At 38.4% G+C, this 144,179-nt stretch overlaps 1 protein-coding gene across 1 annotated transcript; it reads right to left on the bottom strand.

The window, feature by feature from the left end:
• Positions 1-33,358: 33,358 nt before the first annotated feature.
• RGS5 (regulator of G protein signaling 5) lies at positions 33,359-87,273 on the bottom strand. Its single transcript, XM_047784039.1, has 5 exons — positions 87,127-87,273; positions 55,094-55,204; positions 48,589-48,650; positions 39,563-39,729; positions 33,359-34,952 (listed from the first exon to the last, which is right to left on the bottom strand). Exons 1-5 carry the CDS (start codon positions 87,168-87,170, stop codon positions 34,791-34,793), a joined length of 546 nt encoding a protein of 181 aa, XP_047639995.1. The 5' UTR covers positions 87,171-87,273; the 3' UTR covers positions 33,359-34,790.
• Positions 87,274-144,179: the final 56,906 nt, after the last annotated feature.

Below are 144,179 nucleotides of genomic sequence, written 5' to 3'. Positions count from 1 at the left end.
CGACATTTGGAATTTCCACAGGTTGTTGATATTTCCATAGATAAAAATGAAAAATATCCCATTTAAGATTTACATTTAAGAATAAATTTAGTAAGAAAATTATCAGACACATATGAAGAAAACCATTAAAATACTATTAAACCCATAAAGCAAGAAACTGAACAACTAGAAAGGCATTCATATTAGTGTAATGAAAATCAGTTTTCCCTATAATGCAGTTATCAATTAAAATCTCAACAAGACATTTTGGAATTGCATAAAATGTTCCTGACTGTCATGTAGGAGAATAAATGTCCAAAAACTAGTCAAGAAAAAGTATGAAAAATAAATGGGATGAGGATAGACTTGTCTTACCAAATATCAGACATGATGTGACTGTATCCATATCATTAAAAGCTAATATAACTTGATGAATAAAAAAGATCAAGGAGCATAACACAAAATACTGAATTAAACCCCAATTTATAGTTCATGTAGATAAAAAATGTTTATAGAACATATTTTATTTCAATAGGAAAATGATGAATATTTTGATAAATGGTGATGTGACAACTGGCTACATATTCTGACATCCATGTGGCAATCAGAATGAAAATTCAGAGTTGCCAGGGTATAATAATGTTCTCAAAGAGAAAGTCAGTTTCAACTCTTGCTGATGTTTCCCTCAATTCACACTTTCACTGTTTATTGGTCTTTGAGAAATTCATATTTTATGACAACACACTGTTGCATTTTGTAGGATTTATTTTATATGTTATCCAACACTTATTATTTCTATGGAAGATTTGTTCAGGATATCTAATTCACCATAGGAGAATGTGCCCATGTTTTTTTATGGGGGTTTGTGGGTTTAAGAATGTGTGATGCACAATTAGTTAAAGAAACTGACATAAAGCAATGTGTTTGCTATAAAGAGCACTGGTACCATGAGAAATGTTGAGGTTTTTCTGTATTATGTGTTCATATAATTTATCTATTAGGAAAAGACCAAGCTAGGGACAGCTGGGAGTTCCCAGCGTGGCTCAGCGGAAATGAATCTGACTAGGATCCATGAGGATGCAGCTTTGATCCCTGGCCCCATTCAATGGGTTAAAGATCCAGCATTGCTGTGAGCTGTGATGTAGGTCACAGATACGGCTCGGAAGTGGTGTTGCTGTGGCTGTGGCGTAGGCCTGCAGCTATAGCTCCGATTGGACTCCTAGCCTGGGAACCTCCATATGCTGCAGGTGCAGCCCTAGAAAGACAAAAGAAAGAAAGAGAGAAAGAGAAAGAAAGCAAGCGAGCAAGCTGTAGAATTTAAGCTATTAAGCACCAGCTGAATATACTTGGCATATCAATGAATAAATCTATGAATATATGTCAAAAACGTACAAATGTTTCCGATATGAGTAAAAATTAGGGGTAAGGAGGATATATTTAAATTGGTAACAGCGTATGCTTGGCAATCATCTGGTGCTCAAATGAAAACACTAACTGCCCAGTTAAATGATTTTAGAAACAGTTTAATTAAGAGGTATTGTGAGATAGCCTGTTTTACTGGAAGAGGTGAACTGGCATCTGAATTTCACTTTTACAGATCACTGGGAAAAAGTTGTCCCAGTGGGTCTAGTCAAGCCAATGTGCCTTTGTGTACAAGAACTCTCTCTCTCTTGCATTTAGTTATTATTTATCTGAATTAATTTATTTCAGGAGCTGGACTATTCCAAATAATTTTTAGGCATGTTGGGCTGTCGCATTGTTTCTTTTAGATGACAGATTGTCCTTTTAATCAGTTCTTTTTTCTTACTGAGTTCTGATGACTCCAAAGTGGGGAGAAACCCACTCAGGAACAGTATCTTTATCAGCAAAAAAACTGCTGAATTCATTTTGCTGATTTTTCATCACCCACCAGCATATGACAATGATGAAAACTCTATTGTTACCATAAAGACTTAGGTATATCTATTGCCCAAGATGGTTCTCTCTAAGATCTTGAGGCATTAAAATAAAAATTTCCTCCCCATTGATCATCGTTCAAGATGAAAAGAGAGTCAGAGAAACAAAGTGAGGAAAGGGAGCTTATTACCTGTGCAAGCTGAAAATGGAACTATAATAAATCTCTTACTGCTTATAGTTCATCAGTTTTAATTTGGAATGGGATGGGGCAAGCAATGCAATAAAGATAAGCTCACCTTGTTTAATCTCCAATGAGTCATGAGTGTGAAAAATGCCTGTTACTTGGGTCATTTAGCCATGACCAAATTATCATCCTGTCTCGTTAGCAATATTTCTCAATTCCACCTTCACTGCTTTAAGCAAGGACAGGAAGTTCTTGAAATTCATATCCACAAACTATTTTTTCCACAAATTATTAATGTGAAGATAATGTCATAGAGGCCCAAGGCGGATATTTATACCCTTGCTCCCAACATTTTTTTTTTTTTGGTCTTTTTGCCTTTTCTAGGGCCGCACATGCGGCATATGGAGGTTCCCAGGCTAGGGCTCCAATTGGAGCCGTAGCCACCGGCCTACGCCAGAGCCACAGCAATGCGGGATCTGAGCCGTGTCTGCAACCTACACCACAGCTCGCGGCAACGCCAGACCCTTGACCCATTGAGCAAGGCCAGGGATCAAACCTGCAACCTCATGATTCCTAGTCAGATTCGTTAACCACTGAGCCACGACAGGAACTCCCCCAAATATTTTTTAAAAATTACCTACAGGAATGGAAATGCTATAAAATTTGGTTGTGATGATTGTTGTACAACTATAGATATAAAATTCATTGAGTAATAAAAAAACGCAATATCAAAAAAAATTATCTACAGCCAGAGAAAATGGGAAGGAAAAAATAATAGATAACACAATTCATATTTTCTAGAGACTAGCCACAATTTATCAAGGAAAACATCAGAGATGGGCAGGGAAAAGCGTTTGAAGAAGTTTTTCAAAAATAGCCATCTATACTATAATCAAAGAAGGAAAGCTAGAACTCCAGTGTGGCTTCCTAAGAATTAAAATATTTATTGACCATGAAACCCTTGAAAATCGGGTGATGTACTTATGTAAAGTGCTACTGATAAGCTTGTAAGGAATGGATACAGTACTGGATAGCCTCAGGTAAAGACAATCTGGAGTCTAAGTATAAAATCCAGTGTTAGTTGTAGACTAGACACCACATTCAATGCACAATGAATTTATGAAGTCATAGGTCATCTTGCAATATGATTAAAAAATCATTCCATAAAAATCAAGCACCTCCTGACTTGACACACCTTGGATGCAATTTGGAACATGATGGTATGTTTTAATGTTGAGATCCTTGGGTAACATACTGATGGAAAATATTGACAATAAGAGAATAAGAATTTACCTAGGCCATTTGGTTGTGAGAGAACTGTTGACAATCCATTGTCCTTCCTCCATCTCATGTGTCCCTGATGGGACTATCAGTCATAATAGTGTGGTCCCTTCTCCCCTTCATGCAACTGGACACGTGAAATAAAAAGGCTAATCAGACTATGTCGTTTGAATTTTGACACAAAAATACCCATGAGTTCCTGCTTCTAGGATCTGTGAATCTTTCCTGGTCCTGAACTTTTCAAAGCTTGATTACACAGCTCTTTTTTCAATTCTGTAAACTATATAGTACTTTTGATACATTCCATTTGAATCTCTTTTAAGTTTGCCGAAGTTGATTTCTATTCTTTAAAACCAGAAACCACTACTGGTGATAACATTGTCACTGGCAAAAATGTGTTCTGGCAGGTGGAAATATTACATAAAATTCACAACCTCTCTTTGTTTAGATTTTGTGTGTGTTTCAAGCAACTTCTATTTATCAATTTAGTTTTTTTTTTTCTTGAACCATGGGGGCAGTTTTCCAGAACATTTAAAATACCCATTTATTTCCGTATCAATTAACTTTTGCTTCATAACAAACCACTTCATTACTTGAAACTCAATGACTTACAATAATTGCAGGCATAATTTGTTTTATTGTTCTTTATGGCACTTCGCAGTTGTTGCAATTTTTATGAGTTGGAGATTTGTAGCAACCCTGCGTCAAGGAAGTCTATCAGAGCCATTTTTCCAACAGTATTTTCTCACTTCGTTTTGGCAGTTCTGTGTGTCCCATTATGGTCATTCTTACAATATTTCAAACTTTTTCATTATTATCATATTAGTTATGGTGATTTGTGATCAGTGATCCTTGATGTTGCTACTACAGCTTACTGAAGGCTCAGATGATGGTTAGCATTTTGAGCAATAAAATATCTTAAAATTAAGGTATATACATATTTAGACATAGTAAATTGCACACTTAGTAGATTTCAGTGTGGCATAAATATAACTTTTATATGCACTTGGAAACCAAAAAATTTGTGTGAGTCCCTTTACCATGATATTTGCTTTATAGTGGTGGTCTGCAAACAAAACCCACCATATATCCAAGGTCTGACTGTACTTACTCTAACCTCAATGCCAGGAGAATTGCTGAAGTTCCTCTGATCTAAACCAGGCACAGTTGGGCTTGTTCTCAGGTTGCATGTAATGTCTAGGTCTTCTCCACATACCACCTTCCTATTCTTCTTGGCCAGTAGGTAATCCATATCATGTTCTTCTCATGGACATGGCAAAAGTGAAAAATGGCCAGATCCATTTTACAAACATATTTCAAGACTTTCCTAATAGTTCAACCACTGACATGATATTGGCCAAAATGTCATATGACAGAGTTCCTGCTGTGGTGCAACAGGATGTGTGGGGTCTCCGCAGTGCCAGTATGCAGGTTAGATCCCTGGCCCAGCACATTGGGTTAAAGGATCCAGTGCTGCCGCAGCTGTAGAGTAGGTCACACTCTGGCTAGGATCTGATTCCTGTCCAAGGAACTCCATATGCCAAAGGGCACCCAAAAAGGAAAAAAAAAGTCAGAAAGTCATATGGTGAAAGCCATGCTAGGATGCCATGCTGGGAAGTAGTGGCAGGAGAAGAGAGTGAATACTTGCTATGAAACAATTTAAATGATCACATTATACTTTTCATTCATATTTAATATTCCTGCAACATAAAAAAATATGTTCACTCCATCCCAAGACACTTAATTGTTATTCAATTCTAGCCTTTAGCTTGAGATTCAGAATCTCCTGATCTACTTCACGTTCAGATAAGGATTATCTCATTCCATAAGTCTATACGTTTACAAGATGATCCGCCCTCCACACATAGCAATATATAATGGGGTGTGGACATAGCAAATATAATAAATATTTGGAAATAAATAAATATTTGGAAAGAGAATGAATGAAAGACTCATAGTAATCACTGGTTGGGAGAAATTCTGAAATCGTGCTGAGCATCTATGGTCAAGTTCCTCTCTCAAGAGGGTAGAAAAGTTCCTTTATTCTATACTAGGTCATTGTTTTCCACAGCTCTTGAGCCCAGCCTCTGAGAGCTCCCCCTACCCTCTCCTTTTATTTCATTTTAAAGTGGTTGATTTACAAGGTTTCTTCAAATTGTGTGTGATTGGGTCACTCTGTTTCTTTTTCATTTTTTTCCTTTTCCATCATGCTCTTTGGCTATTTCTGAGGAAGGTATGGTAAATCTACCCTCTGTCACTGAGCAGCTTTCTCTGCCTTCTTTCCACCTGTAAAAATTTGGGAACATGGAGGTTCTCTACGTATTAAACAGTATCAATCTGTTTTTAGTCTAGTTTGGCAGCACTTTTACCAATTCAACTCTTTGAAAACTTTATGGGTTCCCCATGTATTTTATTCCAAACAATTCCATGATGCCAAAATCATAGTCACAGCTACTTTTTAGATATGCCCCATTTCTAGGCTAAATTACTGGCACTTTATGCACATCAAACTGCTGTGGTATCATGTCATTAAGCTTTCTATCACCTTTTTTTTCAATGATGGAACCCCAGTTGCCAGATTTTTAGGGGGAATAATAAAAATCTGTAAGGAATTATATATTGCAATGCCTGCCACATAGTACATGCTTCATAAATATTACTTAGCCAACAAAAGTCATGATCCCCTGATAACTTCTAATCTTGCTAGCTTGGAAACTAAAGAACCGTGTTTCTCAATAAACTTTGCAGCAAAATTTCTGAATGTGATTTGAATTCCACCAATCAGATGGATTTGTATGAGTCTTTGATAGAGAATAGAGTTATGTAAAGAGAGACAGGGCAGTTTTGTTGCTGGCAAGGACAGCAACAAATCCAGAAGCCATGGCAACTAATTTCATGCTGCTGCAGTTCCTTGAAAGTGGGAGGGGTAGCAGCTGCTCCTTGGGAGACCAGTTCTTTGGTGTGGATTGATAGTCATTTTTGGAAGCTCAGCTCAAGTCTGTTTCTTCAGCTCTACCAGTCATTCTGTGAACTGTTTGTAACTATTTGTAAGTCCATTTTTACTCAAACTAATTGCAGTGAATTTTGTTTCTACATTTTGGAACACTGATAAATACAGTATGTATTATTATGTTGGTTATATCTGAAGATATGTCTCATGGAAAGCATCCTTTTAGGGAAAAAAAATTTGTGTAATGGAAAAATCAAGGATTTAGGAGACATTGTATACTCAAATACAGATGATTTATGAGTCATGGGACATCAGACAAATTATTTTACTTGCCTGAAATTCAGACTAATCATCAGTAAAATGTTGCTAATCATGTTAATGTAAATGGTTTTCCATTATTCAAGATATATTAACCAACTACTAAATGTCAACTGTTCTAGACTTTGAACAAGACAGGGTAATGCCTTCTTCAACAGTTTCTTAAACCCCAGTGGGAAGAAGTATACAATAAAAAACTTATCAAGTAAAACATATATGATATTTCAACTGGAAATAAATGCTTAGAGAAGAAAAATACATAGGAGAAGGGGTTAGCATGTGACAGGGGAAGGGGCAGGTGGATCTTGTTTTGTAGAGTGTGATCAGGGAAGGCTTCTTTGAGCTAAGCCCTGAAGGATGTGAGGGTGGCTCTCTGAAGCAAGATTGTTCTGGGCAGAGAGAAAGCATGCTTAACACATTTAAGGACCAGGTAGAAGGCCAATATGACTGGAGTATAATGAGTGATGGAAAGAACAGTTAGCAATGAGCCTGGGCAGGTGGGGGGGGAGGATCACAGTCCTAAGCCATTGAAAACTCTTTACTAACTGAGATCGAAAATCAGACACAACGTGTACATCCCCTAGTCTGGCACATAGGAGTTCCTTTTTATTTTTTCCACTAAGTAAGTTACTTAAATCTCTAGGATGTAAGGCCAACCTAGTAGGGCATCCAGATATGATGGCAGGATTTTTTTTTTCTTTCTCTGTATTCTCCTCTCTCTCAGGAACTATAAGTTTTTCATCTTCACAGACTACCAATCCATTGTTCATAGAACAGACTAATCTTTACTAACTCAACCAATATGAGGTCATGTAAAGAGAAAGAAAAGTACAGGAAATCATCTTGAAAAAGTTTAAAAGAAAATGTTGATGTCATGCTCTGGGCTTACAGCAAGTGTGCTGACACTTCGCAAGAGAACAGCTTTGACAAATATTTGTAGCATGAGAGGAAAGTGATTTATCAGCCTCTTGGCTAAAGTCAACAGACTTCTCTGAACAGCATCTCTGACATAGAGCAGACCCAGCTGTCTCCTTGCCTTCCCTCTCTTGTTGGAGCTCTCTGGAAGGCCATTCTTTAGCCCATGCTGTTCCTTCTGTCTGGATTAACATCCTTCTTTTTATCTGACAAAGCCTTTACATTTTATTTTTAAATAATTATGACGTAGCTTCATTGCTTCCTTCTGTGTGAAGACTCTTCTGATTCCCAGGAAAGAGTTGATTAACCCTTCTATCTGTTCTCATAACATTTCCCTCATACCTTTACTTAAACATTTCATAAATAGACTTTCCTCTTTCTCAGATGAGACTGTGAACTCCTCATGATGGTGACATGTTGGAGACCTGGGAAAATTCTAAATAAGGGTCACAGTTTTATAAGTAATATTTGTTTTGGAAAATCTTAACATTCTTAATTCACTCCTCCTGACCTAATGCTAAATTCTCTAAGATGGCAACGAACAGCAGATCTGTATGTTTTCTTTATGATAAGTAGGAACTTTTTACTTCTCTTTATTCAAATAAAACATTAATTTGATGGATTTGATTTGCCTGTGGAGAAATTGAGTCTTATTTTATCTAATCATTTGATATACTGGCAAAGGTAATAGAAACAATTTCCACTGAAGTACAGTTTTCTTTTTTCAAGTTGTTTTGTCTGCTCTAAGCGTTATTTCAGCTAAACTGAACCAAAGATCTGAGGAGAGTCAGAACATTGCTAAAAATAACACAGCTCACATTTATATAGACGTCTTTCTGGAAAGTTAGTAGATCAGGTAGTATTATCCTGCCATTATTTGAAAAGAAGAACCAGGTTCAGAGAAGTTACTTTTTTTAATGTTATTGGAGTACAGTTGACTTACAATGTTGTATTAGTTTCCACTGTACAGCAAAGTGAATCAGTTATGCATACACACATATCCATTATTTTTTCCTATACAAGTTATTAAAAATTATTTAGTAGATTTCCCTGTGCTACACAGTAGGTTCTTGTTAATTATCTATTTTATACAGGAGTGTGCCTATGTTATGCCCATCCTAATTCATCCCTCCCCCCATGGTTTCCCAGAGAGGTTACTTTATTTGACTAAATTATATGGTAGGATTCTGTTCTAGAACTAGTGCAGTTAGGCATTTGTAGAGCATTACTATGGACTTAAAGTTTTCACAAGCTTTTTTTTTTTTAATGGCCACACCCATAGCATATGGAAGTTCCTAGCTCAGGGACTGAATCTGAGCCGTAGATGTAACCTACACCACCGCTGTGGCAACGCTGGATCCTTTAACCCACTGCTCCAGGCAGGGGATCATTGTTTGTTAATTCTTAGTTTTATAATAATACACCCCTGGGGTTCCCGTTGTGGCGCAGTGGTTAACGAATCCGACTAGGAACCATGAGGTTGCAGGTTTGGTCCCTGGCCTTGCTCAGTGGGTTAAGGATCCGGCGTTGCCATGAGCTGTGGTGTAGGTTGCAGACGCGGCTCAGATCCAGAGTGGCTGTGGCTCTGGCGTAGGCCGGTGGCTACAGCTCCAATTCGACCCCTAGCCTGGGAACCTCCATATGCCCTGCAAGCGGCCCTAGAAAAGGCAAAAAAGACAAAAAAAAAAACCCTCATTTTCAACATTCTATTTTTGCAACACATTTTATGGATTTTTAGATGGTCAGGGTTTAAGCTGCAAGAGGGGAACTCTTGGTGGTAGTCTTTAAGAAAAAAGATTGTATAAGAGTGAAAGAAAATGTAGGTATGGTCAGCTAGTCCAGCTTTTTGAAAGCGGAAATGACTCAAAAGAGATGGGAAGTTCTGAAAATGAATGCTAACAATGTGGCAGTTTAATTATATCAGACACATGACAGAGTTTTCTAAGAAAGAATGACTAAATTCTAAAAGCTTTCATATGAGTAAACTCTAAAATGTTCCATATGATGGCATTTGTCATGTCAAATTCACTTTTTTTAAATTACTCAATGAATTTTATCACATTTATAGTCGTACAATGATCATCATAACTTGATTTTATAGCATTTCCATCCCAAACCCCCAGCCCATCTCCCCACCCCCAACCTTTCTCCTTTGGAAACCATCAGTTTTTCAAAGTCTGTGAGTCATGCAAAGAAGTTCATTGTGTCCTTTTTTTAGATTCCACATGTAAGTGATAGCATATGATGTTGGTGTCTCACAGTTTGACTAACTTCACTTAGCAAGATAATTTCTAGGTCCATCCATGTTGCTGAAAATGCTGTTATTTCTTTCCTTGAATGACTAATATTCCGTTGTGTATATGTACCACATCTTTATCCACTCCTCTGTCGATGGACATTTAGGTTGTTTCCATGTCTTGGCTATTGTATATAGAGCTGCAATGAACATCCAGAGTACATGAATCTTTTTGAGTCATGGTTTTCTCTGGATAGATGCTCAGGAGTGGGATTTCTGGATCAAATGGTAATTCTATTTTTAGTTTTCTGAGGAACCTCCATACAGTGGTTTCACCAGTTTATGTTCCCACCAACAGTGTAATAGGGTTCCCTTTTCTCCACACCCTCTCCAGCATTTATTGTTTGTGTACTTTTTGGTGATGGACATTCTGGCCATTCAACGTTAAGTATATTAAACCCTATGCAATATCTATAAATCAATAAGATGTTACTACAAAACTAATAGCTATCATTTTTTTCCAGTCCTTCTTGCTTGCTAATATACATACCCTAGTGTGAATGTTGGTCAAATCATTTTCATGGCCTCATCCTTTACAAACTGCTGAATGGAAGGATAAAATTTTTCCCTTGAGGGTGCTAACATTTCCCACCAATGTAATTAATGAGCTATGAGATGTTTGTAGAGAATTAACCTGTTATTTGAACCAAGAATCGTAAAAGCAGGGAAGTGTCATTGGCAGAGACGTGTCATTCAGCAAGAAACAGCAAGGAGAGTAATTTCTCACTTTGCCTTGATGGCAATCCTACTGCAGAGAAAAAGTCTATTCTGAAGCAAGGAAAGAGCTTGATGGTGATTAACCAAATCCTTAAATGATGAGACAGAATGACTGTGTACCTACAAAAGTTCTAAGCACTTTGCCAAGTATGATAATCATTTAATTATTGCTAGGTTAATGAGGCTGTTACTATTCTCTCTACCTTATAGAAGTCAAAACTGAGGTTCATAAAGACTAAATGACGGAGGTCACCAGCAAGAAGGCAACCCTGGGCGTAGTCAGATGTATGGTATATATTTGAGAGAGATAATTATATATATACTTCAAAGGAAAAGTTGGTATGATTTGATAACCCAGTTTTTTTTTCATGGAAAATTACTCAAAACAGAGAGGAGGCAAATAAAAAGTAGCAGTATAGAAGTTTAGTAACAAGGCATGAGAGAGGGTTCTCTTGGAAAGAATGAATGAACACTAACAGGTTCTGTGGTGAATTCAGAATGATTTAAGAGACAAATTTTATTGCACAACGGAAGTTGAAGAAACATTGTAAATCAACTATAATTTAAAAAGAGAGACAAACTACAGTATTATAGATTCTGAGACAACCAGTAAATTATCTGATTGAGTTCAGGTCAAGAAAACTAACATTGATAGAATTAACATAAGGCTTATATTTATAAATGGAATGCCTTCTAACATGTTAAATACTTATTAGAATATGACATTTATGCCTGCCTGACTGGAACATTCCCCTCTTAAAGACAAGGAAAAATAAAAAATATAATGAGATCCAAAGAGCAGCTTGAATATCCTGTTACATTCACCTCCTCTTTTCTGTGCATTCTAATGGGCTTACAGTTCATAGTCAGTTCTGTCTCATAGTTTATTTTTTCAGTGGTTAATTCCATACCACTCTTTTAGCTTTCTCTTGCACACCCCAGCCAGAGGGAACATAATTTCTTGTTCTTGAATTCCACAAAATCAAAGTGAAACAAAAATGAGCCTGTAGGACATAAATGTGTATTTGAGACTTTACTGAAGTCTTGAAGAGGCTGACAGGATTTTCAATTCAAGAATATATAAGGCTTAAAATTCTGTATTAGTTGTCCCTGTTCTTAAAAGCACTTTGTCCGCTCTGCTAAACAACCCAATGCTCTTCTCTCTCTCCTCTCCTCTCTTTGCCCTGATTTCCCCATTAATCAAATTCTAGTCCACTGGGCTTTTTTGCTTAATTCTAATTTTTGCCAATTTTTAATCACACAGATGATACATTAAGATATTCATCCTTAAAAACCACAGCACGGAACATTAACAATAAATGTGACCATATGCCGAATCATTCTCTCTCTGTGACTTTTAAAAAACGTTGCAAGCCACGTGGGAAAAAAAATTGTATTGGGGAAACATATGCTAAATAAATACAACTTTAAAAAATAAAAATTAAAAATAAAAATAAAGTTGCAAACTTCTTCCATCTTTGCCAGTGAATCTGACACTTTTATATGTCCTCATGTTACTAATTAACATCCTTTCATTTCATCTTGAAGAACACCCTTTAACTTTTCTTATAAGACCTGCCTAATGATGATAAAGACAAAAGTCCTCCGCTTTTGCTTGTCTGGAGAACGCAAGATAAAGAACCCTTCAATTCCAAAGGACAACTTTATCAGATAGAGTATTCTGGGTTAGCAGGTTTTTTTTTTTTTTTTCTTTCAATGCTTTCAATTTATCTTTCAACATCCTTCCGGCTTGCAAAGTCTCTGCTTGAAAAATCTGCCAATTATCTAATGGGAGTTTCCCTTGTAACAAGTTATTTTTCTTGCTGCTTTTAAGATTCTCTCTTTGTCTTTAACTTTTGACAGCTTAATATTAATGTGTCTCTGTGTGGGTCTCTTTAAATTCATATTATTTTTTGCTTCCTGGATCTGGAGATCTATTTCATTCCCCAGCTTAGGGAAGTCTTCAGCCATCATTTCACTGAATAAGCTTTCTGTCCCTTCGTTTCTCTCTTCTCCTGGGATCACTATAATGTGCATATTGATCCATTTGATGAATCTCATAATTCCTTGAAGCTATTTTTACTCTTTATTGTTTACTTATTTTTTTTCCTTCTCTGACTAGATGAATCCCCTTGCTTTGTCTTGGAATTCACTGATTGATTCTTCTGATTCTTCTAGTCTGCTGTTGAAACCCCTCTATTGAATTTTTCAATTTGGTTATTGCATTCTTCAGCTCTGTGATTTCTGTTTGGTACTTTATTTTACTTTTTTTTTTGGTCTTTTGTCTTTTTAGGGCTGCACCTGAGCATATGGAGGTTCTCAGGCTAGGGATCGAATCAGAGCTATAGCTTCCAGCCTACACTACAGCCACAGCAATTCCAGATGCAAGCCGCATCTGTGATCTCCACCACAGTTCATGGCACCTCCAGATCCTTAACCCACTGAGCAAGGCCAGGGATCAAACCCATGCCCTCGTGGATACTAGTTGGGTTTGTCAACCACTGAGCCACAATGGGAACTCCAATTTTATTTTTTATGGGCACACACCTACAACATATGAAAGTTCCTGGGCCAGAGACTGAATCCAAGCCTGAGCTGTGACCTGAACTACAGATGCAACAATGCCAGATCCTTTAACCCATAGTTCCAGGCCAGAGATTGAAGCTACACCTCCACAGCAACCCAAGCCACAACAGTCAGATTCTTAACCCACCACACCCTGGCAAGAAGGCCCTCTGTTTGGTACTTTAAAAATATTTCCTATCTGCTTATGCATTGTTCTCCTGACCTCAGTGAATGTGTTTATGACCATTATTTTGAACTCTTTATTGGACAAATCACTTATTTCCATTCTATGAAGATCAGTTTCTTGAGATTTACCTTGTTCTTTTTTGGGGGAAGAATCTTGTTCTTTTGATTGTATCTTGTTCTTTCATTTGGAACTCATCCCTCTGTTTCTTCATATTCCTTGACTTTCTGTGTTGGTTTCTGAGCCTTAGGTAAAAAGCCACCTCTCTGAGTCTTGACAGACTAATTTCCAGTAGGAGATGAACCTGTTCAATCAGCCTGGCCCAGGCAACTGCTTACCTCTCAAAATTAGACATTGTCCTTGCTATTGTCCTTCTTCTTAGTGGCTCCTAGTGGTTGAAGGCGTGACCTGTCAGTACCTCAAAAGGGAGAATCAGAGTCAGCACCAAGATGTAGGCCAAACAGAAGCTGGATCTTCAGCCAGCAGCTGGGAAAGCATATAGTTAAACCCCTTCCATGATAAACTGGGAGAGGAGTGTTTTTGTCTGCTCCCTCTGTGCTGAGGTCCAGAGTATAGGTATAGGGAGGGCTCTTGCAGAAGAAGGAGGAATAAAAGATGAGACTAAGGCTTTGGTGTAAGGTAAGGGGTAAGTAATGATATCATTCATTACAAAGGGAACATTTGAGGAGGGATTGCTTTGAGAACAAAATGTCTGACTCTGATTTTGGTCTTACTTATTTTAAGACATCAGTTTTGTATATGTAAAGCAGCATCACCAATCAGTAGAAGAGAGTTGATTGTCAAATAATTATTTGGGGGACAATCAAACCATATGGCCTGAAATAAAGTCTGTCTTAGACCTTATGCCAGGATAAAATTCAAATGAACCAGAATTTTAGTGGAAAAGGGTGAAATCATAAATTTATGTGAAGAAATGACTGGGCCATTAGATCATAATTTTAAGTTGGATAAAGTCTTTCTAAATGTGACAGATTTTATTTTTAACTTCCCAACACTGCCAAAATCTCTGCCTTAGCAGATGCATTCAACTTGGCTTCTCAGTCTCCATTCCACACATTTGCCACATAGGAATCCATCACAGACACAGGGAAAATTGCACTCAAAATTTTAGGTTCATATTTTCTGAATTCTTTTCCCCTTCAGTGATATTGGCCCCTTAACTCCTGGATCACTCATTGTTATCTCTCAGCCCAGTGATGGCTGAACACTCTAGGCTACAACTCTCTTTTCAGGATTTATGCTCCACATCAGGTAATCAGCAAATTCTATACTGGGGGAGGGAAGCAATCCTGAAAATTCTATGTTGGGGGGGAAAATTCTGCAAAGGGGTAGGACTTACCTGAATACATTTTCTTTCATTCCAAATTTTACTCTTTGACTTCTGTTTTGGGTGCTCTTTGATGATTTCATACAACTATTATTATTTCTCCAACATTTTATAATTATTTTCAGCAGGAAGGTTGGTACAGTACAAGTTACTCTGTCGTAGATGTCTGACCCTTCCCCGAAGAGTTAATCAAACAAACAACAAAGAGGTAAAGATTTAGAAGACTTAAATAGCATAATTTGAACATTTGAACACTTAGAAAATTAAAACATTAAAGCCAAAAATTAGAGAATACATATTCTTTTCAAGCCATCTTGGAAAACTACAAAAATTTACCATATTAGGGTATAAAATGAATCCTAATAAATTTCTTTTTTATGGTTTCAGGTATTTTATTTTATTTTATTTATTTCCCCAATACATTATTTTTTTTCTACTGTACAGCATGGCGACCCAGTTACACATACATATATACATTCTTTTTTCTCACATTATCATGCTAGTAAATCTCAGTGAAGTATTTTTATTAAGACTACAACTGTGGAGTCTAACATTTTGTCCTGTCTGAACAGGAAGAACAAACACTGACCCCAGCCAGCCTCAGAGCTCAGTTCATGGCATTTCTGGGCCACGTAACTCAGTCTACAGCCATGCTCAATAACGGGATAGTCGCAACCAAAAGAATCAACCTGGACCTCTATTTTACACCACTCACAAAAATTAACTCAAAATGCATTAAAAGCTTAAATGTAAGATCTGAAACAATACAGCTCCTAGAAGAAACATAGAAATAAATTGTCTTGGCATTGGTCTTGGCAGTTACTTTTTGGATATGACATCAAATGCACAAGCAACAAAAGCAAAAATAAATAAATAGTGCTCTATCAAACTAAAAAGTTTCTATACAGCAGGAGTTCCCTTCGTGGCTCAGTGGTTAACAACCCGACTAGCATCCATGAGGATGCAAGTTCAATCCCTGGCCTTGCTCAGTGTGTTAAGCTATGAGCTGTAGTGTAGGTCGCAGACACAGTTCAGATCTGTCATTGCTCTGGCTGTGGCATAGGCTGGAAGCTACAGCTCTGATTCTACCCCTAGCCTGGGAATCTCTACATGCTGCAAGTGTGGCCCTCAAAAGCAAAAAAACAAAACAAAACAAAATAAAACAAAGCAAAAAAAAACCCAAACATTTCTACACAGGAAAGGAAAATATCAACATATCAATAGAAAAAAAGGGCTATTTTTTGTCTGATAAAGGGTTAATATACATATTAAAAGATGTCCAGACTCGATAATAGTCAAGGAAATGTAAGTTAAAACCACAATCAAATAGTATTTCCTACCCTAAAGATTAGCAAGAATTAATAAATCATCTAATTCCAAGCTTCAGCAACTATTGGAAAGGAGGAAAAGAAAACATATGGAGTACCCTGGTGGTTCAGCATGTTAAGGATCCTAAGTTGTCACTGCTGTGGCTCAGGTCACTGCTGTGGCACCTACGTTCTGTCCCTGACCTGTGAAATTCCACATTCTGTGGGCATGGCCAAAAAAAAAAAGAACACATTTCTTGTAAGAGCATACATTGCTTGTAAGAGTATAACCTGGACAACCATTTTGGAAAACTATCTGATATAATTTATTAAGTTTTATCACTCGCATAAACTAGCTCCCAGCTGCACACTTCCAGGCACAACCTTAGGCAAATCCCTGTGCATATGCACCTAGATTTGTAAACAAATATCCCTGTAGCATTATTCATAGCATCAAACTAAGTAAATGCATGGTAGATGATAAAAGAAACAGCTCAGAAGTCTATTCAAATTCAAATGGATAAATATATTATAGTTCTTTTCACATCATGTCATATATAGCAATGAAAATCAATAGAAACTAAAGCTACATGCATCAGCATGATCTCAAAAGCATCTTTTGAGCAACAGCAAAGCAAAACATATACTATTCCATTTAGATAAATTTTGTTAACACAAAACCAAACAATGTTTTATTTATGGATGCATGTAAATGATAAACTTGTAAAGAAAAGCAAAAGAGTAATTTACAATTACGATTGTTTCTTTGGGACTTATTTCTGTTCCAATTATTTGTTCTTTCAGATCAATCTCCAACTTTAAAAATTTCTATAAGTTTAACTTAGTATGTAATGGAGCTTATAAACTAAGAAATTTTATTTCTAACCCTTTCCTCCCAAAAAAATGAAGTTGAAGGCAAGATGGAAAACAATCCAAAAATAAAATTTTATGGGGAACAGTTGAGCCTGGAGAAATGAGAACTTAAAGAAAACATAAAATTGACCCCCAAATAGATGTCATAGAGGAATGAGAGCACTGATTTTCTAAAACCAGTTCCTTACAGGAGAATTATGATGAAAAACACAAAATCACAAGTAGGTAGATACTGGCTATTTTTTAAAAGTGCATGTTCATTGCAGCACTATTCACAATAGCCAAGACATGGAAACAACCCAAATGTCCATCGACATATGATTGGATTCGGAAGATGTGGTATATATACACAATGGAATACTACTCAGCCATAAAAAAGAATGACATAATGCCATTGTAGCAACATGGATGAAGCTAGAGACTCTCATACTGAGTGAAATGAGCCAGAAAGACAAAGACAAATACCATATGATATCACTCATAACTGGAATCTAATATCCAGCACAAATGAACATCTCCTCAGAAAAGAAAATCATGGACTTGGAGAAGAGACTTGTGGCTGCCTGATGGGAGGGGGAGGGAGTGGGAGGGATCGGGAGCTTGGGCTTATCAGACACAACTTAGAATAGATTTACAAGGAGCTCCTGCTGAATAGCATTGAGAACTTTGTCTAGATACTCATGTTGCAACAGAAGAAAGGCTGGGGGAAAAATGTAATTGTAATGTATACATGTAAGGATAACCTGACCCCCTTGCTGTACAGTGGGGAAAAAAAAAAAAAAAAAGGTGCGTCTATAGATACTGATCATGCATTTTTAATAACAACATTTATCAGCATTTACAGAATTGTAAATATAATTTAAAATGTGAAGATGTAATCTGGTATATAGTCTGATACACTTTTCAGCCTGACACATATTTACCATTTTTTATTGTTATTTGTTCTGTTACTGTTGTTTTTAGTGATTTTTCATATACATATATTCTGGAAATAGTCCTCTATCAGATATGTGATTTGCAAATATTTTCTCCCAGTCTGTAGCTTGTCATTTTATTCTTTTCTGTTGTTTTAAACATTTGTGTGATCTGCCTTGGTGTCCATTTAAGACATTCTAATACTGGTAATTTCAGGTTTCTCAATGTTCTTCTTGTTCAGTCTCATTAGTCTTCATAAAAACAACCTATTAGCATTCTTTATTCTTTCTATTTTACTTTGTTTCCCATTATTTTATGTTGCAAAATTCACTGTAATTACTTGCATCTACTTTCACTAGGTTTACTATACTTTTCTATTTCTTTCCTTTGGAGATGTCTGCTTAGACCATTGCTTTTGTTTGCTTTTTGTTTGTTTTAGACACTATAATATAAGCATTTTGAGTTGTCAATTATTCTGTAAGTCCAGACGTGACTATATCCCACAAATTTTGTATGTAATAATTTTGTAATTAATTATTTAAAATACTTGCTAATTTTCATTTGACTCTTTTTTTGACATGTGGATATTTTAGAAGTATATTATTTAATTTCCTAATAACTGGGAATTTCCTAGTTACCATTACTGATTGTTAAGTTAATTCCTTTTAACTTTACATTTTTAATATTTTGAAAACTTTTGAGGTTTGATTTATGTCCCAGCATACACTAAATTTTACTAAATATTCCATGGATACTTTAAAAAGATATATATGCAGCAATTTGGGAGCACAGCTCTTATATATGATGATTAATTCATGTTTGTTAAATAAGTATTCATGGAAAATAAGCATACAAAAGATGTGGAAAGTCCAAATTAAAACAAGGGAATTTTCTAAAATGTAGTTAAGAAAAGTAGAGTCATAACAGAATGTAGTGAGGAGTTCTCTTTGTGATTTAGCGGGTTAAGAACCTGGCATGGTGTCCAAGAGGATGTGGGTTTGATCCCTGGCCTCACTCAGTGAGTTAAGGATCTGGTGTTGCCATAGGTCACAGATGCAGCTTGGATCCCACAATGTTGTGGTTGTGGCATAGGCCAGCAGCTGCAGCTCCAATTCAACCCCTAGCCCAGTAACTTCCATATGCCAAAGGTGTGGCTACAAAAAGAAAAGAAAAGAAAAAGTACAGAATGCAGTGACTTGCTAACAACTAGCTCATGCCCCCCCCCCCACCTTGGGGTTATTATGATAATGAAAAGAAAGAGCTTGGCAAAATGTCTAGCATATATTACAAATAATTTAATATTAATATTATTAATATTAATAGCTTAGAGAGAATGTGCTAAGCAAAAGGAGTTAATCTCACTTTGTAGGGAGTGTAATCAGAACATCTCCATTAATAAGTGACCCTCCAGCTGAGTCTTTTAAAAATTGCTTGGTTGGAGCTCTTGTTGTGGCTCAGCAGATAGAGAACCCAACATAGTGTCCTTGAGGATTCAGGTTCAATCCCTGGCCTAGCTCAGTGGATTAAGGATCCAATATTCACCACAAGCTGCTTTGTAGTTTTCAGATGCAGCTTGGATCCTGTGTTGCTGTGGCTGTGGTTTAGGCCAGAAGCTGCAGCTCTGATTTAACTGCTAGCCTGGGAACTTTCATATGCCACAGGTGTGGCCATAAAAAGAAGAAAAAAAAAAAGAGAAATGGCTTAGTTGAGGGGAGTTCCCTGGTGGTACAGGAAGTTAAGGATCTGGCATTGTCACTGCTGAGCCTCAGGCCACTGCCGTGGTGTGGGTTCAATCCCTGGCCTGGGAACTTCCACCTGCCCTGGGTACAATTAAAAAAAAAAGATTCAACTGTGTAAAGATGGGAAAATGGAAAGTTCATGCAGGTAACGAGAAGGCATAGCACTAGGAGTGAAGAGATTGGGTATGGTTGCCTGCAGTGTAGCATCTATTTGATTAATTCATTTAGGTAGGAGATATAAGGAAGTGACTGTGTAAATACACCATCAAATTCTCCCACCTTGCTATACCATACAAAGTTGGGGACTGCTTCCCCTAGGATGCCACATTCATGAGCTCTTCTAGCATGTCATTTATCACCCCTTTTTGGAACCCTTATCTATGTATACATTCCCCCAACTAGATCACAGGCCCTTTGGAGAGCAGAAGCTGGGTTTAATTCATGTTTGTATTCTGAACTAGCATAGGACTTGGCACAGAGAAATCAATATGTATGTGTATATTGATCAACTGCGGTGAGTGCAGCATTCAGATTCAGAACAAAGTGTTAATATGAAGAAAAGCAGGAAGACACTGACTTTGCTGAGCATGTGGCCACAGGCTTCATGAGAAAGAGTGTTCATAAGGATCATATCAGGATTTTTGTATTTATCCTACTAGGCCATCATCTTCAAAGAGAAAATTTCTTAGGCAGCATGTGACTTATTCCAGCAATCTCTTAAGACTTAGAAAAACTCAGCTGTTTGTCCTTTGAAGCTTAGGAATGAATGTTTCTACAGCTACTGATTTATTAACATTACTAAGGTTATACAAACCTGGTCTGTCTGGGCAGAACTAAAGCTTAGCTGGACTAAATATATTTTCTAGCCCCAAACCAGAACACATGGTCTGACAAGTGTACTTTTGGAAAAAACAGAATGGCAACTGCCTTGGAAAATCTCCCTGACCTCTGGTTGCTATTAGCATAATCTATTACTTCTTCATGCCTAAAGAATATGTGAATTCCTCAGGGCCCCATAAGTGATGGTCTGTGGTGGATAAAGAGAATTGGAGGTAAGTAGAATTCAGTGGGATTCTACAGAGGTGCAGGACATCAACAAAAACACGGAGGTGGTAGGAAGAGGAAATGGAAGATGCACCCTGCACGTGGATTATATGCCTCCGAAGACTTCAGGGTGAAAATCCAGGCCTTCTTCAGAGCAAAACAAGTTCAAAGGAGTAAAAAGAAAACTAAAGAAGAAAGGAAAAAGAGAATGTCAAGCTCAGTGTTGCTAGCTACTATATATCTCTGCGTGACCACGAGCTCACGACTGACTGTCTTTAAGTGTTATTTCCTCGTGAGGAAAAAATAGAGTAAAAGTTCTGCTATAATAAAATCACGTTATGTATCCACCAAGAATATACGCAAATTAAATTTGGAGTAAGAAGCAAGCTGTATTATATTTTACTATTTATTTTTCTTTTTTGGCCACCCACAGCATATGGAGTTCCCTTCTAAGCCAGAGTTGTGACTTACATGACAGCTGCAGCAATGCCACATCCTTTAATCCTCTGTGCTGGGCCAGGGATCAAACGTGCATCCTGGCACTGCAGTGACGCCATCAACTCCATTGCACCACAGCAGAAACTCCTATTTTATTAATTTTTATTTGAAGTGTAGTTGATTTACAATGTGTTGGTTTCAGGTATACAGCAAAGTGGTTCAGTTATATACAAGAATTTCAGATTATTTTCCCTTATAGGTTATTATAAAATATTGTCTATACTTCTGTGTGCTATACAGCAGGTTGTTGTTGGTTATCTATACTATGTATGTGTTAATTCAAAATTCCTAATTTTTGTCTTTTTAAAATTCCATGTATCATATGATATTTGTCTGTCTCTTTCTTTCTTTTTTTTTTTTTTTGGCTTTTTGCCTCTTCTAAGGCTACTCCTGCGGCATATGGAGATTCCCAGGCTAGGGGTCTAATCGGAGCTGTAGCCACCAGCCTACACCAGAGCCACAGCAACGTGGGATCTGAGCTGCATCTGTGACCTACACCACAGCTCATGGCAATGCCAGATCCTTAACCCACTGAGCAAGGCCAGGGACTGAACCCTCAACCTCATGCTTTCTAGTTGGATTTTTTAACCACTGAGCCACAACGGGAACTCCTTGTCTGTCTCTTTCTGATTCACTTCACTCAGTATGATAATCTCTAGTTGCATCTATATTGCTGCAAATGGCATTATTTCATTCTTTTTTATGACTAAATAATATTCCATTGTATAAATGTACCACATCTTCTTTATCCATTCTTGTGTTGATGTACATTTAGGTTAGAAAGCTATATTATAGAAATTAGAAAAAGTAATAGAAAGGAGTCAAAGAAAAGAAAAAAAGCAAATTGTGAGGAAGACAGGAAGGAATTAACCCCAAGAATGAATGATATAGTCTTACCCCAAAATAGAATTGTGTGACACCAGAGACAGAGTAGCTGCAAAGATTCTGAGACAAGAGAAACTGAAAGTAGGAACTTAATACAATCTCATATGTAAAAATGATTTGAAAAGTCAAAGAAAACATTCAGATGTGAGGAGTCAATAAATATTAAAGCAATGTAACCATGAGCCAATATCAGGCTTTTCCAAGTGGACTTAAAAGTATAACATCAGATATCAGTGCAGAGTTCCAGATTTGGAGAAACATGGACAGATGGCCCAGCTGGCTGAAATCTGAAATCAAACACCTTTTTAAACAAAGAAACCAGGCAGAGACTTTATAAATAAGCCTGGCCACAGAGTAAAGGAAAACATTCATGTCTGCACTCACTCCTTCATCATTCTGTTTTCTTACCCACTTAGATAAACTGACTCTATTAGTGTCAACTTCCAAAGAGAAGGATTAAAAAAGAAAAATTGTATTTTTCTGTATATGTACACATTTATCCACGGATCTTCAGTAAAGAGCACATAGACATTATTTAAACTTTTTGCCATATTACCAACCCTGAATATATATGCTTTAACATTGAGTTTGTTAACTGCATCCTGCAGAGTCTAGCATTTAAAAAAAAAAAAAAAAAAAAGTTCTAAAGCCAAAACCAGAAGATCCCTGTTCTAGGCTCAGTTATGACGTTAACTATGTGATCTTGCCAAGTCCTTTAGATTTAAGGGCCTCAGACTTCTCCTATATAATGTGACCATTTAAATCCTACCTACTTTAGGAGTTCCCTTTGTGGCTCAGCAGTAATGAACTCAACTAGTATCCATGAGGATATGGCTTTGATCCCTGGCCCCACTCAGTGGGTTAAGGATCTGGTGTTGCTGTGAGCTGCAGTGTAGGTTTCAGACATGGCTTGGATCCTGAGTTGCTGTAGCTGTGGTGTAGGCCAGCCACTGCAGCTCCAATTTGACCTCTAGCCTGGGAACTTCCATATGCCTTGGGTGCAGCCGAAAAAGACAAAAAAAAAAAAAATCCTGCCTACATTAACCACTTCACAGCATTATACAGTGAAACAAGGTTTAGAAAAGCTGTTCAAGGAACAGTTATTTTTAGGTCATTGAGTAGACTGTTGTATAGAAGAGGCCAAAATATCTCATGTAGACGCCTGGTATACCAGTTCATGATTCTGTGTCAACTGGTTACATTATATTCTAGACTCTCAGAACACATGGATACCAAGGAATAAGAAATGGCCCCAGCCTTTATTCAGCTCACAGTTAGGAACTGGCTGTGGGAAGGGAGCAATGGGATGGCAACCAAGACATATTATTGCTCTTTATCCTGGTGATATCTAAGAAGTGCTTACTTTTCTCCACTCATGCCTCTGATGATTGATATTAGTAAGATATAGCAGGAAGAAAATTGACCTGGATGAGGATCAGAAAAAAAAAATCTCATTTTACAGGTTACAAAATCTTGTCATACATATTACTTTACTCCTCATCACCTCTCTGTATTATAGAAAATCTAAGTAGCCCCATTTTCGCAGACAAGAGTCTCAGAAAGTTACTTCTGCTGTCCCAAATGGTATAGAAGAAAAACCTAGCCTCCAACTCAAATTTTGTGACTCTTAACCACATATATTGAGCCAATAAGAGAGGAATGATGGTTGTAACTAGAAAAGCCATATTTCCATCTTGAAAGCCTCATATTGTCTTCATATGACTTTCTGAAGTTTCTGCTTGCAGTTCAAAATGACATTGACTTAGTTTTCACCAAAATATGCCATCCTGTATCTGTTAAACCTCTTGCAACTCTGTTCCCTCTCTTGAGGAGCTAAGATCTAAATAAATGCTGTCATTTGGATTCCAAATGTCTTTATCTTTATGATGCAGACATTTTAAAGGTGGCCAATAAATAAAATAGAAGGTCCCTCACATAAGCTAAAAATATACTCTCTTTTGCTTCTTCTATCTATTCTTATTCATTCTAGAAGGATTCGGATGGGAACATTTGTCAAGATAAGAAGCATGCAATCACCAAATGCCACTAAACTCTTTCAGAGGAATAAAGTGCAGTTTTAAAGAGGTAAGATTAGCCCCCCGTTCCTGCTTACCTCCTAAAGTGAAACAGAAATGATATTAGGATGAAAAGTCACAAGAGCTACCCACCATAAAAAATCAATAATAATTTATTTCTTTTCTCTATTTTTTAATGGTTAGCAAATTGCCTTGGGATGTGCAGGGATAAATAAACTGAGAGATATCTGAGATCTTATACAGAAAAGGAACAAAGCCACAGAGCCAAGGGAATTCAATGCATAGCTTCCTTGAAGAAGATGAGGAGATGGTATCTGTCTGGATGGGTCTGGGTTGACTGAGGTCCCACAAGCCTCCTGTCTGTCTTAGTGGCAGCCTCCCCTCCTCTCAGACTTGATATTACTGTATTAGACAATGAAAGTGGTGGGTTATGGGAGGGATATTGTCTCCTGAAGGCATAGTTAAAAGCCACAGTAATTTAAATTTCCTTTCATGGTCTGTCCTAGGAACTTGGGAAGAAAACAGTATGTGGAAGTTCTCATGTCTAGACTTTATCGGAAGTTAGAATACCAGACCTTTGCTTTTCCGACACTTGCCAAAGAAGTGAATTCCCTAACTGTCCCACACAAGTATCCTATCTAATGTAGAGATGTGACTTTAGCAGCAACATACCAGATGAGAGGAATGTCATCCACCTTAGTTAGGTGGCATAAAATGGGTGCAAAGGAGGTCTTCTTGGGGGAGATGGTTATCTCTGCTCTAATTCTTTAAAAATGTATAGGTGTTAGCTACGTGAGATTGAGGGAATGTAGTAAAAAGAACTTCCCTAAGCAAGGCCTGCTGTCTGAGAAAACATGATACCTCGGTGTTCTGCAAGACATCACATAAGACTGGCTTGTTTAGAGAAGTTCATGTGTTAGGCTAAGGATTCAGGACGCCAGTCTCCAAGGCACTGGCAATCCAAATTTTAGAGTTAAATTTTTAAATGTAAGACTAATAGTTGATATTATATCACCTATGTAATATCCAGTAGATGTAATATCATTATTAACTTGAAATATTTGAAAGAATGAGTTAGTAAAAATTCAGGAATTTTTTTAAGTGAATCTGTATTTGTTTTTAAAATGTGAGTATTTAGGAGTTCCCGTCATGGCGCAGTGGTTAACAAATCCGACTGGGAACCATGGGGCTGCGGGTTCGATCCCTGGCCTTGCTCAGTGGGTTAAGGATTGCATTGCCATGAGCTGTGGTGTAGTTTGCAGACGCGGTTCGGATCCCACATTACTGTGGCTCTGACGTAGGCCAGTGGCTACAGCTCCAATTAGGGAACCTCCATATGCCACTGGAGCAGCCCTAGAAAAGGCAAAAAGAAAAAATAAATAAAATAAAATAAAATAAAATGTGAGTATTTAAAATAGTACATGGATATGTGTAAGATGTTATTCAAGCGATGGATAGTGAACAGTGCACATATGTCTTTACAAGCTCTGCGAGTCTTTCTCTATCCCCTGAGTCTGGAGGCTATCAAGAGCAGGGAGAGTCATTGAAAGATTTTAAACAGAGGAATAGCAGGATCAGTCATGAGAGGAGTAACATAATCAGTTAAGTACTCTACACTACTAAAGACTTTGTGTTACTCCTTTTAGGAGAATTTGCCTTTGAGAAGGAACTCTTAAGTGATAAACAATGCTTAACAAAATGGAATCAACTAAAGATGGTAGTTTGTAATTGATAGCTAATAAATGTAGCACCCGAACTTTGCAAGATCTTCATAATCTGGTAAAGAGTAAAACCAACAAAATAGCTGCTAGAATAATATATATGATAAAAGACTCTTCTGTGTCTGTAAATCTTTACTTATTCCTAGGTGCTGTCAAGCTCTGAGGTCATGTATAGCAGATAAGGATGATCAGTTTTCAAAAAATAAGGTAACAATAGACATGCCTCTAATCTTCCTCAACCAATACTATCTTCCCCTAAACCAAACACCTTTTCCCTCTGGCTGTCTTCAGGAAAGTTTTAAGATTTAAGCAATGTATATCAGCCTATAGGATTTAGTCACATTAAAGTATGGATAGCTAATAACTTCTAACAGGATATTTTACTTTGAAAGGAGTAGTTTTTTAAACATGAAGAATATCTAATTGGGAAAAATACTATAAAGGTAGTTAAGAAGAGTATAATTTTGCACAGTACCGTTTTTCTGGACCAAACTTAGCCTACAGCTTCTCTAGTGTCTTACAGTTTTTTGTTTATTTTGGGGTTTTTTGGTTTGTTTGTTTGTTTGTTTTTTCCCTTTTTATGGCCACACCTGCAGCATATGGAAGTTCCCAGGCTAGGGGTTGAATTAGAGTTTCAGCTGCTAGACTATACCACAGTCACAGCAACTTGGGATCCGAGCCACATCTGTGACCTATACTGCGGCTTGCAGCAACACTGGATCCTTAACCCATTGAGCAAGACCAGGGATTGAATCCGCATCCTCACAGACACTATGGAGGGTTCTTAACCCACTGAGCCAAATGGTAACTCCTTGCAGTTGTTCAATACTAAATTTAAGAATACCTATTATTATAGATATATGAATGAGGCATAACTCAAATACTGTTCCAAAGAAAAAAATTCCGGGAGTTCCCATTGTGGCACAGCAGAAACAAATCCAACCAGTATCCATGAGGATGTAGGTTCGATCCCTGTGGGTTAAGGATCTCGAGTTGCCTTGAGCTATGGTGTATGTCACAAATGCAACTTAGATCCTTCATTGCTGTGGCTGTGGTACAGGCCAACAGCTGTACCTCCACTTCAACCCCTAGTCTGGGAACTTCCATATGCTGAGCATGGCCACTAAAAAAAAAAAAAAAAAAAAAAAAAAGTAAAGAAAAAATACCATAGAAGTGTGCTATTATCCAAAAGTATAACTTTGGACAAATCATTTTGGCTCAATGAGCTCAATTTCCTCTTTCTTAAAATGAAGATGGGGAGGAAGAATTTCTGAGGATGGCAAAGTGGGGTTTTGTGTATGACAGCTGTTACTAGACTGATCACTCAGGGCAGTTGGGTTGATCTGATGGGCCAAGTGGAGGTGTCCTTTGCTCCCAGGGGTCCAAGGTGTTCCCCACACCCATCCAATCCCAAGTTGCTGGTATCTCAGCTGAAGAGAATCTTTGCAGAGAGAGGAGGACAGGACATTTATCCTGGGCATCTGAGAGCATTTGTGATGTATATTTCAGCTCCAACATTTCTGACTCTGGATTTTTCTTACCACCTTGAAACCATGCCTCATAGACATAGCAGAAGGTGATGGATAACAGGAATTCTTGATCTGGTCTTGCAGAGCAACAGACAAGGGAAGAGCTTGTTAAAAGCCCTCTGCTTGTAAACTGCCTTTACTCTTAATCTCACTTCAGGTTATGTTTCCTTTCTTTCTTCCTCACCTCTCTTTAATTGTATACCTTCACAGCATCACGTAGCCCCGCTGTTTTATAGGAACTTGGGGTCAGCCTTTGTCCAGTGCAAGACAGCTAAGGCTAATTGGGGCCATTAACCATGCACAATTGTCTGATGAATGGTATATTTATTTATTTATTTATTTATTGCTTTTTAAGGCCACACCTGTGGTGTATGGAAGTTCCCAGGCTAGGGGTCGAATCGGAGCTACAGCTGCCAGGCTACACCACAGCCACAGCAACACAGGATTTGAGCTATATATGTGACCTACACCACAGCTCATGGCAACATCAGATCCTTAACACAGTGAGTGAGGCCAGGGATCAAACCCACACCCTCAGGTATGCTAGTCAGGTTCATTTCCACTGAGCCACAATGGGAACTCTCAAGGACATTTTTTTTTTTTGCCTTTTCTAGGGCCACTTCTGTGGCATATGGAGATTCCCAGGGGTGGGGGTCTAATTGGAGTGGTAGCCATCGGCCTACACCAGAGCCACAGCAATGCGGGATCTGAGCCACATCTGCAATCTACACCACAGCTCACGGCAATGCCAGATCCTTAACCCACTGAGCAAGGGCAGGGATCGAACCCCCAACTCATGGTTCCTAGTCAGATTCGTTAACCACTGCGCCACGGCAGGAACTCCAAGCCCCTTTATCTTGAACATGCAAAAGCATGTAACCCAGCTGTGCCTGATTACCCTACCTTTTCCCTATGCCCAACCACCTTTCCCCATGTCTAAAACCATCCTGCTCATGCCATAAATATCCCAACTCTCTCAATTTCAGGGAGATGGATCTGAGACTTGTTCTCCCATCTCATCACTTGTCTGCCTTGTGAATAAATTCTTTCTTGGCCACAAACCTTGGCATCTCAGCATTTGGCTTGCTGTGTATCTGGCAAACAGACATGACTATAACAAAATCTCTTCTCATTGTCGTTATAATTGTTAGTGAAACTCTAGTAGACAGACTTTATGACTTTCACTGCTAAGTTGAAAGAAGCCAAAATAAATATTCTGTTAGGAGAAAAAAGGGAACATCAATCTCCATTTATCTGTATTCATTAAAGCCCTCCGGCTCCAAAAACTTTCTTGATGCTTTTCAAGAATTCTACTTGGAAGCCAAAAGGCCTTGGGCCATTAGTGGCATAATGTGATGCAAGTATCTATTTTTCACATGTCACAGGCAGTTCTTCCAGTGGCAGTCACAAGGCACTACTTCTTCAAGACATAATATAAGACCTCGAAAGTCACCTACAGCAGGGTACACTCACCTCGCTGGTCTGCCTCCCACTCTTCATTCTCCCAAGGTGAGACTACTTTGGAAATGTGACCTCATTAACAAAGAGAACTGGCAACCTGGACATGAGGCCAGGCTGCCAAGTATTGAATGACAGTGGCCTCCTAATAAGTTTGGCTTTCTAATAATTTCCATTCACATTTTTGGGAAGCCATCTGAATCATTTTCAAGATATTGCCTATGCAGAAAGTGTAAAATTAGCAAAAGACGCTTTGGAGATCATATAGCTTGGAAAAGATGCCTTACATCACTAACAGATGAGAGAATGGATTCCTACCAGGCCAGGGGTGGATTTAGCCTGCTTTATTCAAGTTAGAACCAGTAATCTTGATGTTTTGAGGGATCACGTGTGATTCCTTTGGTCGAATGGCTCAACAGAAGTCTGAGAGGCAATTTGACCCTTAAGCTTTATTCGGCCACAGATTCACATGGGGACTTCAAGTTACCACTTCTCTGTGAGGGGGACAAAAGTGCTCATGATCTTTGCTCTAATAAAGCTTCTTGGTAGACACTCAGAAAAAATCACCCAAGATAACTAAAATGAAAAAGAGGACAGATGGTACTGATGAGATTCAAGGTGTTTACATCTGCATTAAATATGCCTGGGCTCCACGGGAACTTAGAAACTGTCAGAGACCAAGACAGACATTCTCTTCAATCTCTCAATGTCTCTCTGCAGTTCTCTCTTTTGGCATGGATTCTCATCATTATTTCTCTCTCTAAACTGATTCTCTTTATGCTTCGTTCTGCATACACACTTTTCCTTTCAGCCAGTCACAACCCCTCTAGCTGTATAATATGAGCCAGATACCTAAACTATCTGAGCACCAAATCTAAGGTCATTGAATTGAGCTGCTCACTGTGGCCCATGAATTTCAGATCTATCACTGGTTCTGGGAGATAAATGCATGACTATATTCACTGAATATTGTAGGATCCAAAGGATATAATGTGCTCGGTCAGATCTAACTGTGAACACCTGGGGCAATAAGTTGTCGCCATTGGAACCCAAAGGAAAGAAGTCAAAACAGTGTATGAATATTGGGCACTTTGTGTCTCCCTTTCTGAGTTTTGCATGTCAGGCTGTTTTACAGTTGATGTTCACTAGGAGAGGGATTGTCCCAGTTAACCAAGGTCTCACTTGAAACGAGTATAGTGGACAAACAAGCCTACCTTAGAGAAGAGTTTCATATCAAGAATGTTCTGGAGTCAAGAAGGACTCATATGAAGTTGTTATATAGATATATATTTAATAAAATATATGTGCTTGTGTTACAGATATAAATTTGGTGCTTTATCAAGAAGTATAAGTCACACAGTATACAATATATTGGATACAAAATTAGAAGCTAAACACAATTATTCCTAAATGAAAAACTTATGGGATAAATGCTGACAAATGGATTTCTGAACTTTCGTTTCTGCTCCTTTCTCTGGGCTGGTCTCCTGAAGATGAATTGTGAGTTATAGCATTTTTGAAAAATTTAGTCGTCCCCTCCACCCAAATTCTAATAGTATATTATACAAAAAGAATTTTTTGCAACAAGTCATCCAGATTACTTCTCTCCACTGAAAAATGTTCAGCATTACCCATTGTTTTGTCTACGCCTTAGTTTATACATTTTCCTAGATAAGAAGTTAAATGCTTTTAGTTGTATTCATGATTACATAACTGTGGTTAGACTCGACTATTTCAAATGTGTCCTCATGCAGCGGGGAGGTATAGGTGTGAGGCGGAAAGGAAAATTATCTCAGGTGAGAAAACAAGAGGTCTATCAAACTAGATATAATGCTGAGTTGGATTTGTAGCTTTCTCTCTAAAAAACTAAGATTATTATTAAACTGTGAGGTGAGGGTAACATTCCGAAATTTGTTTCTTTGTGTCTTTTCACTCTCTGCTATGAGTTCTATTCAAAGCTATACTTGTCTCTTTAGTTAGAAGACTTGATCCAGGATCAAGTTTCAGTTCCAGGATGCTGGGGAAAGTCTTTCTTTGGATGTCTGTTGCTCTAGTCTGCCACATGACCTATTTGGGTGAAAATACATTTAACACAAGGAACTGCTGCTAAGCTGTCAAAAAGTCTTGTCCCTTAAGCACACATATATCTAATAGAATGGAGAGACTAGAAAATCCATATACTGAGATGCATCAGGACTTCACATCCAGAACCTACAGAGAGTTGCCTGGCCCTTAAGTTTGGACATTTGGGTGTGAGAAACGGAGTTCTTCATGCTCTGTTCTCTGGCATCTGCAAGCCCACTGGGGAAAGCAAATCCTTCATATTTCTGCTTTTATCTAATCAGGACTCCCTTTTAAAATGAATTTCACCTCTAGCTGCATTATTAGTCAAGAAATGCCTTCTTGCAAATCTTGATGGTGACAGCAAGAAACTACTTGATTTTCAATCAAGTGGAGATGTTCTTAAATGTTTCCTGGTGAATGGATTCACTTTGTAGGTCTGGGTGCATCCTCTTCACCAATTCCCTTCCTTTTTTTTTTTTTTTTTTTTTTTTGCCTCATGACCCTTTTTTCCCCACACTTGCTAAACCACAAAGAAACAGAGAAAATGGCCTGCTGGTGGGAATGATTTCAGGGGTAAAAATAATTTCCCTGAGATATAAACAGCCTTTGAAATAATTCTCAAATTATCAAATTTGTGATGGGACAAATGGCTTGAAAAAGCCCTGGCAGGGAATGCTTATCAGTTTACCCACTGATTTGCCAATGGTAAAGTTTTTACTGGAAAATCCCAGATATCTTATTATTCTTCAGGAAATAATAACTCCACCCTATTGAAAGAGAGTATAGAGAGAGAACACATCAACCAAGTAAAATCCATGGCCTTATAGAGGGAAAAAAAAAAAAACTTCTTTATCAAGCTCATCTCTTTTTGTACTAAACATTGAAATCTGCTTAAAGCATAATTTATAAGGTAGAAAATTAGAGTACATGGGGTGGTGTGGGGAGCAGGGCATAAAATGTTTTCATAAATTCGATTCTATTGATTTGAAAGCAAAGTTACTGAAATGCCTCAGTTCTGCATTTGAGAAGGTATCTGGGAGAAAGAGAGATAGAGAGACAGAGAGGGAGTGTGTGTGTGTCTGCGTTGGGGGTTGTACACATGAACAAGCACTGCTTTAGCAGTTAAACACAGAACACAGCCTCTGATTTACTCTAGAGTTATAGTCTCTTTGTTTGGGTCCTGTTCAGATCCTAATGTATGCCAACTGCAAACTATTTTCAAACCCAGGCAGAAAAAAGGTTATGGGCCTACCTAATCTTAGGTTTCTCTCAAGAACTAGAGGCATATACTCCTAATCCCATTGACCACCTCTCTACATCCCAGAGCCACTTATGTGTTACATTTCACCAGGGAGGAGAATGCCGGGACCACGGGGCTCCTGCATGGAGTCTCATGCTTTCCCAGGCAATTTACTCAAGGGAGACTGGGGAAGGAGAGATAGAAAAGACAGTGATAAACAGATGTTACACATTTTTTCCCCCCTGGAAAGATCATCCCAGGTTTCCTAATTTCCCAAAATGTAAAAGAATGTTATTTTGTGTTTGTTACCATGGAAATTTCTAGTAGCACTTTTTTTTTTCCAAGTTTAAAAACATGTTCAAAAGATTTCAAAGAACTTTCTAGGGCAATGTTCATATGTTTGCTTTCTCATCTGGGGCTGTGACATTTGTATTCCTTTCAATTTTATTACTTAGAAGAGTGTCTAATGTGTGTGTGTACTGCTGTAAATTTAAAGTCATATTTACATATATATTTGAGTGTCAGTTTGAGTGCAACGCATTCATTCTTCTTGTAGCCTTCGAAGTACTGCCCGCCTGGTGCTTTTCCTGCCCTTTGCTCCTGGGTTCATCTCATAAAAAAGTGAAGGCCCTTCTTGTCCTTCACTGACAAGTCTACCCCTTACATGGGGTGAGCAATCACTTTGTGGATACAGTCAGTCTGAGTCTGTGTAGCATCATCCATCTTGGTGAACTATGTAATCTCTAGTAAATTCTCTGGGTATGTTCAAACATTTGGCTATTTTGAATAACATGAATAAAATATTTGACATTTTAATGACAGCAAAATTTTCCTTAAAAATGTTTTGGCATTCAGGAAAAAATAACTCACCCATCTTCTTCAGTTCTTAATTGTTCAGGCTACATTAGTAAGTAAAGGACTAATGATTTTATACTGATTTGGGGCCATGTAGATAGATGCTGGAGAAAGTGGTTCCAGGAATTCTTGATATGAGTTTCTTGTTACTCCTACACAAATAGACATGATGAGAATTTCTCTTTTATGCTCACAATGTTGATCTAGCCTGGCTGTTGACTGCTTGATGACAGAGTTTCTCTGAAGTGAGCAATATTGATAAATACGAATGAACTCATACCAGACTAGCAACAGCTGGCACAAAACCCATCACTCCAACCCATTTTCAGAGTTTGAAATGGCAAGTATTCAGGAAGGGCATATTATCCTTTGAATTTAAAAAAAATAAGGAAACTCAACAAATACAGTCAGTGTTTACTCAAAGGATACAGTAATACAGTTGCTTCACTTTCAATATTCTTAGGAAATAACTGAAAAATGTTCAACAAGCATGTGAAACTAGGGGTGGGTGAATGAAAAAGAGAAACAAAAGGAGGAAATACAAGACTAAACAATGTAATCTTCTACTTAAACATTTCAGATTTTTATTAATCCTTTCAAAATACGTTTTTAACTCAGTATCCTCACTTTGGTTGCCCTCATACATAGTTTGTGTCTCTTCATCACTAGATTATGTAAATTATTGCTTAATAAAATATAAAGATATGCAAAAAAAATCTAGCAAGACTTATAATAATGAAATACAGAATTAAAAGTTTAAACCTACTAAAAAATTTACCATGGCCTATCAATTGACAGTGTGTAAGGCATATTAGGGGTATAAAAGTGCATTTTGGCTATGAATACAGCTCAGTAATGCAGCAAGCAAAAGAGGGAAGGAACTCGGAGTTGCTAAAAGATCACATTATTTTGCAAAATGCAGGGTACTTTAAAACTCTATCCCACTTGGAGAGTCTCTGCATCTAATCAAATTAACTTTTCTGAAATAGTTTGAAGACAATAATCATTTACTAAACAAACAGATGGCGTCATAGGACAACTAACCATTTTAGGCTTAACAAGATTTCCCCATTTTAGTGTACAGCCCTCTTAATATTGAGGTGGGAGAGCATTGCGATAGGAGTAGCTTTTATTTTAGATGATTGAAATGAAAAATTTTGGAAATTTATACTCATACAGATTTTAAATACTTTAAAAACTGACATTGTAGGCCTACATAATAGAGGCATAGATGCATTTGTAAAATATTGATTTAATACCAAATTTGGTAACTTTATGCCTGGGGATGTACACGGGAAGTGAAAGGAAAGAAACCATATGGACTGGTTTCAGATGGACTTTGTATAAACAAAATATATTCATGGGTGTATCTCTTGTTTATAGTCTCCAATTAGCACAAAGATGCTCTCAGAGGAAAATCAATTTATAAACTATATATTTGCTTCAAAAATCAAATAGTGCTGCCTCATGAAATTCTTACTGCCTTTTACTGACCAAGTTCGGAGATAACGAGAGGGGTGACCCCCCACACACACACACACAAATGGATCAGAATTAAAACAACAAATGAGATCAGTTCATCTCACTTGAAACTGGTCTTTCCACATCCATATTCTTTTTCATATCAGTTTAGGGGGAGATCCATTATCTAAATCAAACAGACCCATATTCGGTGGTATCATATTCCTGTCTTATGTTTCCTCAGGTAGAGTTTTTCTGCCTTTTTGATTGAGTTTTACAACAACATACAAGAGTAGAGTGTAATTAAGAATGGGGACAGGAAAAGGAAACTGGATAAGGAAGGGATTTGATTTGGGTAATAGATTACACATCCAAGACAATGTGGGCAAAAGAGTAAGCACCACTCCCTGGGACTTCCCATTTGAGAATCTTTGAGCAAGCTGCTAGAGGAAGATATGTGAGTTGCTGGGAAATGTAGGGTTATTATGGAGGAAATAACACTCAGGATGTTTCTCACAGCCCAACTGAATCGCTACTTGATGAACTCCTGATAAAACTCAGAGCGCACGAAGCGAGGCAGTGAATCCTTTTCCATCAGGGCATAGATTCTTTTCTGGGCCACATCAAAGCTGCTTGGGGAAGGTTCCACCAGGTTCTTCATTGTGATCTCCTTCGTGAAGTGGTCAATATTCACCTGTGAGCCAGGAGACAGGGTCACTGAGTCAGCCCAGGTTGTGGGGTTTTTAGGTGAGGGAGGGAGAGAAGAAGAATTTCTCACCAATATAACACATGAGAAGAAGAGAGTCATAGAAAGTGAAAAATACCATATCATTTCTATTTTATAGACAAGGGGTAAGACCACTGGTCCTTCAACAAATGCATGACTCAGATTAAGATCCAACCACTGTTACATACCCAGCATTAGAAATGAGCAGCTAACACATTTAATCCTCACAATAATCCTAAGAATGAGTCTTTCCTTTTGCAGAGGAAAGATGATGTGTAGAAGATAGATAGATAGATAGATAGATAGATAGATAGATAGATAGATAGATAGATAATAGCTAGATACATGCATACATACATACATACATAGACAGAGCCTTCTTTGGGACCATAGAGCTAATAAATGTATTTGAATGCAGAGATTCAGAATTTGAATCTAAGTATCTTGATGCTTAATCCCACAATTGTCCTGCCACAGTATTTGATTTCACACCTAGTAGAGAGAAGGAAGAGGGAGAAAGAAATTCTGACAAGCAATCCAAGACCTTTTGCATGCTCCCGAGAAATAAGGAAACTTGGTCTTTTCCTGAAACAAACCAGGAAACAGTGGTCCCAGTACAATAATACCAATGGCAGCTAATATGATTTCTATTTTATAGACAAGGGGTAAGACCACTGGTCCTTCAACAAATGCATGAGAGAACTACTTTTGCAGGCACTGTGCTGGTGAATTCATTCAATCTTACAATGCTAGGAGACAGATACTGACATCTACGTTTTACACCCGAGGAGCAAAAATGTTAACATGATTTGCCCAAGGTTCTAAGTGGTAGAGAGAAGATTCAAAATCCCAGCAATGTTCCTTTGACCCAGCAGACTGCAGTGTTGGAAGCTATTGTCTGAATGCAGCACTGTTATACTGTGCCACTCCTAGGAACACCATTCAGGTTAAGGTCCATGTGAATGGTCCCCTGGAGTTGTGCGGTATGCAGCCTGCCTGAGCTTGCTTGAGTCTGACTTGAGGGAAATCCCTATACCTCATGCTTTGTGTTCCAATGACTCCTAAGATGTCTGAGTGTAAGAGAGAAAGAAACAGGACCCAGATCAATCAATGGTTCTGAGAACCTTAGAAAATGTTTTAGGTCTCTCCTGGGATACTAGAGGTTCTTTATACTGAGAGAAGATATTTGGGCTCAGAAAATTATGGAGCGGCTTTAGGGCAGAGTCAGAAACAAAGCCATTATTTGGCAGTACCAGACCAGAAGAGACAGGAGGAGTCAGAAGGGTTGAAGGTCCAGGATGAAGTGAATTAGACTATGACAGGTTTTCCACAGGTGAGAGGGGCCTGTGTGCTTTGTGCAGAAATGGCAGGAGACTATACAAGCAACACTGGAGACAGCCTCAGAGGAGAGGTGGTCTCATGCCTGCCTTCAACAGGTGACTCAGAGTCCCAAAGAGGTCAAGTTCCATGCCCAATAAATAGGGGGACAGAGGTGAAGCTATAATGTATATTTCTCTATGCTCAGTCTGTTATTCTTCCTACCACACTAAAGCAATGTTTCTTCCTTCTCCTAAATGTGAACTGACCTAGGTGAACAGCCTTATTTACAACAGCTGAATTTCTAAAAATTATAAAACTGGAGATCCCACTGTGGTGCAGCAGAAATGAACCTGACTAGTATCTTTGAGGATGCGGGTTTGATCCCTGGCCTTGCTCAGTGGCTGAAGGAGCCGGGGTTGCAGTGAACTGAGATGTAGGTCGGTTACAGATGTGGCTTGGATCCCACATCGCTGTGGCTGTGGCATAGGCCAGCAGACATAGCTCTGATTCAACCACTAGCCTGCGAATTTTCATATGCCACAGGAGTGGCCCTAAAAAACAAACAAACAAAAAAATGTAAAACTACCTCCTAATCCTCCTAATAGTATTTTTTAAAAGTACTGTATTTAAACTTTCTAACACATTGTATCCACCAGCAAATAACAGCTATTTATCTTGTTATTCTTATGTGCCTGGGCCTCCTCTAATGAAGCATGTTAATGAATACTCATTTGTGTGCTATTGGGCCAAGAAAATATTTTTCATTAATTTAAAATATGGAAGGTTGACAATTTGCAATACACAAATTATCTACTTATTGAACCACACAGGGCCATTTCTCTTTTTAAAAATCTTAGTTTCGGGGAGTTGTCTGGTGGCCTACAGGTTAGGACTCATTATCACTGCTGGGGCTCAGCTTACTGCTGTGGCTTGGTTCAATCCTTGTCCCAAGAACTTCCTCATGCCATGGGTGATGCCAAAAGAAAAATTTCTTAATTCCAATTTTACACTGTATCTCTCCTTCAGTTCCTGTTACTAAGGAGCTGAGGAGAATATTCAGAGACAGAAAATTTAAATTACTATTTGCCTGGGTAAATTTGCTATGCAGATCATCTGATACTCACCAAAGTGAAACAGTAAATTTCAGGGTCAAAATACAAGATTTGGAGATTTTTTTTTTTTTGTCTTTTTGCCATTTCTTGGGCCGCTCCCGTGGCACATGGAAGTTCTCAGGCTAGGGGTCGAATCGGAGCTGTAGCCCCCAGCCTACGCCAGAGCCACAGCAACACGGGATCCGAGCCGCGTCTGCAACCTACACCACAGCTCACAGCAACGCCGGATCGTTAACCCACTGAGCAAGGGCAGGGACCGAACCCACAACCTCATGGTTCCTAGTCGGATTCGTTAACCACTGCACCACGACGGGAACTCCAAGATTTGGAGAATTTTTTATCTAATAGCTACAATTTATTAAGCATCTTCTAGGTGTACATACATATATGTGAGATGATTATGGCTAAATGAACTGAGAATTAGAAAGATTTAAATAGAAACTTGCCCAAAGTCACATCGAGAAAGGTCTGCAGTCTGGATATCTGCATCCATTCATCTCAGAAATATTCACTGAATGCGTATTATGTGCCAAAGGAAGGATTTACTTTCTCTCTGATGCCCAGCTCAGAGATTGGAAGCTGGGGCTATTTTAATTAGAAACTCCACTTTTAATGTCTCATATTTTTATGATAACCACTAATGTTTTAATGAAGAACCTAGAGAAAAATGTTTTCCTAGTGATCAGAGCAACCAGCTATTGTCCAGATGGGTCACCACCATTTTCAGACATTGCAACAAATCCTAGAATTCTGTGAAGAGGAATGAAGTTGGTAGGAAGACAGGATGGAACTGGAAAATCAGTTGAAGTCAGTAAATATGTGTCAAATCTCCTTGGCAACATCACACATAGAAATTCCATGCTGGCACTAATGGCATTAGTTGTAGGGGAAAGTTAACATATACGCATGGGATGGGAGACTGAGATATAGAAGAGAATATCTGGAGAGGGTTCCAAAATAATTTCCACAGAAGACTAACACCAGTTCCATTCCAGGCGTCTCACTTTCTCCACCTCGACCCACGGTCCTTTACAATCTTGTGCTCCTGACCTCAACCTCCTGTGTCATGGAGGAAGCTCATCTGTTGGTATTAGGTATATAATTTATCCATCACTCAAATACATTTGCCCCATAAGAAGGACCAGTGATGAGTAATGCATTACCAAAGGAATAAATATCAAATGGTAAAACCTCAAGAGTCTAGAGGCATCTATGAGAGAAAAAAGATATTGGGGACTTTACCCTCTCAAATCATCTTAAGTTAATTACATCCTACCTAGAGGGTTTCCTTGGATCACCTCTATGCTTGACCCCAAATCTTGATGAAATGTTTCATGTCCAAATTGGATTATGGGGTGCCATATGAAATTAATGACCTGACCAAAACATGATGGACAGGTCTTGCTGAGGTCCTGAATTCCACATAATAAGCCTTTTCAATTTAGTTTCATAAATAGCAAAGGGCAGATAAACCACCCCAAACCTTCTTTGAAATCAACACATGCCTTGTCTTTAGCAGTCAATTAATGGTATGTTGTCTTCTGATATCTCTAGCACTGTTATCTTATAACCATTTGATTTTCCTAACTACAGTGTAAATGGAAAAGGCCTGGAGCAACAAAGGGAAGAGGGGAGAGTAGAAGGGAGAGGAGAGACTTTTCACCAAAAAAGCGGGGGGCAGGGTAGAAGGGGAAGAGGAAAAGAGAAAAGATAAAGTGGTAGGAATATACATTAGACATTAATTAGTTCAAAGGCTGAGATACATATTTTCACATTCATAATTTAGTTTCATCCTCACAACAATCCAGAAAATAGTCTGATTGTCCTCATTTTCACCAAGAAAGAAGCTCAGTTTAGAGACTTAATAATTCAGCCAAGATCGTACAACTAGTATCATTCCTATTTGCAATATCATGCAACTGAAGTAAGATGCACATTGCTAGAAAGTGGTCGGAACAGAGTTCAAGTTCATATCTGACCATATTGCTTCATCTTTGCCCTCAGTAGATGCTTAAGAAAGGTTGTCCACTCTGTAGCAGAACTAGCCTTTAGCTGCAAACCATATCGCAGATGGAAATCCTTCCTGGGAAGCTGGTGAGCTGATCCCCACCAACGGCTACCACCCACCTGCTCATCAGGACCAACCTCTTTAGGAGCCTCCGACTGGATGAATTCTTCATAAATCTTCTTTGCTTTTTCTGCCATCTTGACTGGGGACTTGATCTTCTTGTAGTCCTCACAGGCCATCCAGAACTCAAGGTTTTCCTCACTGAATTCAGACTTCAGGAAACTTTTGAAGCTGGCAAGTCCATCTAGCAAGGAGAAGTGTTACTTGAGGAAATTTTTGCTATTTATATCTATCTATCTATCTATCTATCTATCTATCTATCTATCTATCTATCTATATAACATTATACTCCATGGTATAATATAGGTTTATTTACTATATGTTTCTGCCATTTATATAATAACTTTACAAAATTAACTCATTTGTGCCTTATTACAAACCTACGAGGTAGGTACTGCTATATCTTCCTTTACAAATGAAGTGAGAGAGACCAGGTAACTTGCTTTTAGTTGCCACCTGGGATTCAGATCCAGGAAGTCTATATTCTGCTGATGAAGTTCACCGTATCTGGCATCAAGAAACACTGTGAACGCTAATGCCATTCTGGGTACTTATCAATTTAAAAAAAATGCATTTAAAACTTGATTTATCAGTGCAAGTAATATTGTTGATTGTTGTGTATAAACTACTCACAGTCTCTCTTTTTTTTTTTTTCTTTCTACAGGTGATGTTTGAGCAATTATGTTCCAGGTAAGTAAAATAGACATGGTTCCTGCCCTAATGAAACTTGTAGATTCTGCGAGAGGTAGAAAGAAAATAAAGAAATACACACAAAAATGTACGCAACAAAATACAGCTGTATGAAAGAGAGTAACAGAAGTGTCCTCGCCTTAGTTTAGGTTTAGAGAAGGCCTCTGTGAGGAAGTGACGTTCAATTCAATTTGAGACGTGAAGGAGGAGTGGGAAAGGGCCCGGTGAAGTTTCTATGCCAATCAATTACACATCAGTCTTTAAAATATATTAAATTTAGTGTGATTATAACTAATGGGATCCTGTTTGCTGTGTACTGTTGCTCATATGGAATATATTTCAGCTTATAATGTAAATACATACACACACACACATACATACATATCTATATGAACATATATATTAGGGATTCTCGGGCCTGATCCTTTGTTTTCTTTTGCTCTCCTACTCTTCCAGCTCTAACCTCCAAAGTGGGAGATAAGAAGAAGGCAAGGTCAGGATTTAGGAAGGCACTGGAGAGGGACAGAGGAAAAATCACTTTATACCTTCAGTGTTTTCTTCCTTTGAAAGCTGACTATATACGCTTTAAAAAAAAAAAAAAAAAAAAAAACCCAAATGCTAACAAATGCGTATGTTTTGAGAAAGAATCCATGCCCATTTACTACCTCAGGAAATAGATTTCTAGAGGGAGGGGAGAACATTCTGGTTTTCCACAGCCTGTAATATAGTCATGTGCCTGGCATGCTATTTGCCTTCCAGGGCAGAAGGCTGGAGTGACTGTCACCAGCACTTCAGGGTCCACTTTTCCTCTGACTCGTTCCCCATTAGGAGACACTGATGCAATTTATTAGCTCTACTTGGAAAACATATTCATGTACTGAATTCATTTCTTTTGACCTAGTTTCAATCTATTTCCCTTTCCGTTGAATATTTCTCTCTACTCCTTTTTATAGACTAAATTTTCATTCAGTCGTCTTTGCCTAATACATTGATTTCATACAAGATGCACAAAATGTGATGATTAAACCAGAAATATACAGATTTTTTTTTCAATTTTCCTCCTATACATTTTTATTGTTTTCATGCCTTTCGCAGTCTCTTGCAACTATATTCAATTCTAAAGAAACAAAATGGCTTAAAAGTTATAATTTTCTTGGATTAGGGTCAACAGTGATTTCTGGATCCAAACAAGACATTTTGCATTTTAATTTCCTCTCTTTGTACTTAACCTAAAAAACATATTTTTTATTCACCAACACCTAAAAATACACCGAGGAGCAATGGTAGGTATGAAAAAATTTTCTCTAAAAACCTCGCTAAAAGAACTACTATAAAACCATTTGAGGAATACCCATCCTGGCACAGGAAACAAATACAACTAGGAACCATGAGGTTGTGGGTTTCATCTTTGGCCTCGCTCAGTGGGTTAAAGATACAGCATTGCCTTGATCTGTGGTATAGTTCACAGACACAGCTCAGAGCTGGTGTTGCAATGGCTGTGGCCTAGGCCTGGCAGCTGTAGCTCTGATTAGACCCCTAGCCTGGGAACCTCCATATGCCATGGCTGTGGCCCTAAAAAGCAAAAAAAAAATTACAAAAAAGACGTTTGACAATGCTCGCTTTTCCCTCTGCCCATATTTCCTACTATATCTCCAGCATTATTGGTTATAACTCAGTAACATGGGAGTCAATGGTATATGCTGAAAGAAGACATAAGAACGAGTTTGTTCTCTGTCATCCTTAAAGTTTTCATAGTTTCTTAAACATAAGGTGTCAAGGAGTCTTTGTTGAAATGGGAAAATTCCCAAGCATTTTCTAGCTGCCAGGAAATGACAAGAGGAATGAGGCCTTGAGTTCCCACACAATCAGGCCTGAGACTGTGTAGGAAGCAATAACTTCACAGAATAAGTCTGGGGTCAATTTATTCTCATCGGCCCCATGTCCTCACAACAAGGTGATTCAGGCACTCTGAATCACCCTTTCCACGTCTTTGAAAAGGGTAGAGATAAAATCCCAGTCCTCCCAAAACTTTGTTATTTATGACTTGAGGAAACATGACAGGATTCCGCCACATATTAACATTTACACAACATTTACCAAGTGGTCAGATCCAGGGAATTAGCTTGGAACGTAACTTTCCAGTATAGTGAGTCCATTTCCTGGGTGCTGGTTTCATTACCTTCGTTGAACTTCATGATGCTATTTGAAGGCTTTTTTTGTCGATGTATGCACTTTAAATAAAACCTCATACAATGGCTTTATACTCTATGGTCTGGGAGTTGTTTAAAGCTGTCCTTTCTCTCATCTGGATTTTGAATAGTCTCTCAAAGAGTCCCTTCCTAGGACGCTCTAATGCCACTCTCCTCCTTAACCTCTAGTTTTCTACTGTTCCATTCCTTAGAGATGCTCTCTGCTGAGTTCCCATTACCCTTGAGAAAGTCCTCTTGGGTCAGAGTCAAATCTACTCCAGGCCAAATGTCTCTGTCCTGCGAGGAACCTACACATCTTCTTTGCCTGATACCTTCCCCTGTCCACTCCACATCCTGGTAGAGGCGAGCTCCCAGGACAAAGTCCTGGTATATCCCTACATCCTTCCTTGCCAAGTCTGCACAGAGCCTCGATATACCTCTCAACACACCTCTGCAGGCATCCACTGCCTAGGAAGCAGGTGAAACCCATCCGATCCTCTGATCTGGTGAGAATACTCTGAAGTGTGACCTACACTATAATCGCTAATACGTGAGGTCACTTTTGACATCATGTGAAATAAAGTAGCAGCCCTGCCGGAGAACAGAGTGAAATCACCTGTAAAACCACTTTAAAAATAAAAGGGATGTAAGACAAATCCAAGTCAGATTGGTATAAAGGCATAATGTTGAAAAGTAGATTAGCACAAACCTCTTCTGGGAGAAACATAGTGAAACAATATTGATCGCTGATAAGTTTCATTACAGAGTTTACAGTTTCAAGGCATGGGCTCTTGAGTTAAGATTGCCTGGGGGTGGATCCTCACATCCCACATTACTGCAGTCACTTAGGCAAGTAATCTAACCTCTCCAGGCCTCAGTCTGCCACATCTGTTAAATGGGGGTACTAATGGAACCTACCTGACAGGGTTGTTATAAGGGTTACATAATTCATGTAAAGCTCTTATATAGAGTTGAACCATGAATGCTGACTTTCATCAGCATTACTCATACCCACTTTGGAATTAATCTTTATCATCATACAAAACCCAATTCAAATGTTGCCTCATATACAAGGCGGCATTTTCCTAGTACCTGCAACTTGCTGTTGAGGACTATTATCATTCTGAGAGGAACTCACTTTTCTCAGGTTTTTTTGTTGGGATTGTTGGCTTTTATGGCTGTCTTTCCCTGGAAGCTGTTAATTCTTTGACTTTGAGGTTTGACTTCAAGTTTTTATTGCTCTTTGACCTTCTTTCAAAATCATCTCATCTTCCCTTAGGGGATGAGGGGATGCACTGAGGGTTTGGGATGGAAATGCTATAAAATTTGGTTGTGATGATTGTTGTATACTATAAATGTAATAAACTTCACTAAGTAATAAAAAAAAAATCATCCCACCTTCTAGTATAAATCTGTGAGCCTAACATTTAATAGAGGTTCAAATGGAGTTAAATAAAATCCATTAAAATAAACAATTCCTGGAGTTCCCACTGTGGCACAATGGGATCGGCTGCGTCTTGGGAACACTGGGACACAGGTTTGATCCCCAGCCCACCACAGTGGGTTAAGGATCCGGTGTTGAAAGAGCTGCGGCTCAGATCTGATTCCCTGCCCTGAGAACTCCATATGCAATGTGGTGGCTAAAAAGGAGAAAAGAAAAGAGAAGAGAAGAAAAGAAAAGAATTCTTCCCAAGTTACAAAACTGAAAAACACAAAAATTAAAGAAAAATAAGAGTTCCCATTGTAGTGCAGTGGAAGCGAATTCAACCAGTATCCATGAGGACTTGGGTTCAATCTCTGGCCTTGTTCAGTGGATTAAGGATCTGGCATTGCCATGAGCTGTGGTTTAGGTCACAGACACGGCTTGGATCCTATGTTGCAATGGCTATGGCATAGGCTGGCAGCCACAGCTCTGATTCAGCCTCTAGCCTGGGAGCTTCCATATGCCATGGATGAGAACTTAAAAAGCAAAAAGAAAAAAAAAGAAAGAAGAAAAAGAAATTTACTGATTTACTGATTTTGCTATTGCTGTAGTATTTTATTTCATGGGCAAATTACCTAACCTCTCTGTGTCTCAATTTCCTTTTCTGAAAAATATGGACTGTTGTTGTACCTAAGTCCTAAAATCATTGCAGTCATTAAACTAAATATGTGCAAAGTGCATATATTATTGTAATGCCATGTAAGCTATGAATATGATGTAAGCTATTGCTTATATTAGTATAGCTGTTTCTGGAAGGGAAATTGTGGTTACCAGTGAGTAAGATGATGATAAAGATGAGCTAGGAAAGAGAAGGGGGAAGATAGGAAACCAAAAAAAGAGAAGCAGAAGGAGAATGCAAAGTTAGAAACAAAAAGAGGAGCCCAGATCCAGGCTATTCCCTCCCCCATGCAGGAACCCAAATCCCAGGGGAGTCTCAAGGAAATGTTCTGACCTTTTGGAGCTCCTGGGGCAAAGAGATTCACATAAAAACATTGCTGCAGCTGGGTTGTATTTCATTCTTCCTCTGCTCTTAGAGACAGTCACATGGAGGAGTTTAATGTCACCATCTTATTTAAACTCCCACATGCAATCTGTTTTGTGTTTAAAAAGCAACATACCAGTTATGTGCCCCATGGACCTACCAAAAGAAAACAGATGGTGCCACGTATAAAACTGAAGACAAAGCGTAAGAAATTGATGTTCTTTCAGAACAGAGTCAAATACACTGGGTGATTCAAAATGATTTTTAATATGTTATTAGGGAATACCTATTAGGTGTTAACAGGTTGAATAGATTATTATTGTGTAATAAGATACAATAGAATATAATACGCATAAATAATACATGAATCACTATTCCATACATCTGAAACTAACACAATATTGTAAATTGACTATTCTTCAATTTAAAAAAATATTTTTAAAAAATGAGGAAAGAAAAAGGAGTCATGTTATTTGGGAAATAAACGATTGAGTAGCAGCTTAACTGTCTTATTTTTCCAGAGGTTTGGTGCCAATTGTTATCATTTCCACTAAAGAAAATGTATGAAAATGTGTATTTAAGGAATGCTTGGGGAACTGTATCAATTTAAGGAACTCTTAGGAAACTGTATCCTACATTAGCACGAGAGAATGCCAAATGTTTCTCATAAATCAATAAGATGCTGCTCCTTGAGGTTAAGATGTTCAATTTATCAATTCGAACATATAAGAAGGGACTGTGAAGTTTTAAATGCATGTTTTTCAAATTTATCTTTCTTCATTACCTGTTTTGCACCAATCCCAGCTAATGTCAGAACTATAATAATTCTGGTTAAAGATGGCTAATTTTAGTCGATTCAAATAAGAATATCACATTAAGAACTGACTTGTCATAGTTTGGCTTAAAGTTATTCATGATGTGTTAAACCTGGTATTTGAAAAAATTGTTTCTTCAGGTTGACAGTGTTGGAGTAGAACTACATGGACATGTCTGTCATTCCACTAGCCCATCTCTAGGCACAGCCTGACAGAGAGAAGCAGAGATAAAATGGGAATGGAGAGACAAGCAGGGAGAGTCATAGAAGCAGACAGAAGTAGAGGGAGAAATGGAAAGTCAGAAGAGAGAGACAAAGACACAGAACAGAGAAAGGGAGAACAGAGGAAAGGAGAGGCTGTCTTATTTGCTGATGGTATCAACTCCCATAGGGCATGGCTCTCCTTTGTTTCCATGAGAGCTCTATATCCCTACCAGAAAGTCTCTTTTTTTTATTCAGGCTAGTTTGAATAGACACCCTTTCACAGAATTTTGACTAGAACAGATATAAAATGTTTTTCTATTTATTGCTTAGGGAAATTGCCCATCTGAAAAATATTTATTACTTAAGAGGAAAATTATGTGGAACTTAAGATTACATATACATACACACAGACACACATACCAGTGTATATATATTTTAAAAGTGTATATATATTTTAAAATTGTATATATATTTTAAAATTATATATAGTTACATATAATTTATATTATAATTTTAAAATGTCTAAATAAAATAGTGGGAATACCATATGTATATATTCACAAAAACATGCCATATATTTCCAATCTAAAAAGCAGAAAATATTACTGTGAAAAATCTCAAGCCACAAGCTCACACCTCTGTTTACAAGCTAAAAGATTTCAGTCCCTCAACAAATGCTAAGGTGTTGATACTAACTGCCTCTGGCTTAAATTCTACCTCTCTTCTTCTTATCCCAATAGCTGTCCATCTCTTAAAAGCCTGAAACATATAAAGCCTGTGTGGCTCTAAGGATTAGTATGACTGAAAAGCACTGTATACAGGCACATAAATATATTCTTCTGCTTAATGGTTTTAAAAGCATGGAAAATATCTCTGCTAATCTTCAAGTGTGTTGAGTATAACAATAAATACTTGCGCCCAGGGTACTTAGAATTCATAATATATAATACGTTATCTATCAGGTTGCTATTGGCCCTAAAACCTTCTGTGTAACACAATAAATAAGTCAATAAACACAAATATTTTTTCTCCTTATTGACTTCATGGAATTTCTGTGTCCAAAAAGGATAACAAAGTCATTCATTAACCCAGTTATTCAATAAGCATTTATTAAATGAACACTTTATATGTGTCCAGGCCAGGTACTGTTTAGCACAAGAAATAAAAAGAAAATCAAAGATGGATAATGTTGAGAAAGTTCCAAATTATAGGTTTTGTTGTTCTGCCTCCAAATACAAGAGATTGATTCTATAACAGGTAAGCGAAACTTAACCTACAAAAAAACAGGACATAAAAAATGTTCATACAGGAGTTCCCATTGTGGCTCAGTGGTTAATGAACCCAACTACTATCCATGAGGATGCTGGTTTGGTCCCTGGCCTCACTCAATGGGTTAAGGATCCAGCACTGACATGAGCTGTGGTGTAGGTCACAGATGCAGCTCGGCTCTGGTGTTGATGTAGCTGTGGTGTAGGCTGGCAGCTACAGCTCTGATTTAACCCCTAGCCTGGGAACCTCCATATGCTGCAGGTGCAGCCTTAAAAAGACAAAAAAAAAAATGTTCATATATAGTTCAACATACATTCTTTGTTATCTACTCTTTGTCTATTAATCATAATAGTCTTATGAGAAGTATTTTTTTTAAATCCTTATTTTTGCAAATCATTTAACAAAGCTTCATGTTCCATTCTTGTGGCGAAAATATAGGTAAGATATCTTACACTGAATCATATTTGCAGAGTGAACAATCTGACAAATATTTGTTACTAAGCCCTGGCTGTCAGTGAGTTTATAGTTTGTCATAGGAGGGAGATGGCTTTATCAGAGTACAATGTGGCAAGTATTAAGTGGCATAAAAGCTGTGCAGACAAATTGCTCTGGAAACTCAGAGGAAGAAAAATCATTCTGGATAGTCAAGAAGACTAGGCATTTAGTATTTAGACTAGCTTCTATAGGAGAGGAGAATTTCAACAGATAGAGATATGAATACAAACTATTTTAGCCAAAGATACTACATATAGAAATCCTAGGTGGGGTGGAGAACAGTTCAATTTGACTGCAGACCAGCCAGGTAGTTATTATGGAGAATCCTAAACATTGGAAGTTTGAACTGGACACTTTAGGCCTCGGGAATCAGTAAGGATTTTGCATTAGGGAAAAGGCAAATAGCGCTCGGGTATTTTGGCATTAGCTTCGAGAGGGGTTCTTGTTGGCAATTTTGTCATGTCTTGAATGAAGATACAAAAGGCTTGCTGCCAGATGAGGAAATTTAGGCTTGGGGAGATAACAACCCACATCAGGTTACAAAAGCAATTAATAGAATTTTGAACTAGGACACAGCACCCAACCCACACCTCATAGGACAGTGATAATTACACTGTTACATCCAATCTGTATCAAGCCACTATGAGGCTAAACTGGAAGAGGCAGTATCTCTCTTTTACTGATGCAAATTTTAAGAAGCACACAGGTCAAGCCACTAGCTCTGCTCACACAAGTAAGCAGGACAGATGGGAATACAATCTGCATTCCCAAGTCCTCGGGACACCTTATTTTCACATTCTCCCACAGTGAGCTGTTTAGCCACACTCCCTTGGCATCCTTCCAAAATCAAAGAAACATCAAAATTGGGGGAGAATTCATGGGCAACCAAAGGCTGTTACCCTGACCTTCAGACTTACAGTTGTTCTGCAGGAGCTTGTCCAGGGAATCACGCCACTGCAGGGCCTCATCCAGTGATGGTCTAAATCGAACATTAAGAAAGAAAAAGATGATGGCCATGAGAATCCCTTGGTTAACCACATACACCAACAGTGACTTAAACCTGCTTTTCTTCCAAATGATACAACCAATGACCCATTCTCAGGACAAAGGAAGTGGAGTTATTTTTTCTAAACAAGTGGCTTTAATGAGCTGGGTTTGCTTTCCTACATCTGTCTTGCATAGTTTCATCCCTTGTTGAACAATTTGGTTAGTCCTATCACTTTCTCTTTTCTTATCTTTAAAAAGAAAGAAAGAAAGAAAAACTTCCACCTGCAGCTTGTGGAAGTTCCCAGGCTAAGGGTTGAATTGGAACTGCAGCTTCTACCTATGACACAGCCACAGCAATGTGGAATCTGAGTCACTTCTGCAACCTACACCGTAGCTTGCAGCAACACAGGATCCTTAACCCACTGGAGGAGGCCAGGGATAGAACCTGCATCTTCACAGACACTGTGTTGGGATCCTTTTTTTTTTTTTTTTAGGTCTGTCAAGTTTTTAATAGTCTGAGCCACAAGGGAAATACAGAGTACTGACCCTTTTTACAAGTAGAATCTATTTGTCATGAAGCTGTGTCTTGATATTCTTGTACATCCCATGACAGTACCTCCCATTGTGGGTTTTTTTGTTTGTTTGTTTGTTTGTTTGTTTTGTCCAAATGTAACTGAATAAAATCCAGTTGTCCCATTATAGGGATTGGGCTCTCGTTCCCTGTTCTTCACCTGTGTGGCACTTTAACCACGGACTTAATCTGCAAAGGGTGCTTGATTCCATATCCACACCCCTTGCCATCTCTCTGGGGCAGATAGAAGACGGAAGGTGGGAAGTTGCCTCATGGTGGGAATGTGATCACAGTACATCTACAGTTTAAAAAACCTAGGTGCAGTTTCCTGCCCGAGTAGAACAGGACAATGATTCTTTTAAAAGATTGACTCCTCCTGACCAAAAAAGTGGTCAGACACTGTGAATGAGAAGGTTGTCAGCAAATGTTCTGGATTGCTGATTCTAAAGGAGAAGATAATAGTTAACATGGAGTTTCCCCTTAGGCTGTTCTTATTTTGACATTTATATATACAGACACCCTGCGGCTATTTCGTTTTAACTAGTAATTTTGTCAAATGGGGCTGCTGTTGTCGGGGAGAAACGGCTGGGCTCTCCCGGGGCTCCCCCTGCTATAACTCTTGCCTTATGATATGAGTTCTTCACTGTCAAATTGAAATAGACTAACAAGCCATTTACCAGAATGGCAAGACCCATGAAGGTGTTTTTCCAAAATTGGAATTGCCTTAGCTCTTAACTTGTTTATCTACTCTTCAGACAACCCAGGAAAAATTCCTACTTCTGGTTTTTAAAAAAATAATATATTGGAGTTCTCTTGTGGCACAGTGGGTTAAGGATGCAGCATTGTCACTGCATTGATGTAGGTCACTGCTGTGGCGCAGGTTTGATCCCTGGCTCGGGAACTTCCACATGTCAAGGACACAGCCAAAGAAAAAAAATAAAAATAAAAAATAATGTCTTGGGGTTTTAATTATTTAAATTAACAGTGAGATTGATAAGATAATTGCTGATTTTGCTTTCCATTCTGCTCTCATGGCTCAGAGTCAGCCTCATTTAATTGATGTAAAGAATCCAAGGTGACAGCAGACATTGTGGCTAAAATACTGTGAATAATTTCTTCACTTCTCTATTCCTCATTGCAGAACACGTGCAGATTTTGAGTCTTAAATATATGATTTTTATAAAGGTTTATGTTTTTACTATTTGAAGGTTAAAACATGCCAAAAATGAGAGCAACCAACCCTGGTGAAATCATCTTAAAAGTGGTTTCATTTTCCTGGCTAGAAACATAGGCATCATAGATCAAAAACTCCACGCTAATTCCTTGGAAATTTATTTTTAATGAGTGTACTGCCTTCTCTCCTCTTGTTTTCTTCTGGTTAGTATGAAGGAATGCAGGGAAGAGAAATGACATGAAGAAGGGATTACAAGCATGTCCCTATATTTTTCTGCCTCATTTTATTCCTAACCAGAAAAGGAGCCGTTTTCTAGCGGTCAATAACACCTTTTGGCTCTTCTATATTATCTCATCCTGAGAACTTTTCCTCTGTATATATTATTTTGTACCCATATTTTTAGCACATGGCCTTACACACCTTAATTTCTTCATTGCAGTGGATTCAGTATTTTGCATATGACACTCAGAAAGTCTTTTTATTTTTTTCAAAAACAACAAGGCATTAATTGGACAAAAGCCACAGAGAAAGGGGAAGACTGAAGATTCAGCCTTTCTGATTTTGTAAATACCCCTGTAAAATGAAATCACCTTCCCTCCCCTCTTTTCCTCTAGTTAATATGGAGGGGCACAGGAAAAGAAATTACATGAGCAGGTGCACAAAACTTAAGCATGTTACCAGATCCAATTTGTCCCAAATGGTCTTGTTAGAACTAGACTAATGGTCACTATCCGAAGCACATCACAGCCAAGATTAAATTCCTGAAAAGGACCTGTGCAGAGTTTGATTGGGGGTAAAATTAGTCTAAATTGATTCAAGGACACAGTAAAGCAGAATACATCCCCCACAGTATGAGGCCCAGTATGCTGATTACCAGCCTAGAAGGGACCACCGGTTCATCCTGTCCTGGTTCTCAGAATTTGCCATTAAGTCTGACTTCTTTGAAACAAGATAGATGCAGATCTAAATGACCCATAAGTATCCTTGTTTGCAAGGTCGTAGCTGACCACAGAGAGTGGGCATGGAGTTTCTGTGTGGGGGTGTGGAGGGAAGGAGGAAGTCAGTCCAAATGAAAGGCAAAACAAACGTTTATAGAGATGATTAACGATTTTATAATGGCCCATGTAAATGCCACCCAGTCCAGGAAGCACTCTCTCTCCCTTTACTGTACTCTTTCCACATTTACTTCTTGAATCTTTTACATGGCAATGGCAATGCACTCACTGCCTAGAGATATAGCTTGTCAGCCCTGGAGAACTTCCCTCATCCCACCCTGTCCAAAGGTGCATTCCCTGCAGCATTAATCTGCCTGCAATACACATGTCAGATTAATGCGTAAATTTATCATGGTTCAGTTTGCCCAGGGTTAGTCTGGTTGATGAAAGCCACTAATAACCCAAAACTTACAAAAATTCTAGCCCCATGACTACAGCTAGAGGTAGCTGGCACTTATTAGCCGTAATCATGAGAAAATATTTTAATCTCTCTAAGCACCAGTGCTTTTCTTTTCTTTCTTTCTTTCTTTCTTTCTTTCTTTCTTTCTTTCTTTCTTTCTTTCTTTCTTTCTTTCTTTCTTTCTTTCTTTCTTTCTTTCCTAATTTTATTTCTTTAAAAAAAATCTACATGGTGCCTGGCACATATTTAAGCACTCCTGATAATGTTCCCACAAGCTCTTGCTCTTGACAAGAAAATGAAATCCAAGTTATTTATTGGCATTTAAGTGCCTGCTTAGCTCTGCTTTCCTTCCTGCAATATATCTGCTCATGTCTTGTTTCAAGTCCATAGTTATTTATTGAGCCCTCACCCCATGGCCAATGGTGACCTGGGCACCATGGATGGGGTTGCAGATAAATACGCCTGCTACTTTTTGATGTCTATCCAAGAGCCAAACAGTGTGCATCCATTTTTAATCCTTACAATAAGGCTCACTCTGCAGTTTACCTGGCCGGAGTAAGCATAGCACAACATCTGGTAATGTTTTCTCCCCTGTGCACAGTTGAGGGGCTGTTCCTGTTTGGAGGTCAATCTAGAGTTAAAGAGGTGAAAACCACCACAACAAAAATGTAGTTAAAAATTAGTGACTTCTACACATAGAAAAAGAACATCTAACATATAAGATAAACTATAAACATATCATCAGCTCCTGAGAATTTTGCAATTGATTATATTATGAGCCATGATGACAGCCATTGCAAGCTAAACTTGTATGGTTTAGTAATATGTTTATTGTTTATTGTGAGGACATAGAGCAGAGCCTGAGGGAATGCTTACGTAGAGAGCATGGGCAAAAGTGGGAGCCCTTATGGGAAAATTTAAGGTGAGACATTAAGGAGGAGAGTTTTAAGGAGGTCACGTGGTGAGCAGAGCCCAATGCTGCCCATGAAGCAGGAGGTAGCCCTTAGTGACGACAATTTCAGTGAGGTAGTAAGGTTTAAACGTGATAAAGGGAGTTAAAGATGAAATTGAAAGCAGTGACTTTCCATTTCTAAAATTATCCAGTGAGAGCAAGAGGAAGGGATGGAATAGAAGAGGTGAGTGGCTGGGAGAATGTTTTTCAGAGTGGAAATCGTACTTGTTTGTTCTGGTGGAAGACAGTCCAGAGGGAAAACGAGCAGTTAATAATACTAAAATAGTAACCGTATCTGGCTTTAGGCAGTAGAGATATAGGAAAGTTTTTTCTATTTTTCAATGGTTCGGTTTTTGTTTTTGTTTTTTAAATGAGAAGAATAAAAATGTATTTAAAAAAGAGAAAATGCTTTTTAAAGAAGGGATTGCTTTTTAAAAAAAGATGAGAGGAGCTAAAAATACCTTCTATCCGGAGAAGGTCTATTTTCTCCTCTGAGGTTTATTTTCTTCTCCTTGAGAAGAACATGGGCAAAAAAAATACAGAGAAACTTTAAAGTGAGGAGAGGAGAAATCAATTGAGCTCATGCAAGACAGTCTTTTTCTGCCAGTTAAAAGGCATGGAAATTTGCCAAATATGAGGTGGTGAAATGGGATTTAGGAGTTTGGAAGAAGATGGGAAAGCTTTGTAGTGATCACTGTTAAAAATGAGACGCACAAATATTCTCACAGGAAAAGATGGACTTTTTTCCAAAACAATTCGAACTCCTCAAAGGAAGGGGGTGGGTGGAAGGCAAGAAAAAAAAATAATAATCCAATAAATGTCAGCCCCAGGTTTTCTTCCAAAACTGCTTCTCTCTGAATCCCTATTGAGCCAAATAGTTCAAGTGTCTGTGTGGGATATTAAAGCAGAGAATCAAAGCAGGAAACAAAGCACTATATTTATTTTTTAAAAGTTAATTCCAACAGATCAATAACCACCACACTGTTTATTTCAAAATAGACTTTTTGATCTTCCGCTATTATGAAATGTGGTTCTTACTCTCTACCAGTGCCTGGTGCCTGCCACTCCACGTTGAATTTTAGTTTCTCTTTCCTAAACCCAGAAAACCCAATTATGCCTCACTTCTGGTTTGGGATCACTTTGAAGTAATAAAAGGAAGAGAGTGGAAATATCCACTTCGGTTGATGAAAAAATATTTAAAAGGAATAACATGTCTCTCTATCTCCCAACCAGCTATATTAATTTGAAGGTTATTCGGAGGCAAGATTGGCCAAAGTATATGAATGTTAACTCTTAAAAGAAATGGAGGTTAAAGGGGATGCCTTGAAAGGGGAGGTTAAAGTGTGGTATTTTTACCACACTTCTGTCATCTCCTCAAAGGTCTTAGGTAGTAGAGTGAAGGAGTTTTAATACATTTGGCTTTTCTTCCCCACCTCCTTTCCTGATTCTCAGGGGTGTCTCTGCATTGAAGGAAAGATGGAATGCACTTGTCTAGTCAATGCTGGACTGTGTAGCTAGCAGAACAATAGCAAACACTGTGAATTTTGTGCATTGAGTTATTGCGAGTACAGCCAATGCAGCGTGAGCTGGATTCATGGCTGTAACATCTTACATCTTGGGAATTGTAGTCCCCTCTGTGCCTAAATTGATAGAAGCATGTGGGGTGGTGGGAGAGGACTGAAGAAGTCCTGTCAGGGATGTTCATTTATGGGCTGGGGGAAAATAGCTTGATGTGCATTAAAGAGAAGTATCTGGTCAAGTCCTCATTCTTCTGTCAAGGAACAGTCTTCTCTTTCTCCCTTGGACCTCTGAAGGGACAATATCTCGGAAAAGGAACTATTAGACTTAAATTCACTGCCTTGATCTTCACGTCTTCCTGAGAGAAATGTTCCCACTTGTATCTCCCTGCCAAAGAAGAAGGCTTGACTACTTCCTGAGCAGGTGAGCATCCAGGGATCATAATTAATTGGGTCAGGAAAGCTTACCTGACTCAAGGACACACAGCAAGTGAACAGTTATTTCTAACTACATTTCCGTGTGGTCAATAACCTATGAGGTGGCTGATACTCTTTTACAAGAGATGCTCTGTCTCTCCAACGATGTCCCAAGGTAAGATCTCATCTTCATTTTTTTTTAAGTATCCTCCCAGTAAATAATATTATGTTCCAAACACAGGAGAGTTAAAGAAGAAAAAACCCTGTTTACCAGCCAACTCCCTGAGGACTCTTATGATCCTCAATGAGTAATTGAAGGAGGGAGTTCTACAGAGGAGGGATGGTGCTATGCACTTGAAAAGTAGCCATCCTCTGGAGGAAAAGAATGGAATCCACAATCATGACTCACTTCTGGATCTTGACTGGCTTGTCCGGCTTCTCATTGTACGGAATGACAAGGTCAACAGCAGACTCCGGCTTTTGGAGGAGAATTCCCAACTTGATCTTAATTTCCTTGGCCCTGAAAGAAAAGATGTACCATATGAGCATAAAGTTCTAAAAAGAGGTTTCTTTCTTTGTCAGAGAAACAAAAATAAGCAAAACGCCATTTCATTATTGCGGCAGAAAGAGTACTGATGTGAAAATTGGGATACCTGAGATCTACTAACATTTATCAAGTTCTTATTATGTCTCTGGATAATATGCATTACCTCATTTAAATATTAATTATTGTTTTATGCATATACGTTCATGGCAGATACTATAGTATTATTCCCATTTCCCATTAGATGAAGAAACCAATGAGAGAGAATTCACACAACTTGCTTAAAATAAGCCAGACAGTATGTGATAGGAGGGATGGGGACTTGACCCCAAGCTGTCTGATTTTTGAGTCCAAAGGTGGAACTCACTGAATTGCTTACCAGTCTTCTGAGAGCTCTGGTCCCAGCTCTGCCATTAATTAGAAATGTAACATTTGAAAAAAATAATCGCATTTCATTGCCAGACCTCAGTTCTCTCATCTGTAAAATGACAGATTAAATCTAGATGTGTCCTTCAGCCCTTCCCAGCTATAATATTTAATTATTCTGATTGATGCTTACTTTTCTAAAAAGTGTTCTACATTTATATGGATTTGATTTTTTTTTCCAATCTATTACCCACTGTTTCCACAATGGCTCTTGTCATGTTTTACAGGCAATAAGTCTTCATAGGGTGAGTATTAGTTACCAGTGGACTGACTAGAGCAGCATTATACTATTCCTTTCTATCTTTAATATTTTAGTGAATAGATGTGGTCAGAATTCCAAGCACTTCTACATCCTAGGATTCAACTGTTTCATGATCAGTGTCAAAACTAACCTCCTGAGTTACCCATTATTTCATCACGAGTCTGACCCCAAAGAGCATCAAGCAAATCTTAAGCATAAATCCATAAAACCAGCCATTACATATTGAGAGACCCAAAATGCTGTCCTTTCACTGTCACCTTGGCACTTCATATATGATTTAAGATAGAGTTAGAAATTCCCTTGAGACTCAGCAGGTCAAGGATCTGACATTATCACCACAATGGCTCAGGTCACTGCTGTTGAGCTGGTTTTATACCTGGCCTGGGAACTTCTACATGCCTCAGGCATAGCCAGAAAGAAATAAAAGAGAGAGAAAGAGAGAGAGACTGGGTTTACCATATCACATTATAGTTACTGACTTATGTATCTGTTTTCTAAGCTGGATATAACACTTTGCAGGTAGAAATTGAGTCTTAAATACATTTTAACTCCTGTGTATAGCACAATGCTTAGCAGCATAGACCATTCAAAAATATGTGCCAAAGTGAACTAAAAATATCTTGATTTTGTTCCTCAAAAAACTGCTCACAATTATCTCCTAGTCAATGCTGATCATCACCAAAGCCTTTGAGCTGTAATGAGATGATGATGTGTAGTGGCCAGAGAGGTTTTTGTTACTATAAACACACTTTCCTCACCCATTCACACAGAGACAGTAGTGAGACATTTTAAATAAATAAAATGCATGATATTAACAATTATGGATATTAGAGAGAGAAATTTACAGAAATATACTCTATAACTTGAAAAAACATAAATATTGCATCACAGATAACTTTAGTATAGAAAGAGTGTTTTGAAATATTGATTTAGAACGAGTCACCGCCACAATGTTTTTTCCTTTTCATTTCTTCCTGCTTCTGTTTTTTCCCCAGGACCCTGTCTCCTGCTAAGCCAACTTGGATACCACACTACCGCAGACCAAGCTCAGCTGAGCACAATGTTATGGCTGAAACTGAGAAAGTTCTGCTGAGGGAGCTTACGCAAAACATGAGAATAAGAATCTCCATTGTGGCTCAGCAGGTTAAGACCCCAACTAGTATCCATTAGAATGCAGGTTTGATCCCTGACCTCACTCAGTGGGTTAAGGATCCAGCATTGCCAGGAGCCGCTGTGGCTGTGGCGTAGGCCTGCAGCTCCAGCTCCCATTCGACCCCTAGCCTGGGAACTTCCATATGGCATGGGTGCAGCCCCAAAACAACAGGAAAAAAAATGAGAATAAGGGTCACCTTGATTTTAGGCTCTGCAAGTTGATTAAATTATCTAATGTTTGGTTTAGAAGCCTAGAAATTGGGAGTGATAAAATAGTACATACCCATAGAATTTTGGGGGATAATTAAATATGCCAATGCATGTGTGTCACTTAGAACATCATTTGGCATATAATACTTACTCGAAGTTCTTCAAATTTAGTTCTAACTGCATAATTGTTTTTTTTTTCTAGCCAAACTCAAGCCACGTTCCCTAGCTTTGAGTACCAAATTAAAATATACAAACATTTCCCACATGTTACTAAGAATTAATACATCCATTACCTCTCATATACTACCTCTGAAGACAAGAATTGCCAATTTTATATTTATTTGAATTATGTAGAAAACAATATGCAGCGGGGAAGCCTGCAATACATATGGCTGCCCTCTGCTGGCTACTATGCAGTACTACAGCCAGAAACACCAGGTTCAGCTTTTCCATCAGAAACCAATATCCCATCCAGACCTGCATGAAGCAACTTTTTCCGTTTCAACCTTGACCCAGTAGTTCACTCACCAATATTAAAATATTATTTAATGAATATTTATCATTTGCTTTGTTTTCAGTTGGGCTTTTTTTTAGATTTTTGTTTCACTTCTTCCACCCCCCTCCAATATCTGTTTCTTTATTTTTCTCTTTTGCTCCACTTGAACTATTTGCTTCTGTAAAAATCAGGAGAGATATTTGTGTTTGATTGCCTCTGAAAGAGTAAATTGGATACAAAGAGGTCATCAGAGTGAATGAGTTGAGCATTTTAAAAATTCATTTATTTACTCCTTGATCATGTTTACTATGTCCTCAGTAAATGGTTTGGTCCTTGCCTGCAAGGTGCATATAGCCTATTGCAGCCTCAAACTCTTGTAAACAATCACAAGCAACTGTTCACAAAGGAGATGCCCAGAGAACAGCAGAGCACTGGTGGAGGATGCCAGTGTCCACAAGTGTGAGTCAAGGGGGGCTTCTCAGAGGAGAGAAAGGTGCAATGGCAGTTAGCTAGCTGGACAAGAAAGGGCTAAAGCTTCCAGGTAGGAAGAGGAGAATATTCATATCATTTGAAGGGGTGCAAAAGTTCCTCTGTATTGCTGAATGTAAAGTTTGATTGAGGAGAGCAGAAAGCCATGTCAGATGAAGACTGCTCCCTCTGCCTCCCTTCCTGTTGGAGGGTTAGATGATGGAAGAACCTCTGCAGACTACACAGCTTCAGCAAATTTCATATGAAAACAAAAAGGAGTTAAAACTATTGAAAGGTGCCTTTGAGGGCTGTCTCTAGATGAACATGTGGCATCCTGTCTTACAAATCTGTTTCAAATTTTTCTTTGCAAACTCTTTCAGGATGGATTTTCTCATAAAAACAGTCTATAAATGGTGGTTACATTCTCTGAGGTGTCCCACAAAAGTCTTTTAAAACCAGAATGAATCAGAAACCTAGTATAATTCATCTATATCAGTATTCAAATTGTCTTCTTGCAGGATAATCTAGAAATCAACTGCTATTTATGACACTGTCTACAAAAAAAAAAAAAAATTACATTCCACTTCCTCAAAGTAGAGAAACATCCCAGAACATCAGGTTACTCTTTTCCTCATACTTGCCCCGGGAATGTAAGGGAGAGAGGAAATGCAGTGCTTCAGAAAATACTTTTTTCTATGGTTTTAGAATAGGTTCAAATGTAGGACAAATGTAGGATGTTAAAATGTTACAGAATAATGTAGAAGTCAAGAAGCCCATTTGGTTGAATTAGGAGTTTGAGAGAATACAGGGAACGAATAATATTGTCTCTCTCCTTACAAAACAAAGTTTAAAAGCTGAAGAGCTGACCTATACTGAAGTCGAAACCACTTGAAACAGCTTACTCTTTGTGTAGGAATAATTGGTGGTAATACATTTGTTTTTCTCCTTAAAGGTTCCCAGAATACTGTTTCATCTTCCCACCCTAACTCTTCCTCCCCACCATAATGACACATACAAATATGGGAATTAAAAAAACCCAAATGGAAAATCAAAAAAAAAAAAACCCTCAAACCTACAATTTTATTTTCCCTTTTACAAATAAACTTAATGTATCTGATATTCATTTAATGTCAAAAACAACCCTATCCAGAGATGAAAACTTTCTGATGTAGTTATGATTTCAACTCAGTCCTTGCCTCTATTTGACCTCCCACCAGGCAGTTTTCCTGGCTATGTGACATTAATGCTTATTAACGAGAAATGATTCTTATCTCCTCTTGTCTCACCCCCAACCTTGTTTTCCTCTGGTTTTACAAAGAAAAACTTGTTTTGAAATAAAATCATTGGAAATGCCTCGCTGAAATTTTGATTAAGGGTTCAGAGGAAGATAATCCTTTCATTAGATGACTCACGTTAGTGATTTCAAGCTGGAAAGGGTTTGAATAATTGTCTGGTGGTGCAATTTAAAATCTGTGCCCTGAGAGGGTATGCTTTCAAAAAGCCCTGGGCCACCTCGGTCCTTTTGGCTAATTGGTGAATTGAGTCAAAGTTATTATTTGAGGTTAACAAAGGTGGGAAACAGTACAAGCAATCACTAAAACAAAAACAGCAGATTTTTTAAAAAATACAATTATATTCAAGTAAAATGTACCAATAACCAAGTCTGTATAAAGTCCAGTGCTAGGTGTTTCAAGGGTTACAAAGATGTGCCTTGCCTCAGAGACACATGGAATAAAGGAAAGTTAAGTCACATACATGGAAACTATGTTAGATATTTTTCTAGTCATTGATAAAAGTGGAAAGGAAATATTAATAAAAGAACATAGACCCTCACCTCAAGGAGCTCAGCTGAGATAACACGAAGACAGTATAATAGGAGACATGCTCTGACAGTTGCCTCTACTACAGGCTCAGAACCCTCTTTATTTTTCTTTTCTTTTTTCTTTCTTTCTTTTTTTTTTTTTTTTTGTCTTTTTGCCATTTCTTGGGCTGCTCTCCGTGGTACACGGAGGTTCCTAGGCTAGGGGTCGAATCAGAGCTGTAGCCGCCAGCCTACGCCAGAGCCACAGCAGTGCAGGATCCGAGCCGCATCTGCGACCTACACCACAGCTCACAGCAACGCCAGATCCTTAACCCACTGAGCAAGGCCAGGGATCGAACCCACAACCTCATTATTCCTAGTCAGATTCGTGAGTCACTGCGCCACGATGGGAATTCCAGAACCCTCTTTATTTTTCCCTCACGGCCCTTGTCAATTTGCATTTTTTCTCTGTGTATTTATTTGAATACTGTCTGTCTCTTCCATTAGAATGTCAGGTCCCCTAGAGCAAGATCACTATCTATTTTTCTCATAACTCCCATCTCATCACTTAGCCCAGGCACTTGACAGGCATGCAATAAAGATGTACTATATAAACTGATGAAACGGTAAATGAATGAAGGAATTGACTTGCGAGGTTGTCTAAAACTGCATTTTGAAGTGGGTGGGTGAAATATTGGGGTGTAGCACAAAATAAGTCATCAAGGATTAGGGTGTCTCTGATTTGGTTAACTGGGGGAGAGGTAAAGCCATTAAATGACTACAAGGATTCTAAAGTAACTGAATTCAGTTTCTGTCTGTTAGAGAAGTTGGAAATGAACAAGGGATTTTCAAACTGCGTATGCTCATTCAGACCCTTATACCAGAGAGGTCATACTCTGATGAGAAGAGGCAGGGAGGGCAATTACAATCATTAACAGTCTGACCAGAGCCCATTAAGAGACCATAAATTATGAAGACTCAAAAGAAACAGAAGTAGCCCTGAGGCACAGACTAGTACTGTGGTTGGACATATGCTGGGAAGAGTCAAGAAGGAAGACAGGGAGTTCCTGTGGTGGCGCAGTGGTTAACGAATCCCACTAGGAACCATGAAGTTGCAGGTTTGATCCCTGGCCTTGCTCAGTGGGTTAACGATCTGGCGTTGTCGTGAGCTGTGGTGCAGGTCGCAGATGTGGCTTGGATCCTGCGCTGCTGTGGCTCTGGGCTAGGCCAGCGGCTATAGCTGCAATTCAACCCCTAGCCTGGGAACCTCCATATGCCTCGGGAGCGGCCCAAGAAATGGCAAAAAGACAAAAAAAAAAAAAAAAAAGGAAGGAAGGAAGACAGGATGGAGAAAACTTGGCAAGTGTAAGACAGGAGTTTTACAATGCATCTCCAAAAGAGAGGTCCCAACATATGCCATGTCCAGGATAAGCCAATTTAAATTCAATCCAACTTAAATCTGTGTTACTGACGCCCGCTCCTGACTGTGGGAAGGTGTATCAGTGAGGGGAGAAAAAAAAAAAAAAAAAGGCGCATCTCAGTTCCCACTGCTTCCTTCTAAAGAAACACCACAAAGCTTGTTTCTACAGGAGCAAAAAAGACATGCCCTTTCTTGGCTCCAAAAAATGGAATAAATTGCCGTTAAAGATAAATAAAAGTTCCTAAAACGCTTGTTAGAAACAAGACTGGCAGTTGGATCTGCAAAGCAGAGGAAGAAATGAACTCCTCTGAGTTCCCGCTTGCAGCCGAGATGCAAGTCACATAGACAGAACCCTAGCAGAGGCTGATGAAGGGCAGCGAGCCCAGAGGGCGTGTGTTCACTGTGCTGGACCCATCTGAAGAGATTCATTTTGTTGAAGACTGAAAAGGCCTTCTTGTTGGCTGCTCGTTGAAAACTTGAAATCAAGATAGTTTGTAACTGATAGATGGTTCATGAGAGACAGGAGTTTAAAAGTGCTCTTGAAAACCCTTCATGGAATATAAAGAAACATCCGTGGAAAACCAGGTCAATTCTAGAACTGAAATTCTCAACTCCCCAGGTTCCTCCAAACATCCTCCACAAAATCAAGGTTGACCCTCAAGTGCAGAGAGAGGGCAGTGCCTGGTCATTTTGGTGGAGAGAGAATGTATGAGTTTGGCATCTACCATTTTCCTGAATTAACCTGCTTTCTCTTTTTAAACAGGAGAAAACCAACTTTTGCTTCAGCAAAAAGTGAGAGTAGTTTGTTAATGTTTAGTGATACCATCTTAAAGTTTGTATTTTTTTTTTAACCTGACATATATTATTATGTGATACATTATGGAAAAGGACTTTAAGTTTAGTTAATATAAAATACTTGCTGGTGGTCCAAATGATAGAAAGATGAAGACAATGCTAAAGAATACATGGTTTTATTATTATTTACGTATTAGGATATAACTCCAGAAATGACAACTCTGTTTCCAAACGGCAATTGGGTCATTCCTTGGTCATGCTTTAGGTTTTCACTTATATGAGCCGTTAATTACATAACAAGCCATGTCAGAGTTCCCATAGTGGCTCAGCAGTAACACACCTGACTAGTATCCCTGGGGACATGGGTTCGACCCCTGGCCTCGCTCAGTGGGTTAAGGATCCAGCATTGCCGTGAGCTGTGGTGTAGGTCACAGATGCAGCTCAGGTCCTACATTGCTGTGGCTGTGGCATAGCCTGGCAGCTGCAGCTCCAATTTGACCCCTGGCCTGAGAACTTCCATATGCCGGAGATGTGGCCCTAAAGACAAAACAAAACAAACAAACAAAAACACAAAAACACAGCCATGTCAAACTATAAAATGGCTGAAAAAGTGGAATTGACAATGTTGGTTAGGTTAGTTGTAAATGTGTGCATAGACAGAAACTTTGTCTATTTATAACCTTCCAACTCTTGGTATTTTTAACCTCTCCTTTCAGTTAGTTGTCTTAATATTTCATTTTTAGGTTCATTTTAATGTTCAAGCTCTTACCTCAGCTGCCCCGATTAACCCACTATCAAGGCCCCTTCTAGGCAATCTGTAATAAAAGACTAGGGATTCTGTCCAAAAACTGACTGACTTTATTTCACAGGATCACTGTTGAGGTAGAAAAGACTGGCCTTCGTAGCTTCTCCTTTTGCTGACTTATTTATTCAACAAATTACAAGTATGTTTATTAAATGCTTGTCATGTTCCATAGACGATAACAGGCTTTGAAATTCCCAGTGAAACAAAAAGACAAGGTCCTCCTCTCGTGGAGTTTATGTTTCAGTTGGACGAGACAAACACAAAATAAGGAATACAGACAATGAAAGGGAAATGTTCAGCTGCTCGTCACTGCGACAGTACGACACTGCGTAAGAGTTAGAATGTCAGCTCTTGGGCCAATGCCAATGGCGGTCAGCAGGCTTTTTAAAAAGGCCACGCTCCAGAGGTGGCTGCTGTAGGTGCCTCAGCTATCCTCATAACAGCATCACGAGAAGCTTTGCCAATTGGCAAAGCATGTGAGAAATGAGTTTCTACACACAGGTTTGTTCATTTAGGGAATGGACTCTCTCTAGTCACAATAATGATATTCAAGTCGTCTGTACTGGAGACACTAACGTAGAAACTCACACCCATTCCATAGAAAGGTTGTAAGAGGAGTTCCCGCCGTGGCTCAGTGGTTAGCTAACCCAACGAACAACCATGAGGTTGCGGGTTCTATCCCTGGCCTCACTCAGTGGGTTAAGGATCCGGCATTGCCGTGAGCTGTGGTGTAGGTCACGCACATGGCTCAGAACCCGCGTTGCTGTGGCTCTGGTATAGGCCGGCAGCTACAGCTCCAATTGGACCCCTAGCCTGGGAACCTCCACATGCTGCCAGTGTGGCCCTAAAAAACAAAAAAAAAGAAAGGTTGTAAGAATGATGTAATTCGCTCTTCTCTCTTAGAGAAGGCACCAGTGGCTTGATCCTGAAGATTTCTTGTTGCCTGATCCCAGCTACAAAAGTATCAGAATCCCACCTGAGAACATTATCCTTAGAGTGAAAATTTCCTTCAAGCTATAGGCAGAGCACAAAGAATCAGTCCTTTATTGAATTACAGAACTAACTGTATAAATATTTTGTGCCGTGTTCATAACTCTCTGCCTAAGAAAGTATGGCACAATTGGGTTTCATTGTATGTATGGTGGTCTTTCTTTCATAAACTGTTAGTGAAGTTGTGGAGAATTAACTAATCATCACACCCACCACTAACCATTAATAGCTACAGTTATTTACCAAAAAGAACCTAAGAGTTCACATGACTAAATTGACTGAGGCTAGTTTTCAATAGCCACTTAAAAATCAAGGGAACCTTGTACAAGGTAAACAATGTCTCTTGGCCTCAGTTCCATAATCTGTAAAATGAAGGTAACATTAGCATCTGCTAGGAAAAGTCTCTGTGAGGAGCGCACAAGATGCTATGTGTAAAAGTTAGCACAGTGCCTGGCAGGTAAATAGCATATGCCGTACATGGTAACCATCAACAACGCTGTCATCATCGTCACCACCATCACCATCTCACCTCTACTTAACACCCATCCTATGTCACCCAGTATTACGGTTTGAAGCAGTTTCCCTTAACTACTGGAATATTAATTGTTGATTGCATTAAGCTCATGTTCTCTCACTGGATGAGTGAGTTATGTGCCTTATACACTGCTTTCCTGATGAAATCCCAAAGATATATCAGTGAGACCATTAGAAAAAGTCAGAAGCAATTTCTGGCCACTTGAGACGAGACCAGATAAGGGAAGAGCTACACGGAAAAGCCAGAAAGGTATCGGGCTGCAAAGCATTGATGAAAAAAGAAAGTGAGGTACCGTGGCAAAGTCTGTCTTTGCGGCACCTCTGTTTGTTCCCTGTCGGTTAAATGCAGACCGGATGTGGGCAGGTTTATAGAGCCTGGCCCTACCTGATGATGCATTCTCTTCCCCTGTACCTGCGGGAGAAACACACTCAGTTTCCCCACATCCTTGCTACTTGCAAGGGGGGAAGACCATGTGAGGTCATTGGATGTTTACTTTAATCACATTATCCCTAAATCTAGAGGCAAGGACTCCACCTGTGGGTGAGAGGTCACCCCTCAGGGCACACAGGCAGAAAACAGGTGGTCTGTAGCAACTCTTACAGGCAATAATAGCATATAAAATATTAATTTATTGAGGTGTTAATTCCTGTTTTCCTTTATAGTTTTTCCTCTCACTTTCAAGGTGGTAGCTAGGCATTTGCACTTTCTTACCTCTGAAGGAGATGTGTTATAAGGCCAGAAGCAGTTATTGGTTGAAGACAGTATCCCATTTCCCCCCTTTGTTTCCAAGACCCTGTACTAGCTGGGGAAATAAGCTGGCTTGTTCCCAAAGAGAAGGATGGCCTTTGGAGAGTGGTAAATGGAGAGGCAAGCAAACAGGTAATCCTTGAGACAAGGTCAGAGGACTGTGGTTTAGGGTTCTCCAACAAATCAACACCCTGCTCTCCTCTGCCACACCGACATTTGTGGGAGTCCAGGGAGGCGGCAGGACTATAGAGGAGGAGAGTTATGTGGTGGTGCCCATATTTTACCCTTAGCCCCAAGCTCCCAGCTTCACCCAAGCTGATACCCAGACCCAAGCAAGTGTTCCCAGAATGACTTCAAAGCATGTGAAGCTTCAAACAAGAAACATATAAATAATGATGCGTCCATTAAAAATTGCTCAAAAGCCAGCCCCTAAAATGTAAAAAAGCTCCCCCATTTAAAAAAAAAAAGAAAAAAACAGGAAGTGTTCAGGAGAACTTACTAACCATATGGTGATGAAACCATGGAAAGAGTGAACTATACGTGACAAACTCTCCATTGCTGAAGAAAAGTCAAGAAAAGACAACACCAGCTATTTTGGATAACGGCTAAGTCATCTGACATCTGGATCTGTCCAGACGATTTTGTAAGATAGTTTCCAGATCCCGAGTCCATTATTATAGTCATAAGCAACATGTTGAATTGTGTTCAATCTTTTCCTCGTGCTTGGCAGAGAAAATATCCTACTCCTAATTGTGGCAAAACTACTGGTTTTATATAACTGGAAGAGTTTACAAAGCCAGTAAGATACAGGTCAAAAAGGCTGTTCCTAGAGAGAAAGTAAAGTGGACCATTGAGCTCTTCCCCCAGAGAATCCAGTTAATCCCCAAACTAGGCAATTTTTCCTAAAAGGCAATAGGCTGGTTTAGCACAGTGATTAAGGGTGTGGATGTTGAAGCCAAACTGACCAGATTCATCTTACTACATGCGTGACTTTGGCAAGTCTCTAAACCCTACCTTGTCTCAGGTTTCTCATCTATATGATGGAGATAACAATGTTACCTGCCTCAAAGGTTTCTTATGAAGATGAAATGAGTTATTATATGTGAAGAATTTATATTAATGATGAGCATAGTGACAATGAAATTCATAAATGATAGAGTAGTATTATTATTTTTACTTATAGAAAATCTTGTCCCAATGAAAGGAAAAATCTAGCTTATTTACAAAAAAAAAAAAAGACAACATATAACAGTGGGAAGAAACCTTAGGGAAGAAACCGCAATGACGGTAACATTTGCAATTGACTAAACCCTATGTTTGACTCGATCACTAATTTGCCAGGCAATTTTTTTTTTTTTTTGGCTTTTTATCATTTCTTGGGCCACTCCCACAGCATATGGAGGTTCCCAGGCTAGGGGTCGAATCAGAGCCATAGCCGCCAGCCTACGCCGGAGCCACAGCAACATGGGATCCAAGCTGCATTTGCAACCTACACCACAGTTCACGGCAATGCCGGCTCCTTAACCCACTGAGCAAGACCAGGGATCAAACCCACAACCTCGTGGTTCCTAGTCAGATTCGTTGACCACTGAGCCACGACAGGAACTCCAATGCCAGGCAATCTTGAGAAAAATTATTTGAGGTCTCTTGTCTTCAGTAAAAGACAAGAAAAGAGAGCAGAAGGAAGGAAAGAAGGAAACAAGTTTAGAGAAATCCTTTAAAATTTTCTTTAGCTATTATACACTAAGATTTCAAGATTATCACACTCAACATCTTTAGGATATGAATGAGAAAGTGAGGATCTGAGATGCACGATGACTTGTGAATGGTGCCATGGATTCCCTTTCTATCCCAACCTCCCATTTTTATTTGTAATTACAATATGCTCCTTCTCATAATTTATAAACTTTCTGATTCACATTAAAAGGTCTTCTTCATTCCCGAAAGCTAACCTGTCACAAACATTCTTTCTTCCTGTTCTAAAAGTGACTTTTCTTCTCCATATCTAAATTTAGCACCTTTCTCCAGGCCCAAATTACTGGGACAGCCCATGTTACCATTTCCTTCATTCTGTTTTAATATAGCCTACCCTCACTATCAGACTACAATTTCCCACTTGCTTGTAATGGCTCTCTATTATTTACCGGAAAGATTCCCAAACTTGAACGTGCACCCTCATCATCAGGACATCTGGTTAAAACACAGATTTCTCAGCCCCATCCCAGAGTGTCTCATTCAAGAGGTCTGAAGTGAAACCAGAGAGTTTGTACTCATGCTTTTGAGAATCACTGATCACCTGTATCAATCTCAAAGACCACTTTCCTGCTCCAGTGTCTTCTGTGTCTAGCTTTATTTCCTTGACTCGCCACAACTCCTTGTATACCTAGTCCCATTGGCCTCCTTCTCATCCCTGAGCACACACACTATCTCTGCCTCCCTCCACTCACACATTTAATATTCTAATGCTCCAGTTCCCAAACCATGTCACTTTCCCCCTATAACTTCCGTAACTACTCCAGCCTAACCTTCTTTCTCTCTTCTCTAACATAAAATCACCAACCGGAGGCATATTTAAGGGACCTCACAGAGCTTTTTATTTACCCTCCCCTTATGTTAAAAGTAGCAAAACTGAGGTTTGTATAAATTAAAATATTTTTCAAAAATTTCATAAGGTCTTTTCTTAGATCCTTAATAAATACAGACCAAGAGATAGACTGTTTTTCTTCTGCTCAAATTATGGACACAGCACGTTTCCACTAATTACCCTAGTTTCTCATGAATGTATACATGAGTTCCATGTGTACGTATTTCCAGTAAGATAGCAAGCCCCTTTAGGGTGGGTACCAAATTTTACTTCCTTGGTCTTGCAAAACATCTTGAAAATAAATAAATATTTTCAATTTGCTTTAACTTGTAGGATGGTACAGAGGATAAAAGTACAGATCCATACTGCTTTAGTTTATATCCCAACTCTTATTTACCAATTGAGTGACTTTGAGCAAGTTATTTAAATTATAAGGTTCCATTTTTCTAAGTAAAATAGTGATAATATAGTACCTACCATATCATGTTATGGAGCTAAATATGTTAAGGCATTAAAGTATTTAGAAGAGCACCTGGGACATAGTAAATATTCTACAAATGGTATCTATTATTATTACCATGCTACTGTATTTGTCCTACTACCCTATCACAGTATCTTACTCATGGGTGTTGGATAAATTTTTATTGAATGAATAGAATAGAATAGATCTCAACAAAGATCTTTTTGACTGACATGTAAGATAAGCTCCTTTCAGATGTTCTCCACCTTGAAATAGTGCAACTAATTCTGAAAATGGAGAGAATATTCATTTTTGGAGAACACTACTAAAGAGTGGCAAAGAAAGCAAATTGGGAGACCTCTGCTGCTGCCTAGCATAGCTCAGAGTTACACTGTAATATCATCTGCCTTGTGCTGCTATTTTAAAATGAAAAAAAAAAAATAGTATTGTTTTTTCCCAAACACTGGCTATTCCCTACCCAAGGATTCCCGTGGAAATTGAGCTACTTCCCATGCTTTTACAGCCTATCTCTGACAGTCATTACTTAGAAAAGGTTATTAGGGGTAAGGAAACAGACAGTGGAGGGACAAGACAGTAGAAGTCTTTTTTTTTTTCTTTGACCTTCAATTCCCCGCCTTATTCAAAATATTGTTGGCAGGATTTCTGGACTTTTGGTAATTCAGTTTGGGAGCCAGATAATGAGCAGTGGGAAAATGGTCTTCAAGTGGAGGAAGTCTGAGTTTTATGATTTATTTTGAGTTCCAAAAGTGGAGGGGTCAGAAGGCATTCCCACGAGAGTTTCTCTGAATACTGGTTGACCCACAGCGTTTGAACATCCCCATGTCGTGCCGCTTTAAATTATAAAGAGGGACTTTCTCGAATGAAGGCTTCTAGTTGTACATGGACGCTAGCTGTTTTACATCTTAGAAAAGAAGGAAATAAAAAGGGTAATAAAAGGTATTGGAGGAATTCCCGTCATGGCACAGTGGAAACAAATCTGACTAGGAACCTTGAGGTTGCAGTTTTGATCGTTGGCCTCCCTCAGAGCTGTGGTGTAAGTCACAGATGCATGGCTCAGATCTGATGTTGCTATGGCTGTGGGATAGGTTGGCAGCTGTAGCTCCAACTGGACCCCTAGCCTGGGAACCTCCATAAGCCGCAGGTACAGCCCTAAAATAAATAAATAAATAAATAAATAAATAAATAAATAAATAAATAAATAAAAATAATAAATAAATAAAGGTTTTTGGAGAAGGGAGGGAAAGAGGAGTAGAGTAAAAGTTACCTAAACCTTAATCAACGTTAACATATCATACATCACTTAATAAAACTACAGTTCCCAGCACCTAGAGTGTCTTCTCTCAAAGAATTTAGGTAGTAGATACAATTTATTACCTCAAATATCAGAACACTTGGTCAAGCTTTATCTTTGCCAAATTATTAAAATTATTTGTTATGCAAAAAAAAATGACTAACAATGAGGAAAAAGAGGACTGTTACTTGTCTGAAGCATAGAATTCTATTTCAAATCACTTCTTCTCTCCCTCCCTGAAAATATTATTACAATACTTTATTATTCTCAAAATCTGTATTTTCAAGAAATGAAGTTTCCTGATGTCTCAGTGGATTAAGGATCTGGCATTGTCCCTGCTGTGGCTCTGGTTATATCTGTGGTGTGGGTTCAATCCCTAACCCAGGAACTTCCATGTGTCATGGGCACAGAAAAAAAAAAAAAAAAAGGGAATTACCTATTTAAGAGGTCATAAATTCACTTCCTATTTATCCGCTTGTCAGACTCAAATAGAGCAACCACTGTTTGTCAGGAAGTCTACTAGATAGCATAGGGAGTGCTTTACAAAATCAGTAAGAGATTGTTTCAGAACTTCAAATAGCTCCAGTTTTATAAAGAAGACATGTGAAGTCATCCCTCAGTACCCATGGAAAATTGGTTCCAGGACCACCACCACCCCCCTGCCTTGTGGATATCCAAATACATGAATGCTCAAATGCTGAGCAATCTTCAACCAAAAGGACCAGAAACTTTCAAAAAGATATCCTACTCCAGAAGACAAAGAGGAGGCCACATGAAGAGGTAGGAGGGGTGATTACCTGATATAAGCAACCCCATACCTCCCAGGTGGGAAGCCCCACAGACTGGAAAGTAACTGGTTCACAGAGACACACCTACAGGAGTGAGAGTTCTGAGCCCCACATGTGGGGATCTGGCACTGGGAGAAAGAGCCCCTGGAGCATCTGGCATTGAAGGCCAGTGGGGCTTGTGCCCAGGAGCTCCACGGGACAGGGGAAAAGGAGACCCCATTCTTAAAAGATACACACAGGGAGTTCCTGTCGTGGCACAGTGGTTAACGAATCCGACTAGGAACCATGAGGTTGCGGGTTCGGTCCCTGCCCTTGCTCAGTGGGTTAACGATCTGGCGTTGCCGTGAGCTGTGGTATAGGTTGCAGATGCAGCTCGGATCCAGCGTTGCTGTGGCTCTGGCTGTAGGCCGGTGGCTACAGCTCCGATTCAACCCCTAGCCTGGGAATCTCCATATGCTGAGGGAGTGGCCCAAGAAATAGCTAAAAAGACAAAAAAAAAAAAAAGATACACACAGAACTTCATGTGCACTGGGTCCCAGGGCAAAGCAAAGTCTCCATAGGAATCTGGGTCAAACCTGACTGCAGTTCTTGGAAGACCTCCTGGGAAAACAGGGGTGAATGTGGCTTGTTGTGGGGAAAGGACATTGGAAGCAAAGCTCTCAGGAATATTCAGCAGCATGCCTTTCTCTGGAGGTGGCCATTTTGGGAAAATCTGGCCCCACCCAGAAGCCCCAGGCCAAACAATAATCAGGTGGAATCACAGCCCCGCCCATCCGTACACAGGCTGCCTAAAGACTCCCCAGGCATACAACCACCTCTAATCTCACCCAGAGACAAAGCCCCACCCACCAGAGGGATAGGAATCAGCTCCACCTACCAGTGGGCAGGCATCAGTCCTTCCCAACAAGAAGTCTACAGCAAACCCCTGTACTAACTTCAGCCACAAGGGGGCAGACACCAGAAGTAAGAGAGGCTACAACTCTATTACCTGTAAAAAGGTCACCACACCAAAAGCCTATAAAAATGAAAAGACAGAGAACTATAACTCAGATGAGGGAGAAAGAAAAAACCCCAGAAAATCAGCTAAGTGATCTGCAGAATCTCAGCCTCCAGGAAAAAGACTTTAGACTGTTGATGCTGAAGATGACACAAGACATTGGAATAAACTGGAGGCAAAGATGGATAACTTACAGGAAACACTGAGCAAAGAGATACAAGATATAAAACTTACATAAGAAGAGATGCAAAGTACAATAACTGAAATAAAAAATTCACTAGAAGCAGCCAACAGCAGAATACAGGAGGCAGAAGAATGAATAAGCAAGGTGGAGGACAGATTAGTGGAAATTATGGATGTGGAACAGAAAAGAGAAAAAAGATTGAAAACAAATGAAGAGAGTCTCAGAGAACTCTTGGGCAACGTTAAATGCACCAATTCCATATTATAGGAGTGCCAGAAGGAGAAGAGAGAGAGAAGGGAACAGAAAAATTATTCAAAGAGATAATAGACAAATACTTCCCTCACATGGGAAAGAAACCACTGACTCAAATCCAGGAAGCACAATGAGTACCATATAAAATGAACCCAAGGAGGAACACCCGGAGACACGTATTAATCAAACTGACCAAAATTAAAGACAAAGAGAAAATCTTGAAAGCAGCTAGGGAAAAGAAACAAAAAACATACAAGGGAACCCCAATAAGGTTATTGGAAGATTTTTCAGCAGAAACTGCAGGCCAGAAGGGGGTGGCACGATATACTTAACACGATGAAAGGAAAAAACCTCCAACCAAGATTACTTTACCCAGCAAGGCTCTCATTCAGATTTGAAGGAGAAAGCAAAACCTTCACAGATAAGCAAAAGCTAAGAGAATTCAGCAACACTAAACCAGCTTTACAACAAATACTAATGGAACTTCTCTAGGTAGAAAAGGAAAAGCTGCAACAGGAAACAAAAATACCACAAATGACAAGGCTCACCAGTAAAGGTATATATACAGTAAAGATATGAAATCATCCATGCACAATTATGCCACCAAAATCAGAAATCATGAGAAGAGGAGGGTATGAATGCAGGACACTGGAGATGCACCTGCAATTAAGAGACCAACAACTTATATATATAAGTTGAGACCAAAACAATCTCATATATATATAGACTCTTATACCAAATCCATGAATGCTCAAGTCTTTTAGATAAAATGCTATAATATTTGCATATAACCTACACATATCCCCATTTAAATCATCTCTAGATACTTATATTACCTAATACAATGTATATGCCATGTAAATAGTTGTAAATACCATGTAAATATTAGAAAAATAGTTGCCAGCATGGAGCAAATCTAAGTTTTGTGTTTTGGAGATTTCTGGATTTTTTTTTTTCCCTCGAATACTTTTGATCCCTGGTTGTTCAAATCTGCACAAGCCTCAGATACAGTGGGCCATGATATACATAGTTTTATTGGGATGGATTTAAGTAAGGTATGGGGGAAATGAGTCCCAAGTTTGAAATTGGCACAGCAGGAGTTCTTATTGTGGCTCCATGGCAACGAACCTGACTAGCATCCATGGGAATGTGGGTTTGATCCCTCACCTCACTCAGTGGGATAAGGATCCAGCCTTGCCATGAGCTGTGCTGTAGGTCACATATGTGGCTTGGGTCCTGTGCTGCTGTGGCTGTGGCATAGGCCAGCAGCTGTAACTCCGATTTGACCCCTAGCCTGGGAACTTCCATTTGCCACATATGCAGCCCTTAAAAAGGAAAAAAAAAGAAAAGAAAAGAACATCAGAACACCAGAACTCAGGCACATGGGGTGTATTATCTGACCCTGGGCCAGGCATTTAACTTATGTGTGCTTCCTTACTGGTAAAATAGTAATGTTGATAACATCTTCCTTGCAGAGTTAGGATATGAATTAAATTAGATACTGTCAAATACCCAACCGAAGTTGAATCTGAGGAAAGTATGGGAAGAAGTGATAAAAAGTACAAGATGAAAATTTTCCATGAGGGTTCAAGGGATGTAGAGTTTAGTTTCTCCCTGAGAGAAAAAAGAGAGAGGTTCTCAGAGGGGTAGCTATGTGGGATGTGCAATTTGGCTGGAATCCTGTGTGCCAGGGGAGGAGAGAGAATGATGTGGATGCTCTCTTTTGTCTTTCTCCAGTTCCCCAGCAATCTTTCCCAAACCTTAATATGGAAGTCTCGATCGTCCTAATATGTTTTCTAAAAATTTCAAAGAAGTTTTCAAGGTTCAGGCATATGTCACAGGGTCATAATCCTGGAAATTTCTCTCCATTATTTTTAGAGCATTCCTTCAATTTTTTTCTCCCAGCAAGCAATGAATTCTGCCCTGTGGCACTCACACATAGACTTGGATTTCTCCCAGTTGTGTGGTTCCTGGGATAGGGGTTACTAAGTTGGAAATCTGGACTCAGGGTGGGGATAGATCCAGAAACCAAGCAGATGGTTATCTAGCCACCGAACTGCAAGAAAGATGCCAAAGAGCCATCTTTGAGCTGAGCTCTCTCCTCTGGACTGAAGACACAGCAATCCTAGAGAAATGCAAATATAATTTTCTGTATTGCAGATGCAAGTCAGAGCCAATACGAGACCATCAACTATAAAATGCAACAAGAGAAAAAAGACCTGAGAACTTGGGGAAGCAGGGCCAGAGAGGGTGCCTGGGATATCCCATGGAAGAAAAGAAGGGAAGAACAATGTCTTCTATAGGAAAAATATCTAGATAAACCCTTGAGACATAGACTGCCATCTAAATATTCACTTAAGATGACAGAAGAACGGTCTGCAAGGCACAGACACAGGCACAGAAGGAGAAAGGGCAGTGAGTCACAGACAGAAGTTACATTCCCACATGTCCCTCAGTGGAAGGCTAAATAGTAGCCCTCCAAAATGTCCACATCCTAATTCTTAGGACATGTGGGATTTTGCTGATAAAGTTAAGGATTTTTAGGTGGAGAGATTACCCTGGATTATTGGGGTGGACCCAATGTAATCACAAGGGTCCTTGAAGGAAGAAGGCAAGAGGGCAGAGTCTGAAAGTTATGTGCCAGAGGAAGCAGAGTGAGAGGTAATAGAAGATACTACACTACTGGCTTTAAAGATCAAGGATGGGACCATGAGCCAGGGAATGTAAGTGGCTTCCAGACATTAGAAAAAGCAAGAAAATGACTTTTTCCCTAGACCCTCCAGGAAGAATGCCACCTATTTTAGACTTCTGCTCTCATAGAACTGTATGAGAATAAGTTGGCATTGCTTTAAGCCACTAAACTTCTGGCAGTTGTTACAGCAGCATATAGAGAATAAATACACCCTCTCCTAGCTTCTGTTTTTCAGAGTTGATTCACTACAGAAAAGAGACTTAAGGCAGTCAGACTGTTTTCTTTTCTGCATTCTATTTTCTATTTTTAGTTAGCATTAATTCTTTTCTCCTTTCCTAATGCTCTGTATTTCAACATTTAGTTATCTAAATGTCCTCCCTGGACCAGCTATTTTTTCTAGTTTTGCACCTTCTCCCTTAGCCTCCAAAGCTCAAACCAGACACAGTGTCCTACAGGCTTAATTTTTATGGCATAGCTATCTAGGAGTTATTCCCTGAAGTTACAGTTGGGTTTTCTTTAATTGAATTAATTTAGTAACTATAAAACTGTCAAGAAAGTCAAGATAAGCTGTTCTGACTTGCCATTATCTAAGAATTCCTAAAGGAGAAGATCAGAGTTCAGAGGAATAAACTCATTACATACTCCTAAAAAGAACATCCCCGGCAAGCAACCAAATTCTGCCAATAGTCCTTATTCCATCAACCCCCAGGCTCAGAAGGATTACCTTTGATCCCCCTTCCCTCTTGCTTCCTGTCATCTAGTTGTCTCATTTGCTTTCTAATGTTCTTTATAATGGCCCTTCCTTTTGAGTCTCATTTACATACTTCCTATTAAGCTCTGTAGGGAGATGAAAGTAGTTTTGGATGCTTTCCAGTCCTCTGTTCTGGCTCCAATCTTAACACTTGGCTACATCTCCCAACATGAAGATAACTAAGAAACATCACACACTTAGAGAAAGTGCACGTTCCCCAGCTGATAGTCATTCAACACATATAATCATAACCTTATTTAGGGTCATAACAATCCTGAGGGAGGTGTAAATGTTCTCCCCATCTTGTAGATGACAAAACTTGTCACAGAAAATCTAGGGGATCTGTCCAAAATCATCCAGTAAATGAGACTGGTAGGAGTCCCAACCCAATCTCACATCAGCTCCCGAGCCCTTAATTACTATGAGATAGCCCCTCTTTCATGCTATTCCAATGTTGTAATTGACAGCTATAAGCATCTGGTAATTAAAAATTTTTAAATCATCTTTTTTCTTAAAGACTACAGGTTGTTTCCTAATCAAAACCTTTTGAAAGATGTTGTCTATGGGTTAAGAAAAAATATTTCAAAAGTGAAGACAGCCAAAATTCATAAATTAAAGTTCATCAGATAAAATAAAATGAAGGTGGTATGTAAATCCAGAGACTTTGAATTACCTCCAACTCTAGCTATGTAGTCTTGGACAAGCTACCAAACAGTTTGGACCTTTTTTGTTTGTTTGTTTTAGTTCCCTGGCTAGAGGCTGAATCAGAGCTGCAGCTGCAGGCTTACGCCACGACCTCCTCGACCTACACCATAGCTTGCAGTAATGCCAGAATTTTTACTCCTTGAGAGAGGACAGGGATCAAACCGACATCCTCATGAACACTATGTCAGGTTCTTAACCCCCTGAGCTACAGAGGGAATTCCAGTTTGGACCTGTTTCCACATCTATTTTAAGAGAAGGAATTGGTTTGTGACCCTGATGCTATTCTCTCTCTCTGTGATTCTAAGCTGGTCACATTAGAAAAGGAGGGGGGGAGGGAAATCCCATCTTATCTTAAAGGACAGAATCTATGAATTTAAGTCACCAGAACTTTATCGTGTGCATGTATGTGATCAAAATTGTGCTAGGCACTGAATTCTACGCTGTCAGAATTGTCTGTTGTCTTTGCTATTCTTGTCTTTTTTGTGCTCTTAATCCGGTATCCATTTAATAAAATATCTTCCATAAGTAGCTGATGAAACTTACATATTCCTTTCCCTCAGCTTCAGTCCAGCCATGTGCACTCAAATTTTGCATAATTGCAAACATTCAGAGCCTGTCTGAAGCATAAAGAGAAAGCTTAAACTATTCTTAGAGGATCTGGGAGATAAAAGAGGGCAATTTAAAAATTTTTTAAAGGCTTTTGGAACTGTCAAATTAGAATTTTCAGAAAATCCCAACTTAGAGAAGGTACTTTTCTTCACTCTTGCCAGCTGAAAGAGAAAGTGTAAAATTTAATCTTAAAAGGGAGAAAAATAATCCCCCATCGATCTGCATTCATCTATATGAAAAAAATTACTTCCTCCTAACAGGCTCAGACACTCTGTCTGCATGGATCCCTGATTTCAACAACAAATCCATCTTTTTTTCCAGGTCATAAAAATTATCTGATGTGTGTGGGTGTGGTTGCACATATGCTTTGTGCATGCATGTGCATGTGTTCAAGTGACATACATGTTCTGTTTTTGGGGATTCAGAAACAAAGTCCAGGACTCTGGAAGCTTGTCATCCAGAAAGCACCAGACTTTAGAGAGCAGTCTCTCCTGGGAAAGTCTTCAGTGTGACCTACACTACTGACCTTGTCCCAAAGCACACAGGTCATTCAGTCCCACGCTCCTGTTGACCCAGGTGTCTGTTGTGAACTTAAAATACTTAAAATAAATTGCCAAAATACAACAAGTTAGTTTGGTAATGAAACATCTTCATTCTTTCTAAACTTCCTGAATCCCCAAAGACAAGTCCCTCTTCGAAAAACAGATGGTCTGCACACACACAAAAAAGTCAAAAAGTAGTAGCTTGACAAAAACAGCTCCACACATTTCACTCCCAGTAATGAGCACTTGCATAGTAGAGCACTTCACATTTTTCAAGTATTTTACTTCATGTTTTATCTCTTCCTCTGACCTTAAGCTGAGAGTTCTAACATTGCTCTAGAATGTAAACTTAGGATCTGAGGGATATTTTGTGCAGATGGGTTAGGTATTGTTTTGAGAGGTGTCTGGGGGAAGCAATTGGAAAAGAGAAAGAAAAAGAAGTAGAATATAAAACGACAGTAGCATTATCTGCTATTCATGAAGCCAAGGTGATTATCAGGTACCTACTGTGCAAAGCTGCATCTTTTCAACTCCAAAATATTTCCTTTGTGAAGGAGAAAAAAAAGTGTCAGGCCAAGTTATTTTATCTCAACATGGCAACTTATTACCATGCTTTGAAAGGAAATACCCTGTCTGGACTTTGCAGGAGCATGATGGTCAGGGTGAGTAAGCTCATAGTCGCATATGCATTAGCCATACCGGTGGTGCATGCAACTATGGTTAGGCTGGCCACACCTAGAGATTTTCTAGGAAAGATCCAATTTCTAATGCCCGGTCTAGAGGCAAGCTATAGGTCCTCATTCTAGTTGGAAATCACAGTCACTACACAGTACATATGTATACATATGTGTTTGTCTGTCTGTTAGTCCGTCTGACATGGATTTATGTAGTCAGAAGCAGTCTTCATGTCACATCAAGAACTGTCTGTACTCCAAGATCTGCTCAACTGGTATATGAAAATTGGCTAGTTATGTAAAGGTGTAGAAACTTCAAGTTGCCCTTCTTCTCCACTCTCAAGGATGGAAACTCCCACAGTTAAGTTGAAGGATGAGTCTCCTTCTGGGCAGCATTCAGAAGGGCATAAGTGGGCCACTGTTTCTACTCTCTGGAGAAACACGTAAGGACATAGTGTGAAAGAAGCTTAGCTCACCACATCCACAAAGTTGGGGGTGTCTGTGTCCTTGGTTCACTTTTCCTCCATGCCCTCAAGGACCTTACGCTCTTAAAACAAGGGAGAACTAAATTAACTGTAAATAACATACAATGACCCTTGAACAACTACAGTTTGAACTGCACAGGTCCACTTATATGCAGATTTTTTTTTAATAGTTAATACTATGGTACTACCCCATCAGCAGTTGTTTGAATCCGCAGATGAAGAACTACAGATATGGGGGAGTCAGTGGGTTTTCCATTCCATGGAGGGTTGGCTCCCTTAAACCTAGAGTTGTTCAAGGTTCAACAGTACCAGAATTATAGACTTATAATCCATAATCTTTGATCCTATTAATTCACCCTCAAATTCTACAAGAAACTGAGACCAACTGTTCCTTTCATGGATTTCACCAAAATAAAAAAAGTCACATGTCACTACTTTTATATTTTTCATAAGCCAGAAGTTTATTCTGAATTGGATACTAGTATTTTTAAGAAATATAGGAGTTCCCTGGTGGCTTAGTAAGTTGAGGATCCAGCATTGCCACTGTTGTGGCTCTGGTCAGTGCTATAGTGCAGGTTCAATCCCAGGCCTAGGAATTTCCACATGGTGTGGGCATGGTCAAAAGAAAAAAAAAGGGGAGGAAAGAAAAGAAAAGAAATACAGGGTACTGAATTTAGTCCATTGAGATCCTAAGTGACTGGAAGTAAATTCAATACTTTTCATTGCTGCCTTTAAGCTGCATCCAGAAGTCTGGTGTTTCCATGGCCTTCTCATGGGACTTGGTAAGAGTTGGAAAAATTAGAATAAAAATGCAATCTTTGGCGTTGGCCGGTGGCTGCAGCTCCAATTAGACCCCTAGCCTGGGAACTTCCATATGCCGCGGGAGCGGCCCAAGAAATGGCAAAAGGCAAACAAACAAACAAAAAAAAAATGCAGTCTTTCTTCAGAATACACAGTGTCCAAATCAAGAATAATTAAGTAGTGGAGCTGGAAGGAGTGCGACAAATCATGAAATTGATTTCTCACTTTTTGCAAATGCAATAATGAGGCCTGGAAAGGGATCTGGCTCATGACTGCCCTCTGTCACTTAGTAGAAACCTTGGTTACAGCTCAGTATACCAGAGTTCGCCACCCAGTATGTGTTACATAACATTTGAGACTTACATCTAAAAAAAAAAAAATCTGTGTTCTACAAATAAATTGCAGGAAAAGAAGAAATTAAAGACTATTGATTCGGAGAGATTTAAGAGACTCTGGACCAATCTCAATGTGTGACCCTGGGCTTTATGGGATATCAGTACTGGGGTGGTGACTTGGGGTAACTCTTTCAGTCTTGAGAGTGGTCTGATTTCATGCAAACCAACCTCGGGGACCAGGGCTTAGTTTTATCACTGTCGTGAAGTGAAAGAGGAGGGAAAGGATCTGTGCCCCAACTGTATTCCACCTCCAGGCATGGTATACTACACACTGTAGGAGCTTAGCAAACATGATTTGAGGTAGAAGAGCTGGTGGGAGCCTTGTGAGGGGCTTTCTGCACTGGGTAACAGGATGTGAGAGCTGGGTAAAAAGGCACCGGAGGACACTCCACAGATCACTTGTTTATGAACCATGGATGCTTCGCTACATTCTGCTTTAACAAGCAGGCCCAAATTAAGATGGCTAAGGTCCCCCCACTAGATAGAAGGCACTGGTCTTTCAATCTCTAAGGGTCCTTGAAGTGTGTTTGCAAGAAGTGGTTTTCCATAACTGGAGCCCAAGTAATTGTAGAAAGAACACTAGATTAGTGACTAGTGTTAATCAGTCTAATAATAGAATGTAATAGTAGTCCAAAAAAAACAAAACAAAACAAAAATGTGTGACCCTTGTTTGAATCTTGCGTCAAACAGTCTTAACTGCAAAAAGACCTTTGAGGTTATTTGGAGGCTTACGGACTAAGGACATTAAAGGATTGTAATTTCTTAAGCATGGTCATGGTTTGCATGTCTTCTAACGTTTTGTACATAACTGATTTATTGTTTCAAAAACAGATATCTACCGTAAGTGAAATGGCAAAAATATTGTACTATCATATAAACTCATCATTACTAAGTTATGATGAGATTATGATGAGGAAGTATGGAAAGAAATGTTTTATCAAAGGCCTTGGCAGATGACTGAAACTTAAATGATGTTTTCCTGACTATAAAGAGGAAAAGAAGGATGAAAGGAAATTAAATATTCAATAGGAGTGCATTACTAAACACTATTTACCTTACATACATTATTTCACTTATTTCTTTTTTTCTTTTTTGTCTTTTTGCTATTTCTTTGGGCCGCTCTCGCAGCATATGGAGGTTCCCAGGCTAGGGGTCTAATCGGAGCTGTAGCCACCGGCCTACGCCAGAGCCACAGCAACGCGGGATCCGAGCCGCATCTGCAACCTACACCACAGCTCACGGCAACGCCGGATCGTTAACCCACTGAGCAAGGGCAGGGACCGAACCCACAACCTCATGGTTCCTAGTGGGATTCGTTAACCACTGCGCCACGACGGGAACTCCAATTTCACTTATTTCTTAAAGCATCTGTCCCCAACAAGATAAATATCCTCCTATACAGACAAGGAAATAAAACTCAGAGAAGTTATTTTTACACGTTCATACAGCTAGGAAGGAATAGAAGGGGAGTTACCATTTCCATGTTTTTTCCACTCCACCACATTGCTGACATTACAGCAGGGGACAGACCATGAACTTACATCCTTCCTTACTCTGTGTTTTCTTTAATATTCCTAAAATCTGTAATCTTGGGAGTGAAGGCTTTCATTGGTCTTTATCCTCTGGGTGACTCAGCCTTTCAGCTAGAGTGTAGGTTTAATGTTATCTGAGACCCTATTTGAATCAACTTCAAAGGAAAAGAAGAGATAGAGACATGTTATCGTCTGGCCCCCAGCCACATTCTGGTTCCTGTTACTAAGGATGGATCCTGACTGAACTAATTAAAGTTTAGTTCCTTTGCCTCCGGGCCATCAGAACAGACAAAAGCCATTAACACTGGCCCCAGAAATATAAACTCCCTCTTTAGATAATAGTGCTAAACAGCCAATAACTGCAGTGCTGCAGTCCTTGCTAAGGAAGGAAAAACAAACTAGATAACCTTTCAGGATCTTTCCAGACTTAAGATTCTGGGATCTAAAAGTGTTTTGACTTGATGTCTAGTGTTTCAACACAGCCCTGACTAGATGAAAGAAAGAATAAGAAGAGGCAACAGTTAAATACAGAATGTAATTCATTAAGGAAGCTGTGACAGTAAGGGCAGAGGAAGGGATACAATTTTGTGAGGTTCCCCCACAGCTAAATGCTATCATTAGAAACAAAATTAACAGAAAGACTCACCTTTTTAACAAGGTTTTCCTGATAAAATAGAAAAGCTTTCTTCTTCTCCCAACCCCACTCCCACTCTACCCCAGAAAGAATCCCTCTTCCTTTTGAAACATACACTCTTTTTCCCATTGTAGCCTGAAAATCACTGCTATCATCCTTCCTTATTCCTTTGAAGCAGAAAAAGCATTGGGCCAACCTGGAAGCAGGTCTATCTCTCCTTCCTACACAATTATTTGTGCTTGTTACACATTTATTTATTTTAAGAATTTTTTTGTGTCTTTTTGTCTTTTAGGGCCGCACGCAGAGCATATGGAAGTTCCCAAGCTGGGGGTCCATTCGGAGCTGTAGCCACCAGCCTACACCACAGCCACAGCAATGCGGGATCCGAGCCGCATCTGCAACCCACACCACAGCTCACGGCAACACCAGATCCTTAACCCACTGAGCAAGGCCAGAGATGGAACCCACATCCTCATGGATGTTAGTCGGGCATGTTAACCACTGAGCCACCACAGGAACTCCGAGAAAATATTTCTTAAGTCCGCATTATATATGTGCAAGTGCAGATTGTCTTTTCAGTAATTGAAGACTTGAGGCAAAATCTTTTCAATCTTCAGAGTGGATGGGCACTGGACAAGTTCCAAGGAAACAGTATGCAGGACGAGCTGCATAGGAGGTTAACTGTTACTGGAAATTCACAGTTCCCTCCTTGCTTGCACAGGAGAGAATAGGGATTACACAGAGATGTCACTGCATCAGACAAACTCACTGGGCCCTTATTACCTTCAAGCCTTTGCCCACCCAGGCAGTCCTTGCCCCTTGGCCTGGAATACCTTCCTTCTCTCTTCTTATCTGGACCTGACCAACCCCTCTACCCTTTCAGGCTTAGTTCATAAATATCAACCTTAGTCATGCATCATCCCCTGTGACTTCTTTCAGTCTTTCCTGATTACCGAAAGTTCTATGACACCCCCACCCCCACACTTTTTTGCTTCTTAACCATCAGTGCATTTCTCCTTCCATAGTGGATCTCAACACAGAGGGCAACTTTCTTCTTCTTTATCTCCTTACCTGGACTGAAATTTCCCTGAGAGGTCTTTCATTTGTATGCATGAGGCAAGTGTGGTGGTTGGAAAGGCAAACCAGAGAGTCAATCGAAATTGTTTCATCAGTAAGAATTGAAACAATGTTTTTCTTAGTGACACCCCCCTCGATTTTATTAAATAGTTTATTCATTTTCTTAAGATCACAGAGTTTCACTGGAGTATCTGCAATCATGTCACAAGACTCTTTATCCACAATAGCAAGCTTCAAATTCACACTTGTTTCCAGAGAGCATGATATTAAACCCTACTAACTCTTTAGGCTTCTTCGATGATCCTCTGTCCAATCTGACTCATTTTTCATGTAGTCAAGTTCATTGCTAGTCTGTAATTCACTAGGTGCTTATCTTTTCTCTATAATTGGCCCAAGGATATGCTCACACCTTTGGTAAAAGCTGTATTTACTTAATCCTATGGACCCAGGAGACTTGATTCACTCTGTTGCTTCTGTGTGGCTTGACAACCTTAAAAGATTAGTTGATTCAGGGCCTGATTACTAGGCGTCTTTTTACCCTAAATTGTCCATAGTTAAACCCACATAAATTAGAGATGGGGAAAATTAAATATTTAGTAAAATAATACTAGACAGCAAAACAAAACGTTGCTTTCCCCATTGACTTTCCAGAGCCCCTGAAATTCCCAGCATTACCACACATTTGAGATGGGCAGATGTGTGAATGTATTTCAGCCACTAGCAGACTTTATAATCCTAAACAGAAATCAGATCTATGTCAGATTATCTGTGGAAGTTAAAGATACATCTGTGGAAGTTACTGACAAAATAACAGCCTAGGGAAAATACTTTGTCAGTAACTGACTTCATTGCTCTTTTACTCCCCAATTTAGTCAAGAATGTAAATTTGGGAGTTCCCATCATGGCTCAGTGGTTAACAAATCCGACTAGGAATCATGAGGTTGCAGGTTCAATCCCTGACCTCTCTCAGTGGGTTAAGGATCCAGTATTGCTGTCAGCTGTGGTGTAGGTCGCAGACATGGCTCAGGTCCTGAGTTGCTGTGGCTCTGGCCTAGGCTGATGGCTACAGGTCTGGTTAGACCCCCTAGCCTGGGAACCTCCATATGCCATGGGCACAGCCCTGGAAAAGACAAAAAAATAAAATTAAATTAAAAAACGAATGAATGTAAATTTGGTGTCAGGAGTAGTCAACACCGATGAACAAAAGATAATAATAATCACACTGGTTGCTTTACATAATGATGACAACTTTTGGGGAATAAAAGTAATACTTTTTATTTTAGAATACTTACATCTTTTTCCAAAGAGCAGTATTTACCTTAAAAATTAAACTTGTTTAGAGGAATTCAAGAGACAAAATAAAATGAATTTTTAGGAGAAGACTAAAATTCAAAATCAGGGAATCCCTGGTAAAAATAAGACTCTAAATTGACTCAACTCTGTCCTTTTCCATTGACTCTCTAAGAGTTCCGCCCATCCAGCACAGGTTTCAATATGACAGAAGGTAAAAATTGTGGGGTAGTGGCTATTTATTGCTCAAATGTTAGGATTATTGGTCTCCTTAAATATATAAAAATATGTCAGGTCAACTTTGAGTTTAATGAGCAGTCGTCTTAAAAGTCTAAATAAATAAAGAAAGAATAGTTTCAACAAATACGTCAAAGTTGACTCTGGCTTAATGCTTCCCTAAACATTGAGAAAGTCTATTTTATAAAGCTCCCCTTTGGATGAAGTAACTGTTGTTTTCTTTTAAGTCAGACTCCCACTGAGTAGGTTGCTTCTGCCACAGCCATGATTTCAACCCAGGATTGAATTCTTAATGATCTGCACTAATGGACTCCCAAACTTTTAAAGTAAATCAGGAATTTTTTTCCTTTAATTGCATCTCTCACTAGTCAGTGAAACCAGGTGTATCTCACTTTATTTAAACCATGTAACAACTGGGAAGGATGTTAAAGAACAACTAACTCAACTTTCATTCACTAAATAAGAAAATAAAATCCTAGGTAAATGACCTACCTTGCTGATAAAGACAAAATTAAGTTTGCTCCTTACTCCTTAACCAGTACTCTTTCCACTGTGATAAATGACAAAGTGAAGCAGATTTTTGTAACTGAATTCCATTTCCAATGCAATATAGAAGTTGCAATTTACCTCTTCAGCAGAGCTTTACACGCACACACCAGATTTGTTTTATAATGCTTATATGTTGCCCTAATTTATTTTATGGATTTACAAATACCTTTATCTAAGCATTGTGGCATATCCATGTTTCATTTGTAGCTTAAAGAGAAGAAATGAAGAAGTGAGGAGCCTGTGGGGATGAGGGAGGTGAGAGTCAAAGAGTAGAACCAGGGGAGGCAAGTTTGGAAGGATTTATGCAGGTATCATTTTTCCCTTAGAACTTACAATCTTAGGTTCTTTATATGAATGTGTGCTGACAGCTCCCCAGCTCCACAGTTCCATAGTATTCTACATGAACATTAGTTATATCCTGGGGCAGAAGAATTTAAAGATTTGTAAAGTGATTCAGCGTCAATGTTGTTAGTGAATCAGATATAAAACAGCAATAGGAATCAATAAAAGGAATGTTCCATCCATGTGTCTCAGTAAACATTATGCATATTTACAAGAACAAATAGGACAATATTAGTAACGATGCCAAACTTTCAACAATTATTGATTCTCCACTAAATGCCAACAGTGGGTCATAGGATCACAAAATTATTGGCAGACCAGTATAATCATTCTAGAGTCAAATGTTCACCAATTAATAAGGTAAGATTTATCCATTATAGTGCAGTACAAACATGTCCAACAATAAGTGGGTTAAAGGCAAGCATTAAGATTGTTGTAAAATTCGAATTTGCAATTCTCAGTGTTGCAAAAATGGAAAAGGACAGAATTATACATGTTCAAGGAAATGTCTTTCATCTCCCTGTGTTCTGCCTACTTTGCAGGCTTTCTATGGAGATAGGGGTAGGCTGATAGCAATAAATGTTACCCAGCATTGAAATCTGTCTTCCTCCCCAAGGTTGGCCCAACAGTCATTATCCACTGCCTAGTTACAATCTCACTGCTGTTACATAAGTCCTAGTCCTACTACTTTCTTTTACATACAACTTTCAAAAATAATCTGTGTTTTTGACAGCAGGAAGTGAGAATAGGTCTAATTTGCAGTTGCTAGCCAGCATTGCTAGAGAAAAATTCCTTTGCTATGATGTTATCTCTTTAAGAATCATTTTGAGATTATTTCTAGAGTCAAAGTCATCAAAAAGAAAACCTGAGCCTGTAATAGACAGGAGAACAGATCCATCGAACAACAAAACCTTCTTAAGCAACTACTGCCAGTGCCTTTAGAGATGAAGTTAGGTGTACAAGGATCACCTTTATTTCCTTTAAATAGCACTGGAGCAAACAAAATTTAATCAAATCCATTATTAAGAAATAGGAAGGAGAGAAACATCCCGACTTCTTTGCATCAGGTAGGAATGTTAGGTTAAATTTTCTAACAAGTCAGATGTCTGTTCTCCTTCTGTTTATTTAGTCTGGATGCTTAGGATTCCCTCCAGAATATTGTCTAGTATAAGGACAACCATAGAGCCTCAAAGATGTTCTCTAAAAAACAATGTTAGATAATAAATAATCTCTATGTCCCAAGGGCTGTCTTCTATCCAACAATCCAGCTACTTCTATCTGATGAAATCAAGATACAAAGAACAATGAAAAAATCCTCTCTGCCCCATTGAAAACCTGAGTCTTCCTCTCCTAGTCCATGTACGTAATAAAGTTAATATTTATATAGTTCTAATATGTGCCAGACAGTGTTCTGAGTGTTTCATATACAGAAGTTCACTCAATCCCCATTACCAGTTAACAAGGTAGATACTTAGCAGATTCATTTTACTGGTAAGGAAACAGATACAGAGAGTTTAAATAAATTGCCCAATACCACACAAATAGTAAGTAGTGGAGCCAAATTCAAACCCAGCCAGTTTGATGATGGATTCCACACTCTTAACCATACACTTTTGACTGTGAAAGAGCACCTCTAAAATAGGCATCTCCTCAGAGGAAATGATGTTCTGGATATTAAATGATGTATGATCTATCTCATAATGTATCAGTCTCCTAGCACAGATCTTTCAAAACCTCTTTGTCACTAACAGAGAGGAGGTAATTCCCAGTTTTGAATCAAGCACCTGTTTCACCTGTTTTGACACACACTACAATGGCCCTCTATTGCCTCTGGGTATCCTCCCCTGGGTGGAGATTTTCCTTATCTCCATCTCTTAAAACAAAATAACTCATTCTCACCTTTCCAGGCATGAGTGGGGCAAGGCTGCAAGTCCTTTGCACATTTTGGCAAGTGGCTTAGTCCCTCAGGTTTGAGCACAAGTCCTTATCAGCAGAGCAAGTCTTTGAAAACTTCAAAATGGTCTGGGACTGCCTTTTTCTCTGAGGATTATATAGAGAATCTTTCCCAGCCCTCTGTCACTCTGTGGACCAATCCAGAGCCTCAGAGGAAATTGCAGGCTGGAGAGCAGCAGCAGTTATGTGGGAGGTGGAGGCTGGAATATTTTCTCAGCTGTGAGCAATGCTGCTGCATTAGGCTTTCAACTGCTCTTATCAGAACATGGGTTGCTTATTCTGCCAGGGCAGGGGTGGCCCTAAACTGTGCACAGGTCATCATGTTTTAACTAACAATCTTGAGCCAACCACAGCAAAGAAGTGGGCTTTGTTATAAAACAGAGTGCTTTGGGCTACATCAGGCATCTCAAAGTCATAGACTTTTAGGACTGCAAGGGCCCTTGCAGATCTTGTGCCCAACTTTGTTTCATAGTGAAAAAAAACACTTTTTTTTTTTTTTTTTGCTTTTTTAGGGCCATACCTGCAGTACATGGAAGTTCCCAGGCTAGGGGTCCAATAAGAGTTGCAGCTGCTGGCCTACACCACAGACACAGCAACATAGGATCCAAGCCATGTCTACAACCTACACCACAGGCATGACAATGTCAGGTCCTTAACCCACTGAATGGGGCAGGGATCTAACTTGCGTCCTCATGGATACTAGTTGGGTTTGTTACTGCTGAACCATGACAGGAACTCCAGAAAAAAAAACAGATTTAAAGACATCCAAGGGGCATGTATGTGACTCCCTATGATGTGCCAGGCACTCAGCTGGGTTCTAGGAATTCAAAGCAGAAGGCATTCCCTCTGTCTCAAGACCCCAAAGCATCATAACAATACAATATAAGTGAGTGATGGAGGCAGGACCAGGACGTTATGAAATTTCAAGGGCCACCATGAAATTAAAAGCTTTTTGGAGGAAATACCCCCTGACCTAAGTAACGGAAGAGGCAAAATAACTTACATGAGTCTATGTATTAGATTTTACACATACATCCACCCAGTTCCCCAAATTCTATAAATGGTCTTCTGATTATCCTTTACTTTGATGACTAAGTAGTTCTCTGGAGGATGACCTTCATCAACCCACTCATCCTTGGCTAGGTTTGTCATCCCTTTCCCTCCAACATTTTCCTGCCTCCCATCGTCCAAGGATTATTTCCATCAAAATTTACTTTGTGCTTCATCCTGTCAGGACCCCTGGGGCTGATAAATTAATATGTAAATATAAATGCGTAAGGGGTAGGCATGAGTCCAAGCTAAAAAAATAAGCAGCATCACATAACTTGTAAGAAAAGCTCAAAATCTGGAATTAAAGATGGTTCTTACAGTGTTCCCTGTCATCTGAAATTTTTGGTTTGAAACTGTTTGAACTGTCAATCAGGACCTATAAAGTCTTATAATGTATTATGACCTAGTGCTTTAAGTTAAATAAATAGAATAAGCAAATATCCAATTACATTGCATGAAAAAACTTAGACATTGTTTTCTAAATTTATGTTTTAATTATCCATATGTATATGTGAATGGGGTCATTAGATAAACTGTATCTCTAACTATAAATCATAACCAAAAAGATTTGAAAGCCATAGCTTTATACCTTACATTTTAAAAAATAAGGACACCTACTGTGTTTACCTCTGTACCCCAAGCACTTTATCCAACATCAGGCACAAAGACATTTACAAATATTGCTTGAACTAAATGCAACTATCCAAGTTCTGTCATTACTGGCTATATAAACAGCAACAAACCAATTAAGCTTCATGATAGGACACTCAGTTTTCATAGAGGTATGAACACTGTTGTTGTCCATGGGTCTCATAGTGGGAATATGCATAAAATTAGTAGAGAAGACTCTCGGAGCAAGTGCCTAAATTACTGTTTGATACCCAAGGGGCTTTGAAGAGAGAATATTAAATTAAATTAATGTAGAGAATTAGAGACCCATGCCTCAGGCAGAGCTGAAGATCAAAGCAGTTTTCTGATTGTCCCAGAACTGATTGTGATAAGTGGACTATTCAAAAATCAAAATTATATCAATCATATTCAAAGATGGATGAGAACCCAAAATGAAAAAAAAAAGAAAAAACTTCAATAGAAATAAGTATGAATCCAGCATATATTTGTTTTAAAAACTTCATAAGGATGAGATAACCAGAGAGCACGTAAAAGAGCCTGCTCATTGTATTAGGGTTCTGCAGAGAAATCTACAGAAATTTATTATAAGGAATCAGCTCACGTGATTATGGAGGCTGAGAAGTCACAAGATCTGGAGTCAGCAAGATGAAGACCCAGGAGAGCCAATAGTATGGGGTCCTGGTCCAAATACCTGAGAATCAGAAGCAGTAATATAAGTTCCAGATTGAGTCTGAGTCTGAGGGCAAGAGAAAACCCATGTCCCAGTGAAGATAGGAAGAAAGGATGAATAGTCCCTTCCTCTGCCTTTTTGTTTATTCAAGCCTTCAGCAGATTGGACAAGGCTCACCACATTGGGAGGGCAATCATGTTGACTCAGTCTTCAGAGTCAAATGTTAACCTCATCCAGAAACATCTTCCCATCAGTGTTTCCTAGTGTGGTGGTTATCACATTCGCCTCACAGACACACCCAGAATGTTTGACGCAATACCTGGGCACGTAGTAGTCCAGTCAACATTACACATAAAATTAGCCATCATACTCGGGTAAAATAAGTTTGAAGTTCTTTTTAAAATGAATGAACATTTTTTTCTCCTCTCCCTCCTGAATATCCCTCAAAATGATAGTAAGTGTATGAAATGTATGAAACAAGATTAAAACTATAATACAGAGAGAAAAGGAAACAGGTTACCATGTTTTGAGTGATTTCTTTGTGAGAGGTGGAAACGTGGTTAGGAGTAGCAACTAAAGAAACAAGGAAAAGAATTTAGAAAACACCATAAATGATGCCACTGGGGTTCAGGCCCAAATGTTAGAAACTACAGGGACAGGAATTAGCTGTATGACTGCATTGCTTTCTTCTGATTTTTCCCAAAACAAAACATTTGCCAGGCTTTAATTTTTTGCAACTGCCAGACAAAAAAATATATATTTTAATTTGGATCTTTCTGATTACTGATGAAATTGAGCTTCTGTTCATATTTGTATTGGCCACAGCAATTCTTTTCTTCCATTAGTTGTATTTTTGCATTTTTTGAACAATCTTAGTATTTTGCTGTTTGACTTTTCAGTACTGATGTGGAAAAATTCTTTTTTTTTTTTTTTTGGCTTTTGTCTTTTGAGGGCCGCACCCATGGCATATGAAGGTCCCCAGGCTAGGGACCTAATTAGATCTGTTGCCGCCGGCCTACGCCAGAGCCACAGCAACGCCAGATCTGAGCTGTATCTGCAACCTACACCACAGCTCACGGCAACATGGGATCCTTACCCACTAAGCAAGGCCGGGGATCAAACCCTCTACCTCATGGTTCCTAGTCGGATTCGTTTCTGCTGCACCACAACAGGAACTCCAAGAATTCTTTATATAAATAATGAAACTAAAAATGGGAGAAGGGACAAGAGAAAGAAAGGTAAAATTAGATTATTGATTGTTGTATGGGCAATAGGTGAGAGTTAAAGGAGACCAATAAAATCTGATAAGCCAGATAGTAAGAAGTTAAATAAGAAACAGGAGACGAGGAGTTCTCGTCATGGTGCAGCAGAAATGAATCTGACTAGGAACCATGAGGTTACCTGTTCGATCCCTGGCCTTGCTCTATGGGTTAAGGATCTGGTGTTGCCCTGAGCTGTGGTGTGGGTTGCAGACGTGGCTCGAATCTGGCATCGCTGTGGCTGTGGTATAGGCTGGCAGCTGTAGCTTCAATTGGACCCCTAGCCTGGGAACTTCCATATGCAGCAGTGCAGCCCTAAAAAAAGCAGAAAAAAAAAGCAAAAAGAAAAAGAAACAGGAGATGAATATTACTAAGAATAGTATATGTACAAAGGTAACTATTAGGACAAAACTGCAAACCCTCATAAATATCAAAATTAAAGATAAAATATAGATTAAAGAGCAAAAAAACACACGTTTTGTAGAAAATAAAAAATAGGACATATCACAAAATACACATAATTTTACAATATTGTGATAGAGTTCAAGCCAAACATGTAAGTCATATGAAAACCATGAATAGGCATAAATCATTTCCTAAAACAAGTTTCCATTAGGCTTACAAAGTAAGACCCAACTATATTCTGTCTACAAGGAACAAGCCTAAAAGTTATTTAGAAAGGTTAAAAATAAAGACATTGGAGTTCCTGTTGTGGCTCAGTGGTTAATGAATCCGACTAGGAACCATGACATTTCGGGTTCGATCCCTGGGCTTGCTCAGTGGGTTAAGGATCCGTCATTGCCGTGAGCTGTGGTGTAGTTCGCAGACTCGGCTCAGATCCCGCGTTGCTGTGGCTCTGGTGCAGGCCGGCGGCTATAGCTCTGATTAGACCCCTAGCCGGGGAATCTCCATATGCCATGGGAGCAGCCCTAGAAAAGGCAAAAAGACAAAATAGTAATAATAATAATAATAAAGACATGGACAAGGGGATAATGGACCTATGAAAACAGTGACAAAGAAAGAGAAGTAATTCTGATATAAGATAAAGGACTTAAGTATTAAACAGGAGTTCCCCGGTGGCTCAAACAGTTAAAACCTGGCATTGTCACTGTTGTGGTGAGGGTTTGATCCCTGGCCCAGGAATTTCCACATACCTTGGGCATAGCCAAAAATAAAAACAAGTATTAAACATGATAAAGAAGTATCTTTTGCCAAAAAGCCACAATTCTTAATTAAATTAAATATTTTGTACCAAATAACACAGCAGCCATCTTTCCGATAGACAGAAACATGGTAGTAATCAGAGACTAACACATTACTCTTAGTACAAGAAAAAGGGTGAAAGGGCAAAAAATAAATATGGAGATAAAAGTCCATAACCATAAAAACAAAAGGTAGTTCTTGTGGACATATATCAAAGTCTATACCCTAATGACAGAGAATATTCCTTCTCCTCAAATGCAGATAGCATATTCACAAAAAAAACGAGCAATTATTTACAAAGGCAATTAATGTTCTAATAAACAGAAAGAAATATTTTAACACTCTGTAATCACAATGAAATAAAATTAGAAATGACTAACAAAAAGAAGATAGCCCTTTCACTTAGAAATCTAAAAACCTTCTACTAAAACACTGCTAAATAAAAGGGAAAATACAAATTGAAATTACAGAATGTCTAAAAAATAATAGTTTCAAAACACTAGCTTATTCTAATTATCAAGATACAGTTAAAATAGTGATCAGAAAAAAATCACAGCACCAAATATTTTTAATGAAAAAGCAGAAATAATTTATTAAATACTCAGCTGAGAAAACTGCAAAAGGAAACAATAGAAGAAACAAAAAGATCGAAAGGAAATAATAAAGATGAAAGCAGAAGAATGGGTGGTGAGAGAAAAACAGTAAACACAATTTATAAACAAATTCCTGTTTTTAAAAAGATGAACAAAAATGGTAAATAACTAGCAAACTTAATAAAAAGAGAGAAAGCACAAATAAATAAGAATTGACAAGGAGGAAAGAACTAATGAAAGAGAAGAAAATTATTTTAATGAGACTATTTTCAGAACTCTGTACAAATAAACCTAAAAACCTAGATGAAATGGATAATTTTCAATGGAAACATTAGTTATTATAATGAACTTCAAGTTAGAAATCTTAAACAGTCTAATTTCCATAGAAAAAAAGTAATATAAATTACTAAGCACAAGGCCCAGATTATTGCACAGGGGAATTCAACCATATCTTCAAAAACCAGTCAGCCCCAATGCTCTTTAAATTGTTCAGCACACTGAAAATTAAGGAAAACTTTCTAACTCCTTATATGAAGTATGTTTAATATTGATATCTATATGTGATAAAGACAAAACAAAAAAGAAAATTATAGACATAATATGGGAGTTCCTGTTGTGGCTCAGCAGATTAAGAACACAACATAGTATCTGTGAGGATGGAGGTTCAATTCCCGACCTTGCTCAGTGGGTGAAGGATCCAGCATTGTGGCAAGCTGTGGCATAGGTCACAGATGTGGCTTGGATATGGATATCTATATGTACATACACACATTTAATAAAAGCATATTTCACCAAAATAAATTAAAGATCCAATTAACTATAAATCTAGGGCTTATTCAATGAGTAAATAATAGAAAATTTCTGCTAAAATCAGAAATATTGCAAAAGGTTGTCCTTCTCAATTTTGTACTGATTATATAACGTAATCAAGATAAATCAATCCAAGGCATAAGAGTTGTTAAAGAAAAATTCGAAAAGTATCTTTGTAGGTAGTAGGCTTCAAATACTGAAGAATCAATGATAAAGCCAACTCCAACGATAAAAAATTCAGTAAGTTATTATAATATACAATTAGAAATTGTCTAGACGACACAATGTTACAGAGAAAATTGACTTACAATAGAAACAAAGACGACTAAATAATTAGGAACAAACTTAACAAGAAATGCATACAACTAACACAAGAGACTATTTTTTGGTGGCCCTGGCAGCTTGTGGAAGTTCCTGGGCCAGGGATCAAATTCACACCACAGCAGCAACCCAAGCCGCTGCAGTGACAAAGCCAGATCTTAACCCACTGCACGATAAGAGAACTCCACGAGGAAAACTTTAAAACATTTCTAGCAGACACAAGAGTTGAGTCAGATGAAAAGATATCCTTCTCCTTGACTAGGGTAACTCAACATTATAAAGATGTCAGTTCTCCCTAAATTAACTTCTAAATTTAACACGATCCTCATAAAAATTCCCACAAGCTTTTTTATGGAGTTAGTCTCCTAAAGTTCAACTTGAAAAAAACAAACACGCATGAATACCAGGACATCATACATACAACTGATCCTGTATAATTAAAACAGTGAGGCGTATGTCCAAAGACAAATATACAGGAAAAACAAAGTAGCTCAGAAACAGACCCAAGTACCTATGAAAATTTAGTATATAACAAAGATATCTCAAAACACTGGGACCAAAATAGACATAATAAATAGTTCCAGAGAGTATGTTTGCCATTTGGAAAAAGGTAAAATTAGATCCATACCTCATATTGAAGAATATACTTCAATTACAGCATTGTAAATCAACTATCCTTCCATAAAACTTTTTTTTTTTTTTTGGCTTTTTGTCTTTTTAGGGCCATACCCATGGCATATGGAGGTTCCCAGGCTAGGGGTCTAATCGGAGCTACAACTGCTGGCCTATACCAGAGCCACAGCAAGGCCAGATCCGAGCCGTGTCTGTGACCTACAACCACAACTCACGGCAGCGCAGGATCCTTAACCCACTGAGCAGGGCCAGGGATCGAACCCGCCACCTCATGGTTCCTAGTCAGATTCATTTACACTGCACCACAAGGGGAACTCCCCAATAAAACTTTTAAAAAAGAATGTACTTCAAATGGATTAAAGACCTAAAAGCACAAAATGAAACCCAAAAACTAGAAGAAAACATGGGTGGATTCCTCTTTAACTTTAGTATAGGGAAAGTGTAGGGGAAAGCTCTCTGCTACTCAAAACTCAAGGACAATAAAGAAAATAAAATGGTAAATTTGACTACACTAAATAATGTCATGATAAAAATCCCAAAACTGAAATCAAAAGAAGACTGACAAACTAGGAGAAAAGTTGTAGCACAAACCCCAGTCTCCATAATGAACTTTAAAAAATTGACAGGGCCAAAACACAAAAATCAAATGGAAAAAATTGGGCAAAGACATGCTGATCATTGCTTTTCAAAAGCATTAGAGAATGAAAAGCAAAGAAAACTGAGATGACCTCACAGACTGGACAAGACGGGCCACCTGGGGTTCTGACTAGGATCTTAAGTAAAGGCAAAGACATTAGTGGGACAACCAGCAAATTTCAAATCAGGTCTGTAGATCAGCTGACCATATTTTATAGATGTTAAAATTCTGGTTTGAACATTGTACTTAGTTATATAAGTTTTAACATTAAGGGAAGTTGGGTAAAATGTATACAGGTATAGTACCTATATTACTATATATTCTATTATTCTAATACCCCACCAGTAGATTATATCAGGTATAATAAACAAATTGTTATTTATATATTCTAATCTTCATCCATTGTTTGGCAAATATATTCTTCCAGTTTGTAGTGTATCATTTTACCTCATCCAGAGTTTATTTTGATTTTGTCAAGTTTACCTAGTTTTTTCTTTATCACCTGAGGTTTTTGATCTTATGTTAAAAAGATTTCACTACAACAAACTCATAGATATTCTCCTATATTTTTGCCTGATAATTTGATTTTTTGCTGTTCACTATTAGGTCTTTAATCTGCTTGAAGTCAATTTTGGTTTATAGAATAAGGTAGAGAAGTGATAATCTACTTTTTCCATACGGAGAATATTTTTCCCCAATCTTGTTTAGAGTATCTTTAATCCATTAATCCGTAATAATATCTTTATTATGAATCATATTTCTCTATATACTTGGCCCATTGTCTTCTATTGCACCAATTTATTTGCTCCTGTTCCTAGACAAATACCACAAAATTTTATTTAGTATACATCTGTAATATCTTGAATACTAGTAGGTAAATGCATCTTTTTATCTTTTTCAGAATTGTCCTAACTACCCTTGTACATAATTACTTGACCATATAATTTTTAGAATCAATTTTTAAAGTTCTCCTAAAGAATTTGTTGGTATTTTCAATCAAATCACTTTGATCTAGTAGACAACTCTCTTAAGGACTGATATAAAAAAGTGAAATTGATTAAACCAATTTACATCAGTTTTCATACTGCTGCATCCCAACTGCAAAGTTTTTTTATTATTACTCATGTACATTTATAGTTGTACACTGATCATCACAACCAAATTTTATAGCATTTCCACCCCAAACCCCTGGTGCATCACTCCAACTGTGAAGTTAAAAGAACTCTGTTATTTTAATCTTCTTTTTGACCTTTGGTAAATTTTAATTAATTCTCTTTTAAGTAATATAAGCATTTGATAAGGCTTGTCCCTTGATACAACACATTTTTAAAGTGCTATTTTAAGTAGATCAAAGAAAAAAATCCTGATGGAAACAAGAAAATATTTTGAATGAGTAAGGTAAAGAGTAAATTTTCCTCTCTATTCCATAGAAAAGTTTGTATAAAAGATTATCTGTTCTGTAAAATTTTAGTAAGTAAAACTTGAAAATCTAGTTGGGCTTGGTGTTTTCTGAAATACATTGACTATGTTATAATTTTAACCTCTTTAGTTTCACTAACAACTACAGATTTAATTTAGTCTTTCATTTCTTCTTGGATCTGTTTTTACAACTTGCATTTTTCTGGAAAATTATCAATTTCATCTAGATGTCCAAGTTTATTGTGTGTCTATTGATTTTTTTAAAAATCTCTACTTCATATTTTTACGTCTCTTTGCTCCTAATGTATATTTCTTTCTTTTTTTTTTTTTTTTTTTTTGTTGTGATCAGTTTTCCAGTTTGGTCTACCTTATTAACCTTTACAAAGAACTAATTTTTATTAGCAGTGGCCATCCCTTTTGTTTTGTTTTCTATTTTGTTACTTTGAGTTTGTATCCTTTATTGTTTCCTATATTCTATTTGTAAATGTTTATTCTATTGTGTGTATTTTTTAAATTGGTTTATGATTTAAACTACCAGCTAATTTATATTATTTTTCTTTCATTTGAAGCCATACATTGTCTTCTAAACACCTGCATTATTTTTATTGTACAGGTATTAATGTATTAGTACAAATATTTCATGATTTTTATTATAGTATTCTCTTAATCCATGATAACAAAGATATGTGAGTTTAAGTTTATGTATTTTATTTCTAAAAGTATAATTTTTAACGTAAAACTTTTTATTGTGGACTTTTCATTACATCACATTCAAGATAACGTGGTCTGTAGATTTCAAATTCTGTTGAAACTTGTCTATTAGCACATTTTTGATAAATATTTACCTACTTTAAAAATATATATTTTATTTTTGTTGGATATAGGCAAGTTTCTATACACCTGTATTATAATTATTAATTGTATTCAAATTTTTGCTATGCTTATTTATTTTATCTGTTTATCAGGTCCTCATGGAGATATTTTAATACTTCTCAATATGCCAAGGATTTTTCAATTTATTCTAGCAACTGAGACAATATTATGACTTTATATTTTTAGATACCTGCAAAGTCATGGTTGTTATATCTTTTAATTGAGTGGGCTTTTAAAAAAAAACTATGTGTAATATCTGTCACTGCCTGCTCCAAGATCTACACTATCCAATATTAACATTTCTATCTCACTTTTGTTTTGATTAGTAGTTGCCTATGTTCCTCATTTCTGAGTTTTTAAATTTCTGGGTCTTTCTTTCAAAAACATATCTCTGCGAGGAGTTCCCTGGTGGCCTAGTGGTAAGACTCAGTGCTTTCACTGCTGTGGCCTGGGTTCCAATCCTGGTCTGGAAACTGAGATCCCGTATCAAACCATTTTCTATTAAGCTTTACTTATTTAACAGCTATACATTGTATTATTTTAATGGCCACCAATATATTTTTAATATACATAGTAAATGAGTTTTAACAGTCTAAACACTACTTAGTATTTCTCTGCTCCCACCCAAATAAAACAAAAGCCTTAGCTTCCGTACAATACCTCCTTCTTTCATGTTAATAATTTCCAGGTAAAAGAAAAAAACATAAAACAGTAAGTTATTGTTTCCTTTAAAATATTTTACAGTCATTATTTAAGGAAGTGTATTCTTAGGTCATACTGGCTTTTTGTGTACTGTTGCTTTTCATCTCCTATTTTATCTTTCATATTCATTTTTCTTCTTTTTGTAGTTCTTTTGGCAAGGATCTGTGGGAATATACTTTACAAGTCCTTGTTTTTCTTAAAAAAAAAAAAAACTCAGGCTGGTCATAGAATTTTAGTTCACAATCTTTTGCACTGAGCACTTTGAAGATAGATACTGTTTTGCTGCTCCTGATGCAAACTCTCCAGTGGATGCTGTTTCTCTGTTATGAGCAATCTCTCTGGGCACCTTTAGGGTTTCCCTCTATTTTTCAGTAAAGAGGGCATCCTGTGGCTTTGTTTTTAATCTGCCTGATATCAAGGACTTTTTAAAATGAGATTCCATGTCTTTCTTCGATTTTAAGAATTCTTGGCCGTTCTTCTCTGCACGTGGCTTCTTTTCTCAAAGGTCTCTATTCCTTCTTGGAGCTTCTGGTAAACAATATTGAGTGTGGATATATATATATATATATATATGTATATATATGTATATATGATGGAAGATAATATGAATAAAAGAATATATATATGACAGAAGATAATATGAGAAAAAGAATATATATATATATACACATATATGACATAGATATATGTATATTCCTGGGCTATAAATCAACTATTCTCTAATTTTAAAAAAAGTAGATGTATTTAAGGCAAAGTGGAAGGAAAATGAAAGAATGATATTTCTAAGGGTATTTATGGCAAAGGTTTCCTTGATAGCCCCTATGTACCCATTAGGGAGGAGTGAAGGTATAGAAAATCTTTGGAAAGATGCTCCCTCACTCTTTTCAGTAGATTCATGGCAGACTTGCAAACAGAAACCCCATATTTAGTTAAATTATTAAATATTTTGGTAGATGGAATTCTCTTTTAAGGACGGCCTCACTGTATCTAGATACCGCTTAGCCGCAGAAGAAGATGACTTCCATGGAAATTCTAGAAAGGTTTCACTAGATATGTTAAATCAGAAGCCGAATGGAGTGAGGTCTAGACCCCATGCTTTTCTGCATCTAGAAGCATTAAAAACAAGGAGTCCTATTTTGTTGCTAAAGGGAACAGACAGTCAACATAGTTCTGTGAGAGCTGGTTTTCTGGTATAATTACCCTTATGTAGCATTTATCTTTAAGGTCAGTAGTGGCTGTTAAAAAGGTTGTCCCTTTCCCTGGAGAACAGCATCCTCCCCTGACAAATAATTTCTGTTGGAAGAACATTCTGTAAGTCCATGTTCTCACTACAAATATTATCCAACTTAGCACTGGAGGACATTTAAAAACAAAGCCTTTTTTGATCTTTCTCAGCCAAAAAGTCTTGTACTTAATTCTCTTTACGTGAAATAAGCAGTGTCTTTTAGATGGAGGATTAATCTTTCAATCTTTAATCTCTATTTTTCACTTAAGTTTTTGTTTTTGTGCTTTGTTTTGTTGGTTCTCATATCTGAATGAGGGATTTGGCTCAATGATCTCTAAGTCCCCTTCCATTCTTAACATGCTAGGGTTCTTTAAATCTGGAGGATTACAACAATTTGTTTCTTATAGCCTTACTATTGTCTAAGTTTCTTGCGGCTAACTAGGGAATACCCTTTGTCTTTGGGTCTCCCAAAAAACATAGGATAGACTGCTTATTAGTAAATCTGTGTTATAGAGTTCCCATTGTGGCTCAGTGGTTAGAGAACCCGACTAGCATCCATGAGGATGCGGATTCAACCCCTGGCCTCGCTCAGTGGGTTAAGGATCTGGCGTTGCCATGAGCTGTGGTGTAGGTCACAGACATGGCTTGGATCCTGGGTTGTTGTGGCTGTGGCTGTGATGGCAGCTCCAGATCCAATTGGACTCCTAGCCTGGGAACCTCCATATGCCATGGGTGCAACCCTAAAAAGACAAAAAAAAAAAAAAAAAAAAAACCTCTGTTAACAAAAATATACACGAAATAATTAAATAGATGGCTATATCTCCAAACATCATAGCCTTGTCCAGGGATATTACCTTCACAAGAATTAAGAAAGAGAGGCCTTTTTGGATAGATGAAACACCTAACTGCATGGCTTAATTAGTGGAGCATGAGCTAATGTTCACTGCCAGCCTTTTTTGTTGGTCCCATGCTCTTGCACAGAATATGACCTGTATAGCTGTACAGATTAGCCCTGATACTGCCTTACATCATCTTACCTCTCATGAGGTCATAGAAGCAAGCTCCCTCATAGCTCTCTCATAGATCTGCATATTATCAGAAGAAGGGGACAGCTGTCCTGAGAACCATCACACTACCCACCCAAGCATCTAATCCATTGCCACAAAGAAATACACACCTTCCTCTGAGTTATTATTCGGGATCAACATCATCATGCCTCCTATCCCTCTTTACATCAGGCACTTCCAGAAGTAAAGCCATTCACCACTATTAACCTCGTGCTTATTTGGACCCATCCCTTTTTCTTTTACAGCCATATCACTGACCCTTTGGAGCTCTGTCTTTACAAATTGGCTTAGGTTCCTTGTCTTTAGCTTGATCTTTTACCATTAACTGAAACTGAACTTCTTCAATCAGAGGATTTTTATTTTTGCTATTGTTGTTTTGTTTTGTTTCCTCATATCTTGTTTCAGGTCCTATTCCTGATTTCAGGATCAGGAGGAATCTTTGTTTTCTCCCTTACTCTACATTGTCACTTTGAGATTAATAATTCCTCCATGCTCGCAAAATCAGCTTATTCTCTAAGATTTATGGCCTCTAATAAATGGCAGCTACTACCAGCTACCTATGTGCTACTCATTCTCTTTTTCTTTCCAAAACAGAAAACCAATTTTGTATTGGGAAGCAATATGCCCAGCTTTCTAAAAACTAAAATTTCTCTTGCAGCTAAGATCAGCTAAGTCACATAGTTTCATCTAATGTGGTAGAAGGAGAAATCATTGTATCAAATTTGCAGTCACTCACTTGAAAAGGAAGTAGACTCAGCTGTCTCTCTACTTTTGTCCCTCTCTTTTCTCTTTTTGCTGACTGTGGTGACAACATCATACTATATGGAAGGTTAAGTTGGCATTTCATCCTGGTAACCATGAGGCAGCAAGCCTGAAGGCAAAAGCCACAAGCTAAAGATGGTTCAGAGGAAGAGGAAAAACAGCCTGTTGTTATGAGCCTAGAAAGACTACATCCAGATTTCTTGTTATAAAACAGAAATAGAATTCCTCATTTATTTGACCCATGTTAGAAGCTAAATAAACATCTAACTTCTCTGGCCTCTCCTCCTTATTCTCTGAGGACTTTGACAACAGGGTCAGAGTCTTTCTCCAGCACTCTGCTCCTTGATTTTTTTTTTTTTTCTTTTTAGGGCCCCGCCCACAGCATATGCAAGTTCCCAGGCTAAGGGTAAAATTGGAGCTGCAGCTGAAGGCCTACAGCACAGCCACAACAACTGAGGATACAAGACTTGTCTGCGACTTACAACACAGCTCATGGCAATGCCAGCTCCTTAACCCACTAAGTGAGGCCAGGGATTGAATCCACATCCTTATGAATACTAGTCAGATTCATTACCACTGAGCCACAATGGGAACTCCCGTTCCTTGATTCTAGCCAAGATTCATTGTGTTATCAGTATCTGAGTGGGGGGGCCCTATCAATCTATACAACTAAAGATTTTTTTAAAAACTGTTTCAATTAGCTTTGTCTCACTCCACCAAAGACATTATGAGAGGAATTTCTCTTAAATTGAAACTGCACCACCTCCAAAATCTAAAGTCCAAAGCTTCTTGTAGAATATTTCCTGTTCTACAAGATCAAGTAACCCCATTAAAATAATCTTCTGAACTCAGCAGACCACCATGCTATTGAACTCTCTGCTTTATCATTAGCCTTAAAATACCTCCTCTATTTAATTCCCTACTTTTCCAGGTAAGACTCCATGAGACTGATGTTTGGTCACTCTTAGCAAATATTCTCAATACCGTTGATTCCTGCTCCCTGTAGTGTATTCACAAGTTAAGACCTACGTCAAGTTTCATGAAGGAATTGAACATTCTTTTTGTTTTCATTTTCAAAAAAAAATGCTATTAAGGAGTTCCTGTCCTGGCACAGTGGTTAATGAACCTGACTAGGAACCATGAGGTTGCAGGTTCGATTCCTGGCCTTGCTCAGTGGGTTAAGGATTCGGCGTTGCCATGAGTTGTGTGTAGGTTGCAGACGCGGCTTGGATCCCAAGTTGTTGCGGCTTTGGTGAAGTCTGGAGGCTACAGCTCCAATTCGACCCCTAGCCTGGGAACCTCCATATGCTGTGGGAGCAGCCCTAGAAAAAGGCAAAAAAGAAAAAAAAAGACAAAAATAAAGTGCTATTGAAGTTTAGTTGATTTATAAGGCTGTGATAATTTCTGCTGTGTAAAAAAATGATTCAGTTATACATGTACACACATCCCTTCTCATGCAGATTCTCTTCCCATATAGATTATCACAGAACATTGGGTAGAGTTCCCTGTGCTATCCAGCAGGTCCCTTTGGCCAGTTGTTCCATATATCGCAGTGTACATAGGCCAATCCCAAACCCCCAATCCATCCCTCCTCCAGAACCTGTCCCCTTTGATGTTGTATTTGTCTTACACTGTCTACTAACTTCACTTAGTATGATAATTTCCAGGTCTATCCATGTTGATGCAAGTCGAATTTTGTTCTTTTTAATGGCGGAGTAATATTCCACTGTACACATGTACCTCATCTTCTTTCTCCTTCATTTGTCAGTGGACATTTAGTTTGCTTTTGTCTTGGCTATTGTAAATCGTGATGCAATGAAAATTGGGGTGCAGGTGTCTTTTCAAATTACTGTTTTCTCTGGATAGATGCCCAAGAGTGGGATTGCTGGATCATACGGTAGTCTTATTTTTAGTTTTTTGAGGAACCTCTGTACTGTTTTCCTTAGTGGTTGTACCAACCTACATTCCCATCAACCGGGTAAAAGGGTTCCCTTTTCTCCACACCTTCTCCAGCATTTATTGTTTGTAGACTTTTTGATGATGGCTGTTCTGGCTGATATAAGGTGGTACCTCAGTAGTTTTGGTTTGCATTGCTCTAATAATTATATGCTGAGCATTTTTTCAGAAATTGAACATTCTTGAAGAGAATTGATGTGTTTTCATACAGAAGAGACAGGTTGCCCATAAATTTCATGATCAGCAAATTCAAAAATGTGCCCAACTCTCTCAAGCAATTCTATTGGGTTTTTCTTTCTTTTTTCCCATTTTTTAAAGTTTTGTTGATTTACAATGTTGTGACAATTTATTCTGTACAGCAAAGTGATTTGGTTATGCATATATACATATCCATTCTTTTTCAGATTCTTTTTCCATATAAGTTATTAGAGAATATTGGCTAGAGTTCCCTGTGCTATACAGTAGGTCCCCATTGACCATCCATTCCATATACAATAGCATGCATATGCCAATCCCAAACTCTCAGTTCATCCCTCCCCTCACCTGTCACCTTTGGCAATCATAAGTTTGTTTTAGAAGTCTACAACTCTGTTTCAGTTTTGTAAATAAGTTCATTTTTATCATTTTTTAAAATTTCACATATAAGTGATATCAACTGATATCATTCTCTCTCTCTGTCTGACTTACTTTACTTGGTATGATAATCTCTTGATCCATCCATGTTTTTGCAAATGACATTACTTCTTCCTTTTTATGGCTGAGTAATATTCTATTTTATATATATACCACATTTTCTTTATCCATTCCTCTGTCGATGGGCATTTGGAGTGTATCCATGTCTTGGCTTTTGCAAATAGTGCTGCAATGAACATTGGGTGCATATATCTTATTGAATTATGGTTTTCTCTCTACTAAGTTTTTCTAAGTTCATTTTTGCACTTGCTGAAATAAGTGAAGAACTGCCTCATACCTTCTCTCAGGCTCTTGTATCATATTTCCTTGAGGAGAAAAAGGAAATTCAATCTTCCAAAAATTAACTCCTTCATATTTCCATCACCAAATAGTTACCTCTTCACTCACAGCTCCCAGGTGTCTTGCTCTTTTGAACAATGCCACTCTGTCTTCATCAATCTCTTCCTCCCTATTGGCTCATTCTCCATTACCATATAACCATGCACTAGTCTTTCATTTCCTAAGAACATTTTTTTTTTTTGGTTTTTTTAGGGCCACACCTGAGGCATATGGAAGTTCCCAGGATAGGTGTCGAATTGGAGCTACAGCTGCTGGCCTAAACCACAGCCACAGAATTGCCAGATCTGAGCTGTGTCTGTGACCTACTCCATGGCTCATGGCAACACCAAATCCTTAACCCACTGAGTTAGACCAGGGACTGAACCCACCTCCAAATGCGTTCTAGTTGGTTTCATAATCTGCTGAGCCACAACAGGAACTCCTCAAGGACCTACTCTTTATCTCAATCCCTGCCCACAGCTACTTCTTTCTTCTCCCATTTTTGGTCTATTCTTTAAAGAATTTCCTCCACACTCAGTCTCCATACCTTTACCTCATATTTGTATTTCCTTTTTTTTTCTTTTTTTTTTTTTTTTTTTTTTTTTTTGCTGTGCTCATGGCATGTGGAAATTCCCAGGTCAGGGATGGAACTTGCACCACAGCAGCTACCCAAACCACTGCAATGACAATGCTGGATCCTTAACCCCCTGCGCCACAAAGGAATGCCTCACATTTGTATTTCTTTAATTATTTTTTTATTGTTGCTGTTTGTTTTTATGCAACAGATAATATAGCATACACTCATATACTTATGACCTAGAATCAAAAATTGCTAATTTTTTTGTCCTTTTTTTCTTAGATTCTTCCAGGTTTTGTTGTTTTAAATGAATAAATTATCACAGGTAAAATTGAAACCTCCTTTGTTCTCTTCCCTAGACACATCACTTTTATTACCTAGAAAATCATTATGATATATCTAGTTTTCATCCAAATCATTTTATACTTTACTACATATAAATATCCATCTTTTAATTTTTTTTTTTTTTGGCTGCACCTGCAACATGCAAAAGTTCCCAAGCTAGGGATTGAAACCAAACCACAGTAGTAACCCGAGCCACTGAACTGACACCACCAAGTCCTCAATTGCTAAGCCATCAGGGAATGTCCTTAAATTTCTATTTCATATATTTTACCACATAAAAATAAATATTTATTTGTATCTATACATATATATCCATAAATCATCTAAATCTTGTTTTGTGTATTTATTTTAAAACATACATAAAATACAATGATTCTGAAATTTTCTTTTTCTTCAACTTTAGATTTTTGAGGTCTCTTATGATGATTCATATTTATCTGTATCATTCATTGTAAATATTGTGATCCATCATATGTGTTCAAAATCGTTTATTTCAGAGTTTCCATTGTATGGTGATTAGGAGCAGGGTGTCTGGAACTATGCTGCTTGGGTTAAATCCAAGCACCTGTCATTTACTGTGTGACTTAAGACAAGTTATTTTAACTCTGTGATGTCTGTCACTTCATCTATAAAATGTAGTCAGTACATGTAGCTGTGTCTTTGGATTAAATGAGTAACATATGCGAAACACCTAGAACTTTCCTAGCCTATAATAAGCACACAATACTAGTATGACAGTGGGAAAACAGATGGCACATTCAAATTTGGGTAATTGGAAAAGGGCTTACTTATACAAGGATTAATTACAAAAGTGCAGGCAGAGAATAGGGCAACTCCTAGGAATAGAAGAGTAACCCATGGCAGCAGGAGAAAGAGAGCTTTTAGTACTCATAGGCCAGAATGAAAACAAACACGTCATTAAGAAACCCATAAATTTTTACAAATTCGGTAAAATCTGACTCTGCTTCCCTTCTCAGTCTCTTTCCTTTCCCTTTTTCAAGGGAACCACTGATTGGCACTGGGTTTGTATCCAGACTGTACTTAAAATTTTTATACACATGCAGGTGCGGATACCTAAACCTCTTCAAAGAAAGGGGTTACCAAAACCCAGTATAAGTTGTGTAATAGAGGCCTCTTTCTAAGAAGAGCAGGGTCCTTCCACTGAAGGACACAGCATGGGGTGCCTTCTGAGGGAACCAGGAGATTGTATACCTTGGCCTCTTTCTTTTCCCTTCCAGCAGTCTCCTGCCAGGACACTATTGGCCAAAACCAACCGGAAGCCAGAGAGCTAGCGAGCCTCTTCTCATTATATTTCTCTATGACTTCCTACTCTTCATCAAATCTAGTATAAAAAACACTCAGGTTTGTCTGCTTCTTCAGAGCTTCATTTCCTTATGAAAGATACCATGCCACATAAAACTTGTATTAAATAAATGTGTATGCTTCTTCCTTGTTAATCTATTTTTGTCGGTTGAAACTTCAGACTCAGCCAAGAAGATCAAGGAAAGCTTTTTCCTACCCTACACTCTTCACTCTCACCATTCCCTTTCTTCTCTCCATCTCCACCTGACCTCGTGATAAATGAAGCTACCCATCATACATCAAGTCCACAAAATAACTTGCTGGCTGCTTCTCTCCCTATTCTTTCCTCTCTACTACTTATCTGTCTGGATATGAGTTTTAAAAACCCAACTCTTTCGTCCTATGTCCTCTATGTGGCCAGCCAAAGAATGGCCAAATACAATATATAAAATGTTCTTAACAAAGGCCCTTAATAAGGTTTCCATTGAGGGACCAAGAGCTTGAAAAGTAATTAACAAAATAATACTCCTGTTTTCCTTTCCACTAATGATTTTGAAAAGCCTGGCCAAGGTAAAAGTATTTGCCAGAGTATATTTTGGGCAATTCTGGGTCTTCTCTCCATAATAGTCCTAAATACCCATTCTAGCCCCATTCAATTTTCAGTATGAATAAATACCAGTCTTTTATACCTTAATATAGGTACAATAGGTACCTATAGGTTTTCTATTTCAGAGTATTTATATTTTAAATCCACTCTCTAATTATTTTTTTAAGGGCCACACCCATGGCTTATGGAAGTTCCCAGGCTTACCTCACAGCCACAGTAATGAAGGATCCAAGCCACAACTGTGACCCACACCACAGCTCAAGGCAATGCCAGATCTTTAACCCACTACTTAGGATGAGGAATTGAGCCCGCAACCTTATGGATACTAGTCAGATTCATTACTGCTGAGCCACACTGGGAACTCACCCCACTCTCTAATTATTTTTTGAAAGATTTATTTTCTTGCCAAATAGTTCATGTATTAGTGGACATACAGGAAGACGCCTGATGATGATGTTATAAGAAAATGAGGTAGGATCACCAATTTCATCACTGATTGATGCAAACAAATTCTTACCTGCAGTAAAACAAGGGAAAATACTTCTCTAGCAAAAACCACTGGGTTTGACCTTGATCTCATCTGCAGTTCTTCTTCAATAATACCACTGTTGCCTATGCAATCCCCAGGGCTCAGAACATACAACTGGTTTGAGGAAACAGCTTGCTTTTACTATAGCATATGAGCATTTCAAAGTCCAAATGAAATGTGGGTGGAGTAAATCATAAATATCATTTTACCCAGTTTAGTTTTATTAAATTAGTTGGGAACACTGTACTCTCATCAGATGTCCCTGAAATCATGCCAGGTGGATATTGGTCCAGAGATCTCTGTGTAGCTAATCAGTTCTTCAAACGGCCACACACAATTCAGGTAAGAAATGACAGATAATTCAATCTGTAAAGAAAGCTTTATTCTCAGAAAGGCAGGAAGCTTAGATTGAATTCAAGGCAGTTCCTGAAATAACTGTATTCTTCCTAGTAGGCTGGATATCAGAGTTGATTAAGGAGTTCAGGCTCTACTGCTGGCTCCAAAACTATACTATTAGTATTATAATACTAATATTATAATTAATATTATAATACTAGAGTGTGTACAGTTCACACTTCATTGGGTTCTTGTGAGGCTTAAATATAACATAATGCCTGGAACATAATAAAGGCCCATTAAATGTTAGCCATTATTATTCACAACTTTATTTATTTTTTATTATTCAAATGAATTTATCACATCTGTAGTTGTATAGTGATCATAACAATCTGATTTCACAGGATTTCCATTCCACAGCCCAGGCACATCCCCCCACCCCCCAAACTGTCTCCTCCGGAGACCATAAGTTTTTCAATGTCTGTGAGTCAGCATCTGTTCTGCAAAGAAGTTCAGTCTGTCCTTTTTTCAGGTTCCACATGTCAGTGAAAGCTTTTGATGTTGGTGTCTCATTGTATGGCTGACTTCACTTAGCATGATAGTTTCTAGGTCCATCCATGTTGCAAAAAATGCTGGTATTTCATTCTTTTAATGGCTGAGTAATATTCCATTGTGTATATGTACCACATCTTCTTGATCCACTCCTCTGTTAATGGACATTTAGGTTGTTTCCATGTTTTGGCTATTGTAAATAGTGCTGCAATGAACATTGGAGTACATGTGTCTTTGCGAGTAGTGGTTTTCTCTGGATTATTATTCACAACTTTATACAAGAACAGAATTATATTAGTCTCCAATAAAACCTAAATATCATAGAAACACTTTGTTTGAATACTTTAGAGGCATCTACACACATTTACATATACACTAAAAAAAATTAGAAATGTCCAGAATGGTGTACGTTAACAAATATTTGGCTCTTTTTTTACCTCTGTCTCATTAAAGATATAAATTTAAGAAAATGAAAGAATCATTAAAACAGAAATGCCAGGCTGTTTACTTTTACAGAACTGCTTGGCAGTCCATCATTTTTTTTTTCCATTTGTTTTTTCCACTCCCAAATCTCCTATTTTAGACTTGTGCTAGTAGAACTTGGTTCTCTCAATTTCTGAGAAAATTTCAAAAAAGATTTATTTTTATGTCTTACATGTTTTGGAGAAAAAACAGTTGCAAACAATTTATGAACTAATAAGGATTGTCGTGGGGATGAGAGGATATCAGCATTTACAATAGGACTAGCTAGCAATAAATAAGATATTGGCTCCTCTTCTCTCTCTGAAATGACCAAGAATGGAGAGGTCAGGTCAACTTTCCTTGTTCTTAGAGTCAATAAAGTTTTAATGAGGAGTTCCCATTGTGGCTCAGCAGGTGAAGAACCTGACTAGTACCTATGAGGATGTGGATTCAATCCCTGGCCTTGATCAATGTGTTAAGGACCCAGCATTGCCATGAGCTGTGGCATAGGTCACAGATGCTTCTTGGTTCTGACATTGCTGTGACTATAGTGCAGAATGGCAGCTACAGCTCTGACTCGACCCCTAGCCAGGGAACTTCCATAAGCCGAGGGTGTGGCCCTAAAAAGATAATTAATTAATTAAAGATTTAATGAGTCTCTACTGCATGCCTACCCCTTCCCCCAAATTACTTAAAGTTCTACAAGTGTTAAAAAAAAGGGGGGGGGGAGACAATTTAAGTGACAAAAACATACTTAACACTTCATGAAGTAGGTAGTATGTGTTCTCAAGAATCCAGAGAACCACTAGGCAAGGGAAAGAACAGCAAGCTTTAACAGAAAATGAATAAGCAAGAGAAAAAAATGAAAAATGAGCAGGGGAAAAGGAAAATACTCAAGTTGCTGGGGATTAGTCGCCTGGATAGCAAGAGTTCTGGGCAGATGGAATCCTTATAAAAACATGAAACTGTAAATGTTATGTTCTGGTTTGCTGACATATATCTCCTAGTTTACTGAGGAAAGGCCACTGTTAGATTAATTAAAGATTTCAGCATAAGGCAGAAAAGACTTGTAAGGCAAACAGAAGGCAGAGTTTAATGTCTTCTTTTCACCAGTATTTCCCAAGTGTGTTCAGCGGAACACAGGTTCTGTATGATGTCAGTGGGCTTCTTGTCAAATAACTCTAGGAATAGTGTTTAGAATTAAATTAATTCTGTTCACCAGGACATCTTAGAGCTTTGACTGTGCTAGAGTGGGAGTCAGGTTGTGTCCACAAATTCATCTGGGGATAGATAGGCCATTTAGATTAAGTGCCAGAGCTAGAGACAGTGTCTTCAAATGGAAATATTGCTCAGTGCTTACATACCATATCTTGGAACTGTTTGGACCACTGCACCCATTACCAACTATATGGGTGATGCTTTCTTAACAACAGGTGTCTCAGTTCCACATCAAAGAAAACTCCTTGCAAAGCAAAAACAGAACAGACAGGAAATAGAACTCATCTCATCTGGCTTTATTATCATTACTATTATTTTCTTTTTTTTAGAGACATACCGGCAGCATATGGAAGTTCTCAGGCTAGGAGTCAAGTCAGAGCTGCAGCTACCAGCCTATGCCATAGCCATAGCAATGCTGGATCTGAGCTACATCTGCAACCTACACCACAGCTCACTGGCAAAGAAGGATCCTTAACCCACTGAACGAGGCCAGGACTTGAACCACATCTTCATATATACTAGTCAGGCTCTTAACCTGCTGAGCCACAATGGGAACTCCCTATTTTTTTATCTCAAAAATCTATGCAAAAAAAAAAAAAACTCTTAAAATTCAAAAATAAAAAAACAACAACCCAATTTAAAAATGGACAAAACTTATGAACAGGCACCTCACTAAAGAGGATATATAGATGGGAAATAAGTATAGGAAAAGATAATCCACATAATACATTACAGTGAAATATAACTGCACTCATATTAGAATGACCAAAATCCAAAACGCTGATAAAACTAATGCTGGTGAAGGTGTAAAGCAACAAGGACTCCATGTCTTTGCTGGTGGAAATGCAAAAAGGTAAAACTGTTTTGGAGAACACTTTGGCAGTTTCTTGCAGAACTAGATGTCTATTACCATATGATACAATAATCTCAATAAAATAAAAATAAATATGTATCCAATTAAGTTTAAAACATCCATCCACACCAAAATCTGCATATTTATGTTTATACACCTTTATTCATAATTGCCAAAACTTCTAGGCAACCAAGATGTCCTTTAGGAGGTGAATGGATAAATACATAAAATGTGGTACACATCAAGGCAGTGGAATATTCCTCAGTGCTAAAGAGAAATGAGCAATCAAACCACAAAAATAGATATGAAGAAATCTTAAATGCATATTACTAAACAGAAGAAGCCAATTGGGAGTTCCCATTTTGGCTCAGTGGATTAAGAGCACTACATAGTCTCCATGAGGATACAGATTCAATCCCTGGCCTCGCTCAGTGGGCTAAGAATCTGGCATTGCTGCAAGCTCTGGGGCAGGTCACAGATGCAGCTTGGATCCACTGTGGCCATGGATGTGGCATAAACCTGTCGCTATCGCTCCCATTCGACCCCTAGCCCAGGAACTTCCATATGCTGCAGATGTGGTCATAAAAAGAAAACAAAACAAAACAACAAAAAAGAAGCCAATCTGAAAAGGCTAAAAGTTATATGATTTCAGCTGTAGGACATACTGGAAATGGCAGAATTATAGTGACAATAAAAAGTATTGGTGGTTGCCAGAGGGTTGGGTTTGGGAGAGAGGGATGAATAGGCAGAGCACACAGGATTTTTAGGGCAGTGAAACTATATATGAATATATGTCATTATGCATTTGTCAAGACCTATAAAATGTGCAGCACAAAGATTAAATCTAATGTAAACTATGGACTTTAGTTGATACTGTTTCATTGTTGACTCACTGATTGTAACAAATGTATCACACTGAAGAGAATTCTCTACTTTTCCAGTCAATTTTGCTCTGAACATAAAACTTCTCTAAAAAATAAAGTCTATTAATTAAAAATTTCTATACAGTCTTGAAAAACCGATACTGATCTAATCAGTCATATTTGCTGTCATAAAATAATCTATGTGAGTACAATTTCGTATATTGTGTGTACATTATCAGACCACATTATCATCATTAAGCACTCACCTGGGATAGGTATAAAATCTCTGGCAAGATTTTTAGAATAAAAAGTATGTTGTTTAAAAAACAAACCAAAAAGAAAACACACACACACACACAAACAAACACTCATCTGAGTAAGATACACTGCTAGGTACCATGCAAAAATCTTAAATTGAGAGAAATGTACTCCTTACACCTTGAGAATCAACTTCACTCAAATAATCCTATCTTAAAAAGGAAATTCACTGATATTTTAAGTTTTAAATTTAAAGAATAAATTGAACAGCTGGATCATATTCTATTGACACTCACTTTCATTAAACTTCATAAATTATGAAGTGTACAAAGTGAATCCCAAAGAACGGTGATTCAACCAAGCTTGCATTTATTTGTCATTTGTTCAACTAGATCTAGTTATTTATATTTATAATTTTTAGATATTCTTTATATATGGTGGCAGTACTTGTCATGGATTTCAGTTATATTTTGCCTTTATCATTTGATTTTCAAAACTTGTTTATGGCATTTTTTTTCCCTGATAATTATATGAGTCAGAGTTTTTAGTCTTTTGATGAAGGGTCCTGTCTTGGTGTAATGTTGTATTTTCTTTTAGTTTCTTATACAGCTTGCATAAGATCTTAAGATTTATATCTTCAGTTTACCTAAGGATGGGTGGTATTTCTAAAATGTCTAGCTAATTATCTTCACTATATAGCTTTTCTGTACAAAATATATGTGCATTAGTTTTTCTGCAAACTGACATATTGCTAACTTTTTCAGATAATAAGACTCAACGATTCAATCCATCTTCACTGTGAAACAGCAAAAACCACTCATGCCTTTTCACTTATGCCTTTTTTGTATAAAGGAACACTTGTTGCTGTAGAATACTCCCTGGAAAACATCATCACTCAACACTTGTTTCACTTCAGAGAGAAGAACTTTGGGGACTAGAACAGCGCACTATCAATATCTTTCCACATGTTCTTTCCTATAAATTATAATATTAAACAAAATCATTATTGAAGACTAATATTTGTGCATATCTGTATGCTAATTGTATTGTGAATCTATAAAATGATAATGCTCTATGAAACATTTCCTGAGTACAGTTGTTCACTCTGACTTTTGTTTCTCTCTCTGTTTTACCAGACATCTTTTTCCTGGGATTACTCCACTTTGGGTGATTATGCTGGGAGAGGTGCAGAGAACCTGAAAACTTGATGATGTCGTTGAGCTATGGATTAAAATAATCCTGAACTTAAATTCTACCATTGTTTGAGACTTCCTATGTGTGAGTAATCAATTCTTATTCCCCTAAACTGCATGAATCTGAGCTTGTGTTATTTGTAATGCAAACCAACAGGTACAGAAATGGGTACACAGAATATGGTGCTGTGAATAACAGATTCTAAAAAAGTGGAATGAGGTAAAAGAGGTGGGATGTGAGGTAGTGCAGAACCCACCATTTATAATGTTGGTTTATGATGACCATTGTTGAGAATCTGTACAAGATAGAGAAAATATAGTCTAAAAGTGGCTGATCAAAAAAAAAGAGGTTGGAAATGTAACTTAGTTATAGATGGCAGACCAGATGAACTGAGAATCTGATAATTTGGAGCTATGCAAAACTGGTTAGAAATGAATCTGACTCATGAGTTCTCAATCTGGTCTCCCTATATCTCAGGTGCTTTGAGGTTCTGTTAATAAAACTCAGAGCATACAGGTACTTGGATGGAGAAGAATATTACACCTTTCTTATCAGTGACACCTAACTGAAAATTAGCACTTCCTTTCATTTAAGTATAGACCAAACAAACCAACCAGCCCACAGGGGGGTCTATGTGATTCCATTTGTCATCCATGGAACTCACAGATTCTTTCATATCATATTATAGTTATTACAGATGTCTCAAAATATATTTAGTTGACTACTTCAAAATTTCAGTAGCCTTACTGCTAGATATTGAGTTCATTTTGAATATCCTAAAAATTAAATTTCATGAATTATTAAACATCTACTAATCAGAAATATGTTTTGAATATTTATGTGATGGCATTTCAATCCAATTTTTCCTATAAACCTATGCCTCTAAGCATCACCAAAGTTCCAGAGGGATTTGCGGCATAAAAAAAGAAAAAAGAAGAAGAAGAAAGAAAGAAAAAATTGCCTGTAATAAAAATAGTGAGGGAAAAAGGGAAATTTAAGAATAGGATTGTGTGAGTTCTCATTGTGGCTCAGCAGTTAACAAACCTGATTAGCCTCCATGAGGATGCAGGTTTGATCCCTGGCCTTGCTCAATGGGTTAAGGATCAGGCACTGCCATGAGCTGTGGTGTAGGTCACAGAGGCAACTCAGATCCCCAGTTGCTGTGGCTGTGGTGTAGGCTGGAGGCTACAGCTCGGATTGGACCCCTAGCCTAGGAACCTCCATATGCTGCAGGTACAGCCTAAAAAGACAAAAAGACCAAAAAAAAAAAAAAAGAATAGGATTGTGGTGAAAGACAAAGTTTGCTTCAGGCCACTCCCTAGTAACCTAGTAAGTGTTCTCTACCTTACAAAAGGGACAAAGGTATTTATTGTGAAGATGCATCTGGGAAACATCTGGGAACCTAGAAGTGGATTATGATGGTGCTTCTACACCCAAAAGTATTGCATATAATCCCTCAGACTGAGGTCATTCTTGTAAAGGCCAGCGGGATGGGCTAAAGTATAGTAAATATAAAGAAGTCAAAAGTGTGTGGCTGGGAGCCTGGAATTCTCAGACTCAAGGACTCTATCTGAACAAAATTTATGACTATGAGGGTATTCTGTAGTCTCTTGAGACCAGGCAGGTTCAATCCGGATTTGGGCAACCTGAAGAAGAGCCAAGGCATGACGAGTAGGTCAGACATCCCTTTACTGGCTTCACAAAGGGTGGCAGCACAGAAAGTCCTGTCCGCCTTTTCTACTCATATAGAATTTTAGTAAATAAAGACGGCAATTTGCCAAAATGTTACATAAAAGGTTGTCATCATCCTATTCTACTGTGTATGCACATGTGTAACTATTATTATATACTAGTTGCTGTGTCCTTCCTCACCAGAACAACATGGCACCGAGGCGGAAAGAGCCTGAGTTACCCCATTTTCCCCACAGAAAAGTAAATAGATTAGCATCTCACTCAGTTTTTTAAATAATATTCTTGTTTATTTGTTCTACTTTTTATTGAAGTGTAATAAGTATAAAGAGAAGTGTTACAAGGGTACAGAGCTATAGGTTTTCAAACTGAACACATCTATGCATCCAGAGCCCAGATTAGGAAACAGAGCTTTGAAAGCACTCCACAGCCCGCCTTGTGCTTCCTTCCAATCATACTCCTCTATTCTCACTTTTTACAGCAGAGTTAATTTACCTGCTCCTGGCATCATACAATATGACCTCTTGTGACAGTCTTCTGTATTAAGTTTGGGAAACGAATCCATATTTTCGCATATTTGTTCAATTGCATTATTGTTTCATCAGAAGTTCTCAAAGTGTGATGTAGGGATTCCTGGGATCCTGGGATCTTTTCAGGGTGTCCGAAAGGTCTCAGTCACTTTCCTAGTCATACTGAAATGTCCTGTGCCTTTTCACTGCCTTTTCACTATTGAGTGTATAGTGGAGATTCATGAGGCTACATGATAGGTAATGGTACTTGGAGTATTCCCACTCTTAAAAATGTCTCAGTTTTAAGTTCTAATAAGATAAATGTTAATAGATATAACCCACATAAATAGAAGCTCCCTGGGTTTTGCAATAATTTTTAAGAATATAAAGAAGTCCTGAAACCAAAAAGCTTGAGAACCATGACTGTAATTATGGGACTATGCCACAATTTATTTTTCCATTCCAGTAGTGATGAGCATTTGAGATGTTTACAATTTGGGGCTATTATTAGGAATACTGCTTCTATGAACATACCTTTTGCTGAACATATAGACTCATTTCGGTTGTATATATGTACCTAAGAGTGGGATTGCTGAAATATAGAGTATACATTTAGTTTCTAGTAGATACCATCAGTTTTCCAGAATGTCCGCATCAATTTACCCTCCCATCAGCAATTTATAAGGGTTTTCGTTTCAGCATTCTCACCAACACTAGATATTGTTTATCCTTATCATTTTAATTAATCTGTGAGTTTTGTGGGTATTATGTTAAGGTATTTTATTAAGATGTTAATTTGCACTTCTTTGATGACAAATGAAGTACCTTTATATATGTAAATTAGCTAAATATTGTTTTGTAAATTGTTCAGTTATGCTACTGGGTTGTTTATCTTATTGATTTGTAGGAATTCTTTGCATTTTAAATGTTTTTTTCTGTATCTATTGAATGATTGTATGTCTCTCTCTTTTTGTCAATATGTATTACATAGATTAATTTTTTTTAATTAAACTACCCTTGAAAATTTGGGTTAACACCACTTGGTCATGATGTATATCTATTTTTGAATACTGCTGGATTTGATTTGCTAATTCTTCCAAAGGATTTTGCGTCTATGTTCATGAGAGAAATTAGTCTATAATTTTCCATTTTGGGAGTGTCCTTTTCAACAAGGTTATGCTGGATTCTAAAAATGACTTGTAAAATGTTCCCTCTTTCTATTCTAGGGAAAATGTTCTGAAACATGGTGTTATTTCTTCCTTAAACATCAGAAAGAATTAACCCATTATGTTACCTAGGTTTGGGGTTTTCCTCTCCTCCAGTTTTAATCTTTTTTCTCTTGTGATGAAAACTTTTAAGACCTGTTTTCTTAGCAAGTTTCAAATGTACAGTGCAGTATTATTAACTACAATCACTATGTTGTACATTACATCCCCAAAACTTACCATATAATTGGAAGGGTTTTTTTTTTTGTTCTGGTCTTTTTGCTTTTTTGGGACTGCACCCGAGTCATGTGGAGGATCCCAGGCTAGGGGTCTAATCGGAGCTGTAGCCACTGGCCTACGCCAGAGCCAGAGCAACGCAGGATCTGAGCCGTATATGTGACGTACACCACAGCTCACGGCAACGCCAGATCCTTAACCCACCAAGTGAGGCCAGGGATCGAACCAGCATCCTCATGGATGCTAGTCAGGTTCACTAACCGCTGAGCCACGATGAAAACTCCTATTTTTTGTTTTTGTTTTTGTTTTGGCTGTGCCCATGGCATGCAGAGGTTTCCAGGGCAGGGATTGAACCTGTACCACAGCGGCAACTAGAGCCACAGCAGTGAACATGCTGGCTCCCCAGCCCACTGCACCACCAGGGAACTCTGGAAGTTTGTCCTTTTACCACCTTCACCCATCCCTACCTGTGGCAACCATCAATCTGTTTGTTCTCTGTTTTATGAGTTCGATGTTTTTAGATTTCATATGTAAGTGAGAATATGCATATTTTTGTTTGTTTGATTTATTTCACTTAGCATAATGCTCTCGGGGTCCATCCATGTTGTCCCAAATGATAGGAATTCCCTCTTTTTATTGCTGAATAATGTTCCATTCTATACCACATTTTCTCTATACCTTCATCTATCGATAGACATTTAGGTTGCTTCCTTATCTTGGCTATTGTAAATAATGCTGCAGTGAACATAGGGGTGCATGTATCTTTTCTAATTAGTGTTTTTGCTTTTTTTCATATAAATTCTCAGAATGGAAGTGCTGGATCATATGGTAGTATTCTTTTTTTATTTTTTTAAGGAACTGCTGTACTGTTTCCCATAGCAGCTGTACCAATTTAAATTTTCACCAGCATGCACAGGGTTCCCTTTTTCTCCACGTCCTGGTCAACATGTTATCTCTTGTCTTTTTGATGACAGTAATTCTAACAGATGTAGGTTGACATCTTATTGTAGTTTTGATGTTCATTTCTCTGATGGTTAGTGATGGAGAGAAACTTTTTCATGTACCAGTTGTCTATCCCAAGGTCTTCTTTGGAAAATTATCTATTCAGATCCTCTGCCTATTTTAAAAATTGAATTATTTTGGTTTTTGCTATTGAGTTGTATGAGTTCTTCATATATCGTATACATAATTTGCAAATATTTTCTATTTTGTAGTATTTTTTACAGCAATATCTTGAATAACAAATTTAATATTTTAGTAGATATTAGACTCTTCAGATTACTTTTCTTCATCTGTGTGTTTTAATTGCCTTTTTGGAAAGTATTTTAACAAAATTCTCAAATATACTTGGTATCAAATTTTCCTGGGATCCTCTTTTTATATTCTTGATATTCATAGGATCCTTAGGGATAATGTCTTTTTTATTACCAATATTGGTAATTATGGGTGGTTTTGCCCTCATATATTTTTATTTTGAAATAGTTTCAAGCCTACAAATTTGCAATGATAATAAAAGAACTCCCATATTTTTTCACCCAGATTCACTAATTGTTAATTTTTGACATTTGCCTCCCACCCATTCTCTCCCTCTACACACACACACACACACACACACACACACACACACACACACAAACACTCATACATATCCCTTTTCTTTATAATTTCCCCACCAATGTAAATACTTAAATGTGAGACCACTCAAAATAAGTACACTTCGGAGTTCACATCGTGGCTCAGCAGAAACAAATCTAACTAGCATCTGTGAGGATGCAGTTTCTATTCCTGGCCTTGCTCAGTGGGTTGGGGATCCGGCATTGCTGTGAGCTATGGTATAGTTTGCAGACGTGGCTCGGATCTGGTGTTGCTTGTAGCTGTGGCATAGCCCAGCAGCCATACCTCCGATTCAACCCCTAGCATGGGAACTTTCTTATGCCCCGAGTGCTGCCCCCCCCCCCAAAAAAAAAGTACACTTACCTAATTTACCACCCTTCCAATCAGGAAATCATTTTTAATGTAACACCACTAACCAATACACACACCCCATTCAAAATTTATTAACTATCCAAACAATGTCTTCTTTCTTTATGTTACAAAATCCTCTGTGTGTGTGTGTGGAGGGGGGGTGTCTGGGTGTCTAATTTAATCATCTTGTTTTAACAGTCTCCTTCAATCTGCAACAGCTGCTCTTTTTCTCTTCTCATATCTTTGAGAATCTTAAGGAGTTCGTGTTTTTCATTCCATATGGTGACTTTCAAACTTAGTCTAGCTGATGTTTTCACATGGTCCATTGTACGGAAAACCATGGAATTAATGCTGTGCTCTGGTGTAGTCCAGATAATGCATCCCGCAAAGATGTCCAGACCCAACTCCCTGGAACCTTTAACTTTACATGGGACTTTTCATATGTGTAGAAGGCATTTGGTACCCTGAGGCACTTGCTCAGGTGCCTCAGTGCATCAGTGCAATCGATCACAGGCAATAATTTGGCTAAGTGTGATATCATTGCATTCCATAAATTACTAGCATCCTATTTACCATGGCCAGAATCTCAGCACTGAATTCAAGCCCAAGAACATGACTAAACCAGTCTCAAAATTCCATCCTTGTGCAATTATTTCTGGGGACAATCTTGATCTCAATTTGTGCTTCAGTGAGGGTCAGTTAGGAGGTAAGAATCACAAGTAGTTTTTAAAGTAAGATTGTAATATGAAAAATTGTTAAATAAGTATAAAAACTTTTCCCAAGGTATGTTTAAAGACAAAGAGAAGGAAATAAAATCAGTGAGGCAGAAACTGAAGTAATTACCGAGCCCTTGGAGGACAAAAGGATAAATGGCTGGAATAATTAAAATGAACAGCTTAGAGGAACAGTCCCATGGAGCTGTAACCCATACCTCTGAAGAGAGAGCCCTGATCAATTTTTCTTAGTGACTCCGGGTTCCATGGAGGGGCACCTAGGGCTCAGACTCAGACCTCTGAGGAGCCAGCCTGTCTCACGAATCTGCTATAGTTTCTAAGACGAACCTCAACCCTTTAACATGCTCAACATGTTGGCCGCAGAACATTCTGTGACTTGACTTTGCCCGTGAAACTAACGTCAGTCATGTGAACAAAGAACAGCTAAATTGCAGAATTATTCTCCTCTACTCAGCAATAGAAAAATGATTACAAAGGGTGCTGTTTTACGTGACGTGTGAGTCTTTGAAGATGATTGCTGTCATGTCCAGCTGAGAATAGAGTTTTATTGTATTTGTGCTTAATTGTCCTAAGAAAGAAAACTAAATAAACTGCTTGTTTAATCCATAACTGCCCTTGAAGGCCAAAAGTTGTTTTGCTTTCCTTACCCACTTCAGGTTTTTCTGTTTGTTTTTTTTTTTAATCATTATAAACATTTGTTATTTTAGCGATGTGAGTGACAAGATAGTCCCTTACTATAGTGACTTAAGACTATAGTGATAGTCTTAAGCGATAACCAGAATATACCACTGTCACCCTCTCCACTGCTAGCAGCCTGGTACCAGCCACTCAGCGACTCTCATGTGAATTAACGATTTAGTCTCCTAAATGTGCACCAATTCTACATATGTCTAGTGTTCCTTTCATTCTAAATGATTGTGTTGTGTTAAAAGCTAGGTCAGAGTATGGTCACTTCTCTGCTAAAAACATCATGATAACTTCCTGTCATAATGAATAAAAGTCAAAGCTGGGGTAACAGCCTTTGAGTCTTCTTGAGACACACAGATCTTTCCTCCATCCCCAGGCCCAGCGGCTGCTACCTTTCTGATGGCGCTTTCAGCCCTTCTGTCCTCACTCGGTCTGCTCTAGCCACACTAACCTTGCTGTGTATTGTCCACAGGAACAGCGATGCTTGAACCTCAGGGCATGGGACTTTGCAGTTCCCTCTCCTGAAAAACCTTCCCCAGACATCTGCTTGGTTTCCCTCCTCATTACCCTTTGAAATTTTTTTACTTAGATAGCTTTTATTAGTGAGACTTCCTCTGTGATTCTAATTAAAATTCCAGTACACACACACACACACACTTAGACATTCTGTTCTTACTCCTTTTCTGCTTTAGTTCTGATTCCTCCCCCTTATATCTGAGTTTCCTAAGGCAGGGATTCCCATCTCTTTTTTCTTTTTCTTTCTTTCCTTTTTGGCTGCCCTGCGGCATATGGAGTTCCCAGGCAGGGGATCAGATCCAAGCTGCAGTTGTGAACTACACTTTAACTCCCTGTGCAGGGCCAGGAATAGAACCTTCATCCCAGTGCTCCAGAGAAACCACCAATCCTATTGCGCCACAGCGGTAACTCCTCCATCTCCTTTTTGCATCACTGAATTCCCAGCATCTTCCAGAAACCTGGCTCATAGGAGGTCATTAACAAATATTCATCTAATTAATAACTGGATGACTGAATGCTATATAATAAACTTGGGCTCTGCATCTAATTATTGGCTTGTTGAAAGCAAGCCTCTTCCATCGTTTTGTACCCAAATTCATTATTCTGTAAAATAAAGTTCATGATATTTCCATCTAACTCATTGCAATTTTGTGATTAATAAGGAATTCATGGGTACAAAGGCTTTTTGAAGTTCTGTATTAAAAGCATTGAAACATGAGCTGTCATATTTAGAGGTAAAATTAACATAACCATGAGTTTTCTTCCTACCTCATTGGATGGTTGTGAACTCTGAAAGAGCATGAAACACAAAGTTTGTTATAAATATTAGCTCCTTTCTTTTTTTAATTCTCCTGTCAGTCAGGCACCTCCAAGAAGTCACAGTGTTAATGCTAATGACATAAATAAGAACTGTTATTATTTGGTCTCTAATTCTAAAATACTAAGATTTTGGTGGTTTTCATCCCACTTGGGTTAATTTAACTGTTTTGTCACTATTGGCCCCACCCACACCTGGCTATACATGACTCTCAGTGAAGACTGTGTCAACCCACAGCTTTTTTTTTTTTTTTTTTTTTTTTTTAGGGCTGTACTTGCGGCATATGGAAGTTCCCAGGCTAGGGGTAGACCAACGGCTGTGGGCCTATACCACAGCCACAGCAATGCAGGATTCGAGCTGTGCTATGACCCACACCACAGCACACGGCAACGCCAGATCCTTAGCCCACTGATCGAGGCCAGGGATTGACCCACAACCTCATGGTTCCTGGTCAGATTCATTTCCTCTATGCCACAACAGGAATTGCAACCCACAGCTTTCTTATATTACTTTAAAAACCATCTAAGTTTCAGGCGCTGATGAAAATTGACTCAGTGACACTATATTGACACTAAATTACTTTTGCTGTTAATTGTCTCTGTCAAGGATGAAATACTTATAAGGCCTTATCATCGACTTTCAGGAACTCATGGTATGTTTGATTTACATAAAAAGAAGTGCACGATACATAAACTAGTTAGACTCCTTTTAAAACAGTTTTCTAATTATCTGATTATTTCCAGACAGGTTTCTCTATGTCACGTAATAGTCATAACAGGATCTGTTCATCAGGATCATCCGGAAAAACTCATACAGACTCACACATCTAAAATAAAGTCCACACCGCTTGTAATCATTTTTTTCTTTATTGGTTATAAAATGGCAACTCTGTGCTTTATATAGATTTTGTACAAATTATTGACATCGGTTTCACTGGCAAACCCAGTCAGGAAACATTTTCTGGACAATACAGCAGGGCAGAGTGGATAAGCAGTCACAACCAGCAGGACAAGCCAAAAGTATGAAGAGATCATTTAAAGAAATCTTTCTGACATCTCTCTAATATTAAATCATAACAGATAATACTGAAGAAACATGTATTAGGGGGCCTGGACAACTATATAATGTTTTAAAATTTATAACATGCCTTTATATATGTTCATGTAATTTAAGCAGCGAATAGAGAGGTTATAATTATTTTTCTCATTTTCCAGATGAAAAGATAGAGTCAGGGACATGAGAGTGGACTTGCTAAACTTGCTGCACTAATAAAAGACAAAGCTTATGTTCATATTATGAAGGACTGGAAGGGAAGGATGGTTTCTGAGGGTGAGCATAGGAGAACCTCAGCTTTTGTGATCTCCAAATGTAGTTTCTTGGGAAAAACTGCTTTGCCTGGAGAATTTAACAATAGTAAAGCAAACAATGTTCCAGGAACAAACATTGGGTCTATTTTTAGTCCAGTGGTATGCACAAGGCTACAGTAAGTCTGAAGGAATGTGTTTTGTATGATGAAGAATAAACTGAACTTATTTGGTACTGTTTCCTTTTATCCACTCCCTTACCCTTGAGTCCCTAAGACCATTTATACTTATTAAGGCTCTGTTATCTTATGCACTGGGGGAAAACAAATGGTAAAAATGAAACAAAGGCTAAATGGGAAATGTCTTCTCTTTGGTGTTAAAATTTGTGGTTTAAAGTGTTTGGAAAATATCAGAAGTTCCACCTTCCCTTGCTACTGCTACATGTGTGGGAGTATAATTCTTCCACAGCTACAGTAGTTGATATAACCTAAAAAGTGTATTTTTCATATTTAAGGGCAAAATAGAGGTGAAAAATGCAGAGAATTTTTTTTTTTTAAATTATGAGACCTGGATTCTAGACCCAGCTTTCCCACTAGTAGTGTACCATTGAGTATTAACTTACTCTTACTAAGCTTCCATTTGTTTTGTTTTGTCTTGCTTTACTTTGTCTTGTTTTCCTGTAAAATCTGTGTGGGGGTGGGGGGACAGTGAACTAGACAGTTTCTTAGTTGGATTTAAGATGTACCACTATAATTCTTTGATAGGTTGTTTTGTGGAAAAACTATAGGATGCAGACTAGTTAATTCATGTAAAATTAAAGTAGAAACAATTCTGAGTCACCTGATTGCTATGAGCAGAGGCACACAGCCTTGGCATCTCTTCTTTCATTTTTCATACCCAATGAAAGCTTCCTGTGCCTTCTGAGGAAAATAATATACATCTGATCTTGTTCTGGTATTATCTTCTCCAAATTCTTAAAGATCAGTACAAACTGGTTATGGAAGACCTGGTTTTATACTCAATAAGTCTGAGTATAGTAATGACTGTGGTTGGAAGTTTCTCATGTGTATTAGTATAGATACACTATACTAATATACAGTATATCTTCAGAGATTGGGAGTCAACAGGCAAAAAGAGAGTCCACCAAAACAAAGTAGAGCAATAGGTAAAAGTGAAAGTCATGAAAAAGAAGACACACCCAGGCACTGAATCCTGCCTAGGATATGCTGTGATTTCTAGTTGATCAACTAACTAGTCAATACAATCATGTATTGTACACAATAGATACTACAAGTTTCTAAGGAAGGAGAGATTATTATGGACCGAAGTCATCAGAAAGTTTTCAGAGGAGAGGTAGAATTTAACAAGGAACTTGAAGAAACAGAGGGAAAAAAGGCATAGAAGGAGAAAATAATTAAAATGCTTCCAATATGAAGGACAGTGTGAGCCCAGATGGAAAGAACAGAAATGTCTCTGGGAGTACTGGGCAGACCAGATTTACTAGCATCAAAGATTAAGAGTGGAAAGCAGTGAAGCCATGTCTGGAAAGGTAAATTAGGTTGAGACAGAGGATAATTAATAAAAGATTTCTGAACTTGAAATTGTAAGTTCAAGAAGTGTGCAACCTGGTGACCCATGAGCTGGAACTGAACTGCTGATAAAATCCCTTCCTTCCTTCGTTCCTTCCTTCCCTTCCATAGGATTTTTAAAAACTGGATTTGAATGCAGTAGGCTGGGCATGCATTATCCTGTTTATCATAGTTTCCACAACTTTGTTTATTTGTTTGTTTAGGGCTACACCTGCAACACAAGGAAGTTCCCAGGCTAGGGGTCCAATTGGAGTTACAGCTGCCACCTATGCCACAGCCATAGTGATACAGGAACTGAGCTACTTCTTCAAACTACATCACAGCTCATGGCAACACTGTATCCTTAACCTACTGAGAGAGGCCAGGGATCAAAATTGCATCCTCACGGATACTAGTTGCTTTCGTTACCACTAAGCCACGATAGGAACTCCTCCACCACTTTTTAAAAACTCTTTTTATTTTGAAATTATTTGAAAGTTATGTAAAAATTTTAGGAACAATAAAAAACTTTTGTATATACACACATACAGAGACATCTTTTTTTTGAAATCATTTGAGAGGACATTGAAATGGCCTTTATCTCCTAATAATTCAATATGTACGTCCTAATAACACAGGTATTCTCCTATAAAACCACTGTATGATGATCGAATTCAGAAAATCTAGAATCAATATAATAACATTACTTATTATTCTGTCTATATTCAAATTTTATGTCCCCTATATCATTTTTTCCTCTAATTCAGGATCCAAACCAAAATCTCTAATTGTTAGTTGGCATGACTCTTTAGTTTTTAGCCTTTTTGTGACCTTGACATTTTTAGAGAACAAAGGCCAGTTTTTAGAATGTCCTTCAGTTTTCAAAAAATATTTCTTCATGGTTAGATTCAGATTATGCATCTTGGATAGAAATACTACTTGAGTGATGTTTTGCTCTTTTCTGCATGTATATCAAGAAGCACATGTGTGGTGACATTAACCTTGTCCCATTGTGTGTCCTATTGCTGGTGATATTACCCTTGGTCACTTGATTAAAATGATGTCTGTGTGGTTTCACCACAGTAAACTTAATCATTGCTTCTCTTCGTATTGATAAGTGATTGTGGGGAGATGTTTTGAAATTATGTAAGTATCCTGTTCCTCATTAAACTTTCACCAAATAGGTTTACCATCTATTGATGATTCATGAGCAGGTTATTTCTCTGCTTTAAAAACTCTGAGTGAGTAGTTCCCCCTGTGGCACAGTGGGTTAAGAATCTGACTGCAGTGGCTTGCGTTGCTATGTAGGTGCTGGTTTGAACCCCAGTCCCAGGGCAGTGGGTTAAAAGATCCAGTGTTGCTGCAGCTGTGATTCAATCCCTGGCCCAGGAATTTATATCTGCCTTGTGTACAGCCATCCAAAAAAAAAAAAAATCCAAATGGGGGCAAGATTCTTTGGAAATTTCTATGTAAACAATCATGTCATTTTAAAATAAATATTTAAATCAAATCAATGAGTATTTTATTCATTTCTAACACCAAAACTTTTATTTATATTTCTCGATCTACTACTTGCTAGGACCTCAAGGACAAGGTTAAACAGAAGGCATAGGAACAAATTCCCTTGTTTGGTTTGGACCTTAGAGAGAAAGCATTCTGTCTGTTCAATGCATGATTTTAGTAGCTGTTCCTATACATTCCTACTTTTCTGAGTGTTTCTTAATCATAAGTAGACATCAGATTTTCAAATTTTATGCATCTATTGAGAAGACCATGTTTTCCCCCTTTATTCTATTAAAGATGGCAAATTATTTGTTGATTATTATTGGATCAACCTTACCTTCCAGAGATAAAGCTCAGTTGGCATTGATATATTTTTCATTTAATGTATTTCTTGATTCAGGTTTCTAACGTTTTCTTAGGGATATTAGCACATATGTTCATGAGGGATATTCACCTAGCACTTGCAATAAATATACTTTGTTATTCATATCACAGTTTTGTTGACATCAAAAAACTAGATATTAAATGTTCCTTCCTCCTTCATTTTAGGAAGTATTTGTGTGGAATGGCTTTATTCCATTAATAAATATTATCGAGTTCACTTGTAAAGCCATCTGAGCCAAGGATTTTCTTTGGAAGAAAAATTTTGATAACCAAGTCAATTTCTGGTTTAGTGATCTATTGCTGCATGATAAAACACACAACCATTTAGAGGATTAAAACAATAACAATTTTTATTTCTCAAATTTTTGTGAAATGTCCGATTTTGTCTAGGTTCACTCGCAGGGTTGAGCTAGGAGTCCCACGCTGGCTTCACTCTCAAGTGTGTCAATTGGTTCTGGCTGATGGTTCAGCCTTTTCCTTCACATTTTCTTTCATCCTAGGAAGTCTCAGAAGACTGTTCCAAAAGATTAAATGTGGAAGCCACATGATGTGATATTCTGCATTCTCTGGTATTCCCCTGGACCTCAGAAGTTACACGCATCACTTCTGCCACATATTATTGATCAAAGTAAGTCATGGGGCCATCCCAGATTCAGGATCTGGAGAAGAGATTCTGCTTCTGAATGGAAAGAACAAAAGAAAATTCAGAATATAAAGAGTTATTGCAGCTAGCTTTGCAAATAATCTACCACAGTCAATTAAGTCTAGAGTAATTAATATCCCTTCCACATGGCAAGTATACTTAACTCTTCCTTCAGACCTCCAAATTTCATCCAGTCAGGCTTAAAGTCCATGATCTCATCATATAAAAAAAATTTTTTTTTTTTGGCTTTTTAGGGTTGCATCTGAGGATATGAAAGTTCCCAGGCTAGGGGTCGAATCAGAGCCACAGTTACAGCTGCTGGCCTATACCACAGCAACACAGCATCATACAAATCTTGTCCAGATATTGATAAAGTGCTTTGAACGCAGTGTGTCAAGTGTAGCTTCTCCAGTACTACTCCTCTTCATGAAGGGACCTGTGAGCTAAAGTGACATTATCTCCTTCCATACATACAGATATAATGTTGAAAGAGGGGTAGGATATTGGCTATGGATACCCCATTAAAAAGTCAAAGGAAAGGAAATTCATGGAACTACTTGTGTGTAGCAATTCTCTCCTCTAACCCTGTACATGTTAATTCTACCTTCTAGAGAAGTAGAGAATGATCCTTGATTAGGGCTCAGTGCTAATAGGTGAGAGGAGTTCACGAAGCCATAGTTGTCATCTCTTGCTCTTCCTCTCTGGGTATTGGTACTGTACTCTTCATATCTTTCTTTTTTCATAGGAAATGGCTATGTTTGTAGCTGAGTAACTTTTTCAGTGTACTTTCAACCTGAGGAAAGTTAGTGTCCCAGAGGTTTCTTTCATTTTCCATTGTCTTTGACCCTTCTTAATATAATTGAATTGCCCTTCCTTAACAACTTTTTGGGTTTTCTATGTATCAGGTTCTAGTTCATTCCACAAGATAAAATCCATTCCCACAATCAGTTTTCAAACAGGCTTCCCTCTGCTTGGAGCAGTATGTCACAATGATGCCTTTGGGATTTTTAGATGCTCTTTTGCTCAGCTGAGATAGTACAGAAGCATCACCTTAAATCTTTCAAAGGATGATTTAAAGATCATTGTACAACTACAAATGTAATAAATTCATTGAGTAATTAAAAAAGGGGGTTTTACACGCTTGCTGTTGATTTTTATCTATGTCCTGGGGCCATTTCTTACTTTGAGAAACTTACACTAGTGAGAGAGACTGGAAATGTGGAAACATTTTTTTTGTTGTTGTTGTTGTTGCTGCTATTTCTTGGGCCGCTCCCGCGGCATATGGAGGTTCCCAGGCTAGGGGTCTAATCGGAGCTGCAGCCACCGGCCTACGCCAGAGCCACAGCAACACGGGATCCGAGCCACGTCTGCAACCTACACCACAGCTCACGGCAACGCCGGATTGTTAACCCACTGAGCAAGGGCAGGGACCGAACCCAGAACCTCATGGTTCCTAGTCGGATTCGTTAACCACTGCGCCACGACGGGAACTCCTGGAAACATTTTATTTTCTAACCTAATGTATCCTGGGTCCATGTTTCCTCTGAATTGTTTGGAAACTATTACTGCTCTAGACTGTTTCTCTTTTCTCATACCTTATACAACTTTTTTTTTTTTTTAATGGTACTTTCAGGAGTTCCCATTGTGGCTCAGTGGGTAATGAACTTGACTAGTATCCATGAGGATGTAGGTTCGATCCTTACCTCACTCAGTGGGTTAAGGATCCCGCATTGACATGTGCTGTGGTGTAGGTCACAGATGCGGCTTGGATCCCACATTGTTGTGGCTGTGGTGTAGGCTGGCAGCTGCAGCTCTGATTGGACCCCTAGCTTGGGAATTTCCATATGCCACAGGTGAAGCTGTAAAAAGCAAAATAAATAAATAAATATATAAATTGTACTTTCAAACTTCTGCTTGGGAAACTTCTTAAACTTGCTTTGTTACACTCATTTTCTTACACAAAATATAGAATGAATCTTGTAAAAGTCCATGACTGTGGACCACCACTGTCTCAAATAGTGTTTCTGAGTGAGTTTTAAAAGGCTATCTCTTCTTGAAGACATTTGCTGACAAATACACATCTCTATGATATCTACAAATGTGAATGGCAGCCTCTGAAGTTGTACAGTGCAAAATCTAACTACGCCATTGGTTTTGCATTATTCCATTCTTAAAACCTCTGATGGCTTCCCTTCACAGTTAGAAAGCAATAGAATCAAAAGTCTTTTGTATGCAGAATATATAAATAATTCCCACAAACTAATAATGTAATGAGCAAAAACATGGATAGACTTTCTACAAAAAAAGTATATGAAAATAGCCAATAAGTACATGTAAAAGTATCCAACATCAGGAGTTCCCACTGTGGTGCAGTGAGTTAAGAATCCCACTGCAGCAGCTTGGTTCACTGTGAAGGCACAGGTTCAATTCCTGGTCCTGCACAGTGGGTTAAATGATCTGGCATTGCCACAAGAGCAGTGTAGGTCACACTGCAGCTCAGATTCAATCATTGGCTTGGAACTTCCATATGCTGCAGGTGTGGCCATAAAATATAGGAAAAAAAGTATTTAACATCATTAGATGCTAGAGAAATGCACATTAAAACTCCAATGAGATAGTTCTATGAACCCTCTAAAATGGCTAAATGAAAAAAGGCTGACAATAACAAATGTTGGAGAGGCTATGGAAGATCCAGAATTCTCATGTTCCTGAAGGGAATAAAGAAGAATACAACTGTTTTAGAAAGCTATTTAGGGGAGGGAGTGGGAGGGACTGGGCTTGGGGTAAATAGATGAAGAATGTTGCCTTCGGGATGTATTAGCAATGGGATCCTGCTTTGTAGCACTGGGAACTCTGTCTAGTCAATTATGATGGAACACGTAATGTGAGAAAAAAGAATGCATACATGTATGTATAACTGGGTCACCATGCTGTGCAGTAGAAAAAATATATATAAATAAATAAAAATTAGAAAAAAGAAAGCTGTTTAGCAATTTTGTTTTATTTAAAGTCAAAAATACACTTACCCTATGACCTAGCAATTCCACATTTAAATATTTACCCAAGAGAAAAGGATAGATGTGTCAGCACAATGACTTGTGTGCAATAACAGAAACTTGGAATCATTCAAATAAATATTAATGAAAATAGATAAATAATTGTTGAATTTTAAACACTGGAATGCCAATTAACTAGAAGTAAAAAAAAAAAAAAGACTAATAACAACATGCAAAAACATGGATACATTTCAAGAAAACATATTGAGCAAACAAAGCCTTACTGAAAGAATATACACTCTATGATTCCATGTGTATGAAATTGTAGAAGGGTGAAACTAGTCCATGACAGAAAAAGATTAGATTGTATGCTTCAGGAGGCAAGGCGGTGATTGACTAGAAGTGGATGTGAAGTAACTTTCAGGGGTAAAGGAAATAGTCTAAGTCATGTCTGAGATGGGGTTACATGGGTAAATATAATTATCAAAATTTATCAAACCTAAAACCTAATTTATCCACCTAAGATCTCTGCATTTAACTGGATATAAATTTCACCTTAATTTAAAAAGAATCAGTGCCTGGGCCCTGTACAATCCTTCTGCTGGCTGCCTCTCTGATCTCATATCCTACTACCCTACTTCTAACTCACAGTGCCCCAGGCACCATGCCCTGGTTGTTCCTCAAACCCACCAAATGCACTCACCCATTCCCTGCACTTGTTCTTCTCAGGATAACTTCATGGCTTACTTCCTTGTTACCTTCAGGTTTCTGCTCACCTGTCATCAGGTGAGAGATTACTGACTACTCTCTCAGAAATTATATCTGTTCCTAGACTTATTCTGATGCTCTACAACTTTATTTTTCTTCTAAAATGCCTGATGCTATATTATAACTTGTTTATTTTCTTCTCAGACTATAATGCAAGTTTAATGACAGGGGGATTTTTGGTTTTTGTTCATCGCTCGCTGTATCCTGAGTACTTAAAATGTCTGGCACAGAATAGGCTCTCAGTAAATACCTGTTGAATGAATGAATGGTTGGATGAATGAATGAATACCTCAGCAGCTTTTCCTGGAAATATATTATCTTCTCATCTAAACATTGCCAAGAGACATTTCCCCATTGCTCTAAAATATTTTCCTGTAAGGCTGCATCTTTTCTCTGTTTGCAAGTGCCTCCCTTGCCTGTAGCACCTAGGTTTAAACTCTTTTCTTGTTATAAAGTTGCTCCTTTAGCTCATGTTTCAGACTATAATTTTGATGGTTGACTCTGTCCTTCCAGGCAGGTATAGGTCACACATATGCAATTCAAGACCTTGGGCTGGAGTTCCCCTCATGGCTCAGCAGTAACAAATCTGACTAGAATCCATGAAGATGTGAGTTCAGTCCCTGGGCTCAGTGGGCTGAGGATCTGGCATTGCAGTAAGCTGCGGTGTAGGTCAAAGAAGTGGCTCAGATCTTGTGTTGCTGTGGCTGTGGTGTAGGCTTGCAGCTACAGCCTCAATTCGACCCCGGCCTGGGAACTGCCATATGCCTTGGGTGTGGCCCTAAAATGATTTAAAAAAAAAAAAAAAAGACAATGGGCCCTTTCTTCTCTCATTATTCTAATTCCAATTCAGCTGTGTGTCTAGACTCAGATCATTTAGCTGACGATCCATTTGTTTGGCAAATCAAAATACCTAAAATGATCAGACTTACCAGGCTTTAATAAGGCCATTCAATCCTTATATGTTCTATTTAAGACAGAAAACACTGACACAAACATTCATGTATAAAAATAAGCTTAAAATATTTGAAATAAAAAAGAATCCAATATTTTCACTGGAGATGGAGGATTGGCCAGTGGATATAAGTGATGGTGAACTTTGGTTCTGTAGGTACAATTAATCATTATTAAGGACATAAATGTCTGCAAAAGTACAGTACTTATATTAAATATAGTATGCTCAAGATGAATTATTCATAAAGTATTCATCTCAAACATCAAAAACTACTTCACATTTTGTAGTGAGCTCTGGGATCAAGAAAGTGGGACACTGAATTGAATCTCTTCATTATGTAAAGAGATCCTTCTTGAAAAATAATAACTTTTCCTTAAAGGTGTTAGATTCCGGCTTTATAGATGAGTTCTATAAAAGTTTTGACCTAAACATCTAAGTCAGTGGCTCCACAAAGACAGATAATGGAGCAAACATGGCATATTGTTTAAATATATCAGAAAAAAAATGAACATTTTGATTATTTCATGACATAAATACATTCTGTGCACTGTCAAAATGAAGTAGTTATAGTAATGGATAACATTAGTGAATACTCTGTTCAACTTAACCAACATTTCCTGAGCATGTGTTAAGCATCAGGCAGAATATTATAGATACAAAATGAACCAGATGGTGTTCCTTATGCTTAAAAGTCACACAGGTGGAAAGAAGTTGTGAAATAAGGCAGAGACATACTAAATGAGTATTATACTTGAAGTCAAACTTTGAAACACAACGTAATCAAATCTAGCATATCATCAGAAAAACACAAAGGCAGGTTCTATTTAAATGTTTCAACTGAGTCTTAAAAGATGTTTAAGGCATTCCCACAGTGGCACAGTGGATTAACAATCCAACTACAGTGGCTTGGGTTGCTGTGGAGGTGTGGGTTCAATCCCCAACCTGGTAAAGTGGGTTAAAGGATCTGGCATTGCTGCAGCTGTGGTGTAGATCACAACTATGGCTCAAATTCAGTCCCTGGCCTGGAGACTTCCATATGCTGTGGATGCAGCCATTAAAAAAAAAAAAGTTTAAGACTTGGGACAAGCAGAGAATTTCAGGCAGAAGAGACATCATCATGAAATAAGGTGCGCAGGCAGGAAATTGCATGCACATTGGTGGGATGGTGGTAGCCTACTGTGATAAGAACTTAGAACTGGAGGAAGATGCAATGAGATATAAGGTTGAAAAATTATGGAGAAAAAAGTTGACCAGAAGGGCTGAGGAGTTCATTCTTTATCACATTTTTCTTAGGAAACCACTAAAGTTTTCTGAGGGCAGTAGTGACATGGTCTTCTGTGTAAAAAAAATGTTACCACCATAAAGGAGTGTTAGTGGGACTGTGGGAACAAAGAATAAAGAGAGTCTCTGCAGTTAGCTATAGATCACTATGAATGGTGATAGTTCTACTATGTACAACCAAAAAGTATGCTCAAGACAGTAGACACACACACACACACACACACACACACACACGCACATACACACACGATTATCTGGAAGAGAATCAGCAAAGCTGGGAAGCAAAATATTACCAAAGTTAAAGACCTGGGTCTTAGAATCAGACAAAAGCCTGGCTGTATAACTGTATAACTTTTCTTAAGATACTTAAACTCTTTAATATAAAATGGAGTTAAATAGTTACTTTACAGTTTTGTTAAGCTATAAATTTAATAACTGTTGTGAAGAATTGAAGTATGCAGTAGCTAGGAGCTAATATTCTTACTATTGCCATTTTCACTCCTGTTGCCGATCTGAGACCTATCCTGAGTCCTTGAGTAATTTGGTAATAACATTTACCCCAAGGAACTTGAGGTCTACAGTCAAGAAGATAAAGCCCATGCTCTCCATGACAATGGCTTTGCAATTTTAACAAAATAAGTTCCATAGACAGAACCCAGAATCCTCAAGTCTGTTCCAAGTTTCATTCCCAGAAATTACTTCAATGAGTAAACACTGTCTAACTCACTTGCAGCTTCACCATGTACCTACTAACTTATTATGCTGCTCTTGCCCAGGAATGATCATCAAAGCATTTAACACAGCAAAGTTTATCAAACATATTGTTCCCTAACTGCTTGAAGTTTATCCTATAACAGCTTCTATGACTCATAGAGAAAGCAAGCTACAAGGATTACAAGCGATTTTTCAAACCTTTTAAAAAACAGAATTTAAAAAACAACTTTAGTGGAAACAATATTTACGATAAGTAAAAATAATAATAATAATAAAGCAAATTAAAGAACTCAGAAAAGACAATGGATGCAATTTGCCCTCAACTCTGGTTGTTGATTCACCACATGCTTGGTGCTAAATAGAGAGTAAATAACAGAAAATATTCACTGAAAACAGTATTCCATAGGATAAAGACTGAAGAATCACAGATTTCAGCATAACAGAGAATCATCCAGAGGGTTTAATTAATCAGAAGGCCTTCATTATTGCAACTCATCTATAGCAAGTCCAACGACATGGACATTGAAGTTGGCTTTGTCCCAGGCCTCACTATCACTGGATAAGGCCTGGGTCCATAAGGGACATCTGGAGCTCTACGTCTCAACCATCTCCCTCTTTTCCTACCCCATAGAAGCATATAGATCTTTGATTCCTTTACTTCTCCCTGACTCCCCTATTATTTAAATATGTAGGGTATGAGGAAACACAGGAGGGAGATGATCTGACAAATAAGACCTTAGATGACCTTACTGAATATACTCTGCTGAATAGACTTCCTCAAAATAGCAACAATGAAAATAGTGTTATCCGCTAAGAAATCCCGAAACACACCATAAATTTTGTAGCTTTAAAACTGTTTCAGGGGAGTTCCCTTCGTGGCGCAGTGGTTAACGAATCCGACTAGGAACCATGAGGTTGCGGGTTCGGTCCCTGCCCTTGCTCAGTGCGTTAACGATCCGGCGTTGCCGTGAGCTGTGGTGTAGGTCGAAGACGCAGCTCGGATCCTGCGTTGCTGTGGCTCTGGCTTAGGCTGGGGGCTACAGCTCCGATTCGACCCCTAGCCTGGGACCCTCCATGTGCTGTGGGAGCGGCCCAAGAAATAGCAAAAAGACAAAAAAAAAAATCTGTTTCAGGGAAGTTCCTTTCTTGGCTTAGTGATTAACAAACCCAACTAGTATCCAGGAGGATGTGGGTTCCATCCCTGGCCTCGCTCAGTGGGTTAAGGATCTGGTATTGCTGTGAGCTGTGGTGTAGTTTGCAGACACAGTTCAGAGCTGGCAATGCTGTGGCTGTGGTGTATGCTGGCAGCTACAGCTCCTATTCAACCCCTAACCTAGGAACTTCCATATGCCAAGAGTGTGGCCCTAAAAAGACAAAACAAAACAAAAAAATCTCTTTCAGGGAGTTCCCATGTGGCTCAGTAGTAATGAACCAAACTAGTATCCGTGAGGATGTGGGTCCGAACTCTGACCTCTCTCAGTGGGTTAAGTATCTGGTGCTGCCATGAGCTGTGGTGTAGGTTGCAGATGTGTTTTGGATTCTGCGTTGCTATGGCTGTGGTGTAGGCTGGCAGCTGCAGCTCCAATTTGACCCCTAGCCTGGGAACTTCCATATGCCACACAGGAGGCCCTAAAAAGTAAAAACAAACAAAAACACTTTCAATATCTTTCTTCAGAAATAATGTATGATCTTGCATGTTTCTCCCCCCTCCATCCTCTCTGATAGTCTCATGTGTACCATGAATGCTATTCACCCATCTTCCTATTGACTTCCATCCATACCCTATACACTTGTTCAAGTACTCTAGCCCAGAATTCTCTCTTTCCACATGATAACTTAATGAATAATTCTTTTTAAGTTTCACAAAGTTCCCATCTCTTCCAAGAAGACTTCACAGTTATCTTTTTCTTTTTAAATATTTCTAAGATTTTTGCTTCTAACAAGTTAGCACTGACACTTTGCTTTCAAAAATATCTGATTCTCCAAGTATTATAAAATCCTAGAAATCAGTAACCACAATTTTCATATTGTTACATTTCCTGAAATGCCTAGCATAATGTTTACTGCATCAGTACTGAAAATGCAAGAGCAAGTCCTAGCCTTTACCACTTACTACCCATGGAAATTTAAGTATATTATTTTATGGATGAAGAATCCATAAGAATGAGTATAATAATAGTAGCTACTTCAAAGAGGTTCTATGAGGACTCACTAATGGCATGTGTTCAATACACGATAGCTTGTATTGGATAAATGATAGCTTAAACAACTTCTGTGTTCTGTATGGTTGAGGTAATTATTTTCTCCAGATAACTCATTCAAATTATGTCCTCAATTTGGCCTGCAATTAAAAGCAGAAGATCCATCTGTGAGAAAGAGTACCTAAGCACTTAATGACAACTCTAATCTGCAGGAAGAATAGCTCTTAAGGTGACATATTGTTACCAAACCCACTTGTCTCTATGAGCAATTTACTCTGCAATGAGTATAGTATTACCTGCTGATTCCCCTGGGATTTATTGCAATGATAAATTTTCCAAGCACTGGAAAAATCTTCTCAAAAGACATTAAATAGTTATCTGATAATTTAAAGAAAACATTTGATGGAAAAATGTGAGTTTTGCTCTATTCAAATGAATTGAAGTTTCAGGACTCCCCCCAGCCCTTCAATATAGTGCCATTCATTTGCTACGTGTGTGTGTGTGTGTGTGTGTGTGTGTGTGTGTGTGTGTGTGTGCTTTTTAGGGCCACACATGAGGCATATGGAAGTTCCCAGGCTATGGGTTGAATCAGAACTACAGCTGCCAGCTTATGCCGCAGCCACAGCAACACAGGATCCAAGCTGTGTTTGCAACCTACACCACAGCTCATGGCAACACCAGATCTGTGACCCACTGAGTGAGGCCAGAGATGGAAATCATACCCTCATGGAAACTAGTTGGGTTTGTTTCTGCTGCGCCACAACAGGAACTCCAGTAAGTTTATATTTAAGATCAATTTAATATGTAATCCATAACTATTAAGATCAACCATCAGGCAAACCTATTCAATGAAATTGCATTTGTGTCTACATAACATTTCAAACCATCTATATACCTTTTTAGTTATGGAAATTATACTGTATATTGCAATTGGATTGGATAGAAGTTTATATATACATATATAAATCTTGCATTATAAAGAATATATATTTAATATATATATTCAGTTGTTCCTACTCTATCACTAAGTTGCTCTATAACATTGAGCGTTTCTCATTTTTCTGCACTATGTCTCTGCTTTGTCCATGGAAAAGGAAAGATTTGAATCTCTGGAATTATAAGTTTATAAAAACAAGGAAACAGAATGAAAAGTCCATTAAATACAATAGGCTTATCCCTAGAGGCACTCATAGAGATGTGGGCAGGGTGATCCTGGTGCTCAGCTTTCCAGATTTCACTTTTTTCCTACCCACATAATCTCCTTAGTACAGAGAAAAACAGAGATGAAAACCACCTTCTTTATTAGATCTGGGTGAGGCCAACAGGCACCCAAAACATGTAGAGAGTCAGCTCTGCCTTGGCTTTAATATGGTTAGGGAGTGTTACTGGACCTTAACCTCTAATTTTTTAATGAACTGATTACCAGGCCCAGGGATCAAAGCCTCCTGTTGTTTATCTTTACTCTTTTAGTTTAATGACTTCTGACACTCTGTCAGATTGTCCTAAAGACCCAGATGCAGTTTTGATTGCCATTCAAGATGAGACAGACGGTAGACAACTCACAGGCTCTGTAATGTGCTACTATGAACCTAAGGGGGGGGGCAGGTGGAGAACAGCATCATCCTTGTCTAAAAGGATTATCCCTAATCCTTATTTACCCTAAGGAACCTGAGACCCAGAGACAAACTGATTTACTTGTTCTGGGCACTGGTCAAGCAAGGAAGCAGAGTTTCCTCAAAACATTAGGGAAAAGCATTTTCCTGGAGAACACTGCTTGAAAAACACATATCTTTTATTTCTCTTCCCACTGATGCTCCTCTTGGAATCCTAGGAACTAATAATCTTTCCTCTCTTTAGGATTATAACAAGTATAGAGAGAGAAAAGATGGAAAGAAGCAGCTTTATTGATGGCTGCTCAATTAAACACAAAATACAGAACTTTTTGATAAGTTGGATTTGAAACTGTGGCCAGGATCTTGGGCCAAGCTAGGACCATCTTAACACTTCACCTAAAATGTAGACATTGGCATGAGCGGAAAGAGTAGGGTTTGATTAATTTATTCAAATGGCAAGGAAGAACCAGGAGAATGGTCCGCCTTCAGCAAGTGGAGGAATATCTGCCCCTGTTTGTCTGATTCATGATGGGAGGAAGAGTTTGAGAAATGTGTGTCCCCTCTTATAAAACAAGGGACAGAAAATTCAAGAGGGATGGAGAATGAGAAAAGTACTCATGTTGCAATTCCATATATTAATCATACTGCAAGTGAAGTTACCCTATTGGGCATGAGGTTCGAATTTCAAATCACCTACACTTGCTCCCTGAGTAGAAACAAAAATGGGTAGAAAGAAACAGAAGTGTCTACTACAATCATGTGCTTTATGGGGAGCAGAGTAAAAGTGTCTCTTCTATGGTAACATAAGAAAGGAAGAATCTATTCCTCCTTCTGGAAGTTTTTATTTTAGGTCTTTGTTTCTTTCCTGTACTATGGCATGAAGCCTCTTAGTTTGCTTCTCATGATTCTTTTTTGTTTGTTTGTTTGTTTAGAGCCACATTCAGCAAATCCCCAGGCCAGGAGTTGAATCAGAGCTGCAGCTGCTGGTCTAAAATACAGCCACAGCAATGCCAGATCTGAGCTTTGTCTGTGACCTACACCACAGCTCATGGCCAGGCTGGATCATTAACCCACTGAGTGGGGCCAGGGATTGAACCAAATCCTTATGGATACTAGTCGGGTTTGTTACCACTGGGCCACAAGGGGAACTCCATGATGTTTTTTTGTTTGTTTGTTTTGTTTCTTTTTTTTTGTCTTTTTGCTTTTTCTTGGGCCTCTCTCGCGGCATATGGAGGTTTCCAGGCTAGGGGTCCAATCAGAGCTGTAAGCTTGGCCTACGCCAGAGCCACAGCAACGCGGGATCTGAGCCGTGTCTGCAACCTACAGCACAGCTCAGGGCAACGCCGGATCATCAACCCACTGAGCAAGGGCAGGGGCCGAACCCGCAACCTCATGGTTCCTAGTCGGATTCGTTAACCACTGCGCCACGACGGGAACTCCAATGATGCTTTTATTTTATGTTTCTCACAGCATGAAGGAGGGTCTTCTTTTCAGGATATTAAATAATACCTCCAACTTTCTACCAAGGTTTCAGTATTTCCTTGAGAAAGTTACTCACTCTTTCTGTGCCTCAGTTTCCTTTAAATGGGGAATGATGGTGATTGTGTTGCCAAAATTCAGTCTATGTCCACCAGGGTATAATACAAACACCAAGAAAGAGTTTTGGGTGAAGTGGAAAGGAATAGTTTTTATTGTTTTACCAGGCAAAGGAGGCCATAGAAAGCTAAAGCCAAAATGAAACTGACAGCACTAATGGCCTGAACCTAGCCAGAACCCACATGCCGGAACTGGAACACAGCCAAAACGCAGACTGGGACTTGAACCCATGGTTTTAAATTAGAATCATTCACCCTGTGTCTGGACTCACTGAGGTTCAGGTTCTTTATGTCTCTGCACAGAAGGAATTCAGCAGGAGACAATGTGATAGGCAAGAAATAGATTTACTAAGATAGGACACTTGTGAGAGATGCAAGCAGGCAGGCACAGAAGCTCTGCCCCAAGGATCCAATGGGCTACAGTTTTATCTTCCAAGGGAAGTAGGGGTTGGAAAAGATTGCCTCTTCCTTTCTGGGAGTGGTAGCTCCTCCTTGGTATCCTGTAAGGTGTGTATTCAAATCAGCAGGAGGGCAGTCCTCAAACTCCTGCTCTTGGTCTGAATCTGAATGCAGGCCTCATCCCATCCTCCACCCAATGACCTGAGGCACCTCCACTAGTCAAGCAAGCCTGCCTTGTTCTGATGGCTTTTTTGAGCAATTTATTAACTTATAGTGATCTCCCAAAGTCCCCTAAATTTCCCTCTTTTTTTTTTTTTTTTGGTCTTTTGTTGTTGTTGTTGTTGCTATTTCTTGGGCCGCTCCCGCGGCATATGGAGGTTCCCAGGCTAGGGGTTGAATCGGAGCTGCAGCCACCGGCCTACGTCAGAGCCACAGCAACACGGGATCCGAGCCGCGTCTGCAACCTACACCACAGCTCACGGCAACGCTGGATCATTAACCCACTGAGCAAGGGCAGGGACCGAACCCGCAACCTCATGGTTCCTAGTCGGATTCGTTAACCACTGCGCCACGACGGGAACTCCCCCTAAATTTCCCTCTTTATCTATGGTTGCTTATTGGAACTTCTACAACTGCCTGTGCCTGCTCCATCCCTCTCACAGATTGTGCCCTCCTATGGGAGGGGATAGGAAGGGGTCTTATAGTTTGGGAAAATAGGGGCCACACATAAGAATCAGGGTAGATGCGAGGTTTCATTCTTCCTCAAAGCAGGTGTTTGGTAGCCCCGGGAGTGGTTCTGGTGGTACTGAGGGTATCAGACCATAAATTTCTTTCTGGAATCAAGAATTGTTCACCAAATAGTTAATATCTTCCATTTGTTGGAAGTTTTAGTTCTGAAGAAGAGCTCAAAAACAGTGTTATGTATATTCCTCGAAGAGGCACGAGGACCTTGCCCCAAGGCTGCATGATTGTATCTTGACTGCTCCTCCCCTCTCTCTGCATCCTCACAATTCCCTGATTAGTAAAGGTTTGAACCTGCCCTTTGGAACTCAGGGAATGTCATGGAAGCTAAATAAGCCTCTTTTCTATAAACAAGAAATGGGGGAACACAGAAAGGCTTTTTGTGCCCTGGAGCCCCACAGGGTTTTGCTGGGTTTCATTTGCTTTGCAAGTTTTTTGTGAAGGTTAAATGAGTTGATATCATACATAACTATTAAGTGCTAGTTATTAGTCTCTTCATTATATTTGTCTTCTGCTGTTTTCTTAGCTACACCAGGTTCAGTCCATGGTATTCCAAACAGTGGGTACAATATTGCTGCACTCCCTAGAGAAACATGGGCTTGAGCCTGTAAGTACTTAGCTCATTCATTAATTTTAACACCAACCTATAGACCTTGGCTGGCCCAGGACACAAGACCCCAAAGATGTGCATTGGGTTCTCCAATTGAGTCTCAAGTCTCTCTGCAAACATGGCTTAGGCCATAGTGTTGCAGAGCTAACTACTGATCATCTGGAATAGATGCACTAAGACAGCAGAATTAGAGACTGAAATTGTGGATTGAATCTTTTGGAAACAGTCACTACAGCCATGAAATTGTCATCAACTGAGTGCAAAAAACAAAGCCAAAGGCAAATATGCAAAGAATATCTATATTTAGGGCAATGGCCTTTAACGGTCTATGTGTTTTAAACCAAACATGAATATGGTCTCAAGTGTTCCCACAGCTAACTTAAGAGGCGACGAGGGTGAACCATTACAACGTCAAGATAAAATGGTTTGTCCAAAGTCACACAGTGAGTTGCGTGGCTACAAATAGAAACCAGGTTTCCTAAACCCCTGCCAAAGTCAGGTGTGGTAGAACGGGAGGATGTCTTGCTGTGGCTGACACAAAGGTGAACTTTCAAGTTTTGGTCTTTGGAGAGGACATGCCTTTCCCTGCTCACCTCACTACTTTTAAGCTCTTGGCAGAAAGACCCTGAAAACATAGAAAATATTATTAGTGTTAGAAAAGTGCCAATCTCAGCTAAGCTCTGTTGAGTCAGTAATTCAACATAAGAGGATTGGTAGAGAGGGTAAGAATAAATAACTTCTAAGGTTCTCTGAGCATTTAAATTTATGATCTATAAAACTCCATCCATAAAAGGGAAAAAAATTTGGACATGTAAAATTACAGGCAAGTTCCACCCAAGGCTTAGTCATTAGCAAGGGAGTTTTTCATAAATATAAGGGAGGGGGTATATCTGGGTTTTTAAGTGTTTCAAATATTGCAGATCCTTACTAAGTGAAAGGCACTATGCAAAGAACTTGATAGGTACTTGCTTTTACCTTATTAAGCTTAGAATCTAGAGAAAAAATTCAACCCTGAAAGTTGCTTAGTGATACAATTCAGATTTTTTTTCTTTTTCCTTTTTTCCTCAAGTTACATTTATGTAAGACAATAGAACATATGCCAGAGGAACCTAACCCTCTGTCATGCCTATTAAACATTGTAGCTAATATATTCCTTAACAAATTCTTTATGAAGAATGTTGGTTTCTCAGTGGAGCTAAAGTACATATAAGGATCTTTAGCAAGCAAGAGATATTTTGTCTTTAAGGAGTTTACAAACATATCAAAAATGTTTTGCTTGTCATTTTTTTTTTGTCTTTTTGCTATTTCTTAGGCCGCACCCGCGGCATATGGACGTTCCCAGGCTAGGGGTCGAATCGGAGCTGTAGCCACTGGCCTATGCCAGAGCCACAGCAACGCGGGATCCGAGCCGCGTCTGCAACCTACACCACAGCTCACGGCAACGCCGGATCATTAACCCACTGAGCAAGGGCAGGGATCGAACACACAACCTCATGGTTCCTAGTCGGATTCGTTAACCACTGCGCTACGGCGGGAACTCCTGCTTGTCATTTTTTAAGCAATAAAACTACAATGAGAAAAATATGAAAAAGAAAAAGAGTCACCCCTTAATCCCGCCACTCTAACACTCTCTAGTCGCATTTAATTTCTTTTGTTCATCTCTCCTTTTCTGGTGGATTCTTAAATATATTGGGACCTGGGAGTGGATCTTTGAACTTTTCATCTTTTCTTTTTTCTCTCTCTTTTTTTTTTGTCTTTTGTCTTTTTAGGGCCACACCCATGGCATATGGAGGTTCCCAGGCTAGGGGTCGAATTGGAGCTGTGCTGGCCTATACCACAGCCACAGCAATGCAGATCCAAGCCTCATTGGCAACCTACACCACAGCTCACGACAACACCAGGTCCTTAACCCACTAACTGAGTGAAGTCAGGGATCGAACCCGCAACCTCATGGTTCCTAGTTGGATTTGTTTCTGCTGCACTACGACCGGAACTCCCTGAGCTTTTCATCTTTTCTATCTTAACTTTCTCCAAAAAGACCTCACCTAATCTCTTGGTTTTATGTGCTATCTGCATACTGATGACACCTAAATTTATAATTCCAGGAGTTCCCATTGTGGCTCAGCAGCCTAAGGACCTGATGAGTCTGTGAGGATGCAGTTTCAATCTCTGGCCTTGCTCAGTGGGTTAGGGATCTGGCACTGCCACAAGCTGCAGTTGCGGTAATAGATGCAGCTTGGATCCAGTGTTGCTGTGGCTGTGACACAGGCCACAGCTGCAGCTCCAATTCAAGCCCTAGGCTGGGAACTTCCATATGCAGCAGATGTGGCCATAAAAAGACAAAAATATACGTACAATTCTAGCCTTGTTTTTCAGCCATTCGTTTATAGGTCTCCCTCCTTACCCTCTGGCAACCATTAATATGTGCTCCAACTCTTTAATTTGGTCATTTTGAGAATGTTATTTTAATGATATCATATAGTATGAAATGTTTTGAAATTAGCTTTTTTAAAAAAATTCAGCACTAGTCCTTTGAAACCCATTCAAGTTGTTACGTATATCAATTGTCCATGCATTTTCACATTATGTATGTACCACAGTTTCCTTAAACACTTTCCCATTGAAATATATTTGAATTGTTTATAATTTTTAGCTATTATAAATAAAACTTACAAATAATGTTCTATGAACATTCATATACATTTTTGTGTAGACATACATTTTCATTTCTTTGGGATAAACCCCCAGGAATATGATTGCTGGGTTGTATATTAAAAATGTATTTAGTTTTCTAAGAAACTAACAAATTATTTTCCAGGGTAGCTCTATCATTTTACATTCCCATCAGCAATGTATGAGATCCAATTCCTCCACAGCCTTTTCTACACTTGGTAATGTCTGTCTGTTTGGCTATAGTCATTCTAACTCAGTATATAGAGGTATCTCATTGTCAGGTTCTCATTTCCTTAATGATTAATGATGTTGAAAATTTTTTTATGCTTTTATTCACCATTTTTATACTCCTCTTGATGAAATGTCTTCTCCTGTCTTTTGCCCATTTTCTAATTGTATTTTTGGGGGTAGTTCTTTATACGTACTAAGTAAGTCTTTTGTCAAATATGTGGTTTGCAAATATTTTCTTTCTGTCTGTAACTTGTCTTTTCATTCTCTTTTCAGAGAATTTTGCAGATTAAGAGTTAAAAATTTTACTCAACTGTGTTTATTCTAGTATTTCTCAATTGATTTTTACTATGATTGCCTTTTTTGCCCATGGTTAGTATCTTAAGATTACTAGTATCTGAAACACAAATTTAGAAATGCCGAATCAACCATTTTCTTACTTCCACCTCCAAGTATATCTATCTGATGCACCCAATTCTCTCAGGGCCCTACGTTCTACTAGGGACAAGGAACTAATCTGAAAATCAAATTTATGGCAGCAAGTTGGTGT

The sequence above is a fragment of the Phacochoerus africanus genome, chromosome 6, assembly GCF_016906955.1.
Source record: "Phacochoerus africanus isolate WHEZ1 chromosome 6, ROS_Pafr_v1, whole genome shotgun sequence".
NCBI lineage: Eukaryota > Metazoa > Chordata > Mammalia > Artiodactyla > Suidae > Phacochoerus > Phacochoerus africanus.
The sequence above is the reverse complement of the archived record's forward strand: the minus strand, read 5'-3'. Positions and strand labels throughout refer to the sequence as shown.

What these genes read in the sequence shown, in the direction of transcription:
- RGS5 (XM_047784039.1), bottom strand. Translation starts at nt 87,170, where the DNA reads ATGTGCAAAGGACTTGCAGCCTTGCCCCACTCATGCCTGGAAAG. An exon ending in CCCCACTCATGCCTGGAAAG is followed by an intron (nt 55,205 to 87,126) that starts GTGAGAATGAGT and finishes CTTTTCTTTCAG; the next exon opens with GGCCAAGGAAATTAAGATCA. An exon ending in AGTCGGAGGCTCCTAAAGAG is followed by an intron (nt 34,953 to 39,562) that starts GTTGGTCCTGAT and finishes CCTGGCTCACAG; the next exon opens with GTGAATATTGACCACTTCAC.